The sequence below is a fragment of the Neolamprologus brichardi genome, chromosome 15 (assembly GCF_056152115.1).
Source record: "Neolamprologus brichardi isolate AB-2024 chromosome 15, ASM5615211v1, whole genome shotgun sequence".
Lineage (NCBI taxonomy): Eukaryota > Metazoa > Chordata > Actinopteri > Cichliformes > Cichlidae > Neolamprologus > Neolamprologus brichardi.
The window spans coordinates 35902052-36005604 of NC_142118.1; the positions used below are offsets into that span (position 1 = coordinate 35902052).

General features: G+C 41.9%; 3 protein-coding genes across 4 annotated transcripts; 2 read left to right on the forward strand and 1 right to left on the reverse strand.

Annotated features, from left to right (window-relative positions):
• Window positions 1-14371: 14371 nt before the first annotated feature.
• On the forward strand, window positions 14372-20391 carry LOC102788235 (profilin-2-like). Of its 2 annotated transcripts, none has more exons than XM_006791969.3 (3): window positions 14372-14690; window positions 17614-17806; window positions 19704-20136. In XM_006791969.3, exons 1-3 carry the CDS (start codon window positions 14562-14564, stop codon window positions 19799-19801), a joined length of 420 nt encoding a protein of 139 aa, XP_006792032.1. In that variant the 5' UTR covers window positions 14372-14561; the 3' UTR covers window positions 19802-20136. The 2 variants fall into 2 exon arrangements, with proteins under 2 accessions (XP_006792032.1, XP_006792031.1); XM_006791968.3 differs by lacking the exon at window positions 19704-20136 and adding an exon at window positions 20143-20391 and having other exon boundaries at window positions 14374-14690.
• A 5431-nt stretch (window positions 20392-25822) lies between these two features.
• rnf13 (ring finger protein 13) lies at window positions 25823-66545 on the reverse strand. The gene is made up of 10 exons (XM_006791967.2): window positions 66343-66545; window positions 60705-60944; window positions 60481-60561; window positions 52981-53103; window positions 37881-37968; window positions 36164-36254; window positions 35342-35447; window positions 34462-34555; window positions 27287-27367; window positions 25823-27095 (listed from the first exon to the last, which is right to left on the reverse strand). Exons 2-10 carry the CDS (start codon window positions 60816-60818, stop codon window positions 26728-26730), a joined length of 1146 nt encoding a protein of 381 aa, XP_006792030.1. The 5' UTR covers window positions 60819-60944; window positions 66343-66545; the 3' UTR covers window positions 25823-26727.
• Window positions 66546-80113: 13568 nt separating this feature from the next.
• Window positions 80114-98126, forward strand: ppp1r2 (protein phosphatase 1, regulatory (inhibitor) subunit 2). Its single transcript, XM_087852782.1, has 6 exons — window positions 80114-80480; window positions 90643-90750; window positions 90898-90981; window positions 93852-93949; window positions 96700-96867; window positions 97461-98126. Exons 1-6 carry the CDS (start codon window positions 80353-80355, stop codon window positions 97478-97480), a joined length of 606 nt encoding a protein of 201 aa, XP_087708908.1. The 5' UTR covers window positions 80114-80352; the 3' UTR covers window positions 97481-98126.
• The last annotated feature ends 5427 nt before the right edge of the window (window positions 98127-103553 follow it).

The following is a 103553-nucleotide window of genomic DNA, read 5'->3' on the forward strand; positions in this document are numbered from 1 at the left end:
CCTGTTGGCCACATGTCGGCAGAGTTATGTGACATTAGTGACGTTTGTACTAACTTGGTTTTAAAGCCTTTACTTTAAAATATACGCCGTTCAATAGCTGAGCTTAATCTGACAGAGAATGATCAAAGCTCATGTAGAAACAAACAAACAAATGAACAAAAGATTTTCTCCTTCATTTCTGTCAAACAAAGCTGTATGAAACGTTTCCAGCTGTTAGTATCATGGTTGCTAGGCAACCTGGGCAGCGCGACGGAGGCTAGACCGTCCCATTTCACAAGCCTCGCACTTCCGGCCTTAGCGGTCTTTAAGTACGCGGCCTTTGTGGACCGTTAAGGCTGCATACTTTAAGGCTGCAAAGCCTGAATTGGGATACAGCCCTCGAGGTTCTCCAGAGGCTGGTAATGAACTAATCGTTTGATTCAGGTGTGTTGATCCAGGGTGAGATCTAAAACCTGCAGGACACCGCCCCTTGAGACCAGGAGTTGGACACCCCCGATCTACACTGAGGAAAATATTTACGCCAGAATCTAAATAATTTCATTACATCCGTGTTATTTAGCTACATTTTAAAACATTAAATTTCATAGAATCTGGTCAAAATAAAATTTACTAGATTAGTATACATTCAGTTTATACCAAGCATATTTTCATTAATCGTTAATTATTTAAATACATAAACCTCTGATTTTCTATTGCAAAACGATTGCTTCATGTTTATGAGGGCAAGCATGCTGACACCTATCTCTGCTGTGCCCAAGACTTTTATAGGTTAATAAAAGCGGCCTATTTTAATATGATTATCGGCATTGATAAGCAGTGATGAGTATCTGATAGCCAGAAGATTTGGGACAAACAGACGCAGGGACAGCTTTTATAGCCCTGATCAAAACCTGATGACCCACACATACTTTTTTAACTCTGCACATGTTGTCTATATTTTATTCTATACATATGGTAATTATTTATTGTAATTTGATTGCCTTTCGTGTAGCAGTGATGTGGGAAAGTTCTCCAGTTTGACACTGTGACTGTGCAATGAAAATAAAGAGTTATACAGTTAGGACTACAATTTGTTAGGCAAAGATACAAAGTTTGTAGTTCTACCCCTGTACACCACTACAGATGTTGATCATGTGATTGAAGTGCAGACATCAGCTTTAATTCGGTTTAGTTTAAGTCACAGTCCCCCATCTTCAGAGGCTCCTAATTAATTGGACAACTGACTGATGACTGGTGAGGCCCGTTCCCTTGGTACTTCAAAAGAAAGTGACAAAGTTTTGAATTTGTGTTTTATAGCTTTTCACTTTAATTTCAAATATGAGGCCCCAAGAGAAGTCAGTTCAAGTGACGGAGGCTATCACTGAGCAGAAAAACAAACACAAACTTCTCAGAGAGATAGCAGAAACTTTAAGAGTTGCCTAATCAGCTGTCTGGTCCAACAGGCCTGAAAGACTACAGAAAGCAACTTAAGTCTATAATAAGACAAGAAAAACAACTTCACGATATCTAACCAGGCCAAGAATGCTCTCGAGGAGGCAGGTGAGTCGCTGTCAAGGTCTAAAATCAGAGGATTTACAACAATGTGCAAACAGGAAGCCAGCGTCGTCTGAAGCATACCGCATTACTGTCGAAGATGGAGGCGGCAGTGTTACGGTGTGGGCACGTGTGGCTGCCGGGGGAACGGGGTTACTGGTGTTTCTCGATGACATGAGTGCTGATAGAATATTTAAAATGAGGTTAGTTTGTCCAGACTCCAAAATTGCTGTAATTACTAAAGACCTTTGAAAAAACAACAACAAAAAAAGAAAAAAACACTTCAATTAAAGCTAAAAGCCTGCACTTTGGTCACACGTGACTGTTGTGCTGTACAGAGGCAAAAAAGAAAAAGTCCAACAAATTATGGAGCTAACCGTACGTCAGACATCGAGTTCAAAGGATACATTTCAAAATAAGACATGCTTTCTGGGCGGTGTTGACTATTGCTACGCTGCAGCGTTAAAGAAAAATTGGGCAATTTTGATAAAGTTGCCCAAGTCAAAAATCTGCATGACGATTTATTGCATTACACTAAATGATTACCGACAGCCTACTTAACCTCTCACTCTTCAAACAGCACATCTGCAAACATTCATTGTATTATCCTTCCTACTCTCTTCCTCCCACCAGCCTTACAGGACTCACTGCCTTGCGACCTTTGGCCTGACAGGCCATAATGTTCCCCTACTGTTTTTCCAGCAGGTGTACTTCCATCTCTTAATCTCCTCATTGTGTTCCAAGTCCTGAACAACCTATTTCCTTAATTGCCAGACTTGATCTGGATTACAGTGAGGGCCACCAGGACCATCAGGAGGGTTTAGGTTGGGGTGAGAGGTGCGCGTGGGTGTCCCAATCTCCAGCGATCTATCCAGCTAGCACTGGATAAACAAAATGAATATGGTCAGGCCCACGCAGGTTCTGATGCTGTGCTGTCTAACAAAGGGGGTGACATTGGTTGGTTTTGTGAATCTGGCTTTTAAAAGCTGAGGATGTTAGCATGTAGGAGGCAAAGAGGGTCTTGCAGGAAGACTCAGTTCAATACTGTGCCACCAAGAACTGGGGCACATTTAATCTGAAAATCTGCTGCGGTTTCCAGGATGAATGACATGTTTCCTTGAATGAGTGTGCACCCTGCTGTGCAGGAGCATCGCAAAAGCAATTTCGATGTACATTTTCTATCAGAATGTGATTGTGTTGAAGCCTACTTAATGAATCAGCTACGTCAGCTGCACCAGAGTGTGCTACTGGGGCATAGCGGACTTTTAACGTTCGACTACCTTTGGAGCATTAACAGCATTCACTTTGTTACAGATGTTTTAATATTGTCTGATTAAAAATGAGATTATTGGTGTTAACTGTCCTGAGTGCAGGTCATTTGATTTCACTGTGAATACATGTGCTGGAATGACGATAAAACCTTGAGTCGTGAATCTGGGACTCTCCACCAATTGCTCTTAGAACTGAATAAGCTTCTTGGATGAGAGGTGAAACCGATGACTGTAGAAAACAGCAGAAAAAATCTTTTATACAGTCATTGGGTGAAAGGTCTTGAAGAAACTTAAAGAAATCCAGACACTTTTCTTTCCAAGCTCCTTAGACTACGATGACTTGGATGACTGAGAATCTTCACAGACATCTTTAGTCGTGAATCTTCTTGCTCCTAATTACAGAAGTTCCAGTGTTTCTAAAAACGATCTCTCAAAGGAAAATGTCTTGATGTGTGAAGAGCACAAGAAACAGCACAAAGCTGCTGCCTGGAAGGACAAAACTGCGCCAATGTTTCATTTTTATTAGGGATGCACCGATACCGATACTGGTATCGGGTATCGGGGCCGATACTGTAAAAAGTGTGTGTACTCATACTCGTAAAAGTTAACCGATACCATGAACCGATACTAACTTATTTCATTAATCAGAGGGTGGCTTGTCATTTCTGTTGTAGTTTTTTAGATTGGCCACTAGGGGGACATCCCGCGCTAAACAGGCACAGGGTTAGACGAGTCAGACTGGCAGCTCCAGATGAAAAAAGAGAAACTGGAGGCTGCTGTAGCTAGGCTAAACAAAATGTCAGCAGTGTCGACCAGAACAGCCAACTTTTTGGTTTTGGAAAAGCGAAGAAAAATGTCAAGAGAAAATCCACGGGCAGTTAAAATAACAGAGGCTCTGACTCATTTTATCGCTCTGGATGACCAGCCAATGCCAGTCGTGGAAAACAGGATTGCACCGTCTTCTCAGCATACTCGAGCTGTGATATGAAATATAATAAATAAACAGAAGTGTTTATTTATTATTCTGAAAGCTCGTGACAGTGCCAATAGTTCAGTGATATTTTGTTAAATTACAATATGGAGACTCCGCAATAATTTAACAGAAGTGCTTATTTTTCACTTGAAATATTTTTGTGGTCATTTTTATTAAGGTTTTATTTTTAATCGGCAGAGAATAAAATAAAATTTCAATTCATTGCATTTGTGTGTGTGTGTGTGGTAGAAGTATCGGTTTTTGTACTCTGTATCGGCAAGTACTCAGATCCAAGTATCGGTATCATATCGGTTTGAAAAAATTGGTATCGTTGCATCCCTAATTTTTATGTATCTTTAAATAAATAAAAAAAATAGACAAAGAACATTAAATAATCAGATAAAACAGCTTAAACAAAAGTGTGACTTCTTGCTGTTTGCTAACACTGACACCAGATCAATAATCCTGCAGAAACTAATGTGTTTCCCCTACAGCAGCTACGCCTATTATTTTATTTATTTGTTGCCAGATTAAAGCGAGGGCGGTCTTCACGGCAGGTAAATGCCTGCAAAATTTTCAAAAGATGAATCATTTTGAAATTTGAATGTGACACAGCAGAGAAAGCTCTCATTACAGAGACAGCCTGCAGAAAACCTGCGGTGAAGCTGGAGGACCTGAGCAGTGGAAGTCTGTTCCTGTGCCTTTAGATGAGAAGGTGGTATATGGGTAAATCACGGGCGAGTGCCAGCATGTGTGTGTCTGTGTCATCTGTTAATACTCGAAACAAACCTGAGGACAGCAACAGAGTTTTGACTTAACTTATTCAACAACTTTTCCCACCGTACTTACTTGCCAGCTTTCATCGATTTGGAAGAGTGCCATGATGTAATTCTACATAAACTTCACTGTTCGGACTCGTCTTCTCTCTTGCCCGAGGACCTCTCGCGGCGACAATGCCAAGTCTTTTATTTCCCCTCATCCAGCAGCTCTCCAGCGCCATCTGTGTCAGACTGACGTAATGACGCCCCTGAGCTGCTGCAATAAACACTTACAACCACAAGGTGTCATCGTTGAGCAGTAAAAGCACTTTCTTGCTTTCTCTGTGTGTGTTTAAATATCTATTCATATATAAACTGGGATGGTTTAAAAAGGCTATTAAGAGATTATAATAAAATAAAAAATACATCAATAAAAGAAGAGATAAATCAGATTTAAAAAGAGAAGAATAACTAAATGGATTAAGAAAAATTAAATTAAAAAAACAAAGAAGAATGCTGCTCACACATATAGCGGTCAACCCACAGATGATGAAGGGAAATGGAGGTCTTGTTAAATCCTATTACTTGGCCCGAGTGTGCAACATTATGGCTCCATAAATCAAAAAGCAATTAAAAGATCCAGCAGAGTAAAATCAAAGATCACTGGTGCCAAATGAACTCCCTCACACGCACAGACATACACACAAAGCGATATATGCTGCAGTGGCGCTCCCCATTTACTATTGTTTTGACTTGCAAATGACAGCTGCTCTTTTAAGAAGACTTGCATTGTGGCTGTGCGTTGTGTGGGTGAGTGGGTGGGTAGTGGTTTGCGGGTAGGTACCGTGCAGATATGTGTAACTGTATTCATATACGACAGTGGGTGGGGTTTTCAAAGCGTTAACCAGGTGTTGCAAATGTGTCCCCAGAGCTTAGGGTTAGGGTCCAGCAGCTCACCAGGAGCCAAGCTGTCATAAATGGACACTTTCAGGAGTGTGTCCACCTGACCGAAGGCATTTGTGCATAAATGTTTACTGCTGTGTTAGTCAAATGAGCATGAAAATAATGCAAACAAAACATCCACAAGTGGCGACTCAGTTTTGCTCTCTAGGATTTCACCTTGTGGTTTCTGTCTTCTAAAAAAAGCCACTCAGGAGCTGCTCTGAAGTGCATCAACTGGAGTTTTTTGAGCTCAACTTGAGTTTCGCAGTGTTTTGAACCTGTTTCTTCTCCACCATCAACACAATGACAGTCAATGAGCCCCCAACTTCAGAATAGACCTCATCAGCTCATCTCAGGATGATGCTTATTTGCCTTAAACTGGGTTTTTATGAAGCCAAGTTTCTTCTAACAATCTGCTCCTTGCACACGGATGTTGTGCCTGAGCTGACCACATGGCCTTACAACCACACTACATCCCACCTGCACACAGACTGAGCTCATTATTCAAAATCCACCACCGTAACAGTGTTCGTCTGACAGAAAATAAAGAAATTATAACAGCTCCAATTTAAACCGGCTTGTTTTTTGACTAAAAGAAACATATGTCTTTGTGATTGTTTCAAAGATGCCGTAAAAACTGCACATTTATTGGCTTTGAAGATCATTTCCTTTCCCATTGCTCTTTTACAATGGCAGTAGCATGTTTCGATGTGCAGCGCACTCAGCTGTGGGTAATGATATCTGTGTGTTTCCCCCACGAAGTCATAATGTTTCACAGTTACCTCACATTAAGATCTATTCTTTCTTCAACAACACTAATGTGCCACTGGTGAATAAAACCCTCAAGAATCTCACTATTTTCAATCTGAGCAAGTAGGAAGATAAACAGAGAGATAACAGCACCACCTACAGAATCTCAGAGAGAAAATTCAAAGAGAGAGCCACAAAGTTTGGATAAGGAACAGGTGACTTTTTCATAGTGCAGGGCAGAAAGAGCCAAGAGGTGTGACTTGAAGGAACAGAGCGAGGAGCATCATGCGTGCCTCTGTACATCCCAAGACCTACAGCATGTCTAAGTCGCAATATATGAAATGATATTTCTTACTTACACTTTCGAAAATTCAGATAGATAAACCTGCCACAGGCACGTTTATCTATCTGACCGCTCATGAGTGCGCTTCACTCTGTGCGACCTGCGTACGACTGAAGGTGTCTTCAAAACAATACTAAAATGAACAAGGAGCTGCGATCGTCATAAGAAGCTAACACAGAACAAAAAATGATCCGAGGATGAAAATAACCCTCCACAATGAGATTCAGATTCTCTTCATCCTTCACTATGAATCATGACTATTCATCTGAGCAGAACACTGGCGCTTTATATCCAGTCCATACCACAGAAGCACCAGTGAATGCAGAGCTGCATTTACAGTAGCGCGCTGCTGAAAGGCTGCTTCACTCAAAAATGCTGGATTATAAATACAAATAAAATCAGATTCATTCCTTTGTCTTTTTATTACCTTTTTATTTCAAGAAGACCAAAATATGGGTGCTGGAATATGAAGAAGAGTCTATCGAATCTTTATCGTCATTCCTAAGAACAAATAGGAAATTAAAGAAGGTTTTCTCCGGGTTTTTCTTTTCCTCTAACCTCTGCAGGCCAGTCCTTCTGGCCACATCATCGCCCTGGAGGTGGGTTTACACAAGGTAACTATCGCGTGTGTCGTGGACTACGGATCACGCGTATTTGCATGCCCACATTTTACAAGTGTCTTCACATGAGAAAACGTTTGTGTGCTGAGAATCCATTTGCATGTGTGCGTGCCGTCCACACCTACTGTCACGATCAGTGTACGTCCACTCAAGCTGGGTGGGTACCTGTGTGGAGATGTTACTGTAGCCATGAAATTTTCTATTTCAATTAACCAATAACTATGTTTAAACTTTAATTCTCCAGCTCTGCCCCGACCTCATTGGATAAAAACTTTATATTTAAAACATTTCTTGAAGGGAAATTCATCACATGCATCTATTAAAGAACCAATGAAAATGCTTCTGATGGCTCATCTGTCAGAGCTGTCCATGGGCTTTCTCAAATGGAGAGCATGTGCGCATCCACTGGTGAGTATCCATCGCCTCCTCAGTCTTGGCTGCTATTGATTTTCTATTGTCTGTGACAGCCGGGACCTGGTGAGCAGAGCAGAGACATTTTCTAGGAAAGGAGCTGCTCCGGCACTCCATCTTCTCTACCTGCTGCTGCTCAATATTTAATGCACTGCACCCGAGGTGCCCCAGGAAGGAATTCAAGTTAAAAACAAACAAAGAAGCTCAGTTTCCTTTTTAAACCATGTCTGTTAGGTTGGGGTTTGTTTCATGAACGCTTTAGCATTAAATCACCTCAGCATAACTCTTTACAGCTTAACAACCCAATGACAAACACACTGTATTTTTAAAAATGTGTGAATTGTGCACAAAAATCCAAGTTTGGGAAATTATTTTGTCCAAAACGCTGATTTATTCAGTGACTCTGAAACATCTTAACTAGTGCTATCAGCGTTAATCTTGTTGAAATGACATTAACGCCATAACCGTGTTAACGCAGCAAATCTCCATTTGTGAGTTAACGCAGATCACGGCGCTAATGCGTTAACGAGCTAACCACGCTAACACGTTGATGCCGTGCAGCCCCATGCACAGGGCGATCCGAGCTAACCTGCTATCGGAGATTTGCAGTTATGGCGTTAACGCCATTTTAACAAGATTAACGCTGACAGCACTAATCTTAACCTTTGAGAAATTTCATGTCCCATCCATCCATCTTCTGCTTATCCGGGCCAGGTTGCGGGGGGAGCAGCCTAAGCAGAGAAGCCCAGATCTCCTTCTCCTTGCCACCTCCTCCAGCTTCCTCCGGGGGAACACCAAAGCATTCCAAGGCCAGCTGAGAGATATAATCTCTCCAGCAAGTCCTGTCCTGGGTCTGCCCTGGGGCCTCCTCCCAGTGGGACATGCTCAGAACAGGTCATCTAAGAGACGCCCAGGATCCATCCTTGTCAGATGCCCGAACTAGCTCAACAGGCTCCTTTCAATATGTAGGAGCAGCGGTGTTACACTGAGCCCCTCCCGCATGCCCAAACGCCTCACCCTACCTCTAAGGGAGAGGCCAGCCACGCTTCAAAACAAATCTAATTTCCACCACTTGTATCCACGATCTCGTTTTTTCGGTCACTACCCACAGCTCGTGACCATAAGTGAGGGTACGTAGATCGATCAGTAAATTGAGAGCTTCGCTTTTACATTTAGCTCTCTCTTCACCATGACAGACCGGTACAACATCTACATCACTGCAGCCACAACAACAAACTGTCTGTCCCTGTCAGTCGTGAACAAGACCCTGAGATACTTAAACTCCTCCACTTGGGGAAGGAACTCGTTCCTGACTAGGGATGGGTATCATTTAGGTTTTATCCCATACCAGTACCAAACCGGTACTTTTGAAACGGTGCCGGTGCTTAAAGAATGAAGAACACAAACTTTGTCCAAAAACCTCTCATGTTTAACTGTTTTCCACTTTTTCTTTGGTCATTTTAGCCTTTTTGGCCAGGGGGAAGGGAGTATCTGCCATCAAACAAGAAGACAGCTATGCTTGATGTTTGCTAGTTCACCTTACATGCATTAATGTAATAACGTGGTTAGCCTACTCAACGTAAATTACACACGAACAACATTAAGCTACTCGCGCAGAGAAGAACAGCTGCTGGTGCATCATCATCCTCATCATTTCTGCTACACTGGCAGGGCTAGGGGCCAGGACTCTCCTCTTCGGGTTTTTGGGGGATGTTGCTAACTCCGGGTCCGATAACAGGCAACCCACCCGCAGTAGATGTGCACGGTGTGAGGTCTTGTAGCAAGCTATCAAATATGGTGCATTTCTCGGCTTTTAATAAAATGCTATACGTCGCCAGGTGTTTCATCAGATTCGAGGTGTTACCTCCTTTGACAGTATCACAGTATCAGCTTAAAGCACTTGTTGCAGCTGCTGAGTTTGCATCTTTTGCTGTGAAGTACAGCCAGACTTTGACCGCTTTGCCTTGGGCATTTTTAATTTGTAGCTCTGCTCTAAAAGAACATATGTACCCGAGCCCGCCTACTACGCTTGCAAAGGTAAAATGATTGGCTAGAATTCAAAGTGTATGACATCTCAGAGAAAATAAAGCACCGAAACGTGCGCTGCTTTTCGGTCTGGTTACTATCGTTTATGTCAGAAATACCGGTACCCATCCCTACACCTGACCCAGAGTGGGCACTCCACCCTTTTCCAGCTGAGGACCATGACCTCAGATTTGGAGGTGCTGATTCTCATCACCACTGCTTCACACTTGACTGCGACCGATTCCAGTGCAAGTTGGAGTCCTTCACCCGATGAAGCCAACAGAACCACATCATCTACGATTCTAAGACCACCCAAGTGGAAGCCTTCTGCCACTTGGCTATACCAAAAATTCTGTCCATAAAAATTATGAACAGAATCTGTGACAAACAGCAACCCTGGTGGAGTCCATCACCCACTGGAAACAAGTCCAACTTATTGCCGGCTATGCAGACCAAGCTCCTGCAACAGTTATATAAGGATCGAATGGCCTGTATCAACAGGCCAGACAACCCATACTTGAAGCACCTCCCATAGGATACTCAGGGGGACACGTTTGAATGCCTTCTCCAAGTCCACAAAACACATGTAGACTGGTTGGGCAAACTCTGATGCATCCTCAAGCATCCTCAAGAGAACAAGGAGCTGGTCCAGTGTTCCACAACCAGGATGAAAACCACACTGTTCCTCCTGCATCCGAGGTTCGACTAACAGATGGACTCTACTACTTTCATATGTATGAGTCAAAAATAGGTCCTTTTTTTCCCTGCTGCTACACAAGACAAAGACTGAACTGGGGTCATGAATAAATAATTTTGTTAAATTGTGGCGAAAAAAGGTTCTGAAATGAGTGCAGTTCAGGCTTCTCAAGACAAAGCAGAGCTACCTGCCGATTCTGCCGTGCAGGACTAAAGGTTGGTAACTTCTAACCCTATGTCCTCCTGCTCTAGTATTTATAATGTTACATTAAAAATAACTCGGCTCTTTGCATCGTAAACATGCTGGTGGTCACCGTTCATACATTTCTTCTTCTTTTGGCTGCTCCCTTTACTTCCTGCCTGGTATCTCCATAGTCAACACCATTTCTACAATACATCTATTATCCCTCCTCTAAAAATATCCAAACTATCTTAGCCTTGCCTCTCTAACTTTGTCTTCAGCATTGTTATCATTTATCTTTCAGTGCCATAGAGCTGCCTTGAAAACATGCAGTGGAGCAATTCATGGATATTTTTCTTCAATAAAAATACAGAGAGAACAGCATTTTTTTCTTTTACAATATCTTCAGGCTGTTTGAGTACAGTGAGCTCATTGTTGTGTTCAAGAAACCACATTGAGATGATCTGAGCTTTGTGACATGGTGCTTCATCCGTCAGAAGATGAGTGCACTGTACTAATAAAGGGATGAACACGATAGGAATATTCAGGTAGATTGTGGTGTTGAAAAGATACTCAGCTGGTACTTAAGGGCCCACAGTGTGCCCAGAACATATCTCAACACCCTGACACAACGCCGCTTGATAAAAGGCAGGATAGAGCCACGTTTTCACGTCCTTTACGCCAAATTCTGACCCTACCATCCGAATGTTGGAGCAGACCAGGTGAAGTTTTTCCAATCATCTGGTGTCTAATTCAGGAGAGTTCTTAACTGACAGGAATGGCACTTGGTGTGGTCTTCTGCTGCATGTCTACATGCCTAAATGCACTGAGTTCTGCCTTGTGATTGGCCGATTAGATATTTGCATTAAGGGGCAGTTGAACAGGTGTGCAAAACATCTGATAAAACCCTACATTGTCTGAAAGCATAATTGCCTTTTTTTATAAAGCAGGAGTGAACATGTTTGACCTGTTTTTTAAAACCAAAAGTTATTTTTGTCTTGTCCCATTAGTTTATCAAGAAGTACTCCACAAATATAAAAAAAGTATTTCTTTAAAGGCTTCTTCCTCGACCTGCATGTGCAGTCCATGACAGGGGTTATTGACCATGAACTTCCTTGTGGTGCAAAGTCCAGGTAATAAATAAATAAATGCAAAAAGGCTGTGCAGTGCAATTTGGCGCAGATATAATTATATCAACGCTGCCAAAGCGTTTGCTTCCGTGTACTCTGAACATGTCCTGCTTTTTTCAAAATGCCTCGACACAGCCTGTTTAACAGGATGCCACAGCACATTTGTTGAAATCAGGGCGTGCGCTACACTACAAGAAAACTCTCCAATCCAGTCTATTCATTTCAGTGAGAAAGTGAGACAAAAAACAAACTGCAACAACTTTATCCTGCTTTTATTCACTTCATCAGAGCATATAAAAAACTTTCCATTACAAACACTGATCCTTGAGAACTTTAAGTTCTGTCATGCTTGAAAAATAAGGAATGCATACATCTGCAAAAAGGAAAAGGAGTGGGGTGGCTGAGGTGGGCGGTGATATCCAGCTATGATGACAATGCTCTTGTCCAAAAAAGCAAACCTTTTCTAAGGCAAACAAGTAAGCTCTTTTCTGTATCTCCATGACTCATGTGTAAGCTGAGTGGTGTGGTTGTGAGTGGTACTATTTTGCCCAAGCAGAAGTGCAAAACAGAGGTGGCCATGGAAACTGTCGGCATCCAATGGGAGATGAGGATATGGGTGTGGCCTGACTGACAAGTCATTCTGCCCCGCTCAAGTCCTGTACCTTGGTCAATTAATAACTTTCTTCGCGCCCATTCTTCTGCAGGAAGAGGGAGAGAACGAGGATTAAGTAGACGTTTCTAGAAAGAGATAAGACTGTCATGTGCTGAAAAGACTCAGAATGAGGAAGCTGTGTATATGGCACACTTAAAAAATGCCCACAACGTAAAGAAAAGCCATTTTACCTACAGTTGTTTAATCTTTTTTCACATTAGTTTGAGTCTAAACGATTTATCTCCAGTTAGTGTTTTCAATTTGATATCCAAATCCTGCAATGGTTCCAAGTTCCTGGTGCATTTCACTTGAATCCCTCTGGGAAGTTTTTGGCACGCCAGCTTCCTAACAGATGTCATTTCACTGAGAGTCAAATTAATCTGGGCGGCAAATGCCACTTTCTCCTTTCACTCTTTGTCACTGAACAGGCTGGCTGACCTCTGTTTGTTTTTGTACACCTGCCAAATAGAGGTGGCCACCCAAGGTGCCTGAGCACATACTTTTAAGCTAGTTTGCGTAGAGCTGGAAGAGAAGACGAAACCCCAGGGAAGGGTTCCCTAAATGAAGATCACACACATATCACCAGAGTAGGAGGAGCAGAGCAGTCTTCTAATTTAAGCACACTGATCACAAGAGTGGCCTGATTATTAATGGTTTCCATGGAGCAAACACAAACAGATAGAAATACAAAACACAGCAGCCTCGTAGTCACAGATCTGACGCACGGCTGACATCATCCGTAGGTGTGTGACTGGCTGGAGCGCGTCCTTAACCAAACTGCTGCACCTGTAGAAGCTCAGCGTCCTCATCACCCCTATATTTGTGGTCATCAGAGCATGCTGGACAGATGCACACATGTGCACTCTGAACTCTTAAAAAAACACAGCTGTGTTTATTCCTTTTATTCCAACTGCCTCCCAAAGAACGAGCTTGTTTTATGTTTATTATTTATTTATGGTTTTTTCCCCCTTTGTTTTCAGTGGGTGCAATTACTGTGTGAGATGCTGTGAGGCTTTTCTTTTCTTTTTTTTTGAGCTAAACTTGCAAAGCAACACCGAATAAACAGTGAAATTGCAACAAAGAAATAGTTTTGAAAAAGGTTAAAGGACAGTTTTGGCCTGCCACCATAAAAATCCTACATTTACATACTTTGTGACAACTGTCATACTGCCACACTGTAAGAGCACTTCTAGAGAAGTAACACAGAATAAAATTATGAGCAACTTGCATAAAAAAGTAAATAAACGTGATTGCTCCGTATTCACTGGAATGCATTCTCGAGCATAAACCATGCTTAACGTGTAAACATTAGCCACATATATGGAAAAAAGCTTTTCCCTTTGACACAGTGCTAATGATGGCTGCCTCACATTATATTACGTTCATATTTTTCTCTTGGGATTACAGGTTTGACACATGCTCTACCCAACAGGTACAACAGGTTTTCTCTCGTGATCCTGAGAGCTTAAACAATGAAATAATTTTCAGTTACCTCTTTCTGTTTTCACCTGTGATCTTTTGAGAGTGCTTCTTCTAGCAGGTGTCATTCTGTATATGACACAGTAACTCAAATGACCAGTGTAGTTAACAGAGTCCAGGAAGAATTTTCTCAGATGCTTAACTGGACTGCGTAGCCATCACTGGAATGTTAAATCAAGAACTATAAAACTTTTAATGTAATAGTTAATATTAACAAAAAACACTAATCCAGTGTTTAAATAAAGAGATGGGTGCCAGCGTGTCTTAAATTATCAATATAAAGTGAAAAAAATAAACTGTGTAAAAACAAAATGCCTTTTTAAACTTTACAACGGAATAACTTACTATAGTCTAAGCTTTAAATGAGCCTTAAACCATTAAAATTCTCCTTTGCAAATGTAAACTTGTTTTTTAATCAAGTTTAAGGCCTTAAAAAATCTGGAAGATTGGCTAAATCTTTGATGCACTTGAGAAAAATACCGAGTTCCTTATTGCTGTCGCGATAAACCATGATATTCCTCCGCCGCTTCCTATATTATACAATGGGAGGAGAGACGAACAACGACTCGGGCGGAGTGATTTAGTCAGGACTACACCCAAGCGCCTGTCCGGTTGCAGCGGCTCCTTTTCGTTGCCTAGACCAGAAGAAAGCCAGGACGTAACGGTGCCGGGGGGGTTTTGCTTGCTGGAGGCCCGTGTAACCACCGATAAATACAGCTTTCTCACAGTTTCTTCGTCGTTCAAGAGGCGATCGTGACTTAGCTTACTTTTTTCACCTTAAAACTAATTTCACAAACATGTCCTGGCAAAGCTACGTGGACAACCTGATGGCCGATGGCAGCTGCCAGGACGCGGCCATTGTTGGGTATGCGGACGCCAAATATGTCTGGGCATCTTTTGTCGGCGGTACCTTTGCCAACATAACGGTACGTATGTGCTGTACGTCGGTATTCCTAGTTGTGTATGAGCATAATGCACATTTTTGCATGTCGCTTATATGTTTGTCTGCATGCCAGGCCTTGTTGAATGGGGGATAAGCGAAGCAGTGTGGGTACACATGGTATCCGGTGGTCACACATAGGATCCACTGGCATGTGTGCGCCGTTGCTTTTCAACCTGTCGCCTGCAATTGCCACCTTTCTTTTCCCGCTTTTATTGTACGTCTACTATCTTAACGCTTAAGCCATTTCCCCTTTTAAAATAACTGTGCAGCACCGAAGAGCTCAAGCTAGAGATCATCGTTGCCGCGAACTCGCGCTAAAGCGGCTAACTTGGCTGCTAACAGTAACTAGCCGCATTGGAAAAGCTACAGTAATATAAGAAAATTAAACGGCAGTCCTATAAAACTATTGTATCCTGAATTAGTCATTCGCATGTTTAAAAACTGCTTAGTAGTTTCGGCTACCATAAGCTTTTCCATGCAGACTAAGTCAGCGTTAGCAGTGATTAGCGAACTACACGGTTAGCTCAAATCGGGCCGGTCATCTCCCTCCCCACCACCATCATCCTCAGTCATTACTAGCTAACGCTAACGGCGCAGGGTTGGCGGCGCTCGCACGCATTCCTTACGTGCTGGCGTTCCGTTGGTACTTTTCAATTTTCCTATTCGGCTTCTGTGAATCTCTCCACCGCTACCGCCCATCATTTTTCCAAGATGGCGGACACGCTCCCAGTTTCTTATTCATTTTTGTCCATGGAAGCTAACCGAGACGTCTGGGCTCGGATCTCGTTTTTTTTCTCATTAGCATGCCACCCCGTGTTATGGACAGCATGCGTCGGATGCTCCTATTTTACAACAAATAAAACTCAGTCGACTGAAAGTAAAGCTAACTTGTTTAACAGACACATTCGGGGTTTTCCTTCATCCTCCATTTTGTCCGTTAAATTTATTTTGCCAGTCATCTGCGTTTTTATTCGGGACTCCTCCGGTTCCAACGTTAATATAACGAAGGTTTAGCAGTTCTAGCTGGCTATTATAAAATGAAAACCCCGCTCATGTGGCGGGGACTGTTGTTTCGTTATCTGAGGTTAACTGGGAGTGCCCACTCGGAGCTAAGGAACGGCAGCGTTTTTCCTTTTGAAATACAGCAGTTTCCTTAATGGACTTTTTAGCGTGTAATAGAAGCCTGCTTTTACCGGCTGTCAACCAGCATGCCCGGTGGTTACATTTGGTAAAAGGAATCCCCTTTTAATGAATACAGAAGGTTTTCAGGGGATCTGAAGTCGTTTTCATGTGGGGATGGCGGCTTTTCATTCCCGGTTGAAGTGACAAAATTAGCAACCCAGGCCTGGGCTTGTAGGTAGCCGCCATGCTATCGTTATCGTACGACGTGCTTTGAGTTTGCCGTTTTCCCTTCCTGACCGTGTGCCATGACTCTGCACTTCTGGACTCAAGGGGCAACGCCTTTTGTTCTGCAGTTCGCTCCAAATAAAGTAGTTTGAGCAAGAAAATGTATATATATTTTTTTACCTTACTGAGTTTCAAAGAAGACAAATAAGTTGTCCCCAAAAGTGAAATATTAGCAGCTTAACGTTTTCGTTATTGCGGCATGGTCGAGATTTCAGGACTTCTCCACCGGTAGTATAAAGGAGACTCTTTGAAACAGACCATGTGCTTTCATCTGCCCCGGGCTGGATGGTCTCTGTGTCAGTCTAAACACTGCCCTCTGTGCTAAGATGACTAATAAAAACCATTACACACTTTAAATAAATAAAAAAAACCCTTTCAACAAGACTTAATCTTTTAATACGCATCTCTTTTAGAGAGAAATGTTATTTAAACATCAATAATACAGTGTGGTTTGAAATTTGTTGACTGGGGTCGAGGGGGGGAAAAGGGCAATCTATCAAAGATGGAAACTATGACCTCATACATTTTTAATGACTGAATTGTAAGCCATATTAATTAAAATATCCCATTGGTATATTTTGGGCCTCTTGCAGAGTAATCTGTCGAACCAAATACTTCATGATAAGGGAAATTTGGCCTGGAGGTCTTCTGTAAAATACATTTTTATGTTGGTGCCTTAAATGGGTCCTGGTGCAGAACAAACTCTTAAGATGTACAGATTAGTTTAGGATATACTTCCTTTTAGATGTTGAAACCCCCATTAACTAGTCCAGCCAGCTCTGGACATCATGTGCATAAATTCAGTCATAGTTGAATGTTGTGCAGTAGTGGCAATAAATACTAATTCTACCCTCTTGTAATTTAAAAGCTGCAGATTAAACATGAATGCAAGCTCTGGGCACAAGGATTTCACAGACTAGAGTTGTGCACACTTGTGCATCTATCATTAGAACTATTTTACTACAATAAATTCCAAATTATTTCAGTATGTTTCTCAATTTATATATTAAGCAATGATGTTTTTGTTGTGGAGGGACAGCAGATTCTGAGCTGAGAGGAGGCTGGGCAATTAAACTTGAGGATGGAGCAGTTGTGAAATCTGGGCTGGTGCTGATGTGATGATCGTCTTGTGCCAGGGAAACACAGGAAATGAGTAACTTGGATTTCTTGCACCAATTTTTAAAACTGCCATCAAAATTTGATCGAAGACAACAGATTAACACTGGACAATGCAGCCATCAGCCAAATAATTTGAAACACTGGTGTCTGCTCAGGCTTTCACTGTGTGTGTGTGTGTGTGTGTGTGTGTGTGTGTGTGTGTGTACCTAATTAAGTTAACTTGCTCAATCTTGAGGCTTCACAGCACCCACATTATGGAGCAATACATGTGTTTAAATTGTGTTTGTGGAGAAACCCTCAAGTGTCTCCACATAAGCAATATTCTGCATTGATCTTAACAAGGATGTACCTGACCTCCTGATCTCTGTGCTTCCTCCTAGCTTGAAGAAATTGATGTGTTAGTAGGAAAGGACCGAGAGGGATTCTTCACCAGTGGGCTGACCTTGGGCAATAAAAAGTGCTCCGTAATCAGAGACAGCCTCCAAATTGACAACGACTGGACAATGGACATCCGAACAAAGAGTCAAGGAGGAGAGCCCACATACAATGTTTCTGTAGGCAGAGCAGCCAAAGGTAAGCATCAGGTATACTGCTGTTAGCAGCATAAATCTTGAGTAGTTACACAGTAACCTGCTTTGAGTTTGACCATTTTAGTTTAGCTGTTTATTTTTGCTTTTAAAACGATATTATTGTCTTGTGCAAGCATGTGGGGTAGATGTTGACTGCACCTTTCCTCAATATATGACAGATGGGTGTAAAATGTCTGGATATTACTTTCAGTGACGGTCGATAACGGGCCGCAGTTGCTTCCATGTAGAAATGCATATTCAGGTTGTTTGAGCTCAGGAAGTTCATATTCAGAGATTATTGCTATGACTATTATCCAAGAATGAGTTTATTTCCCCGCTATAGTTGTATTGCAGTTTAATTGGTATGGTTTACCTTTAACACTTTAAGACTAAGCAGCTTACAAATGAGAAAATCATAATCAGTTATGGTTTAGTAAAGTGTATGTTTACCTTTTTTGATATGTGAATTTAATCATTTTGCCTCCAGTTTATTCAGAACTTCTTACAGCTGCCAAAAATCGGAACAATTAAAGGGTATCATTTCTTTGTGGAAATGGTTATAAACTAGATCAATTCTTAAGCTTCAGCCTTAAATGTGTGACCATCAGTAGGTTAAATTTAAAGGGTTTTTAAAATGTATTTCTTGTCATGGGTCACAACCTTGATAATATTTCAGTAAGCCAAAGTTGAGTCTTTAAGGACTTGCCTGAGAGTTGTCAGTTTTCATGTTGCCTGTGTGGGCCCCGATGTCCTGTCCTGCCCAGTTCATGCCACAAGGTACGCTAGCTAACAGAGACTGCATCAGCAGTTTCTGGGCTCACTTTTGGGATCAGGATTTCTGGGAAATCCTTTCTGGAATGCATGCATCTTCCTCCTTTCTGGTTTAACACCCCCCCTCCCTTTCCTTCAAATTCACAACCTGTTTTTCCCACTCGCTTCCACTCTGTCCTAGTACTTGAGGCACATGAGGGTTTTTTTTTTTTAAACACATGTATTGAGGAGAGGTATGCCAAGCATGCTGCTGCATTAGTGATGGTTAATAGTTCCTAACTTCACTTTCTTGTTCTTTGCTGCTGTCATGGCGCATAATGACACATTAAACAGACTGATAGGAGCAGAAACAGCCATGAAATGCTAGGCTTTGTGTGCCCCACCCTCTTGGCCAAACAGCAGGTATTATTTGGATATTTTACTCATGTAACTAAAATGGACATAGAAGCTACTCTTGCAGCCATTTGACCTGGTAAACAAAGACTGACTCCCATCAGTGGCTAAAACACTGACTAGATTTTTCACACAGTGCATCAGAAAAAGTTTTCCAAAGAAGTTTGGAAGATAAACTTCAGCCTCTCTGCATTGAATTTGTTCATCACTGTAAAGGGACTTTGGACTAGTTTCAGAGTTCTGTGGTCTACGTTTAGCAGTTTAAAGTGTAGTAAAGCCTTGATCTGGCTTTTAGCTCCTGTTAAACCACAGCATGCTGGGAAAGCAGTGTCCTCTTAATAGTTTCTAAAATAATAAACGATGCATTGAGTCTTTGTGGCAGTTTGCTATTGCAGTGGACTCTGTGCTAACTCCAGCTCTGTGCCTCTGCTTGTTTGGGCATCACAGAACTGACGACAAGGCTTTGCATGCATCCTTCACGTTTATTTTCCTGTTGCACTTACTGTCTTCCTAACTGTAACGTGACCTGTCGCCACCAGCAGCACCGATAAGAAAATGAATGTTGGAGCTCTGCACAGCCTTCAGAGTTGAAGGCACCGCTCTGCTTTCTGTGCCATTGTCTTCCTTTTGTAGCCGTCTCGTCTGCCTTTGCCGCTTTAGCTCTGTGCTCTTCTTCTTTTCATTGTGTGATCTCCGCACCTTCTCTAAATGTCCCTTCTCTGTCTCTTTTCTTTCAGTCTTGGTCTTGGTAATGGGCAAAGAAGGGGTCCATGGAGGCGGATTGAATAAGAAGGCATACTCGATGGCAAAATACTTGAGGGATTCAGGGTTTTAGTTTAGTTTTGATGTAGCTTATGCAGTGTAGGGTTAAAAAAAACAAATAAAAAAAAAAAAAAAAAAACAAAGGAAAATTTAAAAAAAAAAAAAGCATAAAATTTTTGGGGAAAAAACAAAGCAAAAAAAAAAATCTGTTCTATCTAATGTTGAGCCCATGTTTCCCCCTCGCGTCCCCGAACGGTCCCGTTTAAACAACCCCAGGAGCATTTCTAAACGGCACAGGGTTCGAGCTCTGTCCCCATATTTGGCCGAGATGGCATTGAGTGTTATTCTTTTTCCAGCCCTGCAATCAACATGCCTGTTCATTTTATTTTGTTTCTTTTCCTTTGTGTACTCCAGCATTGGTTATTGTCATGGGGAAGGAAGGTGTCCATGGAGGGCAGCTCAACAAGAAAGCATTTCAGATGTCTGAGTACCTGAGGAAGTCCGGATACTAAAGCAGCCTGTACCCAGCTACCTAGCAGCTCACCCTTACCACCCTGTTGCATTTCACACTACTTCCAGTCCTAGTTTGTAGTTTTTGTTTTTCTGCCTTCTCTTCTCCCCATTTGTTATCTGTCTTTGCTGTGTGGGTTTTTTTTTTTTTTTTTTTTTGTCATTACCCCAACCCACTCATCACCCCCCCCCCCCCCCCCCTCCCCCTCAAAGCACTTGCTCTGTGTACTCTTTAATACCCCTCGAAGCACTCTTCAGTTGATCCATAGCAAAGATGAGCATGTTGCTAACAGGATGTCATGACAAATTTGTACTTAAAGACCAGCAAAAAAAAAAATTCTCGCTGAACACTCACAGTTAAGGCTTTAGTGTTTAATTTGAAGCTTATTCTTTTATTATTTTTCGTCCACATTAGTGCCCATCACTTAATCACACACACTCCCTCCCCGAGCAGCCGATGCCTTTGGAGCACTAAAGCTCGTCACGTCTTCCTCTGTCGTTGCCCCCACCCACCCCTCCACGTCCTGGTGGGGAGACTGCGCGCATCTCGGACCACCGTCGCTCCCCTCTCTGATCCACCACTACCCATCCACCCCAATCTTCGAAAGTCCCTCTTGCCAAATTTTCACTTCCTCCCTCCCTGCTCCTCCGCTTCCTTTTCAAATCAAGCAAACACTAAACCTCCCTGGGCAGTCTTCAAACACTACTCGCCACTCCGGCTCCCATCCTGTCAGATATCACCCCTTAGTCTGTGTTTTTTAAAACAAAAAATGCGAGGATGCTCTGGGGCATCACTATTTGATCTTGGCGAGATCAGCCCCTCTCCACTCCCCTGTAGATCATCTCGAGCCCACAGTAGATTGTAATAAGGGATCCAACTGAGGACTTTTGTATCACCTCTGTCCTTCCAAATGTGGTGGTGGTGTGGGACTCTCCTCCTGGCATAGCAGCCCCTCCCCTATTACACGAAAAATGAAAACCCACGGACATTCCACAGTAACAACGGCTCAGGCACTTAATACTTTTGTTTGCCAGCTCCTGTAATGTATATTCTTTAATTTCTTTTTGTTTTCTTTTTAAAGGCTGCCTTTTTTCTTTCTTTTTTTTGGACAGTAGACATCCCAGCATATAACCTTCTGGAGTGTGTCCAGTTTGAATTTCTTTTTCTTTATATAGGACCAAGTATAGTTGAAGGTCGGGTATTTGTACACTCGCTCTAAATCATGTGAAGGATGGCTGCTTTTTATTCTTTCTGATGAAGGAAACACTAACCAGACAGTAATACTAAAGTTTAAAAAAAAAAAGGTGAAGTATCAGTGGAGGTAAGGGTGGGAGTTTATGAAGAAAATGATCATTAGGTTTTGTTTTGTGTTTCTCTTAGAAGAAGCACACAACTGCATTTCAGCAGCCCCATGCTGTGTTGACAACTATAATACTGTGGAATAAATTGCCTTTTCTCTAGTCAGTTGAGCTCTGGGGAATCAGCCTGTCCACGCTCAGCACTGCTAACAACGTCCAAGTGGGGGGAATACAAAATAACAGTAGAAATGACTCTTAATGGGAGATGGGATTAGTTGGAACAAAGACGCTCATGGCTGTTTTGTCGAAACTTTAACTGCAGAACCTGTGTATCCTGTGCCATAACGTAGAGAGATCTGTTGCTGTTGTAAAACGGATTGTTACCCACTGTCCATGAAGGGGTCATTTCATTGGCACTTTTTTTCTTTATTTTTCTAGCTTCAGCTCCACTGTTTAGGCCTTGTGGGATATGTGTACTCATTTAAAAAAAAAAAAAAAGGAAAAAAAAAATTCAAGTCCTGTTTGCCGGTCTATTCATTTTCTTTCCTCACCACTTTTTTTTTTTCTTTTTCTTCTTACATCTGGGATACAGTCTCTTTAATGCATTTGATTTCATATGCATAAAACCAAGAAATGCCATAAATTGATTTATCACCTTGTTTACAGACAGATCAAATAAATTTATTCCAACCAGATTGTGAGTTTACTGTCTTCTCTGTTGATCTGAACACTTTACTCTCAGAGAATCTGTGGTAATGTTTGGACTGAGCTAACTGCAGGTGTTACCGTCAGGTTAGGCCTCATCTAAGGTGCCTGAGTTCCCAGACACGGGTTAAGGTTAGTCCCAGAACATAAGTGCTTCTTCAGATCTGAGTGTAAGATTGAAGTCACTCTGAAATGAGTTTTCCTCTACAGAAAAGTTTAATATTTTCTTTTTCTTATGTCACACCAGACTTGAGACATTACTGCTGTCATTACAGCTGTTCAGGAGCTTGAGGTGGCTTTTGATTACTTTAACAGACGTTCAAGGTCCATCAAAACACATCTCATCTTTACTCTCGGATGTTTAAGGTCCATAAAGTGCTCAGAAAAAACCATGTGAATGTGACATTTCCTTACCACAAGTCCAGTTCCTGTTAATGGAGATAATTAGAAGGTTGCTGTTGTGATTGGTGTGGGGGTACGCACAGGCTTGGGGGCATCTTCCTTGGAGGGCTCAACCCGGGGTTGCGGTCATGGGCTATTAAGGGCTCTGTTGGCTTTTAGGTGACGGTTTCCTCGTGGCTGCGTGCAGCAGGGCTAGGGGAGGGTCTGTGCTGACGGACGTGGGTTACTGACCTGGTAGCCTGGGTGGGTCCAGGATGGGCGTGGGGTTCTGGGGGTGCTCCGTCTCTGGGCTGAGGCCCTGGCTGGGCCTTGGGTCCTGGTTGGTGTGTTGCCGGGGTTGTGGGTGGGCGGGTGGGTGTATGGGGGCCCAGCAGGGTGCCGCCAGTGCATCGAGCCACCTGGGGGGCTCTTCAACAGGTGGGGGAGGCTGTTACATCTTGCAGGAGGTCTCCTCTCCAGGAAGGGGAGATATAGGAGAGGTGGAGGAAGATCTCAGCCTGGGCGTCTATTGTCTTGTGTAGTCTGGAAGATGAGTGGATGACGGGGTGGGTGCAGTTTTCTCTCTGGTGGGGTTGGGTGGGCTGTCCCGGGCTCTGTGGGGCCGGGTGGGCCTGGGCCGACTTTCCCTGGTGGGTTGCGGAGTATGCGGGTGCCTACTAGGGTCAGCGGGGGAGCTGGACCCAGGGAGGGGTCACTTGCCCCTCCCTTCCTTCCCTCCCTATCTCCAGCTGCCTCCCTCTTCCCGCTCCACCACAATCACCCACACATGCAGGGCCTTGGGGTAAAGGTGTGTCACCAGGGTGCAGGGGAGGCATCCCCCCCTCTGTCCCCTTCTGGCTGCCTGTGCCTCAATTTCATCCCACAACTTAGACATTCACATTACTCACACTCTCATAACACATACATATAGGACCTTGGGGGTGGGCACACTACACGGAATCCAAAAGACCATCAGGGTGTACACCTCACTCTTGGCGTCGTTGCCCACCTCTCAATTTTAAATACTCGTAGACATTGAGGGCTATCAGGAGGGGCTATGCGCTTACCTGCTGCTCTCTGGCAGGTAGCTCCATGCCCTCCTGGGTTTTAAATGCACCTTAGAACACACATGCATCAACACTACATATGAGCGGGCGAAGGGAGGTTTGGAGTCTTCACACATCCTCGTTCTCTGCAGCCTGCTGGAGCGGGGGGCCAGGAGGAGGAGTTGGCCGTACGATTGGGGTCTGGAATGTGGGGCCTCCCTGCTGCTGCGGAGTCGGGGCGGTCTGCTTCTCCCCACCGCAGGGAAAAGGGTAGCACCACCTGGGTCTGGGTGCAGTTCCCCCCTCCAGGGGTAAAGGTACCTAGACCTGGGGTATAGAGTACGCTTGGGGAGTGTGATTGTGTGTACAGTGTCTCTTTATGTCTGTCTCCACGTTGGTTGAGTGTGGAGTAAGTGCATATGAGAGCATGAGGGTGGGAATGGATGTTTGTATCTGTGTGTGCCTGTTTGTCTGTGTCTATATGTCAGGTTTGGTATCAGACGCCACCTCTCTGGGGACATCTCAGGCCCTCCAAGGTATGGAGGCCTTTCTCCCCCCAACACTTTCCCTGCCAGTGGCAGACGCCCTCAGACATCGGTGTGTTGGTGGTTCTTTGTGTCTGGGGATGGGCGTCCGGGTACACACCGGCTCACTCCTTGGTGGCTGCTTGTCGGAGCCTGGAGCCTGGGGCTCGCTCGGGCCACTTCATGGGTGGTGTGCCCTCAGCCTCTCAGTCACTCTGGCACAGCTGGCTGCTGGGGAGCCCACGGGCACATCACTGCAACCCCCCCTGGCTTCTGCTCCGCGGCTGCTGAGTGACCCCTCATCTGGGGCTCTCCTCAGCTCTTTCTGGGATAGTGGCGCGGCTTTTTCTTCCTTGGTCTCTTGTGTTCTGAGGGCCTCTGGATGTCTGGAGTCTTGATCTCCTCCATACCTGCTTCATGCCCTGGAGGACGGGGCTGTGGCCCCCCACACACCCTCTAGCACATAGGTGTCAAACTCTGGCCCGCAGCCTAATTACATTTGGCCCGCGAAGCAATACCAAATTACTATTAGAGCTGGCCTACTGGTATTATACAGCTAATATATATATTGTTTAGTATTAAGCTTTGCTTGTTCCATATTCAGTTTTCCAGCAAAACTTATTTGAGTCCATAAGAAAAGATTCATTCTTATATCTGGAGGAAGATTTTTTTTTCAATAAATATTAATGTTAGCTCGCGACTTTGTTCCAGTTTTGAATTTGGGCCCACTGTTTATTTGAGTTTGACACCCCTGATCTAGCAGATCATTACAAGCGCGTTCATGCTCACAGGTGTACACACGGGTGCTCACACACAGAAACTACACCCTTTTGGCTCCTACCTCAAAGCACACTGTGCGCTGTCGATATTACGTGCTGCACAATATTTAGTATTTACTGTTATATTCCCATAGATCATCGTGATGTTGTTTATTATGTTGCTTTTTTTTTCTTCTTCTGCTTGTTTTCTCTTTTTCTTTCTCAACAGGTGATCGATATGTATTTTTTGTCTGCTTTTTTTGTTTTTTGTCCTTTAGCCCCGTCCCTCTTTCCGCTGTTTTTCTTTCCCTCTTTCTTACAAAAAAAAATGTTTTGGGAAGTATTTTCTTTTCTTTGAAAAAAAAAATTGTGGGATTGCTTGATACAAAAAAAAAAGCAAGAAGGAAGAACAAAGCATTTTTCTATTTCTTTGTAAATGTTGTAAATTTACGGTCTATACAAGCACATTAAACTTCAATATGAATTTTTAAAAAAAAAAAAGATGATTAGAAGGCTACAGAACAGCTGAGATTAGACTATTGTTGAAGGAAAAACAAAGCTCTTTTTTTCCCCTTCCACTGGATATGAGGAAGTGATGGAGAACCAAAACCAGATCTGCCACATTTTAGGCCTCAACTACAAGGCCACTCCAGAAAATCCTAGTGTGTAGATGTAAAACTGCACTCATTAACTAAGAAACTGATATTTGACTAAAGCATAAAGATTCCTTTACTTCCACTTTCCTAATGAGCCATGTCAGACTTAACAGGCCGATTGGTATCAGATAAGGTCATTGGACGAGTATTGAATGCTACCAAGAAACCTATAATTGGAGGATGTTTTTCAGCTCAAGTAATGAAGCTCAGTCAAGTTTCTTCGTCAGGCGTTTTATTGAAGTTTTACAGAGATGTTTGAGCAGGAAAACAAAAAAATACATGAAATGAGAAGGCAACAGGATTTACGAACAAAAAAAAAATCAAGCTGTGTTATGAAAAAAAAATCTGATTATTTACTACAAACAGTCTTAAAAATACATCGTGTCAGTTGAGCGTGCACCGTGAGGCCTACCGAACAGCAACTGCTCGAGTTTAACGAAATGAAGTTCACCACAGGCGACGGACAGTTCTCGCAATCTGAACTGGTGTAACCCACAGCTTCATGTGACACCACACGGAGAGCACACCCTCTTCTTCCAGTGTGTCACTCAAACCAGTTTAACTAGCTTCTCTTGGTGTGAATCACTGTAACAAACTGTGGCACAAAACACAAGAGCTCCTTAAACAAAACAAAAAGGTTAATGATAGAAATAAATTGGCAAACCACATCACTGTGGCTCAAAGTGTTAATTTTATAAAACCAATGGTGCATAGTGGTCCAACCTGTGTCACTGTAGCATGAACATGTATATACAATAAATGCAAGATGTCCTTTATTGTGATCTATATTTATATACACAGTACATTTACTGATCGTGTGTCCGGGACCTTTGGACTCGTCTGCTTGTGTGTCATCTTTTTACGACTAAATAAAGAGTACAGTATGGCAGTGTACTGTACGCATCAGTCTGGTCAAAGCGATGCCAAAGGTATGCAGACTGGAGCGTCGTCCATAATCATGATAAAAAACAAAAACTTAAGATTTGTATTTTGTGAGAAGGAAATTACAATGTATCTGTAAGCAGTGAGAAGAACTGGGATGACTCTGCATTGTGCCCACAACAAAAGTCTCTGCAGCTGTGAGGTCGAGCAGGCCGAGGAGCTTTAAGCGACACGTCGGTCAAGCTCGGGGCAGGTCGTGCTCGTGGCCTTCGGAGCACGGCTGCTGCATCTGCACCACCACGGTCTCCACGGTGACCTCCTCCTCGGTGTCGCTGGTGTCCAGCTCGTCGTCCTCGTACTCCGAGGACTCCTGGTCGTGCTCGGAGCGCGACGCCCCGGACATGGTGCCGAAGGAGTGGGCGCTGGTGGAGGCCAGGGAGCGCAGCAGCGGGGTGCTCTCAGACACCTCCTCGTTCTCGGGGCCGCTCTCCCCCTCCTCAGAGTCAGAGTCCGAGTCGCCCTGCGAGGGCACCACCTTCTGCTTGCACACCGGACACGTCTTCTTAGTCTTGGTCAGCCACGGGTCCACGCACTTGCTGTGGTAGGCTGAGAACACAAAGGGCATCCTGTTTATGCAACCCAGCCTTTGATGGCTGTCACAGCAAAGGTTAAAGTACGAGAATAAGATCACGATGGAGCCTCGTTATCTACTTAATAAAATGATAACGATCCAAACAGAATAAACCAGAGTAACTGGCTTCTGTCAGAGTAACTGTGGTAGGGGAGTAGTCACTCACCATGAGAGCACGGCAGGACTCTGAGTTTATCTCCCTCTTCATATTCATCCAGGCAGATGGCACACACATCGTAGTTATCACCTGGGGGGAGAAAGAAACCATATTCTCCCTTTAATTGAACACATTTGAAAGAAAGTGGCTTTCTGAGCTTTCTAATAGGGATGGACTCATTGATAAAGATGCTGCATGCTTAATAGTAGAGAATGAATGCACTGTGATCTCTGACAGTGCTAATGTTTCTGAAGGTCACTGAGGTCGAGCAGGTTCACAAAGTCCGGCTGCCTCGCGAGTCCGATTTCCTTCGATTCTTTGTCCCTGCACCAACCATCCCATCCTCAGCCTGCAGGGCAGAGCAGCATCTCATTCCCTGTGCGCACTGAAAGCTCAGGAATTCATCAGCGCACTCCCTCTCAAATTCCACAGCGTTCTTCTCCTTTTCCTTCCCTTCCTCTTTCCCTGCCTGAGCTGGAGGGAGGCCGGGAGAGCAGGGGGCTGTGGGTCGGTGTGTTTATGTAAGCTCTAAATGAGCATGTTTTCCCTGACTGAGCTCTCTGTGTCCGCGCCAGAGCCGCATGTGACCGTATAAGGACGGGGAGTCGCATCAACCGCCCCTCCTTCCTTTCCCTCCATCATCGACTTCCAACTCGAGGCAGCGTGTCCGACTGCGGCTCCGCCTCGGCCGTTTCACTTTCAGCTTTGTTTTTAACTCGAAACACCAACGCGACCGCAATCATCGCTAATTTTCTTTTCGCCCTACACTCCTCTGACACGACTCCAGAGCGGCCTCCATCCTTTCCTCTCCTCGCTGCCAGTGCTGAACAGTCGCAGGGTGAGGGAGAGTTTGTGCAGGCACAGATCCAGTATCCACTCAGGAAATGCTGAACTGTGGCAATAACTGAGCTATTCTGAGGAGCAGAGAAGAAAAACGTTCAGTGGCTTTCTGAACTCTGTTCTGTGAACTCTCAGGCCTCGCACTGGGGAGATAACATTTAAAAATAAATAAATAAAAATGCCATCGAGGATCGCTTTCTGCTACACTTCAAAAGCTATTAGCACTTTATTAAGTCTGCTCAGAACGGACAAATATGGCCTGTTCACTCGAAAACTTAAGAGATTCCTCCAGGAAAGCCCAGGGCTCTGCACAGCACTGCAGCAGAACATAATTCACAGTCTGAGTCGACACCCGTCAAAGAAACTGCTGGGGACGTTTCTCGAATATTCCACCACAATAACAATTTCTGTGAGATTCAGGCTACGTGGGGTACATAACATATCTAAAGCAGCGTGCTTTTCATCAGGATGGTGGTTACTCCTCATCCTAGTTTAAAAGTTGGGCTGTTGGACCCTCGAAAAACATCTAGGCCACATCTGGCAACTTTTCAGATGCTGGGAATCCCTCGCAATTACGTTTCGGGGCTAGTAGCACACGTTAAAAAGCTCCGAGAGCTGGTGCAGCTCCTCTCCCCTCCATTTTTCCCATTAATCGGCCAGCCTGCCAGCATTCCTGGCTCTCAAGGGAAGCACGCTGTCCTACTGAACTTCAGACAAGCAGCAGAGCTGGGGCGGGCAGGCGAATGAAAGAGAGGCTGACAGAAACTGGGTAAAAGGACGAGGGGGGGGGGAGGAGAGCATCTACAGTTTGTCACCGCCGACCAGACAAGGACAGCTGGCAAGGAGGCCACTGAGCTCAGAGACAGAGAGGGCTCCTCTATACTGACATCAACATGCTTCACACACCGACGGCTGAGACACTGCAGCTGCTCAGTCCAGTCAGTGTGTGTGAGTGTGCTCGCCTTGGTTTGAATGTGCAAAGCTGCAGGGAGGGGTGCGGTGACTCATCATACACAGGGAGGAACAGACTGCAGGTCAAAGATCAGAGGAAGAGTAAAACCAAGGGTCAAAATCAATCCCTTCATTCCTTTATTTATTGTTTTTTCCAGTCAGTTTGCCGCACGTGTGCATTCACACTTTCTGACTCATACATCTGTCAGACGCCGGCTCCTGACAAAAACTGGCGTCAAAGTGAGGCTGAAGCTCGCTTTCAAATGTCAGGCTGTCAGTGGAGCTGATGCAAGGTTCTGTAAGAAAACTGGAGCATGTGTCATGTTAATGGCAGCGCGGTGCTTAGCCGGCAGTCGCACAGCTGCAATTACATAATGCCGTATGCCGGCACAGGTCTTATGTTACATACTGGCATTGTGCGCTGATTGCACGAGTATTGTGGCTTTCATTAAGGCATTGTGCAGACACTCCTTGTCTCGCTTACTATTCATTTCAGTCTGAGGAATCCCATTTCCATGCACACAAGTGACGTTATCCACCATCACCCCCTCTGACCCATATCTTTACGAGCACTGTCTGCTGGCCAACTGCAACAGTCCAACTTATCTAACCAAACGACCTGCACGACAGCAGACTACAAAAAGAAAACGTGTCTCAATAAGGTGCCGGGCACACAGACTGTATGTGCGAGATGGACACAAACAGCGTGACATCACACACCGGTCAGTGAGGCTCCGCCCGTCTTAAAGCCTTGAGCTGTAGATTTTAGGTTGTACCGTGTCAGTGCTTTGAAGTGATGAATAATCAGCGGATGACTGAGCAAGCGAACGACGCTGCACGCTCACGTGGTAACACCACATGACCTGCCCTCGCTCTTTACCCCTTAATGCCGGGCTCACACGGTGCGATTTTTTCAGTCGCGCGATTCAGCTCATGCTCAAACTGTACGATTGACTCGCAGGGGTTAGAAGTTTGTAGGTCACCATGCAGGGTGACCCGATGCTCTGATGCGACCTGAGTGCTCACACTGTGCATCCATAAAATGAAGGTTATAACAGAAATTCTGTCGCTCGCTCTCCCTCTCTGTCTTTCACTCACACAGACAGACACACCACCGCCATCAACTTTGCTAAATCAGGCAGCTGTGATTGAGCAGCAATGTCTATCCAACTATTTTCACGGTTGTTGTGGTCGTGATAATTTTGTGAGGCCACATCGAAAAGGCTCGGATGAGCTTTCCATAGTTCTACAAGTTGTGCCTCCATTGCTTGTGTCCAGATCACACGCTGCACTGCCGTGCTGCGCCGTCTTTTTCGCTGACATTTGTGTTTGCGCGTGCGCAGTGTGACAAACTGCGGTGACAGCCTCACGACGGTCGCGAGGATATCAAACAGGTTTGAAATCCTCACGACCAAGCGATTGATGATCGGGAGCTGGTCGTGAGCTGTTAATCGCTTCTCGTTACCCCACGTATACTACACGATGCATGACGCACGATGAAGGCCAAAATCGGGCCGTACGCCAAAACGGTCGCCTGACTCAAAAGTCGGCTCAAAATGGGCCAAAAATCGCACAGTGTGAGCTCAGCATAAAGCTCTTTTCTGAACTGAGCGGTTTCTGTCATATATTTCAGACCTGCCTATATAATAAAATGACTGTGTTTGTATTAGAAGTTAGTGAGGGGGGGGTCCCTGCCTATGCACACACAAGCCATTCTAATGGTCATCAAACTACGTCTTTATTGATATATATACTGATGGGTACACAGGAAATCATCAAATGTTGTCTTTGGAGGAAGGAGCTACATAGTAACCAGCTTCAATGAGACCATAAACTCATCAGGAAGCTTGCTCGGGTCACTTCCTCAGACTTTTTTTGCAACTAGAGAAGTCGTCCTCTGCTGGGTATGAGAACAAAAATGCTATTTAGGTCACCATGTTATCATTTTATCTCTCGGCTCGACCACCACCTGCTGCTATCACAGCTTTAATGTGCCATGGCATCAGTTCACCGACTGTCTGGAACTCTAATGGAGTTCTGTCTTCCAAAATTTGGTGTTTTGGTAAATTGTCATTTTGTGCGTTGGTCCAAAATGTTCCACTGAGTGACTGTGAAGCCACAGAGTGACATTCACATCATTTTCATGCTTGAACCATCAAGCGGGACCATTGTGCCTTCTTAATGGGCATCCTAGAAGAAATCACTGTCACAGTCACTCAGACAAACTCTGCAATATTCAATTTTGTCTAAATACATTCGACAGCCACTTTATTAAGAGTAACTGTTCAACTGTATCTAATCAACCAATTAAATGCCAGTTATATGAAGTTCAAACTGAGCATGAGAATGGGAAAGAAAGCTGATTAAAGTGACTCTAAATGTGGTTGTTAGTGCCAGACGGGCTGGTCCGAGTACTTCTGAAACTGCTGACCTACTGGGATTTTCCCCACACAACGGATGCTGGAAAAAAATGGGAGAAAATTCCTTCTTGATGTCAGAAGAGAATGGCCTCTTCAAGCTGGTAGGAAGGCAACGGTAACTCAAATAACCACTTGTTACTACCAAGCTATGCAGAAGATCACCTACATATCAAGCCTTAAAGCATAAGACCGTACCAGGGTCCACTCCTGTTAGCGGTTTGCAAAACTGGACAATAGAAAACTGGAAAAATGTTGCCTTGTCTGAAGACTCCAGTTTTCTGCTGCGACATTCAGATGGCCGGGTCAGAATTTGAAGCATTGATCCAATCCTGCATCAACACTTCAGGCTGTGGTGGTTAACGGTGGGGAGGATATTTTCTTGGCACACTCTGGCCCCCTTAGTAGCCATCAAAGGTGTAAAAAAATAAATTACAACCTGCAAATCAATTTAGTGATGGACAGATATCTGCCGATGCCGGTGTGAGCTCCTCTGTCAGATGGGGAGCAGATACTCTCATCAGCAGAAAGACATCCTGCCAGCACAGCAGCAGCTCAGGCTGCGGTGACGATAATTAGCTGGCAAGCATCTTTCCACTTCCCAAAGTGACTCCACACCATGCTACATTTCTTAGCTCCCCTGACCTATGACTCACAGTAACACACAGCAAAGCCATTACAGATTTAGATGTATACCAAGACTGCCACTAACAAGCCTCCTGAAGTAAATGGTAAGCTATCGATTTGGGCTTGCTGGCTGCTTCCACCTTGGTGTTATTATTGTAGCCAAGCTGAGACAGGGAAGCACTAAATGATATATCAGCCAAGAGACGAAAACCTTAATAGCTTTGAAATGATCGAGGTAACTGCACTTTAAAGTACAAAAAGGTATCAGTGATTTAAATGTTTTACGAGACCTTTAACACGAGAACATGCCCACTGAACCTCTGCAGAAAAACGTTGTGCACTGCAACCTCCGCTGCATTTCAAAATAAGCACCTGAACATGTAATATTCTGCACAACCGTTCAGGGTTTCAGATTTGCAGCCACACAGCATCAGAGTACTCCCACTCACTAAAGCTGCATCTTATCAAAGCAGCCCAGAGTCCGAGCTCAGCATTATCCGCTGCAACTTGGGCCAAGAAGGGCACCGTTAGACATCAGCTGCACCGTTGCAGTGATGAAGTTCAGGCACGGTGCCAAAAACCTCAGCAACGGTGCAGGAAGCAAGTTTTCTTAGCATCACATTGAATTGTGTGGAGTTGAGTTGTCCCAAAGCAAGGCTACAGCTAAAAATAATACAAGTCACAATGTGGCGCTTAAACCCCTCCCACACACACATACAACCAGCTGCTGTAAACAATGATCAATAAATGACAAGCTTTTGCATTCTAGATGAGGGTTTGTGTGGAAACCATATACCATAGAGGTTCACTGGTGTGTGTAGTTAGTATACCACTAACTCACAACACTTACAAAAACAGCCCATTTCCCTTTGCGTGACACAAACATCAGAAATAGTGCTGCAGTCATTCCAAATCCAGAGGCCAAATCCTGCTTGAGGTCTTCCTCTTACCTGAGGTAAGCACCGCCTAACAACACAAAATCAGACAACGGGGGTGCTGTCCCACTGTGACAGCCCTCCCATGCTCAAACCTGACACTTTGTTTCTTGCCAGGTTAGCATTGCTCCAAAGTGCAGAGCTCAAAAGGTGATTAGGTGGAGATTTGGTGTCCCCTTCCCATGTTGTTAAACGTTCTGACTCAGCGGACAGGCGTGCAGACGCCGCCCCGGAGGCTGTTTCTTGAACGTCCGAACTCGCCTGAGCAGTAAAGGGTGACTGCAGCGGTGCTTGGTGGAAACCCTGAGTCAGAGTGGGCACTGCTCGCAGACGCCGCCGTGACAGCGCACAAACCACAGAGCCTGACGTGACAGAAACAGTGACCAGAGCAGCACATGCCGCTTTTAGCTGGTCTGCTGCACGTGCTTCCATTACTGCCAGGCAGGGAGGAGCAGCTCTGCTCATAACCCCCCCTCAATTAGCAGATTTGCAAGGGGGATACTTATTATGCACCACCCATTCTCTACAAAGCTCCCCGGTGTTTCCCTGCACAGACGACTGCAGTCCGGGGCTTTCCAGCCCGCAAAATACATCTGCTGGAGGTAACACAGCCGGCAAACATCTAAATACACAGACAAACTTATTTACCCAACACACAACGAGGATTTGCCTTTCAAAACAATGCTATAGTCAGCCTGACACCTATACTTAGAAAGAAGGAGAAGCCACAGAGTTTTACTTAAAAAGCTTTCAGAGGTTTTTGATGAAACACTCAAATATTTACACCAAAATAAAAGCAGAGATCTATTTTTACTTCATCACATTTTCTCTCCTATTACAAACAAGCGGTACACGCTCTACTGTACATCTGCCTGACAGGTAAAATCCAAATTACACTTAGCTTTCGACCCAGCCGGCCCCCAGCATGACCGAGATTACATTCGGTCATGTGTCCAGTTTCAACAGAGAGGAGCTCTAATCTGCCTTTGTGGAAAAAAATCAAGTCCATATTAATCCGATTAGGTGCAGAGCTCCGGGGAGCGATGGTGTGTCGCAATGCATCGATGATATCTCTGTTCTTGGCCGGATCATGTGAGAGAAAGGAGCGAAAGAGCAAAAATAGCATCTTTACAGATCGCGAAGGTCAGAGGTCAGACTAAAAGATGTGTAAATGCCTGGTTGCTTCAGGGAGTCAACACAATGCTGGAATATTTTTTGCTAAAGGAAAACAAACTTCATTGAAACCTGTAGCACTGTTCCACATAATGGGCATAATGATAATGTTGTGCTACACAGTAGCTTTAGCAAAAACTGAGCCACCTAGAACTCTTAAATTAACCTTTATTGAGCCAGGAAGTGAAATTATTGAGATTTTCCTGTGAAGCATCGACGCTAACCACTGATCTTTTCCTACCTTTCTTGTACTTGTGGATGGGAAGCTTCTTCAGCTGATCTTTGCGCAGGCGGCTCCTCCGAGCTCTGTGTCGATCCTGGACAAACTTGGTGATCTAGTCGAAGCACAAATAGAGCAAAACTGTCAAAATGAGCGCAAACCACACACGGATCTTGTGCAAGTAAAGTTGAAGAAGCTTAAATTTACAGTGCATAACAAATTTATTAGACCACCTGTCATAAAAACAAGAAACTGCTCAAAAGAACGTTTAAAACTTTTTAATGTTATTGCTATTTATTAAGCAAATAACAAACTGAATTATTGTTTTCGTACCAAAATTTGAGCCAACACACTGGACATTTTTGAGAAGCCAAAAAAATGAATGAAGCATAACATTCAACCATGAAAACAATGTCTTTCTGTTCAGGGATGGAAGTAAATTAGTGTAATTTGGCATTTTAATTAAAATTAATAATGTACTTTACTATTTTTTCTGCTTTTCTGTAAAACTGTCAATTCAAAAATTCACAATTAACAACAATAATTACAATTCAGCAGTAAAACTAACATTTCGATGAAAGATTTTGCAAATACTGGTGGATTAATTATTACAGGAACATAAAAAATAAAACGACTTCAACCTGGGCTGAAGTCTGGTGCCTGATGAAGAACAACGTTTTGGGATTAAAACTTGGTTTTCCTTACAGCAAGTAAGAGTCCTTACGAGGAAAAAAGCCCTTTCAGTATCAGACCAGTGTGGATTTGACTGTTTTTACTTCTTAATCATCAAATCGATGGCAGTAAAACAACAAATTACTCTCCATCTTTACTCAAGTTTAGTTGTTCCTTTGTAAAATGCTTTAACCCTGAGTTAAAATGAAGACATCTTAAATTTACCAACCATAAAGACCACGATGAGGATGAGGCAGATTCCCACGATGATGAGGAAGGGGATCAGGTAGTATTCCAGAGGCAGACTGAAGTCCGGCAGGAGGACCACGTGGCCGCTAAAAGAAAAGCAGAGCGCTGTCAGGTGCAGGACATGTGGTAAACATTAACCTTTTCACAGACAGGCGTTATGCTGGTGACTGTGACCTACACCAACGGCACTCTGTTATAGCTCATTGCTGTGAGCTGCCACATTAAGGAGATTCCCTTTAGTGCTTTTCAGCTGTGTGACAGTCACATAAAGGTCCCCTTATCAACATAATGACTTTGATTTCAGTCAGAAGTCTCTCTGCAGCAGACTATCTGTGCTTCAGGCAAAAATGTAACAACCAAACTGGCCCACGCTGACGCAAATATGCCAATACCATGTTTGGTGTTCGTTCCCCAGGCTGCACAGCATGTGGGAATAACCGTCATGTATTAGGATGTATCTGACAAACACCAACCGAGTTAAGGTGGAGAAATGAAACATTAACGTTGTGACCTCTGAGCTCATGTGATCGGCAGCGACAAGTCCTCTCCTTGATATATTACAGTTCACGCTGCACATTTTGTTTTACAGTAACAACAAATTAAACTCCTGGCTGGAAAGCAAAGAATGGCCGGTGAGTGATGCAGCTTTAAAAAGCAGCCAGCTCTCCTCTACGTGTTGAAAGTAAGAATTGTTCATAGTGGAGTGTGAGAGGAGCCGAGCAGGAAGCTGCTTCTATTTATACTGATGGGCAGGAAAAGAAGAAAACAAGAAGAAAATGGAGAGATTTGGGTTTGAGCTTACCCCTTGTCATACATGAAGTCCTCTTTCAGAGTGTTCGCAGTCTCCTCGCCCACAAACACAGACGGGATAACCAACTGCTTCATGATATCCACTAAAAAAACCAAAACAAACTAAATGGATAAGTTACATACATCTAGAATTACTCAGTTACTTTCAGTTGCAGCTTTTAAAGCTCCTTTCTGAGCACTCAAAGTGCTTTTTTACTGCAAGTGTCATTCACCCATTCACACACATTTCACATGTTCACACATGCTGATAGATGCATCTAAGGCACATTTGGTGATCGGCATTTTGCACAAAGATACTTAGACAAGCAGGTTGGCGGAGCCAGGGTTTGAACCACTGACCTTCTGATTAGAAAAAAACAATTTCTCCAATAAGTCAAATACTTTACACCTGAGCGTTTGCAAACATTGATGCATCCTTTTGAAAGCCATCAGAATTGTTGTCTGAAGGCCAAAAAAAGATGCCAAGTGGATTTACTTTACCAAGTGGATCATCATGGCCCTGCCATATTGGTCCATTTGATTGACCTTTATTATAATTATTTATTTATTTTAATTTCAGTTGTTGCAAACAGGGCAGACATGACTGGGCGATAGGACAGGGAGAAAGAAAGAATGAAAGAAAGAGAGGGAGAGAAAGAAAAATTTGAGGGGAGAAGAGACGGTGAGAAAGGGGGGAAGAAAGAAAGAAAGAAAAGCAAACAAACAAAAAAGAAAAAACACCTGGATCAGCTGTCAAGAGAAGAAAAAAAAAACAGTAGAAAACAAACAAAAGAGAGCAACATAATAAATATAACACCATCACAATAAACTAGCTGACAGTAGATACTAAATATTACATGTTATTGTGCAGCACGCAAGGTCGACAGCGCACAATGTGCTTTGAGGCAGCAGCCAAGAAAGGTGTAGTTCGTGTCTGTGAACACCTGTGTGGATCAGCACGCTTGTATTCAAAAGGTTTCTCCATGTAACGATCTGCTAGGGAGTGGGGGAGCCATAGCCCCGTCCCCCAGGGCATGAAGCAGGTATGGAGGAGATCCAGGCCCCAGACATCCAGAGGCCCCACCAGGGGGGCAACTGTGCCACCCTCCTGGGAAGAGCTGAGGAGAGCACCAGGTGAGGGGTCACCCAGCAGCCACGGAGCCGAGGCCAGGGGGGGTTGCAGTGATGTGCCCAAGGGCTCTGCCGGCAGCCAGCTGTGCCAGAGAGGACCGAGCCCCAGGCCCAGAGGCCAGATGGCACCTCACGCCCCTGGTGGCCGCTTGGCGGAGCCCAGCTGGGCCACAGGCTCACCAGGAGTGAGCCGGTACATACATGAGCGCCCAGCCCCAAACACCAAGAACCACCAACGCACCGACGTCTGAGGGCATCAGCCACCGGCAGGGAGTGTGGTGAGGAAAGATTTTAAAGGTCCACCAGCTGCTGAGTTGTGCCGCTGAACAAAGACCAGAGAAGTGTTTGTGCAGAGTGAAGCTGATCTTCTTGCTATGAAAATTCACCCATTCATTATTTCTGTCCTATCACACATTTGTGTAACATGTTATGATATTGATCTGTGTGACCTTGATCTTCGACACTTAATCCCAAATGTTAGCATTACTGAGCTGTTAGCTTCACAAGACAGGCATCCGTAAAGGAAAGGAGGTTGAGACTGTTCGGCCACCCAACAAGCACCCATTAAAGCACTGAACTAGATAACAGGAGCATCTTACCATCATTGGATCCCATGCCGATTAAGTCATCCGACTCCACATTGTGAACAATGGCTGCCTTGTAGCCGGCTTTTTGGGCATTGAGGACCTGAAACAAACAAACAAACCAAAAAAAGGCAAAACCGTTTACATCCGATTGTCAATCTGAAAAAAATTGTGGTGGGGGTCAGGTGGATAAAAGTGACAGCAGTATATGTGATAACAGCAGTTTCTGTGACCAAATTTGATTTTCATTATTTAACAGAGCAGCATGAAGCATGTGGTAGCGCTCAACATTTCTGTGGCTCACTCTCTAGAAAGACAAGCAGCATAAACACTGAATGAGCTTTAACTGAAGATACAAAATAGGAAGCTTCCAAGGAAACGATGGGAAACGGGGCACAGAGAAAGCCACAAAGTATTTGTAATGGCTACAGGTTAAAGACCATATGAGAGTCCAATGATGTGAAGATACCCATAATAGTAATTACAAAAACATATTACATATATTAGTAGAGATTGTATCTCTCAGTTGGCTTTGGAAAGTCTTGGTAGGAGTTGATGAGAAGAAGTGGACAGGGAGAGAGAGGAGTCTGGGCTTCAATGCTCTGCCTGCGGCCCTCTCAACCAAGGCTCAGATGAACAGCACGAATAAAAAAAACATATTTAGACTGGAATGGCTTTGTGTCCTGATGCCTGGTCTGCTTCAAATGTGCTACAATTTCTTATTTTATTTATAACAAACAGCCAACACGGGTCAATCTGATACCCTACAGGCGCTTTTCTGTGCTCTACAACAAAAACAAGCCACGACTATCAGCCATCAAGAATAAGTAAGAACACAACATGTAGTAACAAACGCAAGATTTGCATTTAAATTCTAATTGGACAATTTATTAATACTTTGCAATGTAAATCTTTAAAAATACTATTTGCATTAGGCATGTACTATATCATATAATCCGCGTTAATACCAATATAAACTTACATGATGCAAAACTGTCAAGTCGCGATATTGTGTGAGCAACGACGAGTCAAACCTGGGCATGTCTGACAGTAAGAGCTGCGTTTCAGCATCAAATGATGATTATTTTCCCCCCTACAAGGGAGCTACTTCAACAGTCTCCATCAAAACACAGGACTTGAAAGGTTTTCCTGCTGAAGGTGAGGCACAGTTGAGTACAATCAGCCTATGCAGGCGGGCAGCTAGCAGCTGCTGATGTGCGATGCAAACGTACACAAATGACTCAACCGAGCATGGCTGCAGCACTCAGAAGTTAGAATCAATATGACAGGAAAAGCAAACAGTGGATGGAAATCACTGATGCAGTAATATGGAGGTAAAGCAGGGCTTTAACCAGCTGGTTAGAAAGTGCCACCCACAGCGTGTTTTTTCCCCCAAGTTTTATTATGTGACAATATCCTGCAGGCCCTGAAGAATTACAGTCTAAAATTATTGTTCAAATAAAACAGGTGTTTTATACTTAAAATTTCCAGGGAAAACACTAGCTATTACCTACTACACTATAATCCTGCTGCTGGCACCTTTAAATTAAAAAAAAAAAAAGAAGAAAAAAAGAAGAAGAAGAAGAAGAAGAAGAAGAAGGCTCTGCAAACTGCAATAAAAGGTCACTCAGATTTTTCCTGCATCGTCACAAATATCCTGAAAATATTGTGAGTTTGAAAACAGATATTCGTTATCATGCAATTCTTTAGTTTAAGCCAGGCTGAGACAGTACTGGCCATTTCCTTTAGCCAAAGACTATTATCATGTGCTTGTATGTGTTTTAAAGTGTTGCATAAACATCCCACCCTCATCACACTCTTATTAATCATAGATGTATACCTGCCCACCTCTTCTACAAAACAGACGCCTGCACTAGTGCGTAACGTGTTTACTGCGTAGGTCAGTGCAGCAGCTATGCTCTGAAACCTTTTTTTCCCCTCTTCATAATCTAGAAATGTCCCAGGCCAGGGTTTTTCCAAAAACTTGCCAGCTTTGCGCAGTTATTTTGGACAAACGTTTTTAGCATTTTCAGTCAAACACACAGAATAGATAGTCTCGATCATTGTCTCCTGTCTGACAATCCAGTACTCTAAAGGGTTACATATTTAGATGTTTTAACAATTATAAATGAGACATCAGCTTAAAACAAGAAAAACAAGAAAGTAAACTAGACTTTAATTGTCTGGTGAAATCAGAAATACAAACCACATGAGAACCTCCTGTAGATTATCACTATGTCTGTCCAGACTCTTCTATTATTTGGTCAAGACTTTGACTTTAATTAAAAGGTCAAAAGGTAAAAAGACAGACTTGCGTTGGGCCAAACAAGCCGATTCTGATAAAACAAACTTGTGAGTCTACACCAGCGGTCCCCAACCTTTTTTGTGCCACAGACCGGTTTATGCCCGACAATATTTTCATGGACCGGCCTTTAAGGTGTCGCGGATAAATACAACAAAATAAAACTAGTACCGGTACCGAAAAAAAGAAAATTTATTCATAACAAATAAATAATTCTCTGAAAACCGCACGCTTTCAATACAGCAGAACATGTTAACAATCAGCACAGCTTCATGGTTGGCAAGAGCAGGCATAATGCCTCCGGTCGCTAGATGCAACAGGTGTAAGGCGCACACAACACACACACACACACACACATTCAAAACATGAATAGACAGAGTAAAATAGGGAACCTTCCTGCAGCAGTCATGTGTGCTGCATTAGGGGATGCGGGGAAAACTGATGTAATGCGATCTTTCTTCTGTAAGGCAGCTTTTATGGGCTACAGTATCCTGTACAGCCATTGTTGTGGCTGATGTGGTGAAGGAAACGGGATGTGACGATATAATCTCAGAGTGAATCATTAGGTATTCTGACACGGTCAGAGATAGTGGGACAGTAGATGCTTCCTCTGAAATTTAGAGGGGAAAAAACATGCGTCAGATGACGTAACATCCTGAGGGAGTCATGGAAGCTAAAGCAGCCACAGCGCTGCCGCTCCTCAAGAAATACATTTTTGATCTCATTTAGCAGAGTGCAACAAAACTAAATCTGCAAAAGACAAAAGCTGCAAGTCTTATAGCTCAGGTGCATTCCTGGGCTACAAACGTCCTAGATCATCTCCAACAGCAATCGTGGCCTTAGTCCTGTCTAAAATCAACGGCTCCAACTCACCGCTAACTTTAATGAAAAATCAGCAACACCTCAGATGTGTTCCCTCAGCGTCTCCTGAGCAATTCTTGGTTGTGCTGTCCCACTGGGGGCAGTCACAGCTACCATGGTGGTGTAGGGAGGGTGGGGTTTGGTTTGCAATATTTAGGTGGGTGAGAGGATGACTGGCAAGACAGAAAGTTTCTCTGTAGGACAAAGTAATAGTCACTGCTATCCAGCTCACCCCTCAGTATTTTTAAGGATTTGGTGGAGCCTAAGCAGAGACAATATGTTTGGCAAAGCAAAGAACGCAGGTTTATTTTTCTTAAATACGATTCGCAACCTGAAGCCACTGAAGAACTGCTGATGTGAATAATGAGTCAGAGCATGTGACCTGAAACATGGAGAACAGAAAGAGGACTTTGGGCCACAGTGTAAAATATCTGAAAGTCGTCTGGAGTGGGGTAAGGGGTGGGGTGAGGAGGCGGGGTGGGCCGCTCATACTAATCTGAGCGATGATTGGTCGTGAGTATTTGTGCCAGCTGCGCTGTTCAAGTAGGGCTCTTTAGACAAGCATTGTACTCCGCTATGATGCAAGCAAATCCATTAAGACCTTTGTGTGTGTGTGTGTGTGTGTGTGTGTGTGTGTGTGTGTGTGTGTGTGTGTGTGTGTGTGTGTGTGTGTGTGTGTTATTGTGGCCTGCATGGACACCAACACTGAGCAGCTCTGTCTTTTGTGTGTTCCTTGTCATAGTAATTTTATGCACAAGCATACGTAAAAGCTGCGTGTATGGCAGCCGCTGCATTGTGATTCCATGTGTTTGCCTCTGAGGCTGCATTGTGTGGAGGTATCAATGGCTCCTGTGTGCGAGCGTCTGGAGGAAAGCTGTCTGGAGAAGCAGAATACAAGACACTGCATCTAGGTGTGTGTGTGTGACTTTGGTTCATATCACAAAGCTGTGATTTTCAGTCTTATGCGATGGATTAACTTCTTCTGGACACGTTTAAGACCAATTTATCAACAGGAAACATCACTGAAAGCCACCATTACACTCAAAGTGCTCATAAAAATATGTTTAGCCTGGAAGAAGTGATTTCTGTAGCTTGTTCGTCATCTTCACTTGAGGCCAGCAGCACTAATGCCACATTAGCGGTTAGCAGCATAACACTTCTGAATCTCCCAACCAAACTGTGTGGGGCCAAAGATGCATCATGTATAATGAAAGTGCTGGGTTTTAACAGGGCAGACTAATGTGCAGGATAGAAATTATGAGGATGTCTCTGGTTCAGTTGTTAAGTTAAGGTTGCTGGAAATGAAGTTGCATAAATGGGAAAGTGCAACAGCTGCCAGACGCCAAAAATACGGCCAAAAGATAAACAAGTAGGTCATGCTTTACGTCTCGTCTTTACGGAGCATTCTTCAGTGCGTGTAGGGAGTCGTTTAACTTGTAGGCTGTCTAGATGCCAGTTTGTGGTGCAGCCAGCCGGCCTGGGATCTGCAGAGGAATTCAACCTCTGCTGCTGGCTCACCCTCGTGTTTGCATGGGCAAAGATAAGGACATTCAGTGCATTCCAGAGAGGAAGGAGAGAAACAGGGAGGTGTGTGTGTGTGTGTGTGTGTGTGTGTGTGTGTGTGTGTGTGTGTGTGTGTGTAACGAGGTGACGACAGGAGGCAGAAAATAAGAAGCCTCTAGGAATAATAGAAAAACAGAAATTCGTAGTAAAAGTCAATGTGATGAGAAACAGAGATAAATGATGATTTCTGTTCTTTGTCAAACGTCTGTGGAGGATCACGGTGATCATAACAGCAGGTATCCTCGTGCGATGATACTTAAGCATCAAATCACTCCAAAAAACACCCAATTTGGTTAGAATGTAGGAAAAGTTACCCTCTTTCTTTTTAAGTTTGCAAGTGTAGATTCTGAAGGGTATCGCTTCATTTTTTTGTCGTCATGTGACGGCATGACTTGGCTCTAGAAACTTCTAGCTCTGGTCATTTTTTCCCCGGTTCTGCTTTCCAAAACCTCCACATCATTTTCTTTTCTTGTACCAGCACACTTTGGATTCCAAACAAAGCGTAGCGCGGCTTGTTTTCTCTTCTCGGCACCCCGTGGTGCACATCGAACCAATTCTAAACTGGGCAGCAGTGCAGACGGTGAAGGTTTATTTGTAAAACTGACTAATTATGGCTTTTTAAAAAAAGGCTGATTAAACTCAACTTAAGAGGCTGCTGTTTTTGGAGCGCTGCGAGTGAACTTAACAAGATCCAGGAGGTTAAAATACAATGTGGCATACGAGCGCACAGTGAAAGCAGAAATTTGTGCTAAAATGAATACAGATGTGAAACATGCACATGAACTGATGATGGATTCTAATATAATTAGATCAAAGACAAAGCAATATATTGAGCATTAGGGAATTAAGAACAGATTCTTGTAGAGAACTGATTTCTAGTAGTTTAATTACTTGGAATCTTTATAAATAAAATTTATAAAGGACAGGAGCACAATGGTAACGTGGAAACTGCATCCAAGACAGAAACAGCTGCATTTTGTTGCTAACACAACTTGAACAAACAGCATGCTAACGCTAAACTAGCCAAGAACCCAGAGTGACATTAGCTGACTGACTGCTAACCCCAGCCCAGCAGTCAGACGCTCCAGATACCCCCAACATGCACAAACATTTGACCCACAGCGTGTAATGAATTTGTACAAATGTAATGTCTTTTATATGATTCTTAGCGATGGTAGTGTTTCTGCGAGCAAAGCCGATGAGAACCCACTGAGAATCGATAAGGAATCGAATCTATAAGAGATATTCACAATGGAATCACCTAATTCTAATGAATTCCCATCTTTATTTCCCATCATTACTGAAGTTTTTATATTGGTCTTCATTATTTGTCTAATCTTTTCTAAAAGTAGACCTAATAAGATTCTGACTAAGGATGGGTACCAGTATATACCCGGTTCTGACATAAACGGTAGTAACCAGACCGAAAAGCCGCTCACATTTCGGTGCTTTTTTTTTCCTGAGCTGTGATACACTTTGAATTCTAGCCAATCATTTTACGTTTCCGAGGATAGTAGGCGGGCCCAGGAACGTACGTTCTTTTAGAGCAGAGCTACAGATTAAAAATGGCCAAGGCCAAGCGGTCAAAAGTCTGGCTGTACTTCACAGCAAAAGATGCAAACTCAGCAGCTGCAACAAGTGCTTTAAGGTGATACTGTGATACTGTCAAAGGAGGTAACACCTCAAATCTGATGAAACACCTGGCGACGCATAGCATTTTTTTTTTTAAAAGCCAAGAAATGCACCGTATTTGATAGCTTGCTGCGAGACCTCACACCGAGCACATCTACTGCGGGTGTGGTGCCTGTTATCGGACCCGGAGTTAGCAACATCCCCCAATAACCCGAAGAGTACAGTCCTGGCCCCTAGCCCTGCCAGTGTAGCAGAAATGATGAGGATGATGATGGCGGAAGCAGCCGTTCTTCTCTGCGTGAGTAGCTTAATGTTGTTCGTGTGTAATTTACGTTGAGTAGGCTAACCACGTTATTACATTAATGCATGTAAGGTGAACTAGCAAACACAGTCGTAGCTACATGCAGCTGTCTTCTTGTTTGATGGCAGATACTCCCTTTACCCTGGCCAAAAAGGCTAAAATGACCAAAGAAAAAGTGGAAAACAGCTAAACATGAGAGGTTTTTGGACAAAGTTTGTTTTTTCCATTGTTTAAGCACTGCTTCCAGCCAAGAGTGATACCATATATGCCCTATAGCTGCAGAAAAGGCTAACATTGTTATCTTTTTACAAAAAACGGCTAAACATGAGAGGTTTTTGGACAAAGTTTGTGTTCTCCATTCTTTAAGCACCGGTTTGAGCACCGTTTAAGCACCGGCACCGTTTCAAAAGTACCGGTTTGGTACTGGTATGGGATAAAACCTAAACGATACCCATCCCTAATTCTGACCATAAGAAGATTCGACTGGTCCTTTTGTCCAACAAACTACCGTCCAAAAATGTCACTGAAAAATATCTCCAAGAGAGAAAAGCAACAAATCCTCAAAGCTGAAACCAGCAAATGCCTGGTATTTTCCTCTCATCAACACTGCTGAATAAATTAATAGATCGCCTAATTGTTTGAGTGTTTATCCAATCAATGATTACAATCAAAACAAATGACGCAGATAAATGCAAATAAGGCTGAACAATTTAAATTTCCCTGCAAATGTCTTTCTTCCGGACTCATTAGCTTTAAGAGTTTATTTGACCTTCAAGCAGGAAGGCTGAAGCCACCTGGAGGCCAACAGCGGCCAAATTCTGCTCTCGTATCGAGCTGCTTCCTGTGAATGAATCCGACTGTGTGAATGTGAGGGAAGGAAAAGAAACGTGTTTCCAGTCAACCGTAAAATGGTGGAAAAGGTATTTCAAAGTAGCTTGCTACTACAGGTCACTGCACCTTCGATTACTGCGGAAGAGAGAGAGTGTGTGTGTAAAAGCACACACACTCTCTCTCTTCTAGCTCTCAGCTGACTGAAGGTGTGTAAACTGTACAAACACTGGCCAGAGCTGGACTTGACTTGTTTGGACACGAAGAGAGAGACAGTACACCAAACTGTGCTGCCTTACAAAGCTATCAGGAATGTGTTCTGTTACATGCATGTGACAGAATACACAAAAAAAAATAATCAAACTATTCATATTTTTTGCAGGATTCAAGAAAAGAAAATACAGCCAAGTATATAAGCTGTGCTGCAGTTACACCTGCCTTCTTCCTGCTCACATACTGGGATCTCTAACACTGTAGTGTGGAAAGAGACTGCTGATAGCATCACTAACTACTGCTGCATCACCACTGCGTGTGCGTGTGAAGAGTTACTGCATCTTCGCTCTTATCTGCTGCCAGCACTGCATGCGGTCCTGCAGCAACAACACTGACTTGTCTTTCCTCTTACACTGAAGACATGCTTTTTGCCTCTTTATCTATTTGACTTCCACTCTCGTGTCTCGTGCAGTCAACGACAGCGTGGAGCTTGTTCGGAGTCGCTAAATTTGCATGGAGCAGTCTTGACCTCAGCTCTGTGTAAATGAGTTTGAGCAGCACAGGACATCTTGTTCACATTTCTTGCCTTAAATGATTTTAAAAGCTGGACAATGCAAGTTTTTTGCAAATGTGAGCTTCCCATTACTGCAGCTCCAAATCAGGTCTTAAGTGCCTTCTTCCTCTCTGCCCTCAACTACCTCTCTCCCATTTTCTCCCCTCCTGCTCCTTGTTTTCTCCTCCCACCCATCTTTTCCCTACAAAACACCACGTCTTTCATTTCCATCACTTTCTCTTCTCTAAATTTAACCTCCTCCTCTCCCCCCTCATTACCCTTGTTATATCACCCCGATGGCCAGCTTCTTCAGAAATGCCCAGCCCCTTTGCCCCACTCTCATGCTTTTATTATACCTCCCTGCCCTCATCTCATTCAACTCCTCAGGTTTCCTTCATCTCTCCCTCCCTCCCCTCTCCTTGGGTTTTCAGAGGAATGCTGGGCAGAGCTGGGTTTTAGTTTCAAGGTCCAGACTAGCGATTAGATAAAGAGTTCAATAAATCCGCAAACTGCAGGGTGGGGCCATGTTTTCGCTGATAACACATTACAGCTTTAATTTGTGCAATCCAAGCCTGGGTTTGAAAGAGACTATGTTTGAACTAAAGGTATTGAAGTGTGTTTGTCTGTAACTGCACGTATGTTTGGATGTTGTTGTTGTTTTTAAATAGCTGCTTGTATTAATACAGATATGTATAAATGTATGTAGAGTTTTACCTATAACTAGAAAGGTGGAAAAGGAGAACAAAGGTCAATGACTGAAACATGCACACAAATCAGCTTTCTAAATAAGCTCATTTGTGTGCAATTAAGTGCATTACAGTTCCTTTATATATGAATATGTAAGGATCTGTGCCCAAGATCTGCAGCTTAAGCAGCTTCCTGCCACAACAAACTGCAATGGATATAAAACCACCAAGACCCTCTCACACACACACGAGCTAGTCATACATCCAGTCAGCCATAGTCATACCCTGTCATAAGACTGAGTGAGTGTATGCAGGAAGCTAGATCATTGTTTGAATAAAGACTGTGTGTGTGTGTGTGTGTGTGGTGGGGTGGGGGGGGGGGGGGGGGGGCTTGGGGGCTGTGAGGTCACTGCAACACAAACAGGCTGTGCACTGAAAAGTATTTACTGTAAGGCAGATGTGGGAAGCAAGGTTAGGAGGGGAATTACTAGCCACCGGAACCAGTGCTAACCAACTTTGACTGTGGCGTTGAAGGAAAAGTCACAGTTCCTGACTTTTCCAAGTCAACTTTCAATGTATTTATATTTGTACTCATATCCAGGAATACATGGACTGTGTTATTCCACACACAGCCACACAGGGCTAAAGATCAGTCAGCAATCCCCTGGTAACCAAGTGGGAGGGTCTTCACCTGCTGGCAGATGGGTTACTGTTACAAGGTGAGATTTGTCACATGGAGACTGGCACATGGATACAGTGTTGCATTAAAAAAAAACCCTGTGACTGATGTAGTTTGTATAGAAGAGGCGGTATGGAAGTTGTGCCTATTGAAGGCAAACATTCTCCATTTATGTTTCCAAGTCATTGCAGCTCGATGGTTAGCTAGCAAGTGTTTTCAGAAAAGTTTGCCTCTTTAATATCTGTAATCAAACTACGGGCGGCCATGGCAACCGCAAGGAGGTTCCCCAGTCCCTCTTTATGACTTTCACCTAATAACAGACAGCAACCTTCAGCAAGTGTAAGAGCCATTTAATTGTTTGTTTCTATTGTTATGCATTTGGACAGTAGGAAGTTATCTTTTGAGTTACTGCAGTTATACAGGAAGGGGTTCATGCATTCAGGGAAGCGCAACAGTTTTTGACCGTGTTTTCTGCAGCAGGTATGCCGGCAGTGACAATCTGGAGTTGGGGTGATTAAGTCGAATGAGAGCTGTGTTATGACTGTTACATAATTTAAAAAAAAGACTAGCAGGCATAAAGATGTTTGGACTTGCGTACAGATGTGGGGCACGCACCAGAAACTGCTTAGGTGATGTGACACCAACATGCCAGCTTATTGGAAAGTCGTTACAGAAACCACTCGCCAAACAGTTGGGGAATACACATTTTTCCCTAGAAACCAATCGTGGTACCGGGGGTCGCCCGTCAGCATCGTTAGGATGATGTGACTGCGCCTAAAGTGATGAAGTTTAACCGGTCACCCGTTTATTGCGCTTTTCCTTCACTGGATTTCTGCAGCAACATTTTGACTTTGTGAATAAGCACTTTGTAACTTCTCATTGACACAGATCACATAAAAACATCTGCCGAATTTACTCTGCACAACCCATTTCCACTCAAAATCAGTGTAAGCTTTTAATGTGACAGTGAACAGGAAGACAAATCCATTACAAATGTTTTTATTATAGGGATTAATAGAGTAAACATGCCAGAATTCAAGACAGTACTTCACTGTTGAGAGTTACAAGATTGTTAGACTCAACTTTTTCTTAGATTTTGATTTTTCTATTCAGACTAATAAGAAAAAAAGTTTGCATTAGTTAAAAAAGTAACCATGTAAGAAATTTAAAAGTAGGGTTAAAACAAAAACATGCCCTGGGCACTCATTACATCTTCCTGAATCAGGATATGTTCAGAGGAAACCTTTAGTGTCAATTTCCTTTATTTCTTAAGAATACTCTTTAATGACTTTTGAGTTCATGAACAACAAACCAAAGTTACAATTAGTAAAGTAACAATGTGAGCCCTAATTATATGCCAGTTTTCTCCAACCATGCTCTTGAATCACATCAGTACAGGGCTACAGGTTATGTTTAACTAAACTCTGGTAGCAAGAGGCTTTTTAATGGGAGACGTGTTTGATGTGTAATCTTATCGCCTGGATTTTGCAGCTTCCTGACAGAACAAAGAGCTTTTGCGCCAGACTGAATGGTTGACTTTGAGCGGTAAGTTTTCGAATGAATCATAGCACGACTTAGGTCAATGATTGGGAATTTTCCACCAGACAGAAAGCTGTCAGCTCTACCTGCCACAATTGTTGCACAAACATTACCCAAAACCAGATAAGAGCTAAAACATTCACAGACTGGATCAGTGGGAACCGTTTAAACCAGAAAACAATCACACAGAGGGCAGCAGAGGGACAGCTTATAGGAGTAAAAGAAGAGTCTGTATTACATAATTAGAATATTATATCGCAGCATATACAGACTTGTTGTGTGTGTGTGTTACTGAAGGGGAAACGGGGGGGATGGATGGTCATTCAGCAAAGGATGAAATGGGAAAAAAAAGGAGGGGATGCTCATGGATGAGAGGGGGGAGGAAAAGGGTATAGAGTTTCCTGTCCCGTTCCCTCTCCTCCTCCCAGAAAGGTCACCAATGAGGTGCTCCGCACCACCTCAAAGAATCCCAGTCCACAGGAAGTGCAAACCCTCGCTCTCTGGAGATTTATTTACAAAAAAGAAAGAAAAAAAAGGCCATGGATGAATGCTTTGCTCTTACACACACACACGATGAGCAAGCATGCCTGTTAACATCCCTTCACCCCTCCCTATCTCCTATCCTGCTTCAATACAGACTCCTACGACCTTCCCTTTCTCTCTCTCACTCACACATGCGAGGTGCTAACGCTTGACGAAGGGTTAAGTGTGCGAGTGTCTGTTTTATTGGCATTACTGCCACAGGATCCATTACAACTCTGCGCTGTTGATCACTGGATGCTAATGGCTAGGTGTAATAGCAGCAGGAGGCTGCAGAAGGACAAAGAAATAGAGGGCAATAGGACAAAACTGCAGGCATGCAGGGGTGACACCCCTGCACCCCACACATGCAGACACACACCCCCACAGATGAGCGCCTGGTTTCAGTCAAGATGGAATCTATTATTCCTTTGTTTCCCTGCAGCTTCTGGAGGGAACTGAGCCCAGCTAAGAGGGAGGAAGGGTGGGAGGTTGTGTGTGTCAGTATGTGTGTGTGTGTGATAGGGAGGGAGGGATGCAAGAAAGAGAAACAACTGGGAGAGTGATCGAGAGAGTGCTAAGGGGAGGGGGCAAGCCACATGTCTGTGTGTGTCTCCAAGTGATGATGTGTGTAGATGACCAATCATTAAGGTCGAAGTGAGACCTCACAGAAAGAAGGAGACTGAGGGGGGGAAAGGAGATTGGAGAAGTGATAAAGAAAGAGAAGGAGACATAAAGACGACCTCCCCGACACCCACACCCAGAGATTACTGACAAATGTCTGTTTACTCTCATAATTATCAAATTGGGCTTTATTAGGTTTCACTAGTTTTAGCCTTTATCTTTATGGGTGTTGCTGTAAAGTTTAAAACGATTATAAATACTAAGTATGTGGTTATAGCAACAACAAGAATCAGAAATTCTTTCCTCCATCCACAACTTTCCTTATGAATATTTTTCATATATGTATATTTTTGTCCTTTTTATGGAACAGATGTCAACAAACATGATTATAACATGTGCATGAGTCAAATCATACGTGTTTGCATTATTATTATGTTATCAGGGACACCAAGTACAGCAGCTTAAGTATTTGTACTCATCACTGTTTTTTTTTTGTTTGTGATGCTGTTTGACATCACAAGCGTGGTGGGATGGACAGTTGGCAGCTAGGAAGGACAAGGGAAATTCTGGCTTAAAACAAGTAAAGATGGCAAGAAATAAATTAGTGAAGCTTTAACACAATAATAATTTCACTTTAATCAGAAGAAGCTGTGAAATATGAGCAGCTCCAAAAAAAAAATTTAAAAATTAATTATGACTAATGGCTGATGATTCAGTCTCTCAAGAAACGGTTAAAAAAAAACATTATAATTAATTTAAAAATCTCAGCTGCTCCATAGGAGGGTCACAGAGGGTTAAATGGCAGCTTCTGATGGAGCAGAATATGTGCATTGTGTATATATCGTGTGTGTGTGTCTGACACACAACTATGTGGAGTCTGGTTACAATCCAGCTCAGGAAACACCTCACTGCCCTGTCTGTCAACATGTTTGTGTGTGTGTGTGTGTGTGTGTGTGTGTGTGTGTGTGTGTGTGTGTGTGTGTGTGTGTGTGTAGCAGTAAGACCTTATAAGGCTACATGGCTGATGGCTGCTCAACAGTTTCAATAGCAGGCGAGAAAAAGTGAGAGAGATGGCAAATGAAAATAAAACGAGTTAAAAAGGGGGGGGAGAGGGGGAGAAAACAGGAAATGTGAGACTGAATGAATAAAAAGGCACAACCCAGACGGTATAAGGCAGAGCGGGGAGGGTGAGGAGGGGGGAATGGAAAAGGTAACAGTACAAGAAAAAAAGAAAATGAGACAGATAAATGGAACAAGAGGCCAACAGGCTGCATGCCTTCCTCTCCTTTAGCCCATTACTCATCTTAATGCTGCATCTCTTTTCTCTCCTCTCTGCTTCTCCAAATCTGTGAGCAACAGGCAGTGTGAGGCATATCAGATTTAACACTTAAAAACTTAATTTGGGCACAGATCATCCAAAATAGTCAGGTAGGGGTGCTCCATCAATAGTAAAATGCCAAATTATTCTAATGACGACTCTTGGCTATTCTAATGTCAAGGTTGATGGTTTTTTTATTCAGAGAGGAACCGTAAAGCTTTTGGCAGAGATTCAGGATAAATGTCTTTATGGAAAACTCATATAGCAAAAATGTGTCCTCAAGACCTCTGGGGACAAAAAAGGGCACATAATGTTTGTGATTTGTATTTGGCTCTCATCTTACGGATGGATTTTATGTGGGAGGGAATAAAGTCTGGTGAATACTTTTCCACATCTGCGCAAATCAATAAAATGTGTTTGAAACCTGAGCCATTTAAAAGCAGCTTAAACCCAGAGTCACTGTAAGCAACTCTTCCCCCTGACAGTCACCTGAACAGTCAATGAGGACAGAGGGAGTTTTGATTGGTCGGTTGGTCACAGGACGAACAGTGACCTCACTGATGGACACTCAAGCCAGTCAGTCGCAGAGCGACGTTATCAGCAGCTCCTAGTTACACATGACAGGAAACCCCAAATGTGGGTTTTTAAAAAGCTAAAAGATTACATAGAGCCCCCTCAAGCCAATTTGAGCTTAAAAACATTAAATTATCCCAAAGCTTGCCACATGAAATAGCCAGTCGGATGCTCCGTGCAGCGACATGAAGCTTAATCACATTCTCTTTAACCCCAGAAATGTATTTAATCGACTCGTAGTCTAATCCATTGAGTTAGCAGCTACTAGTCAACTAGAAAACTGGAGGGGGGCAGCTTTATTACATAGATTAGTCTGGATTTATCCGAGTTTATCCGACTTTTTTCTCTCCCTCTCCTCTTTAAACTGACAGGTCAGGATTACAACATGATTGACATTACTCTAACTCTGCTTTACCATTCGAGGGAAACAACCACGCTCCCAACACACTTGACTGATGAGGATCTGCTCTCGGGCCTCTTTTGGGAAACTCATTTGGAAACCAACATTTTTCAACTCCACACATCAGGTATCACACAAAGCTGCAGGAGGAAAAGAAAGAGGCAGGAAACTGTGTTTAGGGAAATGGCCTCTTCCTGTTTTTCTGCCCCGATGAGCTGATCTAGGAGTTTTGGTAAGAATCCACTCAGAAACACCACCTGCTGACACGAACGCGCTGTGAAGCACACAGTGGCAGGGCCCTGACCAGTCTACAGCTGCTGAAATAGCGTGCGCTTTCTGTTGCTCTCAGTGCTTTAAATGAGCATTCACACAGGAAGCAGTCAAAATCATTCAGTGTAATTAGAATATCACAGGATCTGCTCGGGTATGCACCTTCACAACAGGACTAGAGATGTTCAGACGAGGACTCAAACACAATAACTGGGGTAATATACTGTGTGTGATCGTTGGTGTGAATATGGTACCTTGATGTCAAAGTTGCATTCAAACCGCTTGATGAGGACGATGAAGTTGCCCGTCAAGTTTTCCTTCGGCGGGGGTTCGATGGGCTCGCAGGCATTTTCTGGTCGAGCGCCAATCAGGAAGCCCTGTGGGGATATTATGAAGGGGTAATGTGACTTCCATCCAAATTTATCTTTATTTGGTTCACTTATATCACAAGTTAACAAGAATTAGATCACGTTTTCAAACTTCAAACATATCTGAGGCGCCATTTTTCAGTCCTTTCCAAGATTTACATTGTTGGATCTGCGTGTGCCTGTGTGTGGTTAACATGCGTCAACAACAGAGTTTTGTTCCTTAACCCTTTAAGACCTACCATAGAACCAAGTCCGCCAGAGCTTATATTATATTTTTACATGTTGTGGAGCCATTTTTGGGAGCATTTCAAGTTGCTATACATCAATACAACCATTACAGCCTAGATTTTAATAATATGTATGCATTAAGTGCATAGTAATTACATAAATTGCAAAAAAGTGCAATAAACTACAGAAAAATTGAAAATTGTTTTTGCTTTTTTAACATATATTTCTAGTTAGAGAAATTTAAGAGGCTTATCCCTCAAAACTGTAAATACAAAAAAGTTGCACAAAATAGTTTCCCACCACAGGAAATTTATTTTGAGTGTCTTCATAGTTTTATTTTTGAAATAAACCAATTTTTATATACTGCAGGAAAAACAAAAATAAATATTATAGTGCAAATTTGCAAAAAAGCAGCATATGCATCAAAATAAACTATTTCCAGCAGTGCAATATGAGTCCTAAGCATCCCAGAAACGACACAGAAAGTCATAAAGTCAAACATAACTTTTAAAAACACCAGTATAGGCTCATGAGGCCCTGATGGTAAAAAAAACTAAATTTCCGCGAAAATGACATCACTTCCGGTTTCGGGCAGGTCATGGCGGACATGTAAAAGTTCGCGCTGAAGTCTATTCCAACTAGGAAGTGTTATGAACAGCTGATCGGATCGGCAAAGCGTTTTTCTGGAATATTATGTTTGTGTTGCTGCAAGCGCTTTTTATGCAGTTTTTGCAAAGTTATATGTGGAAGGAAACTGTGACCGAGGACAAGCTGATGGCATAAGATGCAAGTACAACTCCTCCGGTTTCATATGCAAAAAAAATTATTGCACTAGCTTACGTGGTTGCAGTGCTACCGGGATTTAAAAATAGTTACGCAAAACAGAGCGTGCTGCTCCGACAGGCTTTAAAGGGTTAATCTAAAGCTTTAAACCTTTCTCCTCCTAGATAAGCAGCATCCATCAAGAAAGCTGGAGAAAATAAATTGCTGGTTTGCAACCCCTACATGCACCATATTCATGTGACATTGTGATGCATGTATAATGAATGCAGAACTTTCCACTGGAATGAAGACAGATACATATTACAGTCAGCTACATATCAAGGATGCTGTTGTTCTCAGATTGTCTCAAAAATCTGATCCTCTTTCTTCTTCTCTGCTGCTGCTTCCTGCCTTAGTCACATAGCCAACAACAGCTTTGAAGTGACGGACGAGAAGAAGATAGTGAGAAGAAAGAGAAAGCCTGGGAGTGATAAAAGAAAGATACAAAAGCACAGACAGCAAAAGATACAAAAGATAGCTGCAGACAAAATAGGAAAACCAGAAAAAAATTGAATGGAGACAAAAATAGAAGTGACTAAGCAAAGAACCAGATGAGATGCATGGAGAAGAAATCAACACGAGGAGAGCTATTTCAAAAACCTCTGCCGCTTTAATGGAAGTGTAACTAACACCAGTGTGTGTGTGTGTCTAAGGCAGGGTGGTAGACAGGAAGTGTGAGCTGCTGTGGGACTTTGGGACTCTGCCTTCACTTCCATCGCTCTGTGTTTCTCTCTCTCACGTATACAAAGCCAGCCCAGTATATCAAAGAGAGTCAGCACTTTCTACCACACACGTAAGGCCAGCTTCAACCAGCAGGAAACTGATATTCTTTGTGCACATCTTGCCAGCTGCCACACCTCTGTGCCTCCAGAACACCAGCTGAACGCAACACGGGAAATGCCAAACAAATCAGCTGGACGTTAACGACAGCACGGAAGAGAAAGCTGCTGACTAAAGGCAGTGTCCGGTTTTAGTTTAACATTAACGGGAAGATGAAATTCAAAGACCAGGGAGCTCTCTGAAATATCACAGACCGGAGGAACGTGAGGAATCACCCGCTTCCCACATTGTCGTCACCTCTGGGTGCCTCCAGCGCAGCCCAGCCTTGCTGTTAAATGACATCACTGTGCTACTGCCTCACATTCCTCCTGACTCCTGAAACCAGTGGCAAGAGCGCCCTCTGTTGTACATAAAAAGCAATTTAAAAAAGACCCCCAAAACATCTGCAAGTACTGCAGAAGGCAGAGACAGGAGCCGGGGAGGAAAGAGGAAATACCTGGGGGTGCATCCTGAAAATACAAACCGAGATAACACAAATGTTCTGCTTGTGCAACAAGAGCGCACTTAACCAGTAGACGATATCACCTTAAATTCTAACTAAATCAACATCTAGGCACTTTTAATTAATAATAAAGACAGTGCACCTCAGCTGTGATGCTTCCAGAGATGTGAAAAAGGGGTAAACACATTATAGATAAAAGAAATTTTAAAAGTAACTCTTAAAAAGCACTAATTTATCCCGTAACAGTTTTTTTAGGCCATCATAGCAAGAAAACCACATGTGGAAGAAGCACCATCTGAGGACAACTCATTTAACATGATTATGATGGAAAGAATGCAGCGGTTCAAATATTCTTACACAAGCACTTTTGCACAACTAACCAGCTGCGAATGTCACAAAAAACACAAAGAAGAGGTGGGACTGCAGAGCTGCTGCGGTAGCAGCAATTAACCCAGCAAAGCATTTTCTTTAAATCTCGCTTCAAATAAAGGCTAATAATTAATAAAACCTGTTAGTGGAGTAGCGCTCTCCAAAATAAAACTGATAATCACATTTAAAGAGAGTCAGCGTTAAATAGGATCAGAAAACGATTTAATTTCTTCTCCTACTGACTAGAGTACAAACAACTGCAAAGAGTGCTAACAGAGTGCCTAAGTGCCAACAAACTGTGGGACTTTGTGTTGTTGCAGAATTCAAGAGCCAAGCCAACTCTTTCAAATGATTGCACAGTGATTACACTTAATCCCGTCAGTGTAAATCTCACCACAGGGCTCGTTTGCAGCTTTGCTCGGGGTTGAGAGAGATAGAAACAAAGCAATTAATACCGAGGCTCTCTGTAAGCAGATTAAAACCTGTGTGATTCCACTCTCAGATATGATGATTTTCATTACTTCACCTGCATAAAGCACTTCAAAACCCGACCTCATGCATGACCAGCGAGCTTGTCATGCTGTCTGAGTGAGAGCTTGCTTTTATTCAGACAGACACTGACTTCACCCTGTTTAGTCTTACATTTTGGTTTTGGGACAATCTTACTGAAACTTATTGCACTCATCCTGTACAGAAATAACGCTGACGCAGTACAGCTGCAGTGTACATGTGTTTAAAAAAACAGTGGTATGTTTCTGGGTCACATTTTATTGAGGAAATGTGTATGTCCCAGAATTAGACAGAAGAGATTCTGGGTTCATTAACTTCTTGAGATCTTGTTGAGATCACATCTGAGGAGGCAGAGAAATCAACCCAGAGCAGCTTCCAGCTGTGACTGAGGTAAAATAGTAAAATAACACTATTTCCATATCATTGTATATTCAGTACCAGGCTGCATTTTGAGCTATGAGCACACTTGTTGTCAAACGCATGCCATTTCCATTTATGGCCTGGTTAGGCAATAGGCACAAAGTTACTCATCACACACATATTACAGCTTAAAGTTGCCAAAAATTATTGTCAGCAAAATACAAAAAGTTTTCATCTTCTAAAGTAAAAAATTCTAAATAATCTTCACACACAGAAAGAGTATAAAGCTTGATCAAGTCATCCAGACACAAACAATAATTAGAGCCATCTGGTGCAACCCACGTGCTGTAAGGCTCAGGTCTGAATCTGACCTGAGATCATTCCCTGGTCGTCCTCTCGGCTTTCCTGCCTTCTCTCTACTGTGGTTTAACAAAAACTGAGGTATAGTACAGTAATCACTGCTATGTGCTACAGTAATGATATATTGCACTGTATTTGTAGTTTAAAAAAAAATCTAAACAAATACTGATAAGTTTTTTTAGGTTTTTGACTATTTTTTTTGAATTAGTCTTTGAATGCAGCATTAGATCCATTTAAATCAGCGGTCCCCAACCTTTTTTGCGCCACGGACCGGTTTATGCCCGACAATATTTTCATGGACCGGCCTTTAAGGTGTGGCGGATAAATACAACAAAATAAAACTAGTACCGGTACCGAAAATAAGAAGATTTATTCATAACACACGTGAAAAGACCCAGGAAAACCAAGTTAACGATAAAAACGATAACAAAAATAACGCTGAAAACCGATAAAAACTATACATTTCACACTTGAGCCTCAACTCTCGCGGCCCGGTACCAAACGACTCACGGACCGGTACCGGTCCGAGGCCCGGGGGTTGGGGACTGCTGATTTAAATAATAGAAGGTTCTTTATTTTTAAACGGGTGCCTGAGGATCATTTAGCAACAACAACACCAGGCGTAGCTGTAGTCGGTCACCATCTGCTGCTGCATGAGCTAAACCGCGGACTTTCCAGAGTAAACTTTAGCGAGGTGAAACTGTGTCTACTGACCAGGCCCGAATTGGGGAAATGAAAGTGGGTGAAAAAAAAAATAAAAAATAAAAAAAGGAATGAAAACAAAACATCTGAAACTGCGGTGGTATGCAAATAACTCAACTGCATAAAGGAAAAAAGGGGGAGGAGGGGGGGGGCAGTTATTTCTAGTTGGATTTATTGTTGTCTTTAAAAAAATAAATAAATAGGAGGTCACAGTACCCGGATGATTCCTTCCAGAATCACCTGCAGAGCTGATAAAGACTAAAACTTTCCATAATGGTGAACTTTGTACAATACTTGACTTCACATCACATGCTGGTGCCAAATGGTATTGTAATTGCTCGTGTCGGCAATAATATCACAACTAATCGTAAGCTGCTGCCAACCAGTCACCTTGCACTTCTAATCCAGGTCTGACCAGACGTGAACTTTGATCTCTCAGATATAAAATGTCATCACCAAAGACTGGACAGAATCAAATCTCAACATCCAGCTGCAATTTCCAAACGCCTTCGGGCACTTTCTGTTGTCACAGGACATTAAAAAAGAGGAAATATAGAATCTTCAATCAAATGTCAAAACCCGATGAAAAAAAAAAAAAGAAGTTTGTTGAGCTTCCTGTTCCTCGAAGTAATTCTTTCATTTCCATTTTTGCTGTTGCAAAGTTCTCCCAAAGATTTCAAACCAAAATTGTTTCAGTGGGTGTTCTTCTATACCACAGGTGTCGAACTCCAGGCCTCGAGGGCCGGTGTCCTGCAGGTTTTAGATGTGTCCTTGATCCAACACAGCTGATTTAAATGGCTAAATTGCCTCCTCAACATGTCTTGCAGTTCTCCAGAGGTCTGGTAATGAACTAATCATGTGATTCAGTTGTGTTGACCCAGGGTGAGATCTAAAACCTGCAGGACACCGGCCCTCGAGGCCTGGAGTTCGACACCCCTGTTCTATACAATGTCTGCCATCATTTTATCCAATCAGACAGTGGAGTGTTTACACATTCCAGGAGACATAAAGCTCTTGGCGGTTGCATCAGCAAGGTACCCGGTGTAAAATTCTTTAATCTGTGAAAACTTTGTCAAATTCACTTAAAAATTTGAGTTTTGCTAACAAAACAAAACATGTTTTATTTTGTCAGAATGAAGTTAAACTTGAAATCTAACCAGTCTAATCAATATAACCAAATTTCAAAGAATTCCCTCAGAGTGATCCCGATGTATAATATTCACTGGTATGGGACGGATGGAGAATCAGACAACATAAACCTCTGCCGACGACTGTCTACAGCACAAAAGGCATAAAAACAACTTAAAATCACCAAGTAAAAAAGTATTTGTGCCTATACATTCACCTTTGAATGTATACATGCTTTGACTACACTAGCATTAAAAGGAAAAATCAAACCTTCACCAGTTTCTGCATCCTCAAATCTCACAGAACTTTTCTGTCGTGCTGCACATTAACCCCATCTCTGTGTCACCCTGCACGGTGGGTACAGATATGTTTGCAGTAGCTTTGCATGGAGACTGTAAACAGCCCACGCTGTGCAAGTGGAAACAGCGAAGGCTCTGTTTGAAGCCTCGTCCAGCCCCAAGGGGGAACCCTCTGGAAACAAGCTTCTGCTGCCTTGTGATGCCAAAGGTTTTTATTGGCATTGCAGAGGAGCAAGAGTCTTACAGTCTAACAAGTTCTTAACAAACACTGCAAGTAACGGGAGTATGCATTCAGAAGGAACTTTGGAGGTGACACTGCAGTCTACGACCCCTTTGCAAGAATTTTAATAAGTAATAATTTCCAGTTCCTTAATACAGGCTTGTATATAAATGGCTCTAACAGTTTTACACCAGACACCAAGTGCAAAGGTGCACTGTATACGTGTTAAAAGGAAGGATGTGGTGGGAAAAGAAAGCCAAATTACAAACACGTGGCTGTATGCCTCGCCCAACTAGCCAAGTTCATATTCAAGTTGTTGCAATCCTACAAGAATCATTTCATGTCATGGTGCTCTTAAATTCAGATAAGTGTGATCAATACATACGACTGAGTAGAGATCATTTAACTCGAGCATTAAACAGAAAATACGAAACAAGGCACAAAGCATGTCAATATCAGCTTGGTGTGGTGTGGAAAGCCTTTGTACGATAACAACAAGCGAGCTCTTCACTGTGGGAAGCACCACAATAACCCGCTTAGGCAGCAGACATGAATCACCCCTTCTGTTTGGGAGCTTTGTAGGAGAACCACTGAGAGGACTGCTGGTTGCACAGTGTCATACAGAAGCCTCACAACAACACAGATCATTACAATCCTCAACACTAAGCAACAACGGTTAACAGCACCTTCACCACATATAATTAAATCTTAACAGCTCTTCATTTGAGCCCATCTGGGGTGTGATCTGTAAGTCTCTGTAGCAGAGTTGCACGTTTTATAAAAATCAGCCTTTCATGTTGGCAACTAGTTTGTTTTCTATTGATATTTCCACTGTTTTCATAAACTTAGTCATGTTAATGCAATTGCATTAAAGACTACACCCATTTAAAAGGTTTTTTCTGTCACATGTATCAACACGTTTTGTTCTGACTGTACATGTAAGGATCTTTACTTTGCTCAGATTTCAGGACATGTAAAATAGTTTCCTCGCGTTTGGGAACTTTGCATCTTAGCTGTTTAAACTTTAATCCAATGGAGCTGTAAAGTGAAAAATTCCCAGCAAACATCTAAGCCAGAAGTCATAAAAACAAACCTGATGCACTCACCTTAAGTCCATCACTGGGGAGCCGGTAGCCAAACCTTGCGGGCAAATCATCAAAGGTGTCCGTTTTGTTGTCAAATGAGAACTGAAAGAAAGGAAAACTAATTCACCAGCAGTTCAAGACACTTATGAAAACATAAAGAGGCAGGTTTAGTTTCTTAATCTAATGGTTTTCCTTTAAGAAGCATAACTGGTCTTCTAAATGCGTTTGTGTAAAGGATTACTTACAGCAGTGATGTCGGCCTCCACGGGCAGCAGGTTGAGGAAGGCGAAGAGCTGAACGGTGAAGATGGTGTAAATCTGTGTGGCCGACAGCATCAGCATTCCCAGGGACAGCAGCATCTTGGCATCACTTTGCAACCCCCAGCTGCTAAGCCACTCACTTATAACGACACGAAGCAGGCACACAAATGACCACGCACGCTGGCCTGTAGCTGGACCCCGAAACGCCAACTGTTGTGGTCACACCTGGAAACGACATCGGTGTACACTTAGACCCATTTTAAAAGCCTAAACACCAACAGCTTCATTTCAAACATGAACAAGGTGAACAGGACAATTACATCATATCCATGGTATTATTTCACCAAATCTGGCAACCTCGGGCACACTAAGCAGTCATATGACTATGAACTCCAAAGTCAATCCAGATTCTGCCCATCAAGCCATCGACACCTTCACGCTAAAAAAAAGGGTGGTGTGTTGACCAGTCGCAGACAAGAACAGGTCTAACGAGGAGCAAATAATAAAACTAAATAAATGAGAACTTAACACTTAACATAACAATGGGTAAAAACACAGGTGAATGCAAAAAACTACATAAAAGGGATACTGAAGGTAGGGAGAAAAAGGGGGGGGGGGGGATAGCAAATTTCAGAAAAATGGCAAATTTGCCAGGAATAACTCGGAAAATAGCATTTTTTTGTCAAGGAAACTCAGCGCTTCACACATCAGGTTTACTGTCCACCATGCCAATATTAGATGACCTAATTAAATTATACTTTTTAAATGGACTTAGCAAAAAATATTTGTGATTTTAGCTCAGTATCACCACATTATCATAAGCAACAAGTCTTTAAAGAAACTTTGTGAATCGGGTCTACTCAGAAGTAATGATTTGAATGAGGTGATAGCCTTTGTATGAAGAACTACAGCACAGTGGACTGATGTAAGAATATTGCTGGTTGATTATTATATCTCTCTGAATTTTACACCCTTCCCCCAAAACTACAAAATCTTCTATTAGGTCAACAGGAAGCTTTATAAGAGGCCTCTAGGTCTATAGAGGCCCATAGAACAAAAATATGGATCTGAAAATGCTTACAGCCAGAAGACTAAATAAATAAATAAATAAAGCAGGGAATAAAGTTTATTCCAGGGTTTAGACAGTTCGTAGAAACTAGTCCCTCTTAATGTCCAAAGACCTTCTAGGAATCAGGTTGTTCTCTTAGAAGAGAACTGACAGATCAGCAGATAAGTCTTTGATATATGTTCACAAGTCAATCCTTTAATATCACTGAAAGCCAACAACCAAACCAGACGCTGCTTTCTTAAATTCAAAATGCTTTTTTTTCCCATAATTTAGTCCACAGCAGAATTCAAAGTGGCCAAGTATCAGGTTTGTCAAACACATGAGCTACAGTGCCTGTCAGGTTTCATCCGTCGACATATTAGACTGTGTGATGACGCTTTCTAATGCTTAGAGATTGCTGCAGCAATGCATAAGCATAATGTATAAGCCTCTGCCTGAGTGTAGTCTTACTCCATTTCCAGTACATCCGGTAAACACAAAGCATTCATTTTGAATCCGAGTGTAATTTTGTGTAATATCTGTTAATTTTGAAGAATCATACACTTAATGTTTTTGTCAAGGAAAAAAAGACAACTTATCAACTGTAGCACCTCCCCTGTGTCTCCTTTCATTGCTCTTATTAATAAACCTTACAGACAAGTGTGAGCAGGGTATAAATCCCAGGTTTAGTATCAGAAAATCTTTTTTTTTCTTTTGGATGCTGGGAGGGACCCTTATTGGGGGGCAAACAAAGACAAAAAGCATGACTTTCAAGTTGCTGCTGGAGCAAATTTTCATTAGATTAGAATATCATGTTGTTTTCTTTTAGTGAGCTTCATCGAGCTAAAAGGGATCAAGGTCACAAAGTGGAGGGGAGCATGTGATTTGGTCAGGAGAAACTAAGAGCTGAAGGCCTTCCAGGCTTAGGTGTTATTGCCAAATTGGAAAAGCAGTTCATGAGGAGTTTCAAGTTTACTGTGAGCCTCTCAGAGAAAATGTTTTCTAATCAGATCAATACAGGAAGAGCGTGTGAGTCAGAAGGATGTGTATGCGATGTGAACTTTTGATCTTACGTGTATGCTTAAGATGTAACGCACTGACAGACTAATGCCACATGTCTAGTTTATCTAGATTACTGTAGCAGCGATGCTGGGTACAGATGGGCACTAACAGCTTTAGCAACACCAGTTCTCACTTATTATTAAGGTACTCTATATAAACTTGAGACTTGTAGCATTATTGCCTCATTAAACTTTTTTAATCATTATAATCTGGAAGTACAAAGTGAGTTTAATAATAACGTTCTCTTTTTTGTTTCCTAAAATTAGTGATTTAAATGTACATAAAAATATCTGCTTGTACAAATAACAGGCAAATCTTCTTTCAATCTGAGCTACAAACAAACTATTGTGGATTTAATCATGAATCACGCCCATCTTAGCCGTCCAATCTGCACAGTCACTTTAAATTGTTTACTTCTGAGCTCTGATTACATTTGTGTGAAACAAAAGTGCTGTTATGTAACTTTCCCTACTGTCCTACTAATGCTGCTGCCGTTTCCCACAAAACAAGGTTTTACTGAGCACCTCAAGTACAGCATGTTGCTTTGTGAGGGCAGAGCCTGATGCCCTCAGCCAAGTCAAACAATCTCAAAACAAAAGTACTTTTAATCAGAGAGATCTGAAACTTTTGGTACTTTCTCTTTGGCTTCGCCTTTACTTAAGTAACTGTTTCCAGCCAATCAGGACTCATTACGAGTTTGTCTTGTTCTCTTTTAGAGAGCTAGATAGAGAGATATAATATGAGATGTTTTCTTTAAAGACAATTTCAAATAATGAGGTTAGCATAAGTAAAGTAATCCCCGTGAGGCGCAAGCTCTGAATACTCAAAGCCTGCATGAAAACCTAGTTTAAGATGACTTGCAGAGCTTCTCTAGTGGAGTCCATGAAATGTGTATATAGAGCTAGAAAGAGGCATAATAAATCCCCTTTACTATGCAAGGCTTGAAAAGAATAGATTCTTTTGTTCACACAAAAAAGCAAAAAACTGTTTAAAATTTTACATTAATTAAAAATTCAGTTTCTTCTATCCACTTAATATTAAATCAGGAATGTACCCGTACTTACATAGCATCTTTCTACCCAGCTGAGGACCTAAAGAGGTTTCTACTAAAAAGGTCATTCACCCAATCACACACACATTCATACACCACTTACATCTATGCCTAAGAGCTTTCTAACATTCATATACGCTCCAGTGGATGCAACATGAGATTCAGCATCTCGCCCAAGGTTACTTCAGCATGTGGACTGAAGAAGTCAGGGATCGATCCACTGACTTTCATTTGGTAGATATTCTGCTCTGCCACCCAGGACCAGTGGGTCCACCAGTGAGCCCACTTTACAAGTAGGGCAATGAAACGATACATTTTTAGACACAAGTTGTAACGGCTGCCGTTTTCTTTGTGAGTATTTATTACACGACGTGCTGCGGGGAAAAGCCTTTTCTAACGTTTGAGTCTAAGGTTTATTTTTTAGCACCTGGCGGCTCTTTTTTACTTCTCATCCGTAAATAATCTGCTCTTTCACGTGATTCAGTTTATTTTGTCTCAACAGGATCTTGAGCTTTATTGTGAAAGGTTTATGTGAAACATAAACAAGCGGACACGCGATGGTTTTACTGTCGTTGTTGCTAAACACATAAAAACAAGCGCTTGTCTGTCTGTAGTGTGGTTATATTAAATATAAGAGAAAGAGAGAACTTTAAGAAATTAATATAGCCACTACAGTGACCATCAAAATAATGAAAAAATATTGCCGTAAACAGTTTATTTTGCGACACCACGAAACAAACGATAGCGTAAAATGAAACGATAGATGTTTTTAATATCGTCATCCTATATATCGTTATATCGAACAGCCCTATTTACAAGCACTCTTTAAGTAACTTAACTCTGTTAACATTTGTGAAGAGAAGACTAGTTTACATTGTGTCACGGTAGCACAAAGCATTCACATGGTACTGCTGTCTGCACACAGAAAAATCAGCTCTGCAGCAGTTTACCGTGTGTACTTCACATTATCATAACCCGTCAACCACACTGGGCTAGAGAGGAAATTCAAGTGGTTCCTGAATGATGACAATTATTTTTTCATTTTACAGCCAAACTTACAAAATAACTCCAGGCAGCATGTGTGATACTTGGGTGTTAAAGGATTAACAAGGAATGCAACTAAAGACTGAGCTAAGAGCTGGGGTTACAAGAGCTGCCAGAATCTGCTTCCATCATTCTGTCTGACTGACAACCATCTCAAGAGAAACTTCCACAAACTGAGCTCTCACACGAACCTAACACAGGTGACAAAGGTGAAGCCATGGAGTTGAGAGTTGGGAATCCGCACCAACATGCCAACGGTGAGGAGATGGCAATCAAGGTTGAATGTGTGAAGACCAAACACACCCACAGCTGCACACTGAAATCAAATCCTACTTCCGTCACCTGTATTAGGTATAATTGAGAGCAGGGTTTGTGGAGGATATTCTATCAATAAAGTGGTGTGATGCAGAGAGCTACTAAGCCTCATAACTTTGTGGTCAGCTTTTGGCTGGCCAGAAGAAAAGTCACTTACATCAACTCCAAGAATTTCATCCATCAAGATGAAATAAAAATATGACATAATATTTTTGCTGTCATCACACTGTGCCCTGGTCCTGGATCTCTGAGGACTCCACCCAACACGATGTGTTTTAAAATTAGGCATTACACCTAATGAATTCACAAGGTAAATACTTTTATGCGTTATTATTTAATGATCCATGACATATAGACTTAAAGCCGCCTATCTCAGTGATGCATAGAAAACATGAGCTATGGCGGTACATACAGTACAACATAAACTTGTAACCCAACACTAAGGTTTATTTGCACAACGTGATAGAGCTATCGATTAATCCAAAGAAAAAATGTTCAAAAATGCTTTCTTACCAGTCTGCATTCTCAACGACAACAGCTGCTTACAACTATTAGATCCAAATCCAACAAATTATTAGCAAGTAAGGTGAAAACTGTGACAGCATAGCCAGAAAAAAAAGACTAAACCGGAGTAAAATAGTAGTTTTCTTTCTTAATAACTAAAAAAGCTCAAAGGGGAAGTGAAAGCAACATCGCGGGGACCTGCACATGATGACTAAACATCAAATGACAGCAGCGTTTTACGGAAAAGTCTCGTGCAATGACGGCAAGATGGACATATGTAATTATTAGTGTGCTTGACACGAGTGACATGAGGAAACACACTCCCCAATTTTTCAGCGACACATCAGAAAACAGTTTAACCAACCCCCAGAGAATAATTATACCCTTTACACACAAGACAGTTCCTCCCACGATAATGACAGCGGTAATGTCAAACACTTTAAAATAGAAACACTTTTTGCGGATGTAGCTGTGTACATAAATAAATCAGAGAGGACACCCTAAAAGGTGTGCAGCTAGCTACAAAAACAGAGCGTCCCTCTACAATGCTTAGCATTAGGTTAGCATGGGTGGCTAGTCCGCTTCTCCCGGGTGTTTACCTTTATTTCTGCTTGCGCGTTTATCTCGTCCAGGAACTGAGCTGCTGACAGCGACATAGCTTTCCTCTGCTGTAAGCTGTGTAATAATACATATGCAAGTTCAAGGTTTTGATATACTACATTCCGTTAAAGCGGAGGGTTAAAAAACCCGACCGTAAACAGTTTAATCCCTCCGCTAGCTTCTTCTTTCAAGTGAGAACGCACACTTCCGCTACTCTACTTCCAGCTTCTGATTGGATAAAGCACCTGTCAATCGTCAGTTTTTCCGGAAGTGACTCAAGACGTAAACAGATCCACGTGACGGTACAATCATTTGCCGTTAACAGCCTTGTTGAGATGAGGGGGGCTTGCCAGGCTACATTTAGAGCTGCACTGCAGTGGCTTCAGAGATTTTAGAAGATTTCTTGCTGACAGAAGTCAAAATTGGAAGAAACCATATATTTTAAACCGGGGAAACAAACGGTTCTTCTTATCGCCACAAAAGTTAGCATCCGCCCCCTCAGAATACAATGGACTCACTTTTAAAACTCTAGCACCCTCTAAAGAAAAAGGGGTGCATCTTTTCTTTTTTCAAAGGATCATTGGTTGTAGTTTTTATCTATTTGTGCGTTTTTATACACATGTCAGAAAATAGTTGTGAAATAGAAAATAGTTGTCACTAAAAGTAAAGTACTGTATACAGCACTGACTAAAACAATAAACCATTTATAATGAGAAATGCCACTTTAAGTAATATTTTCTAATTACCTTATCTCGCTTCTGATGAACCACATCTACAACACATGACATATTAATTAGACCATCTCATTAGACTGATCATCAACGAGGGCAAGCACCTCTAGTAAAGCAGATGTTTTGGCTGTTTTCTCATCTAGATAACACAATGCCAAAGAAGAACAGTAATCTGAAAGAAGCAATTGCTGCTGCCCATCAGCTTAGAAAGGGTTTATAAAGGTATTTCCAAACAAATTGAAGGCAATCATTCCTGACTGAGAAAGCTTACTAATGAATAGAAAGCATTTAATATACCTGCAAAACTTTCCAGAAGTGAATGTACCAGCAAATTCACTCCAATATCAGATCAGATCGTGCAATGCTCAGAGAAACTGCAAAAAAAAAAAAAAAACTGTACAGGGGACTATACAGGTTTTGGGGAGCATAAATAAATAAATGTAGAGTAAATGTTAAAGATGGACATGTATGGATTGTTTGTAAAAGTTGCCAGGAGAATGCCTCTTCTCTCTAAAAAGAACATGGTAGCTCAACTTAGGTTTTCAAAGTTGAAATGATGCACAGCAAAAACAAAATACAGCATATCAGCACAAACACCCCATACCAACTACCAGCACGATGATACAATGCAGTTTTTAAGACCTTGAAACATCATTGCGTATATTATTATCCACACTCTAGATATCAGCACCGGGGTATTTTCCTCAGCTCAGAACCCACACATATGGTTCCTAATGTACAGTGCTCTCAAAAAGTGCAAAAAAAAGAAGCAGATTTAGTCTTCTTAAACACCAAGGAAGATGGTACACAGCTTTGTTTTAGCTGATTTTAGCAGTGATTAATAGATTTCTATGAACGCTTTGGGGTTTTTTTGTCTTTGTTTGATTTTTGTCTTTGTTTCTCATCCAAACATGCAGTGTCCAACTCTCTTGCATTTAGCAAACACCCGAAACCCCTAAACTAAATCAGACAGCAGATAGATGACTTTTGTTGTCAGCATGGACAAATGTTTCTGTTTGGATTTTTATATTTTACTGTGAAGCTCATTAATTGGGCTAATTGGGCTTTAGGATGGTTACAGAGATCAAAAAAATATTAGACACAGATGTCAAAACAGAGGCACAGAAATATGCTTTTACCTTAACCTAATATTGGGGGTAAAGCGTTTACTACATGTTCACAACTTTGTTGTATGTGGCCAAACTTTGTCACTCTTCATACCATGATGGAAGATTGCTGGGGACTCAGTGACAGGACACAGGTGAATGATTCAACAGGTTTAAATGATCAGTTTTAAGAGAATAATCAAAGGTGGTTTTCCAAAGACCAGGACTTCACTCAGGTAAGTATTCTGCATCTTTTCTGGAGTGTTGTGGTTCCAGAGTGAACAGGTGAGTCTCCAACTGAGACTGAGAGAGAGTGGGTCACGCAGATATTCAGGAAAGTTTCTAAACAGGCAGGAAGGAGGAAGAAGACAAGCAAGTAAGTCCCAAGATCAAGGTCAGCAAGTTGACAGGTAAGTGTTTTAAAGTAGAACGTGGCCCTGAGGTATACTGCCACATGGAGCAGAACAACAGTCTGCCAATAAGTGGAGAGGGCAGTAAGTGGAGATGGGACCACACCCTAGTCCTGGAAAAGTCACAACACACACACACACACAGAAAGAGAGAGAGAGAGGTAAAGACGAGTAGAATATAAAGAGTTGTAAAAAAGAAAGATAGTGGTTCTGCACCTAGAGGGAGGAGGGCACCATGACTCCAAATTGTAATTACCTAGACCTTAAACTGCTCTTTCATTTTCTACACCTATTTGCTTTTCCAACCCTACAATGTTATTGTTTCCTTTCTGCCTCAAGCTAAGCCCAACCATAAAGGACAGGTTAGAGCCATGTGTTGATAGATGCACTGAAGGAGGCATGCCCGTTTCAGTTTTTCATCTTAGTGAATCTTCAGGGTAAGTGATGGGGCACATTACTCAAAGAAGTTCTGCTACCAGCATCTTTACAGGTGGCATATTCTCCCAGCAATTAATTGTTAAATAGAGGTTAATCTGTTTATTGACAGGAATAGAATCACATGAAGTCAGTATATTAGTAAATGGCTCCATAATGTAGTGGTTCACACAGTTGGCTAACAAGTAAAAGATCTCCAGTTAGTGCACAAATACCTTTGGGGATGCAAAATGAATGGCATCCAGCGTATAGTTCTGCTAAATCAAAAATGGAGCTCCCTGATGACCCTTTGAAAATGTTAATGACTAAATGACAAAGCCTGTTTCAAGTTTGTGTTATGCATTTTGATTTTGTTTTATAACCAGGATTATGAAAACGATGCCCTCTTCCGTGTGCCAATTATGTGCCTTTGTCTAAAGCAACAATAGGACAGGCAAAGTGTGTGCATCATTTAGTAATAGCTTGTATGTGTCATGCATCATAAACACTAGGAAATGAATTCCATCTGAGGTGCATACAAGAACTGCTCACAGCAATACGCAGGCACAAATCCATCCACACAAACACCAGCATGTAGAAAAAATTCCCCCCAAGCCACGAACAAGCTGAAACTTCAGCCTGTAATTTCAAATACCACCTCCAAAATTACTACCCAGGCCTAAAGTATCACACCATGAAAGGGTATACTTTTCCTAATGAGCACTTTTCATTTCGTCTACTTAACGTCACAATTTAATCGGCAAGTAAAAAGTATTTATTACAAAACAGTTAAAACAGCTTTTACATATTTTTTAAGATCTAAGTTATTCCTCAGTAAAATAGGGGAACTACAGTTCTCATTTTATCAACCAGCACGGAAGGATTAATATATAATTAAAATATTAAGGGGGATATCTTATAAATATAAGAGTATTTATTAAATAAGTAATTTTTAAAAATGCATAAGAAAAAAACTGAAACCTGCAATGTTTGAAGTTTTCATGGTTTAATTAAAAAGAAATACAAATGGACTTAAAAAAATAAATTTTTTATGATCTTATGGCACCATTGTTGAAAGATATGTATAATGAAGCCTTTTCAAATTGTCAATTACCCAAGACTTTGTCCGAAGCTACTATTTGTTTAATCTTGAAAAAAGACAAGGATCCTCTGTTGTGCAGCAGTTACAGACCAATTTCTCTTTTAAATATTGATTTTAAAATACTATCTAAAATCCTCGCACTTAGGCTACAACGTGTTTGGCCACAAATTATCGCCTCTGATCAGACGGGATTTATGGCACTCATATGACAATTCAAGACGCCTCTTGAATATTATCCACATGTCGTGCAACTCAATTCCAGAGGTTGTGGTATCTCTTGACGCGGAGAAAGCTTTTGACTGCGTCGAGTGGAGCTTCCTCTATGAGGTGATGGATAGGTTTGGCTTAGGGGCTGCCTTTATTCTCTTGGTTAAGCTACTATATTCCTCGCCATCCACCTGTATTCGTACTAACAACAACTTGTCTTTGCCTTTTCCACTTGAGAGGGGCACTAGGCAAGGGTGCCCTCTCTCACCCCTCCTATTCGCCATTGCTATCGAGCCTCTTGCAATATGGCTGCGTTCAGAGCAGGGCCGTGCAGAGACGTTTAAAGGGGCGGGTGCTCAAAGTTAAAAAGGGGCACATTGAACCAGGCTGAATAACAACAACACACATTCATCAAGAATCTAATATGGGATTGCATCATACTATATCACTGTTGTGAGGTGGCGACAAGGCAAAGCAAATGTAGCCGATGTTTTACCTGATGGGTACAATGTTGCTGTTGAGGGGTTTCTGCTGCTGCTGCAGCTGATAGTGCTGGAGGGCAGGGCTGTGTTGATCCGAGACTGTAGACATTAAAAAGTCCATAGGAGAGATGGTAGCTGATTAAACAAGTGTCATGAGATAATAACAAAATGCAAAGATTGGTGACAGCGCTTGGAACCATAAGGCAACAAAAAACTGTGAGAAATAATTTAGGCTCTGCCTGTGAATCACTCTTTGCTTCTCTTCTTCCTTCCATCCCATCATTTCATATATCACTCTCCACTTGCTGTCTATGTGAGAACAAGGCACAACTTGCTATTGCAATAAACTATAATCTAATTATCCACACCTAACAACTCTTGCACTTAATCTATAATAAAATGATGACAGAAAAATGTTATAGCACTGCCTTTAGTAGCCTCACACAGCTCCTACTGCTTCCTCCTCATGTCCTTACCAGACATGTCTGGACAATGTTATATCATGAGTAATAATTTTTAAAAAATCCATCTAAATAAAACACACACATGCACGCACACACAGTGACATTTTAGACCTTCTTCAGAATACTGTATATACTATATTATGGTGCTGATTCAGAATCCTTACATTATTATTTATTACTAGAGCTACAATAATAAAGCAATGAGGAGTGGGAAGTAATAAATATGAAATAATGTATTTATGATGATTCCATTTGTTTCAGTATCCACTCTGTGCAGGGGCAAAGCTTATTAAACTGTAGAGATACAATAATTTTACTGCTGTAAAATCCAAATTTTGTCTTATTTAAAATATAAATCTAATATAATCTGCTTCTTAATGTATGTTCTTTAAAATACAGCGTGTTATTTAAAATATTATAATAATGCATAATTATGTGAACATGCATATTAGATCGTTTTTTAGTGAAATATAATCCCTCCAGAAAGGCAGGAAAAGCTCTGTAACTTACTTTAAAACTAAATATGTTCCCTAAAACGGTGACAGAGCTACAGACCCATGACAGCCTTACACAGGTAGCCAGCAGCTATGACCAGCACTACTTGTGCAGTTAATAAAAGGACAGGTAATGTTTGTCGCGCTGTTGCACACACAGCACGCTCGTTTGTTTCAGTTCGTCAGTTGCCACAAGACAGCTTACCAACGTGTACGTAATAAGCCAATACTCCTGGGTGCTATAGACTACAGTGTACGCTGTACACCTACTTACTGGTTTTGTCGCATCAGTCTGTATGGAAGAAATCTAGTAAGTCTGTGTCTCTGAGTTAACTTGTGTTTCTCCCACAGCTCCGGACTGCAAAAAATGCGCGTGCTCTTTGTGAGCTCGTTCCCGGCTCGTAACCAGCGCGTTCTGCCGTCAAGAGCGATCATTGGTTAAATGTGATCATGTGACTGATGCAAGCCAGATCCTTTTATTTAGCAAAACTGTGATTAATAGTATATATTATTGTTGAGGGGCACAGACAGGACTCCGCACGCCCACACACATTAAAAAAATAAATAAATAAAAACAATTTTAAAAGTTGCCTCAAAAAAAGCGCACTTTGGGCACCCATCAGGAAAGGGGCGGGTGTTCAAGCCCCTCCAGCCCCCCCCCCCCCCCCCGCCTAGTTCAGAGGATAGATTTAAAGGCATTACAAGGTTCGGTGTGACCCACAAACTCTCCCTTCATGCAGACGACTTGCTCCTGTACATTTCTGACCCTCTAAGCTCATTCCCGGTGCTTTTTGACATACTGGACCAATATGGTACACTGTCAGGATATAAGCTCAACTATCAAAAAAGCGAGTTGCAACCCCTCAACTCCCTGGCCAGAGCTCTTCCCCACTCAATAGTGTCTTTTAAGTGGACAGAAACCGGATTTAAATATTTGGGGTTTTTTATTTCCTCTTCTATACCTAAAATGATGAGGGAGAATTTTCTGTCCCTGTTGGGAAAGATTGTGACCCTTGGACTTCTCTACCATTGTCAGTGGCAGGGAGAGTTAACCTGATAAGGATGAGTGTCCTCCCAAAATTCTTGTATCTTTTTCAACATGTCCCAATTCTTCTTACCAAGGCATTTTTTGACAAGTTAGAAAAGATTCTGTCACATTTCTATTCTTCAGTCCTCTAAAACTGACGGTGGTTTTGGTCTGCCCAATTTTAGACACTACTATTGGGCAGCTAACATACAAAAACTTTTACATTGGGTTCATAACGACCCCCCTGTACCAGCCTGGGTACAAATGGAAACTGCATCTAGCTGTTACTCATTATCATCAATACCCAGCTCACCACTCCCTTTTTCTCCAACCCTTGTTGGGTGTAATCCAATAGCTAAGGAAACGGTAACTATTTTGCGACAGTTCAGAAAATACTTCGGGCTACTTGGACCGTCTTTGCTAATGCCTTTAACAAAAAATTGTAATTTTGCACCTTCAAACACTGATGCGACCTTTAGCAGTTGGAAAGATAAAGGACTTAGAACTGTTAAAGACTTGTACAGTCAGGACACCTTTCTATCTTTTGCTGACCTATCATCTAAATACAGCCTGCCTAATTCCAACTTTTTTCGTTATCTTCAGGCTAGAGATTTTGTAAAAACGCAGTTCCCTCACTTTCCCAATCGGCCTCCAGAAACAAATCTGGATATCATCCTGCAGACGAAACCTCATCAAAACACACTGATATCAGCTTTGTATAAACTACTAGATGCTTTGGTTCCCAAATCCATTTCTCATATTAAGCTGAGATGGGAGGAAGAGCTACAGACAACCCTGCCAGAACAGCAGTGGGATTCTGCTTTGAAATTGATTCACTCGTCCTCAATTTGTGCTCATCATGCTTTGATTCAGTGCAAGGTGGTCTATAAAGTACACTATACAAACGCAAAATTATCTAAAATCTATCCAACCATTAGTGATGCCTGTAGCAGATGTGGACTATCGCCTGCCAACCATGTCCACATGTTTTGGTCTTGTTCGAAACTGAGTGCATTTTGGAGGAATATATTCGACACACTTAGCCAAGCTTGTGGCCAGACTGTCCCTCCTAACCCACTCTCCGCAATTTTTGGCATTCCTCCCGACTTAAACTCATCTGGCCCCCTCAAACAGGCCCTAGCCTTTACCACTTTACTAGCTCGGAGGCTTATTCTGTTGAAGTGGAAGCTTCCCCACCCCCCAACTCATGATCATTGGGTGAGAGATGTACTCTTTAACTTAAAGTTGGAAAAACTTAGATTCTCTCTAAAAGGTTCTATTAGGGAATTTAACAAAATCTGGAAATCATTTTTCTTGCTGGTGGACACCATCACTTTACTTCCTGAGTCTGAAGTGAACTGAGCGAGGCTACATTATAAAGTTTTTATTTTATTTTATTTTATTTTATTTTATTTTATTTTATTTTATTTTATTTTATTTTATTTTATTTTATTTTTATTTATTTTTTTATTTTTTTATTTTTTTTTTATTTTTTATTTTTTATTTTTTATTTTTTATTTTTTATTTTTTATTTTTTATTTTTTTTTATCTTATTTATACCTTATCTATTTGTTTTTCCTTTTGTTTTGTTTGGTCCCTTCTCTGCTTTTGTTTTCTCTGTTTTTGTTTTGTTTGTTTTTGTTTGTTTGTTTGTTTTTTGCGGGGGGGGGGGGGGTTGTTGTTTTTTGGGGGGTTATGCTTGTTATGTGTATGGGTCTTGAGATGTGTGTGTGGGCAGAGACTGGTTCTCTGCGGTGTCTTGTCTAGTGTGGACCTGGTAGGGGGAGAATTCGGGTTAGGGGGGTTGGAGGGTATAATGGACATACAACTGTTCTGAAATCAAGACTGACTTTGCTTTTCCTAACTTTGTATGTCATTGTTGAAATCAATAAAACAAAGTTGGAAAACAAATAAAAAAAAATTTTAAGAGGAGCATGTGTGGTCCATAAAAGCATCCACCTTTACAATCCTGTGGCTTTCTTTGTTTGATATATGTATGTCTCCACATTCAGACAGTATGTGTGTGTCCTGATTTGTGTCTATAAACAGGAATATTTATAATATGTAGGTCGAGAATCTCGTTAAACTGTTTCATTTGGGTCAGCAGTGAACAAAAGGAAAACCAGGATCTCCTTTAGACTTTGAAAGGTCAAATGTAAATGAGCAGCCTCTTGTTAAACCTCACAGAACTATAAAATCCAGAAAAGTTTCACATTACTCCAACCTTGAACACACTTGGGCTGTTCTTTAGTTTCTTAATAAATAGCAGAGCAAAGAGCTGACGTCAGAGTGCTGGGGGTCGGGACGTGTTTCCAAACAAGCCCACACAACCTTTTGTCTCGTGGTCGTCCCCTTCTTGGTGCACTTTAGCTGAAAACAAAAGAATGGCTGAGTGATGAAGTCAGGCTTACTGCTGACCTAAAGTTAAAGAAAATCAAGAATTAGAACAGCAACATGCTGATGTAGACCACACTGTGCTCATACTGCAGTGTCAGACAATAAATATTTAACTCCATCTGAACTTTGTGACCAAGAGTCACATGTGGTGACATCACTGTGAAAACAGAAGCAGGTCAGCTGTGTAGGTGACATCAATCAAATTCCAGTTTGGACTGTCACATGCAGCCCAGATTTCTATCCACAAGTACTGCACCAGACTTTATAATGTACACAATGTAACAATGTTACAATTGTAATCTAAATGTAACCAATCTAGAATGTTATATATTCTTAGTATTTCCATATTCTTTATAGGTAACAATTCAAGGATTTAGTGTAACACAAAATAGAATTTCAAGTGATGAACTATCCCTTTACACTGTGTGGTAATTGGTTAATTAAAAGGTAGGGTGGTGCTATAGACTGCTGGGTGTGTCCAACAGATTGCAGATGATAAGGTATGACGTATGCTGGTGTAGAGAAGATGGAAAGGATTTAAAACTTGTAATGTTAATGGTCTAATGCTTTCTACCACAGAAGCTTTATTGAAGGGTCCTGAACTGCACACTATCATTAATCATCTTACTTAAATGCAGGTGCTGAAATTAGTAGATCTCATGTCCGACTGATACGCTAATACAGAACAATCAAGATGTTCCAATGTGTCACGGTGGGGTGCGCCGATAAGTTTTGTTTACAGGACCCAGAAGCAGACACTGAAAGGCAGAGTGGCTAAACAGAAGACGATCCTTTATGTGGATGTTGGCACATGAAAAAGCATGAAGCTAGGAAAACTGTGAACACTCAGAAAACTAAAGGACTAAGAAACTCAGTGAAAATGCTATGACAAACTATGAACACCGAGTAAACTATGACGAAACACTATGGGGATGCAAACAGACGACCAGACAACAAAACATAGAAAACAGAGGACTTAAATACACACATGAGGTGATCAGGGGAAGTCGAGACACACGAGGAAACAGCTGACAAGGATGAACATAACAATGCACAGGAAATGTAAACTCAAACACAATGACATGAAAACTGGACTTTCAAAATAAAACAGGAAACATAAGACGCAGACATGACAACCTGAACTTGACAACGTAAGACACAGACATGAAACACATGAAGGGCAAGGGAGACTTAACAGGGGTGGAAGACAAGGGGAATCTAATAACAAAGAACTAGAACAACCTGGGCATGACAAAAAATGAACTTAGAAAACCTGAAGGGCTTAAACATAAACTAAAACTCAAAACGCTGGGTCAAAAGACCCAGGATCGTGACACAATGTGAGTGAAAAATCAGTTACAGCTGTGTAAAATCTCTAGTTTGTCCTCATTATTTTTAGTAGGTGACACACACACACACACACACCTGTGTGCATCTTATAGTGTCGGCCTCGGTCAAGCTCACTTTGTCGTGTTGTTTTACATTTAACAACTCATTTAGTATATGTAAAAAAAAAAAACACATTAGAGCTCTGTTTATAATGTAAGTAAATAAAAAGCATTCATTTTAAGTAAAGCAGTTCTTTACCCTTTCAGGTACATTCAGTATAATCCAGTCCATTTAGTCAAAAAAAGGTGGCGCTTTTCTCCATGTTACTGTATAATTACAACCACTGTGTGGCACCAAACTCTTGAATCATTTTATAATGATACTTTGTGTCCTCCCTGTGTACAGTTTTTCCATAACCTTTTTTTTAAAAAAAAAAAACATGCCACTTTAAGGCGTTGACTATAATCTGTGCTAGTTTAGTCGACATTTCTATTACAGATTGCAAAGTTTCCACTAATAGAAAGACGTGGATTATGACTGCTGTTGTGCTTTTGCCTCAACTTCCACGTCTTTGTGCCATTGTTTCCGAGTGAACAAAGGCCTATGATGTGCCTTTTCAATACTGTGACAGGAGGATTGTTACCAGTCGCAGGACTTAAGGTCTCTCCTTTGTACGTCTGTGACCAAACTGCAAACAATGGTATCTGTGCAGACTCTGCACACCTGCTGGTGTCCAGCTGTACCCATGCAACTGGCTGGACTATGGCACTGAAACAGGTATGTCAGGCTTTTCTTCTGTGCTTCTCTGTAAAGTGTGTGGTTTTATGGTGAGTGCTGTAGAGGTAATTATTTTTATTTTTAGCTGTGGGTGGCGCTGTATGTTGCCACCACTTCCAGCCACCTGAATCTGCTGGGTTGGTTGCTTGAGAAGAGGACACATCCTGGGAAACCAGTGGGACTTCGTCCCTACTGACTGTGGTGCCAATCAACAGCACACCAAGACACCGGAAAGCGTCTCATCCAAGCAGCTGCAGAGAGCAGCCAAACCCTCAGCCTTGAACTCTTTATCACCAAAAGCATTTTGAGCTTGGCTTCTCGGGACCCTGGAGGCTGCAAACCTTTGAAAATTGCAGTTCAGCATGGTCACAAGGACTGCGCGCTCTTTGCAGCTGACAAGCTGGGCTCACTTGTACTTCTTAGAAATATGTGCCTTCCCATTGCATCCAAACACTTGCTGCAGTTGGGGCAAAACAAAGCAGCCTGCAATCGATCCCAGCACACTGCTGCTGCCTGCAGAGCCATGCTAGGGAGTAAATTATTGGTAGACGGCTTCAACCACCCAGGGAGCCTGAGACCAAACTAAGAACTGAAACAGAGGCTTTACCCCCAGGCTTAGTGAGGCTGCCACTCTGTGTCTCTGCCTTTTATTAAAAAGAAGGACAGAAAGATTGAAGTCACGGATATATAGTTATCCTGTAGAGCTGAAAATGTGTTTGTGAATGCAACATATTATGAGACAAAAGTCCAAGTCAGGACTGGCCTTGAATCAGGGATGACACAACTCAACATGTCACCATTGCACAGTTTTGTAACACACTTACAGTAACGGTTAAAGACAGTAGTTGGCATTTGTTTTAAAAGGAAGCAGCTGTAAAATAGTTTTAGGCAACAAGGCTATGTAACTGAAGGTGCTGTATATAACTGCAGTTGGACAACCCATCAGTACTTTACTTTAAGGCTGAAGACTGCATTGATATGGCTGTCACAGGGTTTATATTAAGAGCAAATTTAACATATCACTGTTCACATAAATCAACTAAGAAAAACAACTACTGGGTGTCTTCTGAGTCACAATGAAATTTAAGAACGTAGTCTGTTTGATTTCATTTCTTTTAATGAAAGTGAAACACACTCAAAGACAAAAAAACACACACTTTTTGATCAAGGGTACAGAATTGAAATCATATTTTCAAAGGTTATAGCTAAAGTGTAGTTCTGGTCATTAAAAAAAAGAGGATTTTAAATGGGAATATAAAAACACCTTGATTTTGGGGGGAAAAAGTAAATGTTTTGTAAAACTGAGCAGCTGAAGATGGGTGCTTCACAAACCACCACAGGCTCAGCTGCAGGAGCTCCGTGTTGTCATTGATGAGCTGAGTACCAGTTGATACACTTACCCATAAAAGAGGGGCACACAGGTAGAGTGCAAATACAGAGATGATTCTGCTAAAGTGGTGTGACATTTATACCTCTGGCTGCATGTCTCTTGTGAAACACGCACTGTTAGAATTAAAAAGTATCCACTATGAGGTCATTCAATGGAAATGTCTGTTTTTCTGTCCCTGGCCTTTAAAGAAATATTACACTTAAAAAAATGCTTCAAAGTTACAAATTATTTATTTCCTAAAATGAAACAATGTTAATTGAACAAGTACACCTTCCATCACTTTGACAGTATTGGTTATTAAATCAGTTATACATCAATTCAAGCACCATATGAGTGCTTGTGGCCACAGCTTTGCTTTTATGTCAAAAATATTTTTTTACCATTTAAAATGCAATATATTTTTTTAATAAATATGACTGACACCATGTGGTTTGATGCCCTGTAGCAGCCACTTTGTAAAAGGCATTTTTCATGAAAATTGTCACCGGCATGTTCCCTTACATAATACTAGAGCCTTTACTTAATAACTGGATTTGACTGTGCAAATAAACTTGATCAAAAGCTGTTCATGCAGTTCTTTCAAGCATCAATGTTTCTTAAAGTACTGTATACCGCAGCTGTGTGCCATATGTGTGTCCCCAGATGTGTGTCACTGGTGTTACTGTGTGTTTTCCCCCCTGCACATTAAACACAATAAAGTGATAATTTTACATCTATCAATTTTTTTAGACTTCAGGGTTAAGATCAAAGGGAGTCCATCATTACTCATTTTTAACTCCTTTTCTAATAATTTCATTGTTGTAGCAAATAAATGTCACACTTTTAACAAAGATGATTGAAAATGGTAATCTCATCCGGATTTGTTGCATTCCTCTTCTTCTGTGACTAAATGTGCTGAGAGACTGAAGAAATAATATTTTCTAAGGTTTTAAATGCCTTTCATCGTACTCCTGTTGAAGCATGTAAATTATGTAGAAAGTGTTGTTGGTGAAAATGAAGTGTCATTTTTTCTTATTTAACTGTTTTCAAGACACTTTTGTTGCTTTCTTTCTTTCTTTCTCTTTTTTAAATAAAGCAAGCAATTAATCAGAGTTGCCGAAGGAGTAAGGTAAATGTACAAAAATTATTTAAAAAATCATTAAAATCATTAAGCTGTCATTTTTGAGAATATGTGAAGTCAAAAAGTTATATTGTAGTATTGTTATAGTGTTTAAAAAATTGACGTTTATGTAGAATTGACCCTATCAATTAAAGGTGACAGCCTACGTTATTTTTAGAAAATTATAATCTTGTTATTGTTATGGGGTTTTGTCTTTTGTAAGTTTTTTTAAATGGCTTGTCTTTGTAAAATCTGTCCTTTCCGAGCGCAAAAACGCAGCACCAGATGAAAAAATGAAATCTCGTTTAGAAATCGCGCGATATGTCGCGTCGAGCAGACCCGCTAGTAGCGCTGTTACCCCGCCGCCCAACCAGTCAGTGTACAACCGGGGAGAGAGTAGACATGCAGGATCCTGACTAGATTTCTCCGGAGTTTGAGGACGAGCACTGAGTTATGACGGAGTGCACCATTAAACCAGAGTCTGTGTTTTGTAACTGAATCGTATAAATCACAGAATAAGAAAATCAGCGCAGGAGAAATAGTTGAAAGCCAGCACCGGTCTGACAGTCAGCGTGTGGGAATGGCAGCTCCCCGGCCGATAAAAGGCATTCTGAAAAACAAGAACAGCGCTACAAACAAGTCGCTGCCCGACGATGAGCCAAAAGAGATTACAGAAGAAGTCCCGGGGCTCTCGGAGGATGACCAACAGTAAGTTTTGCCTGAGCTGTGCTGAGGCTGGTAGCCGAGTAACGTTAGCTAACGATGGCTAAACACTTGTTAGCCTTTCTAACGTTACCCCGCTGTCACCTCATTGGCTGTTAATGTTTGCCGGTGTTGTGTGTGGTGCCGAATTGAGAACTTTCTGGGTGTTTCTGTAACTATCAGACAGTATGATGTCTCGTCTCTGATTTAAACCTTGATGGGAGGTATGACCGAGCGCAAACGTTTACACGGTGTAAATTAGTGTAAATTACACCCCCTTCGAAGCAGGTTAGCCTGTTAGCCTGTAATAAACAATCACCACATGCAGCGTGACTCTAACGCCTGCTAACAAACGGTTATTCTGTTAGAGGTTTCAGTGCCCATCACTGTGTAGTAGCATGAATCAGCACTAGTAAAAGAAGGTGTGGAGCTGTTACCGCGATAGTGACAGCTCTCAGATGACCGTTGCCATAATAGGCATAATAACGTGAAGTTGGGCAAAAAGTGGCGCGTTTACGCATGGATGTGTAGACTAATGTATTGCGAGAGGATCGAGGATTTTCATGACCTAATCTAAGGCCATTAATTTCATCAACCTTCTCTGCCAGTGATTTTAAGCAGCAAGTGGTTTGTTTTATGGTCATGGATCAAGCTTTGGATAAGGAAAAACCTCTGCATATTAAAGAAATACACTGCATCCGATGCATGTCTAATGCAAGCACCGTGTAACACTTTGCCTGTTAAAGGATGTATTAGAGTGATCGATATCTACGACATTTACAGCACAGCTACAATCAACACCCTGTTACTAGCTCACACTGTCCCTAAACTTTATACTAAATACTACGTGTTGCCAAAGATTTGATTAGTCTGCCAGACTTCAGATTTGTGTCCTCTTTCATTTTCCTCTGATATTTATGTCTGACACTGACATTATCACTGAAACAACTGTCTGTGGTAAACATGGTTGTCCTCAGAAACATGATCATATTTTCTGAATCAGTTCATCGGCATAGTCACAAACATCATGTTACTTTGAGTAAGATTCTGAATGCATCACTTTATGTTACCTCAAGCTTTTGCATTTTTGATACACTGCCAGAGCACCACAAATCTGCTGTGTGAAATCTAGTACAACAGGCTCTAAAAAAGAGGTATTTTAACATCATCTGAACACATGTGGGATTATTTCCTTGTTCATATTATCGTCATCATCACGAAGATCATTCGAGATGATGTGACCCAGATATCTAACTTTAGTGGACACATTTAAGACTGTCTCCCAAACAAAATGAGGGAAATCAAGGATTCTGATTCACTTTAGTCAAGGTGATTATTATTCTGCTCTTTCAAGGGTTGAATTCAGTACCATACTGTAAACCAGACCTGAAACAGCTGCTGCAAGCCAGCACCATAAGGGGACAGGACATCCAAATCAACAGCATATATCAAATGGTTAATAAGGCTCTCCCCCATTTAGTGTTTTAGAAAGACTATCCTTATATAAGTTGAACAGGTGACAGTATCCCACCTAGTCAAATAAAAAGGGTGTAGATGCGCTCCTGCCTCACTGAACTCAGATTGATGTGAACAGCAATAATGTGGGATTCTTATCAGATATGAGGGAGGGGGGGGGGGACGACACACTCACATCTCATAACACTGCTGTTGAATATTCATGAGGCTCGGTATAACCTCTGCTTTCTGAACACATCTAATGTGACTTTTATTTCCAGCTGCCTATCAGATTTTATGGGCACCTCACGTTATTTGGCTTAACATCCAACTTCATGTTGGCCAGCGCGACTGCTCACATAACCACTAGTAGTAAAGGACACCAAGCAAAGATATCAAGGATGGGGGTGGGGTTGCTTCAGATTCGGAACCATTGCAGGGCAAATAAATCAGAGTGGGCCAATAGTCTCACAGGGACGTGACTAGGGTACCTAATGAAATGCTGATATGCAGAAACCGGTGCAGAAAACTGCTTAATCAGCCATCCTGTTGCCTGTTAGGTACTTGTGCTGAGGATTGAGTTGACAAGAGCTGCAGGTTAGCTTCTCTCTGTCTGGAGCCTCACCTTCTCACATGCATTTGACTGTGGCAGGGAACATGAACCAAATGTCCGAATCCAGTTAGGTCATTTCCACGGCCAACTTTCTGTTTTCTCTCTGGCGTCAGGCAACTGTGCGTAAGCAAACTTTTGAAGCTGTTGAATTAGGTTGTATTAGTGCCAAGAAGGTCAAATTTTAACAAAGGGACAATATATAAGTAAGCAAGGTGGTTCCATTTGGCTCTGCTGTTTTTGATTATCCCGGTAATGTGTCGCATTAGGAGACGTGGCATAGAGTGATCGAGGAGTGGACACAAATCCTAATAAGATCAAAAATGATGACTTAGTTGGGTATTTGTGACAGGAGGAATACCTGAAGCAAAAAAGAATAACGTTTGCACAGGAAGTTATCAAGGTTAATGCAGAGAGGTTCAGATCCCTCATTAGTGTCTTATTAAGATTTGAACTGCTCGCAGAACCCTTGAGCATGTTTGAGTCACTGCAAAGCACATTTGCATTATGGGCTAAAGTTTTAAAAAATGAACCCTGCTTACAGGATACAGCTTTACATATGTTGATGTGATGAAGTGAGATGAAAGAAAGATGAAATGTACACAACATATGAGGGCTTTTAATGCGCTACATGAAATGAGTTCTGTGTGCTTTATAGTCATGGACATTTATTAACACCACCCACCTGCCAAATGCTGCTACATTTTTGGGAGCTCACTGGACTCTATCAGTAACAGCATTTATCATGTTCATGAATAAACCCTCCACATGTCTTACTGGTTACTTTCAAAGGGTAACCATCCAGTTCTTTTTACTTGGCAGAGGCTAACTGTGATTTACCATCCACTGTGCCTGCTGTTTATCCCGTGCCATCACGTCTAGACAGGAGGAGCTCTCTCTGAGCTGCAGCATGAGAAATTAGGCCATACTAGCATGGCAGTTAATAGTGAATTCCTAATTCAACAGTGAATCAAGCTTTTTCCGTACTGTTCTAAAAATAGCCCTTTGACTGACGAGGAAGTGGAGGAAAAAGAGTTTTCTGGACGGATCCCGTGTGCAGCCAAGCACCAAATCCATGGAGAACTCGAGCTGGACCGTGTCAACACTGTCTGCATGCAGAGCATCCATGCTCTCATATTGTACCAATATAGATGTTAATGTTTTGTCTTCAAACATTTTTCATAATTTTCAAAACCTTGGGTAAATGCTTGTCATCCCCTCCCCCCAAAGCCCCCAAAACAAATAGACAACAAAATAATCAAAACAAAAAAGCCACGAGACACACTAATTTGTAAATAAAGTTGTTTATTTAGTCTGATAGATGTTGTTGAGAATCAAATGGTTAAGCAACACAGGAAGATGTAATGCACAATAAAGCTGATTTCAGAATCATCTAGAGTTTTAAAGCCTTATCAGTCCAGGGTTTCTATCTCTAAATGGGACTTTTCAGGGGGGGGGGGGTTTACACATGTACATCACTGGTGTGCGTATAGTTAAAGCAATGACTCTGTGTTACCTTACTCAACAGAGATGGTCTTGTTATTTTTGGCCATTTGTTAAATAACAGTGTTTTTGTTTTGTTTTTTTAAATGCTTGTATTTTTATCTCTGTCCTAATGAGTGTCCTGTATTTGGAGGTCAAAGTCTCCTTCATAGGTACCAGCACAACGTTACAAAGCAGGGTTTTTTTTAAAACATCCCAATAGTCAGTAGGGGTGGGGGAAGAAATCGATACTGTGTAGTATGGTGATATTTTGTTTGCTAATAATGTATCGATACAGGGACAGCAGAAATTGATATTTTGTTACAAAAACGTTTTGGTGCTCTGACTTCAGAGCATGTTGATCTTTTTTCTGAGCAAGAATCCTGACATTCCTTCACTGTCCAAATGTGTTTAACTTTTTTTTTGCAGCAATAAACATGACAGTTTACTAATTTTAATTTGCATTCAGTTAAGTTGGACTAGACTGTAATACAAACGGTTCAGTTTGTCAACAATAAAACTGAAATCAGAGAAAGACTGAGTGTGAGACTTTGATATTAGATAAAATGAATATTGATAAAGTTTACCTTTATGTACAGAATCTGAATATCGCAAAATATTTTAAAAAATTGCAATAATATCGTATCGTGCGTTAAGTATTGTGATAATATCGTATCGTGGGGTGTATGGTGATTCCCACCTCTAATAGTCGGTGTGTGCATGAATGTATTTAAAGGCTTATTATCTGAAGGTTTTATTGTAGAATACAGGCAGTTTATATACTGAATAATTTGCCCTGTTGAATGTCATTCACAAAAGAGTTGGTAAGGCTAATTTCTACCATGATTTTAAGTTGGCAGCACTAACAAAGAGCAACAGCACAAACATGTTCTCCTTCTTATCATCTTCAATTGTATAAAACATCACATTCCCTCCACCAGCTCGCTCTGCCAGCAGGATATCCTGAAGTAGCTTTACAAAAACCCACCATTCATTTATGTGACCACCTGTCTGTGTTTACGCGCTTCATGCGCTCTTAGTCTGACTCTGTGGTTTACAGTCAGTGCGATGCACCTTTTAGATTTTTTTTCTTTATCACCTCTTAGATGAAACAAACAGGATCCGCTATTCCAGCAATTTGTGTTCATGGACATGAATTGGGGCCTTTTTATCACGACCTTTGGCACAAATACAAAGTTTTGTGTTTGAGTAGAAACATTGGCATGTCTGAATGAGCTGTTGTTCACAAGAATCTTGGACACGTTACCATGGTGACCATGAAAACATAGTTGCATTTTTAGCCCAAGCTGTGATTTTCTTTTTCCAAACCTAACAAAGTTATGTATTTTGAATTAATCACATATTATGTGTTAATAAATAATGCAAAAGTGTGAATGGTATGTGTCTCCTATATGGCTCTGATGTGAGCGGCGAAAGGAGTCGCTGCGTCAACGACCCCCAGCCACGCCTAAAATGTGGGTGAAGTTGTCTTTTTTTGTTTTGCTTTTTTTTTTTTTAAAAGCAGAAAATGTTGATCTTGTGTTGTACGCGGACAAAGATCATTACAAACACGACAGAGCAGATTCAATTCAAGAAAACAAAAACGCACGTGTCCACAGACATGAGTTTGCAGATCAGCAGGTGTGACAGCTTTACAAACTGCCACGAGATTGCTTTGGATTTGAAAAAGCAAAGAAAAATCTTAGAAGAAAATAAAGTAATAGGGTTCATTAGAAGCGGGGATTATATTCCTTCTGCATTCATGGCTAAAAAACAAGCACTGTTCCTTGTCCCTTTAATCACCCACTGCTATTTAGTTAACAGTAATGTCTGAGTCTCACACCCAGTCATATATAATTCATTGATGCCTGCATGAAATCCAACCTTTCCTTAACTGTCTCGCAGGCCTCATCATGGCTGTATGATGCAGTGTCAGACTGGTAGGCAGTGAATCTCTGATTTTCCATAACATGGATAGTAGACAAAACTTTGTTAACCTCTGGCTGTCATTTTACACTCCTCTGTAGAGGTCAGATGGGGTCAACTGTGTTTCCAGTTGAAACTGGAAACACAGTTGACCAGCCAGCTTTTTTATCGAGGAAAGATCAACAGGTGTCTAACAGCCTCTTGTCTACCAGGTTAAAGTGTGACCACAGCTTTATTAAGAAGCAGTAAAATGTGCAGATATCTTACTCTTTTGTGGCACATGGCCCAGGAGTGGGTCGTAATCTACGTCCACACGTATACGGGTATTTTTGAAAATGGAGATTTTCCGTTTTCGTTTTAAAAAATAATCCCGTCCACACGTAAAGGCAGAAATGAAGGAAAACGCTGCTAGGAACATGCCAAAGCAGCAGGTGGCGCTATATTCCTAGCCGTGTAGAAATGTTGGCCAATCAGAAGTCTAGAAGCCTCGGTGGGAAATAGTAAACAAAGCTGGGGCATAGAAGCAGAACCGAGTCGTATGTGTGGAGGGACAGTAACTGTGTGTGTATATGTAAGCATTTAAACACTGCAGAGAGAACAATTAACAGTATTGTAGAAATTCATTTCACCGAAACAATAACGTGGCGCACAGTGTGACGTCAAAAAAGGCGCACACCTTTGACGCTGCATTTTCTCCGTTTTTCTCGTCCATACGTAAATGCAAAAACGGAGTTTTAGAAAATATCCACCCTGGCCGGAGTTTTTAGAAATCTCCGTTTTCAGTGACCGAAAACGGCGTTTACGTGTGGACGAAAGGTGCAAACGCATAGAAAAATCTGCGTTTTCAAAAATACCCGGGTACGTGTGGACGTACCACCCGCGGGTGTAGTTTTGTTCAGATGAAATGAAACATTTGACCTTTGAAGTTTAGGATTCGTGACGTCATCGTGATTGCTAGTGCATTTAATTTGTGCTCCGCCCTGCTCCGCTTCTCCCCTGAACATTTTTCTCTACAGTCTGAGCAGATCAGAGGAGCTTAAGGAATAGTTTTCGTCCTAATTCTAGCTGGCCGTCTCTCAAACTTTGTGTAATCTTTTTCTGTGCTGTACCCAAGGGTGCGCACACTTGTTAAGTATATATCTTAATAATTCTCACTGTATTATCACTGACCTGCCAAATGGGTAATCAAAAAGTTGCTGTGTTGTCTAATAATTGTGAGACTATTTGGCTGTGATCATCTGTAAATGCAAGCAGATATAGGCCACTTTTACCAGTGTGGTTTACAGTAGATCAGTTGGAGAGGACAAAGGGAAAATGATAACGACTACATAAATGTTCAAATGGTTGTCTACGTTATCTTTTCTATTGCTTGCTCAACAGTTTGCAGTCAGCAGATGGATTTAATAGGAGGTTATCTTAACCATGAGTGATTTGCTCACACAAACCTGGTATTGGCTTGTTTTGTTTTTTCTCCTCTCACACCACCACAGTCTGCACAGTAGTAACTGAGGAGGTGGCTCATGGCCTTCTTGTCAGGCCGTCTGCCTGTTGTGTGGTCTCGATCAGAGCTGATATTTGGTGAAATTCAAAGTTAAACGGGGACACCTTTAAAAACTGATTAGCTCTTTCCTGTGGCTGGTATTCATTTCCTTTCCCTGGCTGCTACTGCTTTAATGCTAATTTTCCACGCTCCCTGTTGTAAATATTTAATTTGGCACTTTCATTTGGTTTAATTAAGCGTTCCCCTTGGCACGCTTCCTTTTTATGTTGTTTCCCCGTGAGCCAGGTCATGGCACTCGCTTAGAGCACTCAGGAAGCAGTATATTTTGTGAATTTATACTGACCTCTGTTTCTAAACTGTGCCCGCTGCTGTTACTGCTGGCGGGCTGATGCTGCGGTAGAGGGCACAGGGGCTGGACCTTTCCTCACCGCCCTCTGCCTATGCCACCTGATAGCACGGCTCAGCTCGCAGTGATGACTCACTCTATTTAATGAGTTTTCCTGAAGCGTTATGTCGCCAGCTGTTGACCACCTTCGAGAGGAAGTCATCATCACATAAGAGATGGAGCTCTATATTTAGTGTGTACTAGTAGTTGGTCGTGTCCTGTTTTTTCTTCGCGTGCAGAGGCAGGTGCTTCATCTTTGCGCTACAATTTTCACGATGCTCTTAATGACTTAGTGAAGATGTTTGGTGGGAATGAAACAGAGGGGTCTGCTTCTGTTTTCTTTTCTTTTTTTTATAAATATAAATGAAACACTAGAGTGAAGTAAACAAAACACTGTAATGTGCAAAATCCTGTTTATTTCCAAGACCCTAGTCTGCTGTTATGTTGCTGAAGCTCTGCTTGTCTTTAGTCTTGTCTGATTTGACTCTTGCAGCTGAAATTTTCCCCAACTTGTCAAGTAGGAAGAAAGGAGCCACAGCAATCTCAGGTCAGGAATACTTTGATGCAGATGAAAGCTTTGTGGTTGATATATTTTTAAAAAGTGCACATTGATTCTGTGCATTCATTCCAAACGCAGCTTATTTAGAGTATTTTGGAATAGTCTCCCCTTAAATATTAGATCTGCACAAACACTTGAGCAATTTAAATCATTACTAAAGACACATTTCTTTGCCCTGGCTTTTAACACACTATGACCCAAGCATTTTGGTCTTATTTGAATTAGTTTAGTTATTGTTTTAATTCTTTTACTGTCCTATTATTGTTTTTTATTGTTATTATTGTATTACATTGTTGCTTTTTAATGCCATTTTTATATTGTTAAGCACTTTGTGCAGCATCGGCTGTTTTAAATGTGCTATATAAATAAATTTGACCTTGACCTATTTTCTTCCACTGCTTGGCCACTTTGTGAGCCACAGTTCAGGCCAGCAGCATTGGCCCATTTGGTGCCCAAGTTTTAGCCAAACTTGGCGATTGGAAGGTTTATTTCAGTATTGAGATCTACTAATCTTCTGTTCCCATTTTTGATGTGTCATTGTGACAAGCCAGAAGATCTACCTGTTCTTCCAGTCAAGTTCCTTTTTTGAATTTGTCTGAGAAGTCTGAGATTAGCCTTAATCCATGTATGGGAAAGCTACATCAGCCTGGTTATAGCCCAGCCCGGACATCGCAGGGCCTTTGCTTTGGTTTGGGAACAGCAGTGGGTGAAGTCCCCCAACAGTTGATTCTTTTGTCATAATGCCCGAAAATTAAAGTTGCCTTGGAATGCATCACAACATCCTGACAGTAAAAATAAGCTGTCACATTGGAGGGTTGGGCGGTGCCACTTCTGTGAGGTTGGTGAGCAGGAAGCATTTTGCCAGCTGATGAGAATCTTTTCTCCACCACCCAGCTGTGTACCACTGTTAGCATGATGACATAATAGGGACAATGTTGCACATGTATCTGATCTGTTTACATTAAAAAAAGCTATGCCCTCTTTCCTAATGTCGTCAGGAAAGACAGCGCGCCAGATAGACCAGGGACATACGTGCTGTCTGTCATGCCTCTCACGCATGAAAAGGAGAGAGTTTGTCATCCTATAATCACTTAATCTGAGGCAGTCCCCATCATGACAGGCAAACATCTCGTGTAGTCTGAGTTCAGCACGAGTCCAACTGTTTAGAAATTGACATAAACGCAGCTCTTGTGTTTGAAGCTTTCATGTAAACAGTTTAATGAACCAGTTCATTCACATGAAGCAGTTGTAGCGCTCAAGTCTGTGGAGCTTTTCTGGCTTGTCGCAGGAGGCGGTGGATTAAGCATCTCCTGCCTCCCACTCCTTCCTGTCTCCCGTGATACGTGACCTTTTGTTCCATGAACAAAGTCACGATGTGGTACCTTAGCAGAAGAAAGCAGAGCTGGGTTAACCAGAGCCTGATAACCTTGAATTGAGGCTGTTTGCCTGAACTTGTCTGGAATTAGAAGTTTTAAATGTGTGAAAAGTAGAAAGTTTCCTTGGCTTGGAATAAACTGAAAGGAGAAAGAAATGTGAATATAAAATGGAAATTATTACGAGTAAGTCTACAGAAATCTGCCAGACTCTTGGCAGTGCAATAACATCTTCTTCTGTGAGTTAAAAGAAACAGCAGCATCACTCCTCTTGGCAGGTGGCAGGTGTTCTCTTTATCCTCCTGAGCACAAATTCAAATTCAGCACTGATTTGCTGTCTTTGTCTCAGTTCATTTCCTCTAAGGATTTGAAAGGGGAGCACGGATTAGTGTAATTTTTGAACAAAACAAAGCCGAGGTGAAAACCTTATTCCCCAGATGAGGATAAAACCATTTGAGGGATTAGAAGCAGACGTGCTAAAGAGAGATGGAACCAGAATCAACTCTTGATGCGATTGTTTCAAATGAGTCAGTTGTTGGACTTTTGGCCTCATTCACTCACAGCTGATAAGCCTCACCACCCACTCAAACCCACACCCGCATCTAAAATGTGTTACCTTGACACAAAAGCAAAGACCGTGGCACTTCCTGGTAGTTGCTGGGACAAACTGGTGCGGAGGACATTTCTGGGCCGTGTGTGTGTGTTTGTGTTCCCAAAATAATGCGGTCTGAGTGAAAACTGGGGCACATTCAGTCCTAGATTAAATCTGTTCACTCGTCTCCCTGAAGGAAACTGTGGATGGGATGGTAGCTGGGTGTGCAGTGGTCCACATTGAGTGACTGTCTGTTTAACCCTTCTTCTTCCATCCATTTTACAGGAAGAAGTCGCAGAAATGGGATGAGATGAACATCCTGGCCACATACCATCCACCTGACAAAGATTACGGCCTGATGAAGATCGATGAACCCAGCACACCTTACAACAGGTTCAAAATATCATTTTAAATATTACTAAAACAGTAGCGCTCTACAGGGCAGTTTATCATTCGTTTCTTTTACTATAGAGGTGCCTGACTGTTCAGGACTTTTTCTTGCCCTGCTTTCATTTCCCACTTTATAAACTTCTCTTTCAGGATGATTGGGGATGACGAAGATGAAGGGGCACTGAGTGACTCAGACGGCCAAAGTGGACTTGCAGTCGATGACCTGGCATCAAAGTAAGAATTGAACTTGAGCGCTGGGAGACAAATGCAATTGAAAAGCGAGAGTGCAGCTGATTAGAGACGCGATCATTGTTGTCCTTCGACGGGAATGTGCATAAAAATGACTCCGATGGCTTTCAGACACTGAGCGCCGTGTTACTGCACAATTATCCATAAGACCCAGTGACAGAACTTGTAGTAATATTCTGATCCACAAACATATGAAGCAGTCTGTGTGTTTTTTTTAACAGCTGTTCCATTCAGTTAAAGTATGACTTCAAATATACTCAATGAATAAGTGTTTTTACTTAAATGTACGCTGGAAGTTGGAAGAAGGACTATAATGCCAGCATATGGTCACATCCTGCTGATTCGTTTTTAAATATGTGACCTATTGCAAGTAGTTTCGGTGACCACTTTGAATTGCAAGGGAATCAATCTCACATCAGGTGGGAAGCAACCTGTCTCCAACCAAGGTTGGCAAATAATTGCCGTCTAATCGTCAATCAGAGCCACCGAGTGCAACTTGTCTACGATGCTTTGCAATGAGAGTTGACTCAACTTGTTGCCACCTGGGTATATTCATGTATAAAAGCAAGGCTATTGAGTGCCTGTGTCACTTTGCAGTTATCTGCCATGCTGCAGCAACAGTGTCACTATTTGTAAAGGAATTAGCTTCAGATTTGTGAGGTTATCACGGATGATGAATTCAAATAAGAGTAGGAACGGAAATAAGCTTCTTTTTTCAGTGTTGTATTGGGCTTATAAGTATTTGGGAATGAAAACAGATGTAAACACGATTTGATTATCAATGAGTTTGAAGTGCTTTCTTTCATGGACATCTTATTACTGCTTATGCTAACAAACCCCCAGCTAACATTGGAGGTTCTTCTGCTGTCCTCAGGCTGGGGCTAAACCCTTTTTTTGGTCTACCAACAAATTTCCTCTATACTGTAACACTAGGGCTGCACGATTAATCGTTAGAAAATCGCGATCTCAATTCATACTTATGTGCGATCTCATTTCCAAATGACAACGATTTTAAAAAAAAAAAGAGAGAGAAAAAAGACGACGACGATTGTACCGCATTTTGATCCGGGACGTAATCTGCATGAAAACAAGCGCTCACTCTCCCTGCTCAACAAATGACAAGGGCGGAGCCTTATACCACGTGATACAGAAGCTGGCTGCTAAAATTAGCAGGGAAAAAACAACGGAGAGCACGTCAGGGATGACGAGAAAGTGACAGGAGAAAATCCGTCCCGGTCAACCACCCAAACATCAATAACGGGAACCTTATACAGCGCTTCCCTGTACCCGTCGAACTCCCGCAGGCACAAAGAAATTACGGAGGCTATCACTTATCACCTGACCAAAGATATGGCTCCATCAACACTGTGCAAAACGAGGGATTTAGGAAAATGATCAACACCCTAGACAAACGCTACACAGTGCCGTCCCGCAACTATTTTTCTATTGTTGCACTACCTGCTCTATACACGCAGTGTCGAGCAACGGTGGAGACGGAATTTCAAGCAGTACAACATTTTGCAGCAACAACAAAATGTGAGACATTTGTTGTTTTTATGTTTATTTATTGTTTTTATGTTCAGTCTCAACTGTTACGAAGTTGATGTGCAGTTAATAAGTGCAATAAATATTTATACTGGAAAAGAAAATCGTGAGAGAATCGTGATCTCAATTCTAAGCAAAAAAATCGTGATTCTCCTTTAATGCAAAATGGTGCAGTCCTATGTAACACGCTTGCTAAAGCCACTATTTCACTGTCTGTATTTGAAATCTGAGAATTTTACAGTATGTGTATTATCGAATCCAGTTTGAATGCACTGCACGTGTAATCTCTTGGAGTGAAAATACTGAATTAGGAGCTGAAGCTTGAGAGCATACTGAAGATAGGTGCTTTTACGAAACAAGTGATTTGTGTCATAATTAATGGACACAAATGGAAAGCAGGAGGGCGGATAACATCTTATTGTCTCCTGCTACTGCGATCCAAAAGGCCTGTGTTCAGAAGCCACTCCGAGCCGTGACGCGGACGCTAACGGGAAGCTCGAGAAGCGTGTCCGCTGTGAGTTACTGTGCTTACATAAGCGCATCGGCGCAGAGTTGGGATGAGCTCGTTCGAGTGTGCGTGCTCCAGAGTGTAGCGATTAGCTTCAGGCTTGGAAGTCAATTAGCCGCCTTTGTTTGCTTGTGCAATGAGTGCCAGCCATTGTTTTACACTAAACCCTCCAGATAGTGCAGCAGCTGCTCTCTTCCTCTGCGCTTTTCCTCGTCTAGATTCTCAGCACCTACTCTCTCTCGCTCCCGTCATCCATCAGTTATCCAACTGTGCTTTTCCTGTGCTGCCTTTGCTTCTTAACTGTATCTCACGTGCCATCTCTCTTCCTCAAGTCTTCAAAATGCTTCGCCAGCGTTGTTTCAGCACACAGAAACGGTGGAGAAATTGGCGTGTTTCTCTCGAGCTGGTTGGTTGGAGAGCAGTTGCACAGTAAATGGGAGCTTCCCCGCGGGCACTTTCACATTTTCACTACCATCCACTCAGCCATGACTCGTTATTCAGTTTGTCCACCTCTGTTAAAGCTCTTTGTTATTTTTATCTCATGCTTGAGTACTCGCACACTCGCATCCCTGCACTTTTCACTCTGCCTACTCGTTTTTCCACCTCCCCTATTGCCTCTCCTGCTTTGTTTCTCTCCAGTTTATTTGTTTGTTTTAACCACTCACAGTGACTTGAGGCTCTATCAGTCATTGCCTGTTTGCGTTTGGTTTCACACTTCTGTAATAGAGTGAAACCACAATTAAGACAAGTAAAATTGGATTGTGAATCTCCTGATGTATGGCCTTTCTGTTTCTCTCTTAAGGCTGGTGGCAGCAGAGGGCTCAGAGCCTCGCTTCATGAAAGAGGAGGAGGAGGAGAGCAGCGAGGAGGAGGAAGAGGAGCTCACTCCCGAAGAACAAGGTAGACCTCCACTCAGATTTCAGTGGAATATTGCAATTTTTTTCTCTGAAGCGGTCACGGGCTTTCAGCCTATTTTGGCGTGTGCGTCCTGCAGTTCACCTGTTTGTGTATTCCTTCCACCTCAACACAAAGTGTCCTACACAGCTGTGAGGGTGACTAAATGCAGAGTGACACTCCACAGCCAAGTGCTGGCAGGAGAGGGGACAGACTGAGAAAGAGCTCAAGTGTTCGGTGTGCTCTTGACCTTCTGCTGACTTCCTACACACACACACACACACACACACACACACACACACACACACACACACACACACACACACACACACACTGACTCTCTCTCTGTCAGCATGCGTTTGACTGTTCTCCCACTTTGCCCTTCTGTGCACACTCTCGGCACACTCCGCTCTCAGATGCAGAGCTGTATTAGGAGACACACACACACACACACACACACACACACACACACACACACACACAGAATGTATTACTGTTGCTGGCTTTTATATTTATATCTCGCCTGTGCAGGTAACAGCGAGAGAACAGTCTGGAAAGTCACAAATCCGGTCAATATCCTCCCAACTGCAAGAGCATCATCAGCAGTTTTTTGACATGCAGTTTAATCATGTGACACAACAGGATAAGATTTGTTAAAAGCAATAACAACAGATGTGTGTTAGTGCGTGTTAATACAATCGTCATTAAAGTACTCTAACACTGAAGTTTCCACCACAGATGATCTGTTGTTAATTAAGTTAATTTATTTATGTAATGGTCAAGCCCAAAGATGGGATTGGATGGTTTTTTTTGCAGTATAATAATCTGAGAATCTAATTAAATTAGAAGTAAACTATCCCGGGGTTTCATCTCAGTGTGCAAAAGTAGCAGAGTTCATCCCCAGCAATATTCATACAGTTTTATTATGCAGCCACAAAGTTATTTTTTTAATTATTAAATAGTCTTACATCAACAAGTACTGACACTAAATGTTTTTATTTGCTCTGTATTTCTGCCTACATGCAGTGTCTGAACTGGTTTCATTAGCCCACTGTTTTCGTTTCACACATTAGAAACTCTGCTTCGGCTTGGCCAAACCTCGTTGTAACCTTTACCGTCTCAGATGTGTGCATTAAATGCTGAGTTGGCCAGTGCCGCATCACTGACACTGTGAGGCGTAAACACAGGCCAGCAGCGCCTCTGTTAGGTCTCAAACAGGCTCCACACAAAACTGCTTACATTACACAAAGGCCGGCTGGATCAAACAGCAGAAATGCAGGAGTCGCGTAAACATTCACAACATCCACTCTGACTCACCGGTGAAGGTTATCGGTGTCCTTGAGGATGCGGTGTGGGCTAATCAAAGTCAATCGGAGCGTTTCCATGACCACAGGAGTGCATGGCATTAGGGAAGGAATGAAAATTCACTACACCCAAATTTAAGGCGAGAAATTTTGGTGTAGTGATGGATGCAGACCTAAACTTAGAAAAACACATTAAGACAATAACAAAGTCAGCTTGCTATCACCTCAAGAATATTTCAAGGATAAACGATCTGATGTCTCAACAGGACCTGGAAAAACTAGTCCATGCATTCATCTTTAGTAGGCTTGATTACTGTAACAGCATCTTTACAGGTCTACCTAAAAAATCAGTCAGACAACTACAGCTCATTCAGAGCTCTGCTGCTCGAGTCCTCACTAAGACCAAACAAGTGGACCACATCAGTCCAGCTCTGAGGTCTTTAACTGGCTGCCTGTCCGTCAGAGGATAGACTTTAAAGTTCTGATGCTGGTCTATAAAGCTCTGAATGGTTTAGGACCAAAATACATCAGTGACCTCCTGACCCAGTATGAACCTTCCAGATCTCTCAGGTCATCTGGATCCGGTCTTTTATCAGTTCCCAGGAGAAGCTGCATTCAGCTTTTATGCTCCACATATCTGGAACAAACTCCCAGAAAGCCTCAGATCAGCTGAAACACTCAGTTTATTTAAATCCAGGTTGAAGACTCACCTGTTCTCAGCTGCATTTGAATAAAACACCAAATCCACACTTTTAAGCTTAAATTTCAAAACTTACATTTTAACTACTGATTTTATCTACTGTCCTGATTTTATCTGTTTTGATTTTTGATTTTATATACTGTTTGTTTGTTTGCTTGTTTTAATCAATTTTAAATCATGCTTTTTATTTGTTTTTGTTTCTAATGTCTCTGTAAAGCACTTTGAATCACCTTGTTGTTGAATTGTGCTATACAAATAAACTTGCCTTGTTTAGTTGTCGATGGACGAAGGATAGTGTTTGAGTCTGGAAGTGTAACTGGAACATTTCTCTTGGATGTCAGTGAAACCGATCCATATGATTGCTGAGGTTTTTGTGTGAAGATGTTGGCTTTCTTCTTTTAGTTGCTATAGCGACCCTCGCTGCAATGTCCAGACTGCAGGTCATGCCATGCTTGAGATTTTTATTTATTTATTTTTTTAAACAGGCACGTGTGTTTCCCTCTTATTCATTATTTTAGACCAAATAAAAAACTGCAGACACTTGAAAATTGTTGTCTATAGTTACTATATTGTCTATTGCAGATTATTGTTTACTGATGCCAGATGCAGGACAGTATTGTTGCATGCTTTTACAGTGCATCAACCTTTCCACGAGTCAAGCTCTGTTTTATCATTATACTTATAACATGCCAGCATTGAACTCGCTGCTTTTGGCAAATTAAAGTGATTTCAAACGTCTCTGTCCCCTGTAGCCAAAAAGAAACAGTTTCAGATGATGAGGAAGATGCACTACAACGAGGGCCTAAACATCAAGCTAGCCCGCCAGCTCATCGCCAGCGAGCTAGAAGCTGACGAAGACGAGGAGATGAGAGATGACACGGAGGAGACGGAGGAGATCAGTGTTGACCCGCCACAGGAAGGTGAGGGGAGGGAGACTGCGGCCTGTTGGGTATTTGTTAGAGCAGTGATTCCCAAAGTGTGAGCTGAGGCCCCCTGGTGGGCACTTTGAATTCTGTTTTTATTTATATGAAAAGTGAATTCAAGTTGGTAGTAGGAAGTGGTTAGTTTGTGATATTACTGATTATTCTTATTGTTTATGCCTCAACTCTTTGCATATGCCCAGGTAGCAATTTATAGCCAACAGCCTGTGTTTATGCTTTTTGAATAAAGTCAAGGCATTACTTTATTAGAGGGAAGATTTAAGATCGGGTGGGCCTCATGGATGTTCTGGTTTTTAAGTGGGTCGTAGAACTCTTCACTTTAGGAATGGCTGTGTTCAAGCTTTTTACTGGACATGTTTCAGTTGCGTGTAGAAGTAATTGTTTTGCTCATTAGTTCGCATGTCTCAACGTGTAATCACTTTGACCAAACTTTATAGTCATGAGTTTGGTCCGTTTACTGAAACGACAAATGGCTCACTCACGTCCACTTTTTCCAGGATGAAAAAGCCGAATAAAATCAAAATATATCCACTCCTGTCTTTTCTCACGTCTTTGTGTCTTTCTTTCTCCAGCTGATTCTCTGGACTCGTAGACGCCGTCTCCGACCTTCAGCCCCGCGTGTTTGTGTGTGCGTGTATTTGTCGACTCAAGAATCAGAAAGACAATGCTGCTGATGTTTTTAACACTGAGCAACACAGCAAAACACCGCTTCAACACCCATATAACGACTCTCAGCAGCCATTAAACTCCCGGTCACACGTCTGGCTCTACTTTTCCTTCCAACTGTGCAATATGACACACTGGTTTTTTTCAACCCCCACAGTCTGTACAACACACAAAAGAAGACTGTTGCTCCCTCCTCTTCCCTCTCCTGTTGCCAAGAATTTCTTCCTCCCGCCTCTTCTGAACTGGCGTCGCAGTGAAGGGTGTGATTCTGACCCTGAATGGAGGATCAAGGCCTTTAAAAAAAAAAAAAAAGTACCAGGACTCCCGTCTGGCCGCTCCACACGGCTCCTCTGTCGGCCACAGAGCCAGCACATCAGCCCTGGAGGAAGCCAGGGGAAACCCCACGACCTCTTCAAAGGCGTATCCGAGACATGACGACGGCTCGTTCTCCGATGGCTGTGAATATTTTTTTTTTTTTTGAGTATGTTTTTGTTTTGCTTTATAACCCGATGCTCTGTTGTGTTGTCCTTCCCCCTTGAGTACTGTCTGTGATAAAAGTTGGTCCAAATGAAGACCAGTTTGTTTGTTTGCTTTCATCCACACTCACGTTTTTTAACAGTTATGCTGAAGACTTCTCATTAGCGTAATGGTGTTAAAGTAAGTTGGGGATTCTGTTTGTAGCCCACAAAGTTTCAATTTTGCCACCAAAAAATTAATAATAATCAAAATTTGATGCCTTACACTGATTAAACTTCTAACATTTGTAATATGTAGAGCAGTGCATCTCAGATTGAGGGCTGTACTGAGACGGCGTCTTGACCGTGGGGCTGTTGGGCTGTTTGGTTTATAAGCCACTACTTACAGTGCCTCACCATGATACTCTCCCATATGGCTACACATTAACTGTATTTACATCAACACATTGTTTGGTATTTCTCAGTTTCATCATTTCAGTTTTACAAACATGCGTACCTCATCAGCACCTGATCGAATCCACTGAGAAATTCGGCCTGTATGACGTCTACTGAGGCACTTTTTTTTCTGTATTTAAATCAGATTAAACTAAAATCGGTTTTTTTGCTGGTGCATGTTGGGAAATGAGGGAAGATCAACGGTATGAGTGTTCTCTTATTTCCTCGGCAGAGCAGTAACGGTAATTTAAACAGTGTTTTGGGGGCTGTGTTGAAGTCTTGCTGCTGAGGTAAAACATCCACTGGAGCGCTGGCTCTGCTCTTGCATAATTTGCCTACTGCATTAGAGCTTTGACAGAATCTGTGATTATTTTATTTAGTTTGTGTTTTAAGCTTCATCACACACCAGTTGTCGGACTTGTCGAGTATCTTGGTGTGATGCAGTTTGGGATCTCTGTAGAAGGAGATGCTGATGCTACTGACCTTAATGGAGACGTCGGAAGTGGCTTTCGATGGTTTTTTGTAATGTTTGGTGTTCCTGCAAGCGCCGAGGAAGTTGCAACGTAGTCTGACTCGAGTAACAGAGGAAAGAAAGCAAAGGTCCCGATCCCGACTACACACTGTACGACTTGAGTCTAGTAAACAAAGAGGAGGTGTTTGAAATGAAAAGCGTGCAGGAGCCTCGACCGTCTCGTGTTTGGAGCTTTCATTTCCCTCTGACCCTTTAATTCCTCACTGTGATTGAAAGTATTGAGCTTTATATTGTGGGAATGCGGAAAATCATTGAAACATTTGGACTTCTGGATTTATTTTAAAGTCTTATATAAAAACACCTTCTAAGAGAAACTCTGTAAAGTGAGTGGGGGAAACCATTCAAGCAGCTAATTATCAAAGGGTTCTCATCAGGAAACAGGAAGTCGATGTTCTCTAGAAGCTGCTCTTCTTCGATGACTGAATCCATAGACTGATAGAAGAGTTCAGAGGACTTCATCTTCTCACTTAGATAAAAAGGACAAGATTAAAATCTGACACGATCACCCCGTAGGTGGTTATTACTCATCAAAAGAAAACGTGCCTCTCATGTATCTTTGTACATGTGTGTAAAATGAACATGATATGCCCCGTTGCTTGTTTCCCGTGTCTCGCACAACTTGTTCCCCCTCGGTTTGCTTTCTAAGGATGATAGACTGTTAAGCAGCCCCACGACTTTGCACTGTCTCAGAGTGACATGGATGTCGAATCCGTGTCTGTACTTTGTTTTGTTTTTTTTAAACTACCAGACTGCATGTTCTTTGCATCATCAGATTGTCTATATATTTTTTTCCTTTCTTTTTTTTGTCTCTGACCATTAAACACACGTTGTTAGGAATTCCTGTCGTGTGGTTTGTTTTGGAGCAAGAAAATCTGAACTAAACGTGTTTCTGTCTGATTAAAGCCACAAATTACACAGCTTTTCTTAACTGCAGCTCACACAACTGTTTGGTCCTCTAGTTTTTGGGCGTTTAAACTTTTTCTCTTGACATGAGTGTGAAGAGAGAGAGACGCCGTTTTAGGTCATCATTCAATTTATTTTTAAAGATTTTTTTCTACAGTTTTCTTTTTTTAAAAAAAAGAAAAGAAAGCTGTAGAAAAATCCATATTTAGAATCTATAAATGTGTCCATTCCATTAACATACTTTCCCCCCCAAGTAGTCCTCATATAAGTTGGCAGAAATAAAAGTACCATTTAAAGAAAAGTCTCTTGAACTCAGTTATAATACTTAACAATGACTTCGCAGATATTTGAAGCTTCTAACCTAACTGGACTTTTTATTAGTAATACACAGTTGCTTCCCCCCCCCCCCGTACATTCAGTCAGGTGCTGGAAACATTCGAGATTTTGGTCCACATGGACACGATCACGTCACACAGATACTGAAGATTTGTTGGCTGCACATCCATGGTGTGAATCCTTCTTATCACTAAGATGCTAGATTGGATTGAAATCTGGTGACTGTGGCTGTTTGAGTGGAGTGAACTTATTTTTAGTTTAATGCACCTGTTTGGGATGATTTAAGCTGCTGCATTATCCTGCTGGAAGAAGCCATTTATGATGCCACTACTACCTGTAGTGATACGCGGCAGAATGAATCCATGCTTTCATGAAATTCTGGCACCACCATTTGAATGTGTCAGCAATGACCCAGACTCATCAGACCAGGCAAAGTTTTTTTTTCCAGTCTTTTATTGAGCAATTCATCTCTGTTAACCATAGAGATGGTTGTATGGGGAAAATCCCAGTTTCTTAAGCACTCAGACCAGCTTCTGGAGCACCAACAACGACGTTGCACTTAAAATTGCCTTTTTCCCCCAAATGTGCTGCTCAGACGTGCATGGATAAATGGACTAAGCTGCTACCAAGTGATTAGCACATTAGACATTAGATAACAAGCAGCCAAACAGGTGTACCTAACACTAGTGAGTATATGCAATATTCATAAAATCTTCAGGTCTGCTTTTTAATGTTAAGTTACTTTATTGCTGCCCAACAACCCCTGATTTATTTCAGAAGTCTGCACTGCATTATAGCACAGATAAAAATCTGTTTTTCCATTAAGCTAAAGCAGATATTCTGCCTGATTCCAGGTGATCTACTTTACATTAACCCTGTTACAGTCCCATCACAGTTGACTTTCACTATATAATGACTGAGCTAATGGTGCGTAAACAAATTAAAAGTAAAAAAGTACATAAAATATATCAACAATAAAATTATTTCAAGCATATTCAAAGTTGGTAACATACAGATTCTTTAAATAAGCAAAAAAACAACAACAAAAAACTGAGAACCTTCACAGACACAACAAAAAACAAACCCTCTTAACAGTAGGCTGCCACCAGATGACGCTGTCACACAAAACATCTCATCTTCCCGGAGGATTTCTAGTCATTCTCAGAGGATAAAGCTTGACATTCTCCGTGCAAAGGATTATTCTGCGTGTTTCGTGTGGTGTGTGTGTTTCCGGCAAGGAAAAAAAAAAGAAATGCATCATCTGAGGTCCTATTCAGCCTCAAAGTGTCGCTGTACTGTAATCGAGGCAGGCGAACTTGTTTTCATTCCCGGGGAAAAGTGCTCATTATTGCACTCAGTGTTTCTCGTGGAGTGCTCGTGTACTTGAAGTGTAAAGCACAGTGGGGAACATCCCGTCCGCCTCAGAGATCGTGTCGGCAATGAAAGAGCCATCACTCCTGCCTGTTTTCGATGTTATGGACCAGCAAGATTATAATTCCTTTATAATTATAATAATAAAGATTCATATTTTATGCCAAACTAGGAAAAAACAGGGAGTCTGTTTTGAGCAGAGCATATTTTCTTTACATATAAATTCATTTATATAAAAATATTTTCTATTAAAACAGTCTGAAAGCTTCAACTTCAATTTTAATATAACTTTATCCCTCACACGCCTGGTTTCCAACATAAAACACGCTACTGGCAAGAGTTAGTCAGCTGTATCAGTCACATCTGTAGGGAAATCATGGACACAGTTAACGCAACACCTTCTGTGCACATTGCAGGTGCAGGAAATGTGAACCAGTGGCGATTCTAAGTTTAAACTTTTAGGGGGGCTCAGCTCTCATTCATGATGCCAGCAGTGCCTTGTAAATAAAATTAATGGAATATGCTGTTTGCAAATATAATCAGCCCTGTTTGCATTTGCACAGCTCAGTTCAGTTGGATACACATTACAGTGTCACCTTCAAAAGCAATCTAAGCAGTTGGATGAACTATTGTAATGTCTGAGAATAATTCAGAGTGAATAATCAGACCTAATCCACCTGGTTTAACCAGTTTTAGGTTCGAGCTTTTTTTTTTTGAGCACAGGTTTAGATATCAAACCTGAGGCTAACCCCTGATTACAGTACAGCACAGTGCTTAGTGATGTCATCATCAATGAATGTGGGTAAAACAAAAGCTACAGCTTTATAATTTTTGGTGAATTTGACTACATGTCCACACTTACTGGTTTCATTTAGCTCTTTCTCTGTCACCCAAAAGTTAAATGTTACAGTGAATGAAAGACATAAACGGATCTGTTCATAGCATAATTCAAACGGAGTAAAGCCTGCAGCTGGACATTGATCTGGAGCTGTACTGTAAACAAACACTGAAGCCCAGTTTGCCCATAAAAGGATTTTTTTTTCTTTTTTACAAACTAAAAAAATAAAGTATATGTGAGCAGACTAGAGAATCATAATGATTTATGCTACATTAGCCAAATTTGTTTATGTTATTTTGTCAAATAAAAACAAGCAGATGCTTTATAAGTCACAGTGATTTCCACGTGTTATCAGAACAGTTTGTACTTCTGCTATATTCCAGTTAAAGTGTGTTTTAAATCCACATCACTGATTTGTGTCATTACTTCATTAGGGGTGCACTGATAAATGGGTCTAAACTTATTGAAAAAACCTTCAATTATGTTTAATTTTGCTGACATAAAAGCAGTTAAATTAAAAGTTACTAAAGATACTAAAGTCTGCTTATCATTTGTGGGCTGATGGCAACGTCTTGTGGTGGTTTCCTAAAAGAAAATCAAAAGGAAAAGCTCTTTGGGACCATTGCACGTGACAGTATGAAGTAGGGCAATATCAGAGACTTTAAATGAGACTTTAAATTCACCTGAAAGACAAAACGCCAAAACACAGACTTAACAATGTGGTGTATGCCGTACAGTGCAGCGAGGAATGCCCAGACCTCTACATTGGAGAGACCAAACAGCCACTTCACAAGTGCATGGAACAACACAGAAGAGCCACCTCCACAGGACAAGACTCAGCTGACCATCTGCATCTTAAGGATAAAGGTCACTCTTTCGAGGATGCCAATGTTCACATTTTGGACAGAGAGGACAGATGGTTTGAAAGAGGAGTGAAAGAAGCCATCTATGTCCACTGTGAGCGACCATCTTTGAACAGAGGCGGTGGTTTACGACACCAACTCTCTGCCATCTATAATCCAGTTTTGAGATCCCTTCCCAGACGCCTTAACGCCCACTCACATCCTGGGCCATCTGACCTCAGGAATTCGCATGATAAGGTGGGGCC

Excerpts from the sequence above, each read along its gene's own strand:
- LOC102788235 (XM_006791969.3), top strand. The coding sequence starts at position 14,562 with ATGTCCTGGCAAAGCTACGTGGACAACCTGATGGCCGATGGCAGCTGC. Across the intron at positions 14,691-17,613 it reads GTACCTTTGCCAACATAACG|CTTGAAGAAATTGATGTGTT; the intron begins GTACGTATGTGC and ends GCTTCCTCCTAG. Across the intron at positions 17,807-19,703 it reads TGTAGGCAGAGCAGCCAAAG|TCTTGGTCTTGGTAATGGGC; the intron begins GTAAGCATCAGG and ends CTTTTCTTTCAG.
- rnf13 (XM_006791967.2), bottom strand. The coding sequence starts at position 60,818 with ATGCTGCTGTCCCTGGGAATGCTGATGCTGTCGGCCACACAGATTTAC. Across the intron at positions 35,448-36,163 it reads GACTTCATGTATGACAAGGG|CGGCCACGTGGTCCTCCTGC; the intron begins GTAAGCTCAAAC and ends CTTTTCTTTTAG. Across the intron at positions 34,556-35,341 it reads TCCTCATCGTGGTCTTTATG|ATCACCAAGTTTGTCCAGGA; the intron begins GTTGGTAAATTT and ends TGCTTCGACTAG.
- ppp1r2 (XM_087852782.1), top strand. The coding sequence starts at position 80,353 with ATGGCAGCTCCCCGGCCGATAAAAGGCATTCTGAAAAACAAGAACAGC. Across the intron at positions 80,481-90,642 it reads CTCTCGGAGGATGACCAACA|GAAGAAGTCGCAGAAATGGG; the intron begins GTAAGTTTTGCC and ends TCCATTTTACAG. Across the intron at positions 96,868-97,460 it reads TGTTGACCCGCCACAGGAAG|CTGATTCTCTGGACTCGTAG; the intron begins GTGAGGGGAGGG and ends TTCTTTCTCCAG.